The sequence below is a fragment of the Pseudophryne corroboree genome, chromosome 6, assembly GCF_028390025.1.
Source record: "Pseudophryne corroboree isolate aPseCor3 chromosome 6, aPseCor3.hap2, whole genome shotgun sequence".
Lineage (NCBI taxonomy): Eukaryota > Metazoa > Chordata > Amphibia > Anura > Myobatrachidae > Pseudophryne > Pseudophryne corroboree.
The window spans coordinates 120,443,454-120,587,632 of NC_086449.1; the positions used below are offsets into that span (position 1 = coordinate 120,443,454).

A 144,179-nucleotide genomic window follows, 5' to 3' on the forward strand; every position below is an offset into this window, starting at 1 on the left:
GATGACATGGTCGGACCACTCTCCGCTTAAGGTCGTGTGGAAGCTCGAGGCCCGTAGAGTTACTCCGAGCCCTTGGAGACTAGGAAATTTCTTGTTAGGCCATCAAGAAGCTTCACTTGCCATGCAACAAACCCTAAGGGTATATTTAGAAACTAACAAACCTGAAGACACTTCAGTCTTTAATAATTGGTGCTCTTGTAAGGCTGTAATGCGGGGGGCCGCCATTCAGGCCGCTTCACGACTGAAACGTTCTCAAATTGCCGAACGAGCTGAAGCCGAGAGCGAAGTTGCAAAACTAGAAATAACACATAAAGCTGACCCACATAATAGAACTGCCTTTAAGCTTTTGCTGGCCGCAAGGGAAAGGGTGAACACTTTTTCTCTGCGGGAAGTACAACGCAACCTAGCTCGACTAAATCAGAGATTCTATGTATTTGGAAATAAGGCAGGGCGTCTTTTGGCGAGGAAACTGAGAGGTAGGCGAGCTAAGGCCAGAATCCACTTTATTTATTCTCCCACGGGTTCAAGAGTCTCTGACCCATATAGAATAGCAGATACTTTCGCAGAGTATTACTCCCGACTCTACAACTTACAGTCAGACCCTGATACCACCCAACCCATTGAAGCTGAAATTCAGTCATTTTTAAAAAATTTATCCCTGCCGACACTGAGCTCCGAGACCTGCCTGTCCCTTGGCTCCCCCTGGACGATGTCTGAACTTGAGGCAGCTATTAATGGTCTTCCACGAGATAAAGCACCGGGCCCAGACGGTTTTCCATCTAATTTCTACAAAACTTATAAAGCAGACTTGACTCCAGTGTTATTGGCCGTCTTTAACGAGGCATCAGAAGCTGGGAGGTTCCCGAAAGAGATGCTTGAAGCAAGGATAGTGGCTATCCCTAAACCGGGTAAATCTCCCGCATCCGTTCAAAATTACAGACCGATAGCTTTGTTGAATACAGACGTCAAACTTTTTGCGAAGTTAATCGCTAACCGTCTTTGCCCCTTACTGCCTACCCTTATAGCTGCTGACCAGGTTGGCTTCGTCCCGGGCAGGCAGGCCCCGGACAACACTCGGAGAGCTTATAATGTCATTGAATATTGTAATGTTAATAGAACGCCCCTCCTGGTCCTATCATTAGACGCTGAAAAGGCGTTCGATAGGCTACACTGGGGGTATCTAAGATCAGTTCTGGGTAAGTTTGGATTTCAGGGTAGGTTTCTAGATTCCATCTTTGCATTATATTCTACCCCCTCCGCCAAGGTATATGTTAATGGATGTCTCTCCAGGGGTTTCGAAATTCTAAACGGCACAAGACAGGGGTGCCCTTTATCTCCCCTAATTTTCGCTTTGGCTATTGAACCCCTGGCTGAGACTATTAGGACTGACACAGAAGTTTCGGGCCCTGAGATAGGGGGACTGAGTCATAAAGTCAGTCTCTTCGCAGATGATATACTAGTATGCTTGACAAACCCCGAATCCTCCCTTATCGGACTCCATGCCATATTAGATAGGTACTCCAGATTGTCATTCTATAAATTGAATACTTCCAAAACGGAAGCTCTCCCACTTCATATCCAGCCACATATCCTGGCCTTACTTAAGGATAGATACAGATATGCTTGGCAGGTGAGATCTATTAAGTATTTAGGTATACATCTATCGCTTGATAAAGACCTTTACGATTGTAACTACACACCTTTATTTAGCGCCTTCGACAAATTGATTAAAGAGTGGTCCCTACATGAAATCTCCTGGCTGGGGCGGGTCTCTGCAACAAAAATGGTACTACTACTAACGAAACTCCTCTACCTATTTCGGGCCATCCCCCGCCATTTCCCTAAAGTTCTTAGTGTTAAGGCTAATAAAACGTTATCACACTTTATTTGGAAAGGAGCGAAACCGCGGATCTCTAGGCAGGTTCTGTCATTGCCCAAGAGCTTTGGTGGGTGGGGTTGCTTACCCCTACCTAGATGCATATCACTCTGCATGCCTTCTCAGCCAGGCCCGAGATTGGTTTGTCGCCCATACCCCCAAACCATGGGTAGTTATCGAAAAAGCCTTCTTAGGACCGATTAATATAACAGACCTATTTCTATTACCTATACAGAGTGTTCCGAAATGGACAGGCCCTGGGGACGCGATTAGAAGTACACTGAAGATATGGCACTCCGTGGTTGCATCTGACCCAACTATAAAACTACCTGCAGCGGACCTCTCTATCAGAACGGTCGCTTGTAATATCCCTGATCTTATTTTGGACGCCTGGATTGACGCTGGAGTTGTGAGACTGAAAGATCTTTTTTTGAATAATAGCTTGATCCTGTTCTCCCAGCTTCAGTCTCGGTTTGGGATTTCAAAACATGACTTTTTCAAGTACCTACAGATACGCCATTGGCTCCAACCGTATGTTAACGAGACTAGAGGCCCACTCCCCCTACCTCCTATTATGCTCTCCAGATTGTCATCCCCCGGTCATAGGGGTGGGATATCCAGGTGGTACCAGTATATTGTTCTTTTGAATAAAAAAGGGAAATTGCCTGCGCAGTTGAAGTGGGAGAGAGATCTCTCTATGGTACTTCGAGAAGAAGAGTGGGATACAATTTCATCACTGTGCTTTAAAATATCTAAATGTCTCCAGCACTCAGAAATGTTCTATAAATTATGCAATAGGGCGTACTTCACCCCGCAGCGGCTTCACCACATCTGGCCCTCGACTTCCCAGCTATGCTGGAGAAAATGTGGTGGCGAAGGCTCCATTCTACATATTTTTTGGGACTGTCCAGTCCTGAGGCCTCTGTGGACGGAAGTATTCTCTCTTTTGGGGGAGCTAGTTGGAACGACAGTGCCATTGGATCCACTGTTGGCCCTATTTCACTACCCTTCTCACACTTTCCTGAGCTGTGACAGGTATATCGTAGGACATGTCTTAATATCAGCTAAGGCAGCAATAGGCCAACTGTGGAAATCACAGTCCATACCCCACATCCAGACGGTTATTAATAATACCCACAAACATTTTCTGTTTGAAACAGCGGGATGTGTGTATTCTTCTTCCCCCTCTTCTATTTATATGAGATGGTTCAAATGGAGTGAATTCCGGGAGAGAAAGGGTCACTCCATAATTTTTAGTGATCCCATCGACACGGCAATTCTGCATCCTTCACAACCAGATAATACCTAGTGGTGCAGATGCCCCCCTATCTAACTAACTAACTAGCTATTTATTTCTATGTTACAATATTTGAGTAAGGTGCCCCCCTGATACACATATTCTCCTCTCTTTAACTATGCCTCTTGTGTCGTTGTCTTGTTCTGTCTTCCCCTTTCTACTGCTCTCTCTATTCTATTATTCTTAAGGTTATAGTTACGATTGATAGTTAAGAGAATTAATGTACACGATTAGTGAACTGAGTATCTAGATTCAGAGTTGGTTTATAGGACTGTACCTACTGTAATTAGCTCAAAACTGTACTCATTATATGACCTCTGTTCGTGTACATTTATTTGATTTCTCTTCTTTGTACTTGGAAATTAATAAAAAAATCATTTTTGAAAAAAAAAAAAGGCTCCTCCATATTGCTAGGGGCAACAGCATACAATCAGATGTTTTCAGCAGAATAAGATGTTACAATACACAATCCTATGGGCCAACTGCCCTCCTTTTATCCCTCTCCAAGACCCCTTACCACAGGGGGTAAGCCCGCCCTGTGGTGCACAACCAATCAATGTTTACCCATGAGCTGTGCATGCCTTGGTCTCATGCACAGCTTACATTGTCCCCTATGGACAGTGGGGAGTGGCCTGTCTCCTTTGACTCTCCCATCTTGGAGGATCAGGATACGCCCCGGTGCCGTTTAGTCTGGTGGGGGAAGTTTCCCTCCTAAATCTGACTTCCAGAAACCTGCCCGGGACCCAGCTCACTGCCTGCAGCCTGGATTTGGGCTCCAGAGCGGGGCAGCCTGGCTCCCCGGTCCAGATCTCTTGGCCACTACGGGTGATCTCCATGGAGCTCCAAGAAACCACTCAGCTTGTTTCATAGCTGAGCTGCTTCTCTCTCCCCCTGTGCCCCTTGGAAGTGTGAGGCTGGATGGGAAAGCATTCCGTTTTTGGGGAAAAGGTCTGGGAGAATCCATCAGCCTGCACAGCCATGGATTCCCCCCTCCTGGGACACACAACCAAGTAAGTGCAATTTTACCTTTAAATACATTACATTTAAATCACACTGTACATGTTATACATTTAAATACACTCTGAGCCTGCACAGGCTCCACATACCTAGGCACTGCAGTGCCTTACAACACACTGTACTTTCTATTATTTTTTACACAATGTCTGGTTTGTGGAATACTGTGTCCTAGTCCTGCAGCCTGGCATGCGCACAGCGTCTATTCACTGGAGTCAGAGGGAGAGGGAGCATGCCAGCAGCTCACAGAGCGCTGGGCATGCCCCCTAAGTAACTAAAACAGGGCGTGGCTCGCGATCGCGGGTCCTCCCACGAAGCCACGCCCCCTTTTCATAGGCCACACGTGTGTGCCCCTCTTCCAGCCAGGACAAAGTTGGGAGGTATGCCACTACCCTTTCTGTGAAGTCATTTTTCCTCAAATTTCCCCTGAACCTCCCTCCCTCCAGTCTCAGTGCATGTACTCGTGTCCTATTATTTTTCCCTCATGTTTCCCTCCTGGACTTTGTTAAAACCCTTGATATATTTGAAAGTCTCTATCATGTCCCCTCTGTCCCTTCTCTGCTCCAAACTATACATATTGTGATTTGTAAAGTGTGTGTGAATGTGTGTATGAGTATCTGTGAGTGTGTGTGTACATGAGTGTATGTGTGACCAGGGCTGTCTTAACAGCAGTGTAGGCCCCTGAGCAAAGCAATGCACTGGGGCCTTACCCGTCTTCCAGCAGTAGGGGTGGGGGTGCTATCAGTAGCAGCTTTTATGTCCCCTGGCCGGTAGGGGGTGTTCTATCTTCCGCTAAGTATGTAGGACCTGAAGCAGTAATTTCTGCTGAGTACTCCTTTACTGCACAGATGGTGGGAGAAGGGGCGGGAGGGAGAACACTAAACTGTAGAAAGGGGCATTGGGCTTAATGAAGGGGCCCCGGTACATGACTTCCAGTGTGGTAGGGGGTGTTTAATATACAGAGGAGGGAGAACACTAAACTGTAGATGGGGGCATTGGGCTGAATGAAAGGACCCACGTATAAGACTTCCACGATGGTAGGGGGTGTTTTATACACAGAGGAGGGGTGGACAGTGGAGTGGGCTTAATATTCATCATTTCCGGTGGAAGGGAAGATTGCTTGACTGCAGATATCTCTAGTTCCTGGAAATAGATTTCTTACCTTTCAATAGGGAAAAAAACTAGAGTCCCACCTTTCAGGGGGTATTGGGGACTTGGGGATCACATTTCAGGAGCCAGAGCAATCCACTGATGAATCTATAAATCCGCATACCAGGCGTGTGTAGCCGGAGCAGGAACCAGCTGCTGGAAGGCTGATATCTCTGGTTCTGGGCATAATAGAGAAATGCTGCCAGTGTCCACCAAAAGGGGATAGTCACAGCTTTTGGAGTATCCCTCAGAAAAACTGTAGTCTCCCAGAACCTGAGATATCTAGTTGGGATTGGGAAGATCAATTAACAGGCTCGCATGGGCACCACTGCTTTGAAGTCGGATATCTCCGGTTCCCCAAGGCCGATTTTCATAAATCTGGTGCCCCTGAAAAAAGGGGACCCCCAGCTATCAGACTAAGGGGCAGATGTATGAACCTGGAGAAGGCATAAGGAAGTGATAAACCAGTGATATGTGCAAGGTGATAAAGGCAGCAGCCAATCAAATCCTAACTGTTAATTTACATATTGGAGCTGATTGGCTGGTGCCTTTATCACCTTGCACCTATCACTGGTTTATTACTTCCTTATGCCTTCTCAGAGGTTAATACATCTGCCCCTCAGTCCCTTATATTCCTGGGGCCCTTGGGCAACTGCCCATATGAAAAGAAGGCCCTGTGTGCGACCTCTGGTGTGTGTGACCCCCCCTTCCTTGTGTTTCCCCCACCCAGGAGACAGCAGCTGTGAGAACTACATTTCCCAACAGCCACCTCAATTCCCAGCAGCCACCTCCCCAGTGGGATAATGAACATGCATTATGTGGCTTAGTTTTGATATGCTGCATGTGATTACAATATAGGACTCAATTTAATTAGGAGTGAGTTGTGTCCTGGATTTTTTTTTCTTTATTTTTTTTTTTTTGGGGGGGGGGGGGGGGGCGCACACCCATGAGCAGCTGTAAAATTAGGGAAAATATTTATTTTAAGGTACAAATGTTTGGACACAGTGCAGAACCTCCTCATGCATCTGGAGGGGTTTGAATGGTATAATCTGGCCAGTAAAGACATGTTAGTTTTCAGGTGACTTTCTCTAAAAATCTTAATAGGTTAATGATATTGAACAAGTCTGCTGAGGTGCTGTGTTGATGGGAAAAGGGGTTTAGAACTTACAGATGGGAGCTAGAAGTGTTTTGTCTCCCAACTTTTTAGACCCCTTTTCCACTGACCTGAAAATCCAGACTTATTGTGCAGGATTTAGGCCAGTGGAAAAGGATCCACCCGGGTCCAGTCACCTAGGAATCCTTTCCAGGTACCTAGCAGGGTTTTACCCAAGAAGATCCCAGGTGAGCTGCAGTGTAAACGGGTAACCGGGGTCGTCATCGCCAAGGGCTGGCACTGCACCCGTGTGTAGTGTGTGGTGCCGATCTGGGGGTCTTTTGTTCCTTTATTTTGTAGGAATAATCTTCTTGCTGTTGTGTTGGAACACCCTTATTCAGTACCAATTGACATTTCATTTTACTTTAAGGTGTGTTGTGGGGATGCAGTCAATTTACCTACAATCAAAATCCCGACGGTCAAAATCCCGACAACAATTGACCGTTGGTCAAAATACCGACATTGTCAGAATAGCGACATTAAAAATGTACACACGCTCAAAATACCGACATTTAAAATGTCATCAGGTCAAAAAATCAATATGAGTTTTTCATGATTTTTTAATTGAAACCGACTTGTTCATACTTTACCATCGCAGTGGACCTGGAGGGGGAATATAATAGTGTGCCGAGCGCAGCGAGCCATGCGAGGGGACGCGGTACACCTGTACGTTGTCCATGTTGACCTATGTCAACATACACACCCCAAAAAAATTTAAAACCTGTATCGACTTTTTGACTTGTCAACATTTTAAATGCCGGTATTTTGACCATGATGACATTTTTAATGTCGGTATTTTGACCATGGGTCAATTGTTGTCAGGATTTTGATTGTAGGTAAATGATACTGATCCCGTGTTGTGGATTCACATCATATTTAAGCTAAGCACGCCAATTTCAGATGTATCATAATTGTTATTGCTGGTGTACTTCTGTGCCTGAACCAAATAGGGGCAGATTTCCAGCTGATGGTGAGTGAGGGCTATTAGCTCTGGATATAGCTATACATTATATTTAAGGTAATTGAAAACACAGTCATGGAGCATCATATTTGAAATTGTGCATCTGTATGTGCAAATGGGCACCGCTAATTACCGTCCAGATAATGCAGCTGCCACAGGAATTCCTCTGTATATATTGTGACAAGGATCACATACACGGGAACTCAGAGGAACACTTTCAGTATTTATTTTGAACAGCAGGTTACCACATAGCAAGTTAAGTCCATATGCAGTTGGTATTACAGCCAGTAGCATACAGGCACTCAGCATAGCAGACTCTTGATAGGCTCCAGTGATCCCTAGTCTAACCCACACAACCCGGCCTATCACCTGGACACTAACTGCCGTCAGGAGCAAGGTGACTCTGTCCTGGAAACCCTTATATCAGGAAATCCTAGGTGCTGCTGATCACACACCTGGGATTCTGCTACTGCTTCCAAAACCTGGTCTGGATCCTCCACATTACTTTCACATGGAAAAATGCTGTCTCTGCAACAATATAAAAATAATAGTATTTTAATACCTACCGGTAAATCCTTTTCTATTAGTCCGTAGAGGATGCTGGGGACTCCAGAAGGGCCATGGGGGGTATAGACGGGATCCGCAGGAGACATGGGCACACTATAAGACTTTGAATGGGTGTGAACTGGCTCCTCCCTCTATGCCCCTCCTCCAGACCTCAGTTATAGGAACTGTGCCCAGAGGAGATGGACATTTTGAGGAAAAGGATTTTGTTAAACTAAGGGTGAGATACATACCAGCTCACACCACAACACACCGTACAACATGGCATTTAACTAAACCCAGTTAACAGTGTGAACCAAAACAGATCAGCAGCAGGCTGACCCCTACCAAACACAACCTTTGTGTAACACAAGCAATAACTATATACAAGTACTGCAGATAGAGTCCGCACTGGGACGGGCGCCCAGCATCCACTACGGACTAAGAGAAAAGGATTTACTGGTAGGTATTAAAATCCTATTTTCTCCTTCGTCCTAGAGGATGCTGGGACTCCAAAAGGACCATGGGGATTATACCAAAGCTCCAAACCGGGCGGGAGAGTGCGGATGACCCTGTAGCACCGATTGTGCAAACATGAGGTCCTCATCAGCCAGGGTATCAAACTTGTAGAACTTTGCAAAAGTGTTTGACCCCGACCAAGTAGCTGCTCGGCAAAGCTGTAATGCTGAGACGCCTCAGGCAGCCGCCCAAGATGAGCCCACCTTCCTAGTGGAATGGGCTTTCACTGATTTCGGTAACGGCAATCCAGCCGTAGAATGAGCCTGCTGAATCGTATTACAGATCCAGCGCGCAATAGTCTGCTTAGAAGCAGGAGCGCCAACCTTGTTGGCCGCGTACAGGATAAACAGCGCCTCTGTTTTCCTAACCCGAGCCGTTCTGGCTACATAAATTTTCAAAGCTCTGACCACATAAAGAGACTTGGAATCAGCCAAGGCTTCAGTAGCCACAGGCACCACAATAGGTTGGTTCATGTGAAAAGAAGAAACCACCTTTGGTAGAAATTGTTGACGAGTTCTCAACTCCGCTCTATCCTCATGGAAAATCAGATAGGGGCTTTTGTGCGACAAAGCCGCCAATTCGGACACTCGCCCTGCGGACGCCAAGGCCAAAAGCATGACCACTTTCCAAGTGAGAAATTTCAACTCAACCTTTTGTAATGGTTCAAACCAATGTGATGTAAGGAACTGTAACACCACGTTAAGGTCCCACGGTGCCACTGGGTGCACAAATAGAGGTTGGATGTGAAGTACGCCTTTTACGAAAGTCTGTACTTCTGGAAGCGAGGCTAATTCCTTTTGAAAGAAAATTGATAAAGCCGACATCTGCACTTTAATGGAGCCTAACTTCAGGCCCGCATCCACACCTGCTTGCAAAAAATAGAGAAAACGCCCCAGCTGAAATTCTTCCGTAGGAGCCTGCTTGGATTCACACCAAGACACATATTTTCTCCAAATACGGTGATAATGCTTCGCCGTTACCTCCTTTCTAGCTTTAAGTAGAGTGGGGATGACTTCCCTAGGAATACCCTTCCTAGCTAGGATTTGGCGTTCAACCGCCATGCCGTCAAACGCAACTGTGGTAAGTCCTGGAACACGCACAGCCCTTGCTGTAACAGATCCTCTCTCAGAGGAAGAGGCCAGGGATCTCCTGTGAGTAATTCCTGAAGATCCGGATACCAGGCCCTCCGTGGCCAATCTGGAACAACGAGTATCGCCTGAACTCTTGTTCTTCTTATGATCCTTAACACCTTTGGAATGAGTGGAAGTGGAGGGAACACATAGACCGACCGAAATACCCACAGTGTCACTAGTGCGTCCACTGCTATTGCTTGAGGGTCCCTCGACCTGGAACAATATGTCTGAAGCTTCTTGTTGAGACGAGACGCCATCATGTCTATTTGAGGAAGTCCCCAACGACTTGTCACTTCTGCAAATACCTCTTGATGAAGACCCCACTCTCCTGGATGGAGATCGTGTCTGCTGAGGAAGTCTGCTTCCCAGTTGTCCACTCCAGGAATGAAGACCGCTGACAGAGCGCTTGCATGTTTTTCCGCCCAGCGAAGGATCTTGGTGGCCATTGCCGCTCTGCTCTTTGTCCCCCCCCCCCTAGCAGTGTATGTGCGCCATGGCCGTGATGTTGTCCGACTGAATCAGGACGGGCAGGTAGTGAAGAAGATGTTCCGCCTGCCGCAGGCCGTTGTAAATGGCCCTTAACTCCAGCACGTTTATGTGCAGACAAGCTTCCTGGCCTGACCATTTTCCCTGGAAATTTTGTCCCTGCGTGACTGCTCCCCAACCTCGGAGACTCGCGTCCGTGGTCACCAGAATCCAGTCTTGGATCCCGAACCTGCGACCCTCTAGAAGGTGAGAACTTTGGAGCCACCACAGGAGAGAAACCCTATCCCTGGGGGACAGACTTATCTTCTGGTGCATCTGCATATGGGACCCTGACCACTTGTTCAGCAGGTCCCACTGAAACGTTCTTGCATGGAACCTGCCAAACGGAATGGCTTCGTAGGCCGCCACCATTTTTCCCAGCACTCGAGTGCAGTGATGAATCGACACTCTTGGCGGTTTCAGAAGTTCCTTGATCATTTTCTGGATTTCCTGAGCTTTTTCCAACGGGAGAAAGATCCTCTGCAGTTCGGTGTCCAGAATCATGCCCAAAAACGACAGCCGAGTTGTCAGAATCAGCTGCAACTTTGGTAAATTTAGGAGCCAGCCATGTTGTTGCAGCACTTGCAGGGAAAGCGCAACATTTTTTACTAACTGCTCCTGTGATCTCGCCTTTATCAGGAGATCATCCAAGTACGGGATAATTGTGACCCCTTGCTTGCGCAGGAGCACCATCACTTCCGCCATTACCTTGGTAAAAATCCTGCCGTGGAAAGACCAAACGGCAACGTCTGAAATTGGTAGTGACAATCCTGAACAGCGAACCTCAGGTACGCCTGATGAGGAGGATAAATGGGGACATGTAGGTAAGCATCCTTTATGTCGTCTGCCACCATAAAATCCCCCCCCCCCCCCCTCCAGACTGGAGATCACCGCTCAGAGAGATTCCATCTTGAATTTGAAACTTTTCAAATACACATTGAGGGACTTTAAGTTCAGAATCGGCCTGACTGAGCCATCCGGCTTCGGGACCACAAACAGGCTTGAATAAAAACCTTCTCCCCGCTGTGACGGGGGTACCTCGACAATGACTCGCTGGTGACACCGCTTCTGTATTGCCGTACACACTACCTCTCTTTCCGGAAGAGAAGCTGGCAAGGCCGATTTGAAAAATTGGTGTGGGGGGATGTCTTGAAATTCCAGCTTGTATCCTTGGGTCACAATTTCCAGCACCCAAGGATCAAGGCCCGAGAAAACCCAGACCTGACAGAAGAGCTGAAGACGCGCCCCCACCGGTGCGGACTCACGCAGGGGAGCCCCAGCGTCATGCGGTGGATTTGGCAGAAGCCTGGGAGGACTTCTGCTCCTGGGAGCTTGCCACAGCCGGCGATCTTTTTCCTCTTCCCTTACCTCTCGCCGCAAGGAAGGATGACCCACGTCCTTTCTGGAATTTCTGCGACCGAAAAGATTGCATCTGAAATGGAGGCGTTTTCTTTTGCTGTGGAGGAACAAAAGGCAGAAAAGAGGACTTGCCCGCGGTAGCTGTAGAAACCAGGTCCGCAAGGCCTTCATCAAACAAAACTCCACCCTTATAGGGCAGAGCCTCCATAGCCTTCTTAGAATTAGCATCACCATTCCATTGATGAGTCCACAACGCCCTTCTGGCCGAGACTGCCATGGCATTGGCTCTTCATCCCAAAAGGCCAATATCTCTCGCCGTCTCCTTTAGATAGACTGCAGCGTCCCTGATATGACCCAGTGTCAAAAGCATGCTATCCCGATCCAGGGTGTCTATGTCCGATGACAAGTTATCTGCCAACTTTTCAATCGCGTTACTCACCCACGCCGAAGCCACAGCCGGCCTGAGCAGCGTACCTGTCGTGACATAAATAGATTTCAAGGTAGCTTCCTGCCTACAATCAGCAGGATCCTTAAGGGTCGCCATTTCAGGAGACGGTAGTGCTACCTTCTTGGACAATCGCGCTAGAGCTTTGTCTACCGTGGGTGTCACCTCCCACCCAACCCTATCCTGAGAAGGAAACGGGTATGCCATAGCAATCCTCCTGGGAATGTGCCACTTCTTGTCTGGCGTTTCCTAGGCTTTTTCAAAAAGGGCATTCAGTTCATGAGAGGGAGGAAACGTTACCTCCGGTTTCTTCCCCTTAACATACAGACCCTCGTCTCAGGGACAGCGGGGTCTTCCGTAATATGTAACACGTCTTTCTCTGACGTCCTAGTGGATGCTGGGAACTCCGTAAGGACCATGGGGAATAGACGGGCTCCGCAGGAGACTGGGCACTCTAAAAGAAAGATTAGGTACTATCTGGTGTGCACTGGCTCCTCCCACTATGACCCTCCTCCAGACCTCAGTTAGGTTTCTGTGCCCGGCCGAGCTGGATGCACACTAGGGGCTCTCCTGAGCTTCCTAGAAAAGAAAGTTTATTTTAGTTTTTTTATTTTACAGTGAGATCTGCTGGCAACAGGCTCACTGCATCGAGGGACTAAGGGGAGAAGAAGCGAACCTACCTGCTTGCAGCTAGCTTGGGCTTCTTAGGCTACTGGACACCGTTAGCTCCAGAGGGATCGACCGCATGGAACTGGCCTTGGTGTTCGTTCCCGGAGCCGCGCCGCCGTCCCCCTTACAGAGCCAGAAGCAAGAAGAGGTCCGGAAAATCGGCGGCAGAAGACATCAGTCTTCACCAAGGTAGCGCACAGCACTGCAGCTGTGCGCCATTGCTCCTCATACACACTTCACACTCCGGTCACTGAGGGTGCAGGGCGCTGGGGGGGGCGCCCTGAGCAGCAATAAAAACACCTTGGCTGGCAAATATATCACAATATATAGCCCCAGAGGCTATATATGTGATAAATACCCCTGCCAGAATCCATAAAAAAGCGGGAGAAAAGTCAGCGAAAAAGGGGCGGAGCTAACTCCCTCAGCACACTGGCGCCATTTCTCCCTCACAGTGCAGCTGGAAGACAGCTCCCCAGGCTCTCCCCTGTAGTTTGCAGGCTCAAAGGGTTAAAAAGAGAGGGGGGGCACTAAATTTAGGCGCAATATTGTATATACAAGCAGCTATTGGGAAAAATTCACTCAATATAGTGTTAATCCCTAAATTATATAGCGCTCTGGTGTGTGCTGGCATACTCTCTTTGTCTCCCCAAAGGGCTGTGTGGGGTCCTGTCCTCAGTCAGAGCATTCCCTGTGTGTGTGCGGTGTGTCGGTACGGCTGTGTCGACACGTTTGATGAGGAGGCTTATGTGATGGCAGAGCAGATGCCGATAAATGTGATGTCGCCCCCTGTGGGGCCGACACCAGAGTGGATGGATAGGTGGAAGGTATAAACCGACAGTGTCAACTCCTTACATAAAAGGCTGGATGACGTAACATCTGTGGGACAGCCGGCTTCTCAGCCCGCGCCTGCCCAGGCGTCTCAAAGGCCATCAGGGGCTCAAAAACGCCCGCTCCCTCAGATGGCAGACACAGTTGTCGACACGGAGTCTGACTCCAGTGTCGACGAGGTTGAGACATATACACAATCCACTAGGAACATCCGTTACATGATCCCGGCAATAAAAAATGTGTTACACATTTCTGACATTAACCCAAGTACCACTAAAAAAGGGTTTTATGTTTGGGGAGAAAAAGCAGGCAGTGTTTTGTTCCCCCATCAAATGAGTGAATGAAGTGTGAAAAAGCGTGGGTTCCCCCGATAAGAAACTGGTAATTTCTAAAAAGTTACTGATGGCGTACCCTTTCCCGCCAGAGGATAAGTTACGCTGGGAGATATCCCCTAGGGTGGATAAGGCGCTCACACTTTTGTCAAAAAAGGTGGCACTGTCGTCTTAGGATACGGCCACTTTGAAGGTACCTGCTGATAAAAAGCAGGAGGCTATCCTGAAGTCTGTATTTACACACTCAGGTACTAGACTGAGACCTGCAGATAGTGCTGCTGCAGCGTGGTCTGTAACCCTGTCAAACAGGGATACTATTTTGCGAACATAAGACGTCGTCTTATATATGAGGGATGCACAGAGGGATATTTTGCCGGCTGGCATCCAGAATTAATGCAATGTCCATTCTGTCAGGAGGGTATTAGAGACCCGACACTGGACAGGTGATGCTGACTTTAAAAGGCACATAGAGCCTTATAAGGGTGAGGAATTGTTTGGGGATGGTCTCTGGGACCTCGTATCCACAGCAACAGCTGGGTAGAAATTTTTTTACCTCAGGTTTCCTCACAGACTAAGAAAGCACTGTATTATCAGGTACAGTCCTTTCGGCTTCAGAAAAGCAAGCGGGTCAAAGGCGCTTCCTTTCTGCACAGAGACGAGGGAAGAGGGAAAAAGCTGCACCAGTCAGCCAGTTCCCAGAATCAAAATTCTTCCCCCGCTTCCTCTGAGTCCACCGCATGACGCGGGGGCTCCACAGGCGTAGCCAGGTACGGTGGGGGCCGCCTCAAATATTTCAGCGATCAGTGGGCTCGCTCACAGGTGGATCCCTGGATCCTTCAAGTAGTATCTCAGGGGTACAAGCTGGAATTCGAGGCGTCTCCCCCCTGCCGTTTCCTCAAATCTGCCTTGCCGACAACTCCCTCAGGCAGGGAGGCTGTGCTAGAGGCAATTCACAAGCTGTATTCCCAGCAGGTGATAGTCAAGGTGCCCCTACTTCAACAAGGACGGGGTTACTATTCCACACTGTTTGTGGTACCGAAACCGGACGGTTCGTTGAGACCCATTTTAAATTTGAAATCCTTGAACACATACATAAAAAAATTCAAGTTCAAGATGGAATCGCTCAGGGCGGTTATTGCAAGCCTGGAGGAGGAGGATTACATGGTATCCCTGGACATCAAGGATGCTTACCTATATGTCCCCATTTACCATCCTCACCAGGAGTACCTCAGATTTGTGGTACAGGATTGCCATTACCAATTCCAAACACTGCCGTTTGGACTGTCCACGGCACCGAGGGTCTTTACCAAGGTAATGGCAGAAATGATGATACTCCTTCGAAAAAAGGGAGTTTTAATTATCCCGTACTTGGACGATCTCCTTATAAAGGCGAGGTCCAAGGAGCAGTTGTTGGTCGGAGTAGCACTATCTCGGGAAGTGCTACAACAGCACGGATGGATTCTATACATTCCAAAGTCACAGCTGGTTCCTACAACACGCCTACTGTTCCTGGGGATGGTTCTGGACACAGAACAGAAAAAAGTGTTTCTCCCGCAGGAGAAAGCCAAGGATCTGTCATCTCTAGTCAGAGACCTCCTGAAACCAAAACAGGTATCGGTGCATCACTGCACACGAGTCCTGGGAAAAATGGTAGCTTCTTACGAAGCAAAATTCCATTCGGCAGGTTCCATGCAAGAACCTTTCAGTGGGACCTCTTGGACAAGTGGTCGGGATCGCATCTTCAGATGCATCGGCTGATAACCCTGTCTCCAAGGACCAGGGTATCTCTACTGTGGTGGCTGCAGAGTGCTCATCTTCAAGAGGGCCGCAGATTCGGCATACAGGACTGGGTCCTGGTAACCATGGATGCCAGCCTTCGAGGCTGGGGGGCAGTCACACAGGGAAGAAATTTCCAAGGACTTTGGTCAAGTCAGGAGTCGTCCCTACACATAAATATTCTGGAACTGAGGGCCATTTACAATGCCCTAAGTCTGGCAAGGCCTCTGCTTCAAAACCAGCCGGTACTGATCCAATCAGACAACATCATGGCAGTCGCCCATGTAAACCGACAGGGCGGCACAAGAAGCAGGATGGCGATGGCAGAAGCCACAAGGATTCTCCGATGGGCGGAAAATCACGTCTTAGCACTGTCAGCAGTGTTCATTCCGGGAGTGGACAACTGGGAAGCAGACTTCCTCAGCAGACACGACCTACACCCGGGAGAGTGGGGACTTCATCCAGAAGTCTTCCAACTGTTGGTAAACCGTTGGGAAAGGCCACAGGTGGACATGATGGCGTCCCGCCTAAACAAAAAACTAGATATTGCGCCAGGTCAAGGGACCCTCAGGCAATAGCTGTGGACGCTGTAGTGACACCGTGGGTGTACCAGTCGGTTTATGTATTCCCTCCTCTGCCTCTCATACCAAAGGTACTGAGGATAATAAGAAAACGAGGAGTAAGAACGATACTCGTGGTTCCGGATGGGCCAAGAAGAGCTTGGTACCCAGAACTTCAAGAAATGATATCAGAGGACCCATGGCCTCTACCGCTCAGACAGGATCTGCTACAGCAGGGGCCCTGTCTGTTCCAAGACTTACCGCGGCTGCGTTTGACGGCATGGCGGTTGAATTCCGGATCCTAAAGGAAAAGGGCATTCCGGAGGAAGTCATTCCTACGCTGATAAAAGCCAGGAAAGAAGTAACCGCAAACCATTATCACCGTATTTGGCGAAAATATGTTGCGTGGTGTGAGGCCAGGAAGGCCCCAACAGAGGAATTTCAGCTGGGTCGTTTTCTGCACTTCCTACAGTCAGGAGTGACTATGGGCCTAAACTTGGGTTCCATTGAGGTCCAGATTTCGGCTCTGTCGATTTTCTTCCAGAAAGAACTGGCTTCACTGCCTGGAGTTCAGACATTTGTAAAGGGAGTGCTACATAATCAGCCCCCTTTTGTGCCTCCTGTGGCACCTTGGGATCTCAACGTGGTGTTGAGTTTCTTAAAATCACATTGGTTTGAGCCACTTAAAACTGTGGATTTGAAATATCTCACGTGGAAAGTGGTCATGTTATTGGCCTTGGCTTCGGCCAGGCGTGTGTCAGAATTGGCGGCTTTGTCATGTAAAAGCCCTTATCTGATTTTCCATATGGATAGGGCAGAATTGAGGACTCGTCCCCAGTTTCTCCCTAAGGTGGTATCAGCTTTTCACTTGAACCAACCTATTGTAGTGCCTGCGGCTACTAGGGACTTGGAAGATTCCAAGTTACTGGACGTAGTCAGGGCCTTAAAAATTTATATTTCCAGGACGGCTGGAGTCAGGAAAACTGACTCGCTTTTTATCCTGTAGGCACCCAACAAAATAGGTGCTCCTGCTTCTAAGCAGACTATTGCTCGCTGAATTTGTAGCACAATTCAGCTGGAGCATTCTGCGGCTGGATTGCCGCATCCTAAATCAGTAAAAGCCCATTCCACGAGGAAAGTGGGCTCATCTTGGGCGGCTGCCCGAGGGGTCTCGGCTTTACAACTTTGCCGAGCTGCAACTTGGTCAGGGGCAAACACGTTTGCTAAATTCTACAAATTTGATACCCTGGCTGAAGAGGACCTTGAGTTCTCTCATTCGGTGCTGCAGAGTCATCCGCACTCTCCCGCCCGTTTGGGAGCTTTGGTATAATCCCCATGGTCCTTACGGAGTTCCCAGCATCCACTAGGACGTCAGAGAAAATAAGATTTTACTCACCGGTAAATCTATTTCTCGTAGTCCGTAGTGGATGCTGGGCGCCCATCCCAAGTGCGGATTGTCTGCAATACTTGTATGTAGTTATTGCCTAACTAAGGGTTATTGTTGAGCCATCTGTTGAGAGGCTCAGTTATATTTCATACTGTTAACTGGGTATAGTATCACGAGTTATACGGTGTGATTGGTGTGGCTGGTATGAGTCTTACCCGGGATTCAAAATCCTTCCTTATTGTGTCAGCTCTTCCGGGCACAGTATCCTAACTGAGGTCTGGAGGAGGGTCATAGTGGGAGGAGCCAGTGCACACCAGATAGTACCTAATCTTTCTTTTAGAGTGCCCAGTCTCCTGCGGAGCCCGTCTATTCCCCATGGTCCTTACGGAGTTCCCAGCATCCACTACGGACTACGAGAAATAGATTTACCGGTGAGTAAAATCTTATTTTTATCGCCACTATCATGTATTGAATACTCTTAGCCACTTTAGGATGCAACTTCGCATCATTATTGTCAACACTGGAGTCGGAATCCGTGTCGGTATCAGTGTCTGCTACCTGGGTAAATGAACGTTTTTGGGACCCTGAGGTGGTCTGAGTGTGTGGCACCACGTTTGTCTCCATGCTTGGTTCTGAGACTCAGATTTGTCTAACCTCTTATGCAATAAAGCCACACTGCTATTTAACACACTCCACATCTCAACCCAATCAGCAGTAGGCGGTGCAGACGGAGTCACTCCTTCATTCTGTTCAGCTCCCATACGCACCTCCTCCCGGGAAGAGCATTCAGTTTCTGCCATGTCGACACACACGTACCGACACCCCCAAACACACTGGGCTAAAGGGGACAGACCCACAGTAAGGCCTTTCAGAGAGACAGAGAAGGAGTTTGCCAGCTCACACCCAGCGCCCCACCGGTCTGAAGAAAACAACAATGCCCCAGACCTATAAGACCTATAAATAACCAACACCAAATGTATGTGCCCCCCCCTTGTTTTTATCACCCTGTTACTTGTGACAGCAGTGAAGGGCCAGGAGCAGCGTCTCTGCAGCAAGCTGTGGAGAGAAAATGACGCTGGTCAGAGCTGAAGGACGAAGCCCCGCCCCCTACATGGCACGCTTCGGTCCCGCTATTAATTATACTGGCGGGGGTCTCCTAACAGTACCTATGCACTGTATATAGCTGCCAGTCCCTATAAATGAGGTTTTTATTGCTGCCCAGGGCGCCCCCCCTGCTCCCTGCACCCATGTAGCGCCTGTGTAGAGCGGGAGCAATGGCGCGCAGCGCGACCGCTGCGCGGTACCTCAGGAAGATTGAAGTCTTCTGCCGCCTTCAGACGTCTACTATGGTTTGGTTACTCACCTGTCTTCTATCTTCTGGCTCTGTGAGGGGGACGGCGGCGCGGCTCCGGGAACGAGCAGCTAGGTGACCCAAGTGATCAGAGCCTCTGGAGCTAATGGTGTCCAGTAGCCTAAGAAGCAGAGCCTATCAACTCACAGAAGTAGGTCTGCTTCTCTCCCCTCAGTCCCACGAAGCAGGGAACCTGTTGCCAGCAGTGCTCCCTGAAAATAATAAACCTAACAAAAATCTTTTTAGAGAAACTCTGTAGAGCTCCCCTAGTGTGTGACCAGTCTCCTCTAGGCACAGAATCTAACTGAGGTCTGGAGGAGGGGCATAGAGGGAGGAGCCAGTTCACACCCATTCAAAGTCTTATAGTGTGCCCATGTCTCCTGCGGATCTCGTCTTTACCCCCCATGGTCCTTTTGGAGCCCCCAGCATCCTCTAGGACGAAGGAGAAATATATATATATATATATATATACCAACAAATGTAAAACCACAGCACTCACCACCCCAGAAGCGGGGTGCAGTGTCTGCACTCACCACTCATAGGGTGGGGTGCATGTAGCCCATGGCCACCTACTTAAAAATATACAAACAGAAAGTTCAGCACTCACCAAAGCAAGCTCACTTATTTTCACAACATCATATTAACTGTGGCCACAAGCTTTGTTCATGCACCCCTATGCAAGCCCAATTATCTTAAACAGCCCTGGTGTGTGTGTTAAATGATCTTCTGAAGGCAAAAGACAGAGGTGACTGTTCAATATTAATCCTTCTGGATCTCTCGGCAGCATTTGATACCATGGACCATGGGCTTCTGATTGAGCGACTGATACATTTCTGTGGTCTGGATGGCACAGTCCTAAGCTGGTTCAAATCATTTCTCACAGGCAGGTCACAGAGAGTATCATCTGGATTATACTCATCACCACCAGTGTCATTGCCATGTGGTGTCCCACAAGGTTCTATACTGTCCCCCATGCTTTTTGCAGTATACATGCTCCCATTGGGCGAAATAATCAGGCGCCATGGCCTGGTCTACCACTGCTATGCAGATGATACACAACTGTACTTGTCCTTTGCTCTGGGCACTGATAACCCAATAGCAACCCTAAATGGCTGTCTAGCTGAACTACAGGAGTGGATGAGCACCAGTTGGCTGCGACTGAACCCGGATAAAACAGAGGTCCTTATGATACGACCGCAACATCAAAGGACAAGACTGCAGCATAGCCAACCAACTGGACTTACACTCGGGGATTCAGAATTACAGACCAGTGATCGTGTGCGGAATCTTGCCGTTGTTCTGGATGGTGGCTTGACACTTAAACATCAGATATCAGCCACAATCAAATCCTCATTCTTTCACCTGAGGAACATAGCCAGAATCAAGCACTTAATTCCCTCAGATGATATGCCAAAAGTCATACATGCATTTGTATCATCTCGTTTAGACTACTGTAATGCCCTCTACCTTGGTCTACCAGCAAAAGAATTGCAGCGCTTACAGCTGGTGCAAAACACAGCTGCCAGGCTATTAACCAACCAGCCCCGTTCTAGCCACATAACACCAATCCTCTACTCCCTTCACTGGCTGCCTGTACGATGGCGAATCATCTTCAAGATTGGCTTACTGAGTTTCAAAGCACTACATGACCAGGGCACAAGGTACCTGAAACAGCTTCTGACCCCATACTGCCCCACTCGATTACTGCGATCTGTAAATGAAGGACTTTTAGCAGTACCTAGAATCTACCGTAATTCATCTGGGGGTCGAGCTTTTAGTCATGCGGCTCCGACTCTATGGAACTCACTTCAAATGATAATGACATAGCGGACACACTAAATGAGTTTTTTTCAACAGTATTCACTAGAGAGGACCCAATTCAGGGACTGACACACAATCTCAATAATGAGAATATGACACTGATAGGTACTTATTTAAGCGAGGAAGTAGTCTGTGACCGATTAAAACATTTAAAGATTAATAAATCACCAGGGCCCGATGGCATTCATCCAAGGGTTCTAATGGAGCTTCACTCTGAACTGGCAAAACCGCTATCTTTGATCTTTAAGGATTCAGTTATATCAGGTATGGTTCCCAAAGACTGGCGTATAGCGGAAGTAGTGCCTATATTCAAAAAGGGAAGTAAAGCTGAACCAGGTAATTATAGACCATAGTAACATAGTAACATAGTATCTGAGGTTGAAAAAAGACAATTGTCCATCGAGTTCAACCTATTTGTGGTGTCCTATGCATGATGATTTGACTAAAATTTCTGACTGATGCTGCTGTCAGCCATTGCATTTTATCCCTATTTATAGTAACTATAATGCATGACTATGCACCATACCCCTGGATATCATTATCCAATAGGAATTTATCTAACCCATTCTTAAAGGTGTTGACAGATTCCGCCATTACAACTCCCTCGGGCAGGTATAGTCTTACATCTATAGTGGGGAAAGTATTGGAAGGTATTCTAAGAGATAGTATTCAGAAGTTCCTTGAAACCAATAAGGTCATTAAAAGGAATCAACATGGGTTTATGAAGGACAGATCCTGTCAAACCAACTTACTTGGCTTTTATGAAACAGTAAGTGCAAACCTAGATCAGGGTAAAGACGTGGATGTAATCTTTTTAGACTTTGCCAAAGCGTTCGATACTGTACCACACATGAGACTTATCTACAAGCTACAAGAATCAGGGCTAGGAAGCACAATATGCACTTGGGTCAAAAACTGGTTAGATAATAGGGAGCAGCGCGTTGTGGTTAATGGATCTTTTTCAACTTGGACTGAAGTGCTAAGTGGTGTGCCGCAAGGCTCAGTATTAGGACCGCTATTGTTCAATATTTTCATTAACGACCTAACAGAAGGTCTAGAGAGCATGGTGTCAATTTTTGCAGATGATACCAAATTGTGTAAGGCTATAAATACAGAGGAGGATGCCGAGTCTCTTCAGAACGACTTAGTTAAATTAGAAGCATGGGCAGCCAAATGGAGAATGCGCTTCAACACAGACAAGTGTAAGGTAATGCACTGTGGTAACAAGAACAAAAATTACACCTACCTACTAAATGGGGTTAAATTAGGGGATTCTGTACTGGAAAAGGACTTAGGTGTCCTCATAGATAGCAAGCTAAGCAGTAGTACCCAAAGTAGGACTGCAGCAAAGAAGGCTAATAAGATATTAGCATGCATAAAACGGGGCATTGATGCTAGGGACGAGAGTATTATACTCCCGTTATATAAATCACTAGTGAGGCCACACCTTGAATACTGTGTACAATTCTGGGCACCGTACTACAAAAAGGATATCCTGGAGCTTGAAAAGGTACAGAGGAGGGCGACCAAACTAATTAAGGGCATGGAGACGATGGAATACAAGGAAAGGCTTGAAAGACTAGGCATGTTTACATTGGAAAAGCGGAGACTAAGAGGGGATATGATCAACATCTACAAATATATAAGGGGACAATACACAGAGCTTGCGCGGGACCTGTTTTTGGTTAGATCAACACAGAGGACTCGTGGACACTCGCTCAGGTTAGAGGAGAGGAGATTCCGCACAATACGGCGTAAAGGCTTTTTCACGGTAAGGACAATACGTGTTTGGAATTCCCTGCCCGAGGGAGTTGTAATGGCGGAATCTGTCAACACCTTTAAGAATGGGTTAGATAAATTCCTAATGGATAAGGATATCCAGGGGTATGGTGCATAGTCATGCATTATAGTTACTATAAATAGGGATAAAATGCAACGGCTGACAGCAGCATCAGTCAGAAATTTTAGTCAAATCATCATGCATAGGAGACCACAAATAGGTTGAACTCGATGGACAATTGTCTTTTTTCAACCTCAGATACTATGTTACTATGTTACTATGTTACTTCCCCGCACAGTGCGAGAGGCCCCAACTACAGAATCCTTCAAAAGTAGACTCAAGACTTTTCTGTTTACTCAAGCATTTCCATAATGTCCCTTTTAGTATCTACATGCTTCTGTATTTTATGAAAATGTACTTCATTATTTTCTGTACTATATTATGCTATGTATCTGTTAAGCGCCTTGAGTCCTATTGGAGAAAGAGCGCTATATAAATAAAATTATTATTATTATTATAAACTTGAGTCAGCTGTTCTTTAGTAATTTATCAGCCAGTGTCAGGTGACCAGTGTACCTTTAAAAGCCATGGAGTATTTGGCAGATACACAGTAAACCAAGTGGGCATATTTGCAGTTATATTATGTGTGACACAGTTGCTAGGTTTTAATTTTGAGAGACTCTGTGATAGTGTTGGACCTGCATGAAGATGGGGTACCTTGGCGAGCGGTTTGCAGGCTTCCGTGCATTGGCCAATTCACTAACTAAACCCCCATCATTTATTTATTGATGTTGTGAAAATAAGTGAGCTTGCTTTGGTGAGTGCTGAACTTTCTGTTTATATATATATATATATATATATATATATGGTATCGGCGTCACGGCTGGCCAGGAAGTGACTTTACCAGGCTGGCCTGCTCCTATGGTGACGCATAAACATAAACATGATTTGTTTCACAGCATGATGCTTCACGATTTTGTATCAGATATGATGTTTATGTAAGTGTCAATGATGTTAAGTATTGTTGTTTGTATTTCACAGCTCTCTACGCGTCACCATAGGAACCGGCCAGCTTGGTAACATCACTTCCTGGCCGGCCGTGGCGCCGATACCGGAAGTGCGGGACAGGGAAGGCCAGGGAACTCTATGGTCCATGCAGCTGAGAGTCATTGGTGGGGGTAAGTGGCGCCAAGGTTTATGGTATATATGTATGTTGTCTTGCACTGTAATGTGGTCTAAGGAAGGGGATACGTCCCTGAAACGTAACCTACACTTTCAATAAAAAGCTCACCCGGGAGGGTGGCTTTTTTTGCACACTACAGGTCTGTGAGTGCCGCCTGCTTTCGTCCTTTGTATCATGGTGGGTCTGCAAACCCACAAGGAAGGCACCGCAGCAAGTAACTAGTAAGTGGAGTGCCGGGGCCCACACATGGTATATATATATATATATATATATATATATGTGTGTGTGTGGAAACATCCATAAGAATGGAAAGCAGAAAGTCATGCAATATATAAAACAGACACAAGACATACATCTGAAGATGTCAGCAAGAGATAAACACGCAGGCTATGTGGATGTAGATTGGGATGACAACTCGGAGCTCAGCAAGTGGTCAATTGTTCACATTAAAAGACTGCCCTTCTAGAGGATCTCAAGGCGCCAACTACCTTAACCAATACAACGCCAACTACCTTAACCAATACATAGACCTGGGAAGCTGCATCAGGAGAAATGGAGGAGCACAGTGGAGTGTAGAGTAAAGCTTAGTTACCTGATTTTACAGCAGTACTGGAATGTTCTAGTTTTTACAAAGGATGGAACCAGAGACTAGAGATGGACAGTGCAAGGCTTGTGGCTGCAATGTACAAGGCAGCTTGCTGTATAAGGTGGGGTCTGCTATATAAAAATGCTCGATAACATGTAGACCTGTACAATAATGTTAATTACCTCCTGCTAATATTAGTGCTATCCTAATTGTGACCCCATACCCACAGGCAGTCAGACAAACAACACATCTTCCACGCTCCATGAATAGACCTATTGTTCTATTCTGAGTTTATAATGGGAGCAGTATGAGGGCTGTCGGTATTCTGGCACCGGGATGGTATACCCATTCTGGATGCCGGTGTTGGCATTCAGAATAGGGTTGGTATTCCGGCGTTGGTATTCTGGCTGACAGGATATTGACAGCCGGGATTCTGACTGCTTCCCTCACAGGGATGAAATTCTAGGCCTTATGTACCATATGCACTGCTAGTATAGGGATGTATCTGCCATGCAGTATATTAGTGTTGTGGATGGGTCATAATCAGGGACACAAGGCCGACCATACCCACTGCCTGACAGGCTCCACATGTTCTCGATATGTCCTACTCAGTTGTCTGTACAATAACAAGTGACTCTAGCGTAGATGTATTAAGCTTGGTGAAGTGATAAAGTGGAAGTTGATAACGTTCCAGCCAATCAGCTCGTAATCATTTTTCAAACCCAGGGGCAGATGTATTAACCTGGAGAAGGCATAAGGAAGTGATAAACCAGTGATATGTGCAAGGTGATAAAGGCACCAGCCAATCAGCTCCAATATGTAAATTAACAGTTAGGATCTGATTGGCTGGTGCCTTTATCACTTTGCACATATCACTGGTTTATCACTTCCTTATGCCTTCTCCAGGTTAATACATCTGTCCCCCAGTCTGTAAAATGGAAGTTAGGAGCTGATTGGATGGTGCGTTATCACCTTCCACTTTATCACTTCTCCAGGCTTAATAAATCTGCCCCTCTGTCATGATTTGTCATTAGGGTCACCCATAACCTTTCATGTGAACACGGCATATGGACGAATTAAACAAGAACACAAGCCGACACAGTTTGAAAGTTTTATTACAAAAATGAAACATTACTTTTCCGTAAACAGAAATATCAGTACAGGTAGCCCGAAATATACAGAGAGCTTTATTACAGAAAGCAGCATCCCACTCGGTACAGCAGCCATAGACCCATAGGGGGGTATATATACTATAACATCAATACACATAGCTATACTGCTATTCTACACCCTCCAGCTTTATCTTCCAAATACTGGACCTTATGGTGCCCATACACTTGTGTGATGCCCTGTGACGCGACATCGCGGGGCATCGCACCGGCAGTTCAGGTACGATGAAATTGCACCTGAACTGCCAAAGTGATTACCATGCGATCATGCAATAGATCACATGGTAATCACGTGATGGGCACGTCACTGCCGAGTGGGAGCGGTCTCTGGCCGCTCCCGGCGGGTGCCCATCGCAGATCGCAGTGCGATATATAGCATGTTTTTAAAAACACCTGCGATCGTGCGATTCGATAAATATTAAGTGCAGCACATACTATCTTGAGACGTGAGATTCGACCGGCGTGCCCGGTCCTAAAGGTACCTAAAATGTGCATGCAATCCTTCGATTTCTCTCACAGATGCGGTCGAAATGGAAGGTTAGCACCGATTATCTCACAAGTGTATGGGCTGGATGCAAATGAATCGCAAAATGCGTCCACAGAGAAAAGTAAAATTTTTGTGGCCTTTTCTGAACGGACCACATACGTGAAATACAACCAATTCTGTATGTAGCAAATGTGGCTCCTTCCCCATGCAAGTAATAGGAGCCAGTGTGCTAGAAATACAATAGGAGCTGGCTCAACAGTGAGCACAAAAGATGCTAAAAATCACAGTACCCAATGCAGACACATTACAGTAATAAGTAACCAAGCTGGTCGCTAAACGAACAAGACGCAAATATTAAAGTTTAATCTTTTTTTAAGTCAACACTAATAAACATAATGACAGCGTTCCCCTTCCCAAACCGAGTAGAAAACATTAGTTTTGTACAATGAGAATTCAGTGCAATGTAATCTTGCTTTTGTTGCAGTGCTTTAACTTCACTTGTATTAATGAATGTGACTTAGACGTAACTGATGAATCAGATGTGTTCTGGAGTCATCATCATCATTAGTCACCTGCAAGGCTTTTGGCTGCCCCACGACACGCCCTTACTGTACTTTGGCTGCGTCTGCGTGCCTCCATGAGTATTTAAACAAAGAGCAAGTTGCGGCCCAAAAAAAGCCCCAACATGCATTTCTGCCAAACTCTGATTGTGGCGCACAGAGCGTTCCGTATGCAGACCTGCACATACTGACAGGACATGATTTTTGTCACAAAGTGAGTCAAAGAGATTTAAATCAAGCAGAATTGCTGAAAGATGATTATATTCAATATATGTAGGAGCGCCACAATGTTTTTAGGTTGGGGGGCCAAGATATAATTTAATCTTTGTGCCCCTAAACAGCTTAATGTTGACCTCAGGGGCACTTGGTGTTACCGCCACACCATAGTAACCAGTCACACACTGTAGTGGCTGGAGATGGGTGCAGGGGGGGGGGGGGGGGAGAGGGGAGGGACAAGGGCCCTGGAGGTGGTTGGAGAAGGGCTGTGGGGAGAGAGGAGGTGCAGCTGCAAAAAAGAGGATTATCTCTATCTTGACACTGTGACCCAGTACATTGACTGGCGCCTCTCAAATGTTTGGGGTAGGGGTGTTTGCGAGCTGCCCCCTTGCCTCCTCTGTTCCGACACCTATGAATATATGTATGACAATATCTTCATTACATGATGCTAAAAATCCACTGCCACATACACTGTGACAACCAAAACAGTGTTAAGATTGATGGATGATGTGGCCTCTCAGCTCTGCCATCCAGCAGACAGTTTCAGAGAGATTTTGTAGTACCCCTATATTACCCCTATATACAGTAGTGTCTTGGGGCGAGTGGCTGGATACACATTGCACCATTAAGGTGGATACACTAATCCTCCATCCAGGGAAATAAGGTGTGACCTGATTTACTCTCCGTCCTGACCAACCCCTGATGGATGGCAGTGATATTGGGTTAGTGGCCTTTTAGGCCCTTTTTTGCTATGATTTATAGACCGTTATATCTAAGGCTGAGGGCAAAATTGGAGTGTATGTGAACAGCGTTAGTTATCAACCTGACGCTACCCAGTATTAAAAATATATGTATTCTGACCTCTGTAATAAAATATTTATTAAATAAAATAAAGCGAGCAAGACGACCTGCACTACTCTTTACTGTGAAAATTATTTACTAGTTTTTCCTCACCGCATGCTTCCATAATTAACAGAATGTCTGTTACATTCAAGTCATTCTGGGTGCATACTGTATATAAACTGTCCTGTAAGGATTGGATGCTACACCACAATTTAAAGTATAATTTCAAATATTAGCAACATGATCAAATGACCAAAGCACAGCCACATAACTTTATTTTTTCTCAGCATAGTAGTCAGCGACCGCTGAGATTCTAGAAATGTGTAACTAGTTTAGTGCTGCCACCTAGCTGCATACAGGGTTGCCATTCCCATATTGCATTACACATAAACATAGTTATAGCACTTTGTGGCTTAGTGATTGTATTGAAATATTAAAATTAACAGTATTATATTGTGTTTGATATTATAACTGAAGTTTTCATTGGATCTGATGTGCATATAATAGTTTAGTGTTAAATTCACGTATGCACTCAGCTTGACTTTAAGGGGCGGGATGTAATGAAGTTCGAGTTTAGCGGCCGTGCGGGATGACGGGCGAACTGGGACTTTTTTTAAAGGGGCCATCATTTACAAGGCTAAACCATGCCTTGTAAATAATTGCCCTTTTAAAAAAAACACATCTGAGTTCAGCCGGCATCCCACAATGCCGCTGAACTCGGACTTCATTACATTCCGGCCCAAGTGTTTTAGCGTTTATTCATTTTTTATAATATTTTTTTTTTTGTCTTCAGATAAATTGCAGTGTTTCATAATAATTATATTTATGAACATTTCATCCTAGGTGTGCCTGTCTAATGCCATCTTCTGGTTTTGGTGTGTGACTATTGAATGTTGAACGTAACAATGGAATCTGTGTTCATACCTTAAATGGGGTTCACTACGGTATGCCGGCGGTCGGGCTCCCGGCGACCAGCATACCGGCGCCGGGAGCCCGACCGCCGGCTTACCGACAGTGTGGCGAGCACAAATGAGCCCCTTGCGGGCTCGCTGCGCTCGCCACGCTACGGCTATTTTATTCTCCCTCCAGGGGGGGTCGTGGACTCCCACGAGGGAGAATAAGTGTCGGTATGCCGGCTGTCGGGATCCCGGCGTCGGTATACTGTGCGCCGGGATCCCATCAGTCGGCATACTGAAGACCACCCCTTAAATGGTATGTATGTATCAGTGGCCTTTTTACTGCAAGGAGAGTTCTACAACAAACTTCTCCACCAAGGGATTCTATTGAATATGGAAACATTTTACATAAAGGTCTCTGATTGGTGCACGTAGTGGGGCAGCTGGAGAAACACACTCCCTGATGGAAATTGTAAGCCGGGTTCCATACTCTACATACAGTCCCCATCCCAGGTAATGGAAAGAACACCTCACTGCACAACGATACCCTCCATCTGTTCGCACAGAGTTTCCTCCATATCAGAAAGATAAGGTTACATGCCACATTTGAAACATCTTAGCACAACGTGTGCATGGAGGTTTCCAGGCCCATTCAGAGCTATGATCAGAGAGGTGCTTATATTGTATAAAGATCCCATAAGACTGTCACAGAGATGCCACAATGCCAGTACACCGCTCACTAACCTGACAGTAGTCAAGGTAGGAAATAGGAGTCTGGGTGATTAAACAATCCATAAAATTGAATACCATGACCTTATAGCCATTTTTATAAAGAGGTTTCTGGTCTGGAGGTGATGTGTAAAGCAGAGTGGTAGGTGGCTACATATGGGCTCCCCAGGACTCGGGAGCACCAGGCACAATTGGGACAGCTGTGGCCCCTGAGGAGAGGTTTAGTTGAGTAGAAATCGTGGATTCTACGATGAGCTATTAAAGGTAGTGGGAGGAGTCACGGTGTGCTCCACCCACTAGCACAATTCTGCTCCTTTCTATGAATAACCACACCCTATGTGGTGCGGTTTTGACTTGTACATGAATGCCGCCTTAAAAAACATCTGGGTTCGGCCGGGACCCACACCTCCGGCCAACTCGGACTTCATTACATCCGGCCCAAGATCTGTACATGCTACCAACCTGGCAAAAACAAATTCTGGGTTCAATGAACAATAAGGGTGATATAATAAGTGCCAATGTCTCTGTCCGTAGGTAAATGCAGTCTAGGTAATTTGTCGAAACAAAGACATCCCGTCAGTATGTAGCATACACAGCCACACTTTGCACTTACGGTAATAATTTGCACACTTATTCATATGTACACGTATTTACAAAGATATGCACCTATGAGAGGAGTGCACAAAACCCTGTATTTCTCAGCATTTAAGTACGAAGACTAAAACAGAGATAAGCAAACCAGTTCCACTCCAGATTCTGAAGAACTACAATATCCAGCACGCTCTGCCAGTCACAAGATAGCAGGACATGATGGTACCAAGAGTTCCACAACAGCTGGTGAGAAATAAGCTGCCTACTTCTGCTGTAAAACAACGACACTGAGAAACATGCAGGAAATGCCACCATTAGCCTTGGGCCTTTGATCTTTGGGCCTAGGTAACTATTAGACATACTGGGGCTGAAAAGTCCCCAAAAAAGCAAGAAGCACAGGAATCACATCCGCAGAAGAAGAACAATAGTGAACAGAATTCTGGGTTTCTACTTAAAGCAAGTTGACGAAAAGTATTTTTGTGTCATCTGTCTAAACCCCTGAACCACTAGTAGACCAATCCCCAGGACCAGCAGAGCTACGTGCACCCACCACTGGGAACACGCTACAATAACAACTATTTTATTACATTAACATTTGTTGTTACATTTCTTTCAGATGTTCTAGCAGTGCCAATTAAAAAGAAGGGGTTTATTTGGACCAGGGAGAAAGAGAATGATAGGATAATAATGGTAGGGTGGCAGGGGCTTGCATTGGTAAGGCATTTTACCTACAGATACCAGATATTGTACAAGAACCTGGATATGATTTGTCATTTCACAGTTATATTCAGGATTCAGGCAAAACAGTTGTACACGGTCACTGAGAATGACATAAGTACGAGACCCATACACACGCAGTTACATTGCGTGCACATATAGCTGCCAGATAGGGGTTATGGAGGCACAGTACCATGTCTCAGCCCAGTGCAGAAAGATGCCAGATAGGGATTATGGAGGCATAGTACCATGTCTCAGCCCAGTGCAGAAAGATGCCAGATAGGGGTTATGGAGGCACAGTACCATGTCTCAGCCCAGTGCAGAAAGATGCCAGATAGGGGTTATGGAGGCACAGTACCATGTCTCAGCCCAGTGCAGAAAGATGCCAGATAGGGGTTATGGAGGCACAGTACCATATCTCAGCCCAGTGCAGAAAGATGCCAGATAGGGGTTATGGAGTCACTGTACTATGTCTCAGCCCAGTGCAGAAAGATGCCAGATAGGGGTTATGGAGGCACAGTACCATATCTCAGCCCAGTGCAGAAAGATGCCAGATAGGGGTTATGGAGTCACTGTACTATGTCTCAGCCCAGTGCAGAAAGATGCCAGATAGGGGTTATGGAGTCACTGTACTATGTCTCAGCCCAGTGCAGAAAGATGCCAGATAGGGGTTATGGAGGCACAGTACCATATCTCAGCCCAGTGCAGAAAGATGCCAGATAGGGGTTATGGAGTCACTGTACTATGTCTCAGCCCAGTGCAGAAAGATGCCTGATAGGGGTTATGGAGGCACAGTACCATGTCTTAGCCCAGTGCAGAAAGCTGCTGGAGAAAGGTTATGGAGACACGGTACCATGTCTCAGCCCAGAGCAGAGGAGGGGGTAGAAGTGGATGTAGAGGAACCTGCACTGGAGCTGTTCCAGAACAGCCAGCGTCTTTTGGGCTGTCTCTTCTGGTGCAGGGCTGTCTCCTTCTCACGTTCTCTCTGTGCTCTCTGGAAGTGATCCTCTTCCTTCAGGTACCAGACAGGCGGCCAGCGCTGGACCTCCAGCGTCTGCTGATTCTCTGTAAGGAATAACAGTCTTATTGCACGGAGTCTATGTAATGACTGAGAAGGAATATTTCCTATGCTTAGGCATTGTATATGGTCCAGGCTGCAGATAATGTAATTGGTGTGTAGGATGTTCAGGAGATAGGTAGAATTATACATGGATAAGCTACAACAGACGTGGTTAACCTATAGCATCCAAGCTTATGAGAAACTACAAATCCCAGTATAATTCTGGATGGCAGGAAATGCTGGGAGTTGTACTTCCACAACAGCTGTAGAGTGACAGGTTGCAGTGGTCCAAGGTATAGTGTATAGCATGGAGATGAAGTGTGTGATCTGCCAGTGCTTTACGGGTAAGAGTAATGCATGCTGCCCCTCACCTGCTGATACCAGCTTGATGTCTCGGGGGAATTTCCGGCACACACGGTTGTAGTTTGTAGAGATGTGATGTAAACACCAGGCTGCCAGCTGCGGTGCTCCGTGGAACTGAGGAACACACACCAATGAATGAGGAACTATATTTAGTACTAGATGCAGAATACAGGCTGTATTAGCCGAGCATAGGGACAGAGGCACAGTCACTGGGGTCTATTCATGAAGCAGTGAAAAGTGTGGAGAAGTGAGCCAGTGGAGAAGTTACCCATGGCAACCAATCAGCATTGAAGTAACATTTATAATTTGCATACTACAGTATACAATTGTACGGAGCAGCTGATTGGTTGCCATGGGCAACTTCTCCACTGGCTCACTTATCCACACTTTTCACTGTTTCATGAATAGACCCCAGAGGGATCTATTTACTAAGCCTCAGATGGAGATAAAGTGGATGGAGATAAAGTGCCAGCCAATCAGCTCCTTACTGTCATGTCAGAGGCTGTGGCCAAGATTTATCAAGCATCGGAGAGTGAGAATTGCACGGTAATAAAGTACCAACCAATCAGCTCCTAACTGTCATTTTTCAAACACAGCCTGTAATATGGCATTTAGGAGCTGACTGGCTGATACTTTATCACAGTGCAATTTATACCTCTCCAAGGCTTGATAAATCTGGGCCTGTGTTTGTAAAATGTCAGTAAGAAGCTGAGTGGCTGGTAGTTTATATCCGTCCACTTTACCTTCGTCAGAGACTTAGTAAATAGACCCCTATGAGAGAGGCGGAAGCAGGACAGACAACTGGCGTCTTTAGATGCATGGGGCCCAGAAAGAGACGTCTGGAAAACTACAAGCATACAGTTAGGGTCTAGGAGAACAGGATGAGATGTGAGTAGAGGAAGACGGGACATCTAATAAGACAGCATGGTCAGATGAGATGATGCTGGATAAGTAAGGACACTTACCTGAGCAGCTTCCAATAACATTAGAGCCTCGCCGTCTATATCCTTATTATTGAGAGTAGAATCCATCATGACTGACACTGTGTGTTTCTCTGGAACAGCAACGTGAGAGGTATGAGATAAGTAATACAGCCACTGACAACAACACCATACAATTATGTCACTGACTCAACATCACCTTATACAGACATTATGTGAAGATTATGGATAATAAATCCCTTTATACTGGGGGAGTGATGAGCGTGGGGGCTTCCATGAGAACAAATGCAGTCTAATTAACTTCCTCACTGAAACCCTGATGCCAGGGCCCATTTTACCTTTAATATAAACCAATAATTCTGTATTGCTTAACAAAATTATAACCTGCCATGTCATTTACAGTAGCTGCACTGAATCCTCGAGGGAAAAAGTTACTTATTTAAGGTTGCAAAGAGCCAACATGATTGTTATGATGTACTGGCCCGTCCTGCAGAGTAGCAAGTGTCAGATGTGTCTTCATCTCGCTGCAGATGCTATTGCGGGTCTAGAGATAAATGTATCACCAGACCTGTCCTGCTGATAAGGAATGTTATCATGGGACATAGGGGGTCATTCCGAGTTGATCGCTTGCTAGCTAGTTTTAGCAGCCGTGCAAACACTATGCCGCCGCCCACTGGGGAGTGTATTTTAGCTTAGCAGAAATGTGAACACTTGTGCAGCCGAGCTCTACAAATACAGTTTGTGCAGTTTCAGAGTAGCTCTGAACCTACTCAGTGCTTGCGATCACTTCAGCCTATTCATGTCCGGATTTGACGTCATACACCCGCCCAGCGAACGCCCAGCCACGCCTGCGTTTTTTCAGACACGCCTGCGTTTTTGCAAACACTCCCTGAAAACGGTCAGTTGACACCCAGAAACGCCCCCTTCCTGTCAATCTTCTTGCAGCCGTCAGTGCGAAGAAAAACTTCGCTAGAACCTGAGCACAACCACAAAGGGCTTTGTACCCGTACGTCGCGCGTGCGCATTGGGGGGCATACGCATGCGCATAAATGCAGTTTTTTCACCTGATCGCTGCGCTGCGAAAATCGTCAGCGAGCGATCAACTCGGAATGACCCCCATAGCGCCAGTACATCTCCAGAGACCGGGAATAAGTGTCATGTGGTCACAGGCAGACTGTTTCATACTTGTTTTTCAAGAGTATGATATTAATTATGCTGTTATATAACTATGGAAACATGTACGCATTAAACACACCTAGTTCATGAATCAGCCTGTGACTTAAGTAAAGCCACTGGATAAGATGTTCTTAATGTAAATCTAAGAGAAGGCTTCAATATAAGACGTCAGGTATGGTATAAAAAAAAAGCCACAAAACTCAATATAATTCTCTCTTCTGTTTATGAATAACATGCAATTTACGTAACAGAAATTGTAATATAGCAGAATGGTTACCAGTCAGTGCCACCAGGTGTGGCAGGCAAAGCCTGTTTGCCAGAATAATAAGATCCAGTGAGTCAAGGTTGGGTCCGGCAGTGAACTGTCCTGTGTACAGATACTCCAGCACTGCACGCATGCTGCCCCTAGTGGTGTAAGGGACTACAACCTGCATACAGATGAGAACCAAGTTAATGTGATACAGGACATCAGGCTGTACGCAGTGCCGTAACTAGCCATTTTAGCGCTGTGTGCAAGAAACGACAGTGGCGCCCCCGCCATGTAAGACAGGGGCAGTGCGCGCCGCAGGCGCGTGAAAAATCTATAGGGGCGTGGCTTCACGGGGAAGGGGCGTGGCCACAAAATAACAGCAATTCATACTATGGTGCACAGTAGTCTACATTATTCAAATTACGCTGCACAGTAGCGCCACTACACCAGGTAGAGCCCCTTTTATACATTACAGCAGACAGCGTCCCCCTTTTTACACATTACGGCAGCCAGTCCCCCTCTTTACACATTGCGGCAGCCAGGCCCCCTCTTTACACATTGCGGCAGCCAGGCCCCCTCTTTACACATTGCGGCAGCCAGGCACCCTTTTTACACATTGCAGCAGCCAGACCCCTTTTTATACATTGTGGCAGCCAGTCCCCCTTTTTACACATTGCGGCAGCCAGGACCCCATTTTACACATTGCGGCAGCCAGGATCCCATTTTACACATTGCGGCAGCCAGGACCCCCCCTTTTTACACATTACGGCAGCCAGTCCCCCTCTTTACACATTGCGGCAGCCAGGCCCCCTCTTTACACATTGCGGCAGCCAGGCACCCTTTTTACACATTGCGGCAGCCAGACCCCCTTTTTATACATTGTGGCAGCCAGTCCCCCTTTTTACACATTGCGGCAGCCAGGACCCCATTTTACACATTGCGGCAGCCAGGACCCCATTTTACACATTGCGGCAGCCAGTCCCCCTTTTTACACATTGCGGCAGCCAGGACCCCATTTTACACATTGCGGCAGCCAGTGCCCCTTTTTACACATTGCGGCAGCCAGGACCCCATTTTACACATTGCGGCAGCCAGGCCCCCTTTTTACACATTGCGGCAGCCAGACCCCTTTTTTATACATTGCGGCAGCCAGGGTCCCTTTTTACACATTGCGGCAGACGGTGTCCCCCTGAGAGAGAGAGAGAAAGAGAGAGAGAGAGAGAAAGAGGAAGAGAGAGAGAGAGAGAGAGAGAGACACATACTTACCTTCTCCCCGCTGACAGGCTCCTCGTGCAGCTCCCTCTCGGTGCAGGCTGTGTGAGGTGAGAAGGAGGAGGAGGGAGGGGGAGCAGGGAGCCGCAGCAGCGCTATTTGATTGGTAGTAAGCGCCGCTGCAGCATCCCCCTCTCCTTCTGTATTGGTTGCCTGGCGCTGCTGTGGATGCTGGGATGAAGGAACCGCATCCCAGCATCCATAGCAGCGCCGGGCAGCCAATACAGAAGGAGAGGGGGATGCTGCAGCGGCGCTTACTACCAATCAAATAGCGCTGCTGCGGCTCACTGCTCCCCCTCCCTCCTCCTCCTTGAACCCAGCGCTGGTCTCTCTCCTCCAGCGCGGCGCACGGCGCACACAGAGGCGGCATGTAATGAGTCAATTTGACTCATTACATGCCGCTGGCCGTTGCGCCCCCAGGGCAACTGCGCTGTGTGCCAAGCCCCCTTGGCACACACGTAGTTACGGCCCTGGCTGTACGTTTGTTGCCTATGCAGGCTTTGCCATCAGACCAGTTAGAAATAGAGCATCTGGGCTTTTTTTCTAATGATGGGCCCAAATGTATTAAACCTTAACAAGAGATAAAGTGGAGACGGATAAAGAGTGATAAAGTACCAGTCAATCAGCTCCTAACTGCCATGTAACAGGCTGTGTTTGAAAAATGACAGTTATGAGCTGATTGGCTGGTAATTTATCACTCTTTAGCCTTCTCCATTTTATCTCTTGTTACAGCTTAATACATTTGGGCCGATGTGCTTTATCTTTCTGCTCTGCACCCCTGTGTACAGCAGGCCGCATGCATAACAAGGCACACTAATGAGCCAAGTTTTAAGGATATCGGTGCTTGAGCACAGTTGACTTAATTAGTACCTGAGTGATTTTGATCTATCGATGCTAAAAGATGGATATCCTGAAAACCTGGACTGTTAGGGTGCCTTGAGGAATGAGTTTTGGTAAATACTGCAAGACAGCATTAATCCTGCATAACCTGTTTCCAAACGAATGCAACCCCAATTTACCACAATACTGTTACCAGCTCTTTACCTGGAACAGATCTAACTCCCCATATAAAACCAGCCTACTGTTATATACATATCTTCCTTAGATGATGCGTTTTCAAGCTCACATTTTTTAGCCCCTACTCCAGTGGTTCTTGAACTGTGTGCCATGGCACCCTGGGGTGCCTCAAGACACTTGCAGGGGTGCCCTGGGTTGGTGGTCCAGGACCAATTCAAATTATTTATGGTCAATGTAATAGGCAAAAGCAGTGCTGGTGGCTGCCAATACTAACATATGTGGACAAGCAGAAGTGAATCCTGGCCCTCACCACACAACTGAACCTAAGGATGACCTATAAACCCAATTTACTTAAATGAATATTTATTTCCAAATATCTCAGTAAGTAACTTTTGGCCTAGGGGGTGTCGTGAAAAAAATTCTAATTCTCCAGTGTTCTGTGATTCAGAAAAGTTTAGGAACCACTGCCCTACTCTGCAGTCGCTCACCTCAGTGGTGCTGCTCTCCAGAAAGGGGCCTCCAAACATAGCCGCCATCCAGTCACAGCCTGAGATGAGCAGCGGCTTATGCGCCTTAATACTCCCATCATCCAACACAAATGTGACATCTAATAGAGAAAGGAAAATGAATGGGGGAGAGAGGAAAGAAACAGCTGTTGAACAACAATGCCGGCACATTTCAAATATTTAGCCCCTTCCCTTCCTGACCCTATATATGCAAATATGGTCTAGCAACATCCATCATTTATTTTTGTACATTTCAACCATAATGGTCACAAAGCAAGTGGTCCTCACCAGAGAAGATCCCCTTTGTCAGGCATTCCTTGATGCGATTACTCCTTCTGACATGGAAAGCTCTGGTGATCTCCTGGTTCATAAAGGCCTCTCGATTCAGAATATTTGCTACCATCATACGCAAATCAAACACTTCCAGGAGTTCTGCGATGTGGGCCACCTCCATCAGCTCGGGCTCTCTTTCATCCAGTCGCCCAGTGTACAGATATTTCAGCACGGCCCTGAATGGTCCTGGCCTCACTGAGCTGTCCATCTTTACCACAGTTACCCTTCTGGCTCTGTAGCCGGGGAGCTCCTCTAGAACACCACTTCTGATGCTTTCAAAAGCCCTACTCCATCCTGACAAGTCTCGGTCCACTTCCCTACCCAGTGTGCCGTCACTGGCTGAGGTTCGCAGTCCTCCTCCCTCAGTTTCCCCAGAGCTCTCGCACGCATCAAAGCTTGAGGCACGCAGCAGAGGGTCCCTGACTTGGGAAGGTGAATCTCCATCCTCTAGGAGGAAAAGGTCACAAAATTTGGAGGAGGCAGTAGAGAGGTAGATGCGGTGGGCATAAATACGAATCCTTTCCTGGACCACTAGCACAACATCGGCACAAGATGGCTCTTCCAAAAGATGTCCAGGATGATCATCACTCTGTGCTGGGGGATCGGGCACTATGATAACAGGGGGAGGAGGGCGAGGTGGGAGGAAAGGGGCCTGTGGTAGAGGTTTGCGCACACTTCGCAAATGTGATTTCCAAAACTGTAGGTGACGGCGAGAGATGAGTGCTGAACGAATGGCATTATCAAAAACCTCCTTGATACCACATTGAGCCACCACACTGGTCTCATAGTATGGAATGCCCAGTTCTTTGGCTACTTCACGACCTTTTTCAGGTGGCAAAATCTCCTGTGCGCGGATTGGCCTGAGGGAGAGGAAAATCTGTTATCAGAATCAATTAAAAAATAACCGTTCAGAACTATTGTCAGCGGTGTGAGCCATCACATTTTAATTTGGAAATTGTCTTGTTTCATCTCAAATTAATCAAAAACAGTTATAATTGGCCAGACATTTATGAACTTTTGCAGGGTTAGAGAACATCTTACAGTATACTAATGCTAATTTAGAACCCCAGGAGCAATCAATCTCAAGCTTATTAGACATGTCAGGATTATAGATTCTTGTTGATAATTCTGTTCGCCGATGTACAACTATGGATGTCCTCTAAAGTTTTGATAACTGAGGTCAACCTGCAGCATTCTGTGCATGCCTAATGACTTTATAAAGCTTTCAAACGCTATTTCAAATGAACAGATTAAAAACTTTAAAGACAACCTGGCTAGAGGGCGTCTCGCACGGTTCACAGCCTCCAGATCTGCGTAGCGTAGGTCCAGCTGGCATCCAACCAATATAACCGGTGCACGAGGGCAAAAGTGCTTGATCTCTGGGTACCACATAGTTTGGACATGCTGGAGGGAGTTTGGGTGAGCAATTGAAAAACAGAGAACAACCACGTCTGACCTAGAAAGACAATGACACGTGAAAGACTATAAGCATGAGAGGAGAGGGCACTAACATATCCATGGTAACAAAAACATTCTGAGGAGAAAAATCTTAGAAAGAAAAGGAAAGAAAAAGGAGTAAGGAAGGGTAAAGTAAGAATTAGTACAGTACATTGCTTACAAAGTGCTCGCCCATTTTGCTGTTATTCACATCTCTATCCTTATCTCCCTTTACACTCCCGCCCGCCCTCTTACCTCTCCTGTCTACTGATTACTTCCTCCCACTCCTGCCTCTTAAGGGCCCTACACATTGAGCGATCCGCCGCCGAGCTGCCGACGGCGGAAACGGCCGACGGGCGACCTGGCGGCGGGGGGTGGCAGTGACGGGGGGAGTGAAGTTTCTTCACTCCCCCCGTCACCCTGCTCCATAGAAGTGCAGGCAAATATAGACGAGATCGTCCATATTGACCTGCATGCACAGGCGACGGGGCACCAGCGATGAATGAGCGCGGGGCCGCGCATCGTTCATCGCTGGTGCCTCCACACTCAAACATATGAACGGTATCTCGTTCATTAATGAACGAGATCGTTCTTATCTTTGAGTACTATCGCCCAGTGTGTAGGGCCTATAAGATTTTGCATGTGCTGATTCCTATCTCTGGAATTCTTTACCTCTCCCTATAAGGCTGTCCACCTCTCTACAAAACTTTAAACAGACTCTCAAGACCCATTTCTTCATCAAACCCAGTAGTCTCTCATCCTGTTCCATGCTCACTGTCTACCCCATCTGTGTCACCCCTGTCTGTCTGCCCCTCCCTTTTAGTATGTTAGCTCACACAAGCAGGGCCCTCTCCCCTCATGTGCTTTTCATTCTATTACTGCTGCTCCATGCGCCCTACAATGGCACCTAACCCTCGGTTTCTGCTTCCTTGCTGCTTATTTTAATGTCATGTCTGCTGATGCAGCAGTGTTTATATGCCATGTACTTGCATACATTGTCTTGTACTGTAAGTCTCTGTTTTCTTGTTTTGCTCATTTGTTAGGTGCTGCAGACAGAGGCGTAGCTAGGGTTTTCGGAGCCCAGGGCGTGGCCACACACCAGAAGGGGTGTGGCCACGCTCCAGAAGGGGTGTGGCCACTGAAAATGGCCCACGGTGCCAGTTACATTGCCCCACAGTGCCACATACAATGCCCCACAGTGCCGGATACATGCCCCACAGTGCCAGTTACATTGCCCCACAGTGCCGGATACATGCCCCACAGTGCCATATACATGCCCCACAGTGCCAGATACATTGCACCACAGTGCCAGATACATTGCCCAACAGTGCCAGATACATTGCCCCACAGTGCCAGATACATTGTTCCACAGTGCCAGATACATGCCCCACAGTGCCAGTAACATTGCCCCACAGTGCCAGTTACATTGCCCCACAGTGCCAGTTACATTGCCCCACAGTGCCAGATACATTGCCCCACAGTGCCAGATACATGCCCCACTCAGTGCCAGATACATGCCCCACAGTGCCAGTTACATTGCTCCACAGTGCCAGTTACATTGCCCCACAGTGCCAGATACATGCTCCACTGTGCCAGTTACATTGCCCCAGTGCCAGATACATGCCCCACAGTGCCAGATACATGCCCCACAGTGCCAGTTACATGCCCCTCAGTGCCAGGCCCCACTCAGTGCCAGTTACATGCCCCATTTGGTGCCAGATACATGCCCCACTGTGCCGCCGCCGCCCCCACCCCCCCCGGTCACTCACTGGCCACCTTGTTGTTGATATGTGAATGTGAGGGGAGGAGAGCACAGCGCCTCTCCGTCCCCTCACCGCTCCAGGTCTCCGGCGGCTGTCTGGCGCCGGTTCGCTAGCCAATCAGAGCTCGTGGACCGGCAGCCAATCAGGAGCCGGTCCGCAAGCTCTGATTGGCTAACGCCGGAGACCGGACACAGCAGCACTGCTGGCAGCGCTGCTAGTGCTGGCAGCGGCGGTGAGGGGAGGGAGAGACGCTGCGCTCTCCTCCCCTCACATTTAGGGTTGACGGGGGCGAGTGGGGCATGATGCCCTGGCCGCCGGCGGCGCCCCCCTCTCCTGGGCCTGCCAAGGCGCCCAGGGCACGTGCCCCACTCGCCCTACCCTAGATACGCCTCTGGCTGCAGAACCCTTGGGGTGCCATATAAATAAAAAATAATTATAATAATAATAACAACAATAAATTAAAAGGGAAAGGGAAAAGCAAGAGGAGAGAGAGGGGGTGAGGGAAAGCGTATGAAGAGAATATAAAACAAATGTGCGGAGGCAGTGAAAAAGTCAGAAGAAGGAAAATATTGTTAAATTAAAATGCTGATATCGATAAGTGAAAGTTATGAAGCATTTGATTAAAAGTCCACAAACTTTTTTCTTAATAAGCAAAATTAGACACTAAGGACTGGATCAGTGCCACACAATTAAATGCATTTAGGACCTCAGTAAGGATTGCAAATTCTGCTAATTAGCAGAATTTGCAATCCTTTTGCTAGCATGCTGGGGGCTGCCCATTGAACACACCACGTTGTGCTGCCCGGGAGGTAAATGCATTTTTGGCACATAGGAACAGAGCCGCCTGCTTTAGCATAGAGCAGACAAATGCTGGGAAACTTGTACACTGTGAATTAGGGTTTACTGAGGATATGCCCCTCTAATTCTGTCAGCACATAACTGCACCTCCCCCTCCCTGCAGGGAAATATGGTTTTATTAACGTGCTAACGGCACAAACAAGGCCCATCTGATCTACCTGATAAATACAGCCCTGTCTATTGTTTTTGTAGGCTAGATACTTTGCTACCCAGCACAGGGCAAGGCCACTCCACATGCCGAGTCCACCTCTCCCCCTCCGCTAACATGCGAGCTAAGCAGCGAATCGCTCACATGATTAGGGTAGCCCCCTGCCTACGTAGCCTTGTTTCGGGCTGCAGCCCGCCCCGCAAAAGGTTGCATTGTCCGGACCCCGCCCCCCAAATGGTACGCCGATGCCCACAAACCGCAGCGTTGACGCCCCGACACCGCTCCCCCCGCCAGGTCTTAGACTGCATTCTGAAGAGTACGCCGTTTAAGACCTTATGGCCGCACGGCCGGAGACGTCAGCACCAGGGCCCGGGACTTAAGCTGTAGTGAGGACGGAGCAGGAGACAAAGGCACTCGCTGTGCAAGTGCCCCTCATCTCCTCCCCTCAGACACACACAAGAGAGGAGAGGCTGCGGGGGAACAGCCTCCCAAAAACTGTGAGCACTACTTGTATCTGTCACTGTTGGGGGGCATCACAAGTATCTGTCACTGCTGGGGGCATCACAAGTATCTATCACAAGTATCTGTCACTGCTGGGGGCATCACAAGTATCTATCACAAGTCAGGGCCGAAACTAGGATTTTCGTCACCCGGGGCAAGGTAGTCATTTGACACCCCCCCCACCCACCCCCCGCAAAAAAAAAAAAAAACAATTTAAAATAAATAAATAAATGAATAAAAATATTATATATATATATATATATATATATATATATATATATATCTTTCAGAACTTTTTTACCTGAAAAATTGCCTTTGCTAACATAAATTTCATATCCAGGAAAAAGTGTCCCCATTTTACACAGTACGACAGGCAAGTGTCCCCATTCCCCATTTTACACATTGCGGCAGACAGGTGACCCCATTTTACACATTGCGGCAGACAGGTGTCCCCATTTTACACATTGCGGCAGGAAAAAGTGTCCCCATTTTACACATTGCGGCAGGCACGTGTCCCCATTTTACACAGTACGCTGGCAAGTGTCCCCATTTTACACATTGCGGCAGGAAAAAGTGTCCCCATTTTACACATTGCGGCAGGAAAAAGTGTCCCCATTTTACACATTGCGGCAGGCACAGGTCGCCATTTTACACAGTACGCTGGCAAGTGTCCCCATTTTACACATTGCGGCAGGAAACAGTGTCCCCATTTTACACATTGCGGCAGGAAAAAGTGTCCCCATTTTACACATTGCGGCAGGCACAGGTCCCCATTTTACACAGTACGCTGGCAAGTGTCCCCATTTTACACATTGCGGCAGGAAACAGTGTCCCCATTTTACACATTGCGGCAGGAAAAAGTGTCCCCATTTTACACATTGCGGCAGGCACAGGTCCCCATTTTACACAGTACGCTGGCAAGTGTCCCCATTTTACACACTGCGGCAGGAAAAAGTGTCCCCATTTTAAACATTGCGGCAGGCACAGGTCGCCATTTTACACAGTACGCTGGCAAGTGTCCCCATTTTACACATTGCGGCAGGAAACAGTGTCCCCATTTTACACATTGCGGCAGGAAAAAGTGTCCCCATTTTACAGATTGCGGCAGGCACAGGTCCCCATTTTACACAGTACGCTGGCAAGTGTCCCCATTTTACACACTGCGGCAGGAAAAAGTGTCCCCATTTTACACATTGCGGCAGGAAAAAGTGTCCCCATTTTACATACTGCGGCAGGTGTTTGTGTAATACATCTGAAACAGCAGGCACAGGTCCCCATTTTACACATTGCGGCAGGTGGTGGAGGGAGAGAGAGAGAGAGAGAGGAAGGGAGAGGGGCTGACTTACATTTGAAGCGGTTCTCGCCGCTCTTCAGCCGCCTCTCCCTCCTCGTCTGCGCGGCTCCCCCTTCTCCCTCCTCCGGCGGGGTTTCGTGGAATGACACGTTTGCGCCGTGACGTCACGACGCAATCGCGTCATTCTGCGAAACCCCGCCCCCCGAGCTGGGCACTCGGGAGAAGGGGGTTTCAAAGTCTAAAAGTGCCGCGGCGGGTGTTAGGGGGTCTCGGCGCCCCCTCCAATCCGGCGCCCAGGTCGCCTGCCCCTTTAGCCCCCCCCTAGTTTCGGCCCTGCACAAGTATCTGTCACTGCTGGTGGCATCACAAGTATCTGTCACTGCTGGGGGCATTATTTGTGTATCTGTCACTGCTGGGGGCATTATTTGTGTATCTGGCACTGCTGACGGGCATTATTTCTGTATCTGGCACTGCTGGGCAGGGACGTGCAGTCAGGGGAAGAAGGGGAGGCAGTGCCTCCCGTCATTATTGATTAAAATAATACAAAGAAGATACTTATGACACATATTCTGTGTTATAGGGATCTTCTTTATATTATGGTAATCATTTTCAGTGAAAATACCTGTTTAAAGTGATTTCGGAGGCACCGAGAGTGGTGCCTCCCGCTGCCAATTGCAAGTTGCAGGAAGCAGGGGTGGGCAGGGGGCGGGGCCAAGCCACGAGCTGTAAAAGCCCATTAAAAAAATCACTGCAAGAGGCACCTTTACAAGTGCCTCAGTGCAGGGACGTGCTTTCAGCCCATATGAAAGCACGCCCCTGTCACTGAAAGCAGATGTGATTGGGCACCAGATTCAGCACTGACGTGACCTGCATCCAGCTGTCACTGTGAGTGCTGTACTGGGAGTTAGAGAGATAGTGTCAGCCAGGGGCGGATTGGTCTGGCGGGATGCCTGGATGAAATACCGGTGTAGTATCTGTAGTCTCTGCTCTGCAGGCTTGCGGTACCTGCTGCAGTGTTTTTTTTTTAAAGGCCGTGGCCACAGTCCGTGATTAGGCCACGCCCCCAACTATGCCAGGCGGCCTGTCAGCGGCCCTGCTTGCTCCTCATGTAGCTGGCTCCTCTTAGTCTGGTAGCCCCCTTCCAGCCCTCATGCAGACATGCACATTCGGCTCCTGCTCAGTCAGAACGGGACACAGACAGACCCATTGCTGCAACAGAAACTGAGAGGAGAAAGGTGACTGGAGTAGGGCTGGGGTACAGGTGTGCAGGGCTGGGGTATACTGTGTGAGGGAGGTTGCTGGGTGCAAGTATGGGTGCATGAGGGAGGTTGCTGGGTGCAGGGCTGGGGTATAGGTGTGTGAGGGAGTTGGGGGGTTGCGCTGCCATCAGTCAGTGCCTGACCAGTCACTGACCTCACTGCACGTCACTGCTGCTGGGGGCATTATTTGTGTATCTGGCACTGCTGAGGGGCATTATTTGTGTATCTGGCACTGCTGAGGGGCATTATTTGTGTATCTGGCACTGCTGAGGGGCATTATTTGTGTATCTGGCACTGCTGGGGGGCATTATTTGTGTATCTGGCACTGGTGGGGGTCATTATTTGTGTATCTGGCACTGCTGGGGGGCATTATTTGTGTATCTGGCACTGGTGGGGGTCATTATTTGTGTATCTGGCACTGGTGGGGGTCATTATTTGTGTATCTGGCACTGCTGGGGGGCATTATTTGTGTATCTGGCACTGCTGGGGGGGGGCATTATTTGTGTATCTGGCACTGCTGGGGGGGGGGCATTATTTGTGTATCTGGCACTGCTGAGGGGCATTATTTGTGTATCTGGCACTGCTGGGGGGGCATTATCATTATTTGTGTATCTGGCACTGCTGAGGGGCATTATCATTATTTGTGTATCTGGCACTGCTGGGGGCATTATTTGTGTATCTGGCACTGCTGAGGGGCATTATTTGTGTATCTGGCACTGCTGAGGGGCATTATCATTATTTGTGTATCTGGCACTGCTGGGGGCATTATTTGTGTATCTGCCAATGTTGAGGGGCATTATTTGTGTATTTGGCACTGCTGGGGGCATTATTTGTGTATCTGCCACTGCTGAGGGGCATTATTTGTGTATTTGGCACTGCTGGGGGCATTATTTGTGTATCTGGCACTGCTGGGGGCATTATTTGTGTATCTGGCACTGCTGAGGGGCATTATTTGTGTATCTGGCACTGCTGAGGGGCATTATCATTATTTGTGTATCTGGCACTGCTGGGGGCATTATTTGTGTATCTGCCAATGTTGAGGGGCATTATTTGTGTATTTGGCACTGCTGGGGACATTATTTGTGTATCTGCCACTGCTGAGGGGCATTATTTGTGTATTTGGCACTGCTGGGGGCATTATTTGTGTATCTGGCACTGCTGGGGGCATTATTTGTGTATCTGCCACTGCTGGGGGGCATTATTTATGTATTTGGCACTGCTGAGGGGAATTATTTGTGTATCTGGCACTGCTGGGGGCATTATTTGTGTATCTGGCACTGCTGGGGGGCATTATTTATGTATTTGGCACTGCTGAGGGGAATTATTTGTGTATCTGGCACTGCTGAGGGGCATTATTTTTGTATCTGGCACTGCTGGGGGCATTATTTGTGTATCTGGCACTGCTGAGGGGCATTACTTGTAGCTGTGAGGCCACACCCACTTTCACAGGAACGCGCACGCATTTAAGGGAGGGGGTAGCTCTTTCAGGGGTTTTAATTTCCAAAAGTAGCTCACGCCCCAATTAAGGTTGGAGACCACTGTATTAGACTATCCAAAAAGGTTATTGCTTGTACAGTAAATATACTATAGTCGCAGCACATTCATAACAGGACTGAGGTAGCTGTAGCTGGACAACAAATAGCTAACTTGCTGGGGATGGTTTATACAGATGGAGTCACGCTAGTTGTGGCTCCATCTGCGACTGGGCGCGCCCGCCGAGAGCGTCTCCATGCGGCCGGACTTGCGCAACTGAGACGTGCCGCATTCACTTGAATGGAGAGCATCTCCGTCCGAGCGGGCGTGCGCGCCTGGACGGAGATGCTCAGAATGGGAGCGTCTCCGTGCACTCCCGGCATTACTAGGCAGATGGATCGCCTAGTCATACCGGGAATGCACGCCTGCGATGGAGCCACCACAGATGAGAGCGGCTCCATCTATATATACAGTGCAATCGGAAAGTATTCACAGCGCTTAACTTTTTCACATTTTGTTATGTTACAGCTTTATTAAAAAATGGAATAAATTCATTTTTCCCTCCAAATTGTACACACAATACCCCATAATGACAACGTGAAAAAAAGTTTTTTTTAGATTTTTTGCAAATTTATTAAAAATTAAAAACTAAGAAATCACATGTACATAAGTATTCACAGCCTTTGTCATGAAGCTCAAAATTGAGCTCAGGTGCATCCTGTTTCCACTGATCATCCTTGATATGTTCCTACAACTTAATTGGAGTCCACCTGTGGTAAATTCAGTTGATTGGACATGATTTGGAAAGGCACACACCTGTTTATGTAAGGTCCCACACTTGACAGTGCATGTCTGAGCATAAACCAAGCATGAAGTCAAAGGAATTGTCTGTAGACCTCCAAGACAGGATTGTCTCAAGGCACAAATCTGGGGAAGGGTACAAAAAAATATCTGCTGCTTTGAAGGTCCCAATGAGCACATTGGTGTTCGGAACCACCAGGACTTTTCCTAGAGCTGGCCGGCCGTCTAAACTGAGCGATTGGGGGAGAAGGGAGGTGACCAAGAACCCGATGGTCACTCTGTCAGAGCTACAGCATTCCTCTGTGGAGAGCGGAGAACCTTCCAGAAGGACAACCATCTCTACAGCAATCCACCAATCAGGCCTGCATGGTAGAGTAGCCAGACAGAAGCCACTCCTTAATAAAAAGCACAGGGCAGCCCGCCTGGAGATTGCCAAAATGCACCTAAAGGACTCTCAGACCATGAGAAACAAAATTCTCTGGTCTGATGAGACAAAGATTGAACTCTTTGGCGTGAATGCCAGGCATCATGTATGGAGCAAACCAGGCATCGCTCATCACCAGCACAATGTGTAAAATGTAGAGATGAGCGCCGGAAATTTTTCGGGTTTTGTGTTTTGGTTTTGGGTTCGGTTCCGCGGCCGTGTTTTGGGTTCGACCGCGTTTTGGCAAAACCTCACCGAATTTTTTTTGTCGGATTCGGGTGTGTTTTGGATTCGGGTGTTTTTTTCAAAAAAACCTAAAAAACAGCTTAAATCATAGAATTTGGGGGTCATTTTGTTCCCAAAGTATTATTAACCTCAAAAACCATAATTTCCACTCATTTTCAGTCTATTCTGAATACCTCACACCTCACAATATTATTTTTAGTCCTAAAATTTGCACCGAGGTCGCTGGATGACTAAGCTAAGCGACCCTAGTGGCCGACACAAACACCTGGCCCATCTAGGAGTGGCACTGCAGTGTCACGCAGGATGGCCCTTCCAAAAAACACTCCCCAAACAGCACATGACGCAAAGAAAAAAAGAGGCGCAATGAGGTAGCTGTGTGAGTAAGATAAGCGACCCTAGTGGCCGACACAAACACCGGGCCCATCTAGGAGTGGCACTGCAGTGTCACGCAGGATGGCCCTTCCAAAAAACACTCCCCAAACAGCACATGACGCAAAGAAAAAAAGAGGCGCAATGAGGTAGCTGTGTGAGTAAGATAAGCGACCCTAGTGGCGACACAAACACCGGGCCCATCTAGGAGTGGCACTGCAGTGTCACGCAGGATGGCCCTTCCAAAAAACACTCCCCAAACAGCACATGACGCAAAGAAAAAAAGAGGCGCAATGAGGTAGCTGTGTGAGTAAGATAAGCGACCCTAGTGGCCGACACAAACACCGGGCCCATCTAGGAGTGGCACTGCAGTGTCACGCAGGATGGCCCTTCCAAAAAACACTCCCCAAACAGCACATGACGCAAAGAAAAAAAGAGGCGCAATGAGGTAGCTGTGTGAGTAAGATAAGCGACCCTAGTGGCCGACACAAACACCGGGCCCATCTAGGAGTGGCACTGCAGTGTCACGCAGGATGGCCCTTCCAAAAAACACTCCCCAAACAGCACATGACGCAAAGAAAAAAAGAGGCGCAATGAGGTAGCTGTGTGAGTAAGATAAGCGACCCTAGTGGCCGACACAGACACCGGGCCCATCTAGGAGTGGCACTGCAGTGTCACGCAGGATGGCCCTTCCAAAAAACACTCCCCAAACAGCACATGACGCAAAGAAAAAAAGAGGCGCAATGAGGTAGCTGTGTGAGTAAGATAAGCGACCCTAGTGGCCGACACAAACACCGGGCCCATCTAGGAGTGGCACTGCAGTGTCACGCAGGATGGCCCTTCCAAAAAACACTCCCCAAACAGCACATGACGCAAAGAAAAATTAAAGAAAAAAGAGGTGCAAGATGGAATTGTCCTTGGGCCCTCCCACCCACCCTTATGTTGTATAAACAGGACATGCACACTTTAACCAACCCATCATTTTAGTGACAGGGTCTGCCACACTACTGTGACTGAAATGACGGGATGGTTTGGACCCCCACCAAAAAAGAAGCAATTAATCTCTCCTTGCACAAACTGGCTCTACAGAGGCAAGATGTCCACCTCATCATCATCCTCCGATATATCACCGTGTACATCCCCCTCCTCACAGATTATCAATTCGTCCCCACTGGAATCCACCATCTCAGCTCCCTGTGTACTTTGTGGAGGCAATTGCTGCTGGTCAATGTCTCCACGGAGGAATTGATTATAATTCATTTTAATGAACATCATCTTCTCCACATTTTCTGGATGTAACCTCGTACGCCGATTGCTGACAAGGTGAGCGGCGGCACTAAACACTCTTTCGGAGTACACACTTGTGGGAGGGCAACTTAGGTAGAATAAAGCCAGTTTGTGCAAGGGCCTCCAAATTGCCTCTTTTTCCTGCCAGTATAAGTACGGACTGTGTGACGTGCCTACTTGGATGCGGTCACTCATATAATCCTCCACCATTCTTTCAATGGGGAGAGAATCATATGCAGTGACAGTAGACGACATGTCCGTAATCGTTGTCAGGTCCTTCAGTCCGGACCAGATGTCAGCATCAGCAGTCGCTCCAGACTGCCCTGCATCACCGCCAGCGGGTGGGCTCGGAATTCTGAGCCTTTTCCTCGCACCCCCAGTTGCGGGAGAATGTGAAGGAGGAGATGTTGACAGGTCGCGTTCCGCTTGACTTGACAATTTTCTCACCAGCAGGTCTTTCAACCCCAGCAGACTTGTGTCTGCCGGAAAGAGAGATCCAAGGTAGGCTTTAAATCTAGGATCGAGCACGGTGGCCAAAATGTAGTGCTCTGATTTCAACAGATTGACCACCCGTGAATCCTTGTTAAGCGAATTAAGGGCTCCATCAACAAGTCCCACATGCCTAGCGGAATCGCTCCGTGTTAGCTCCTCCTTCAATGTCTCCAGCTTCTTCTGCAAAAGCCTGATGAGGGGAATGACCTGACTCAGGCTGGCAGTGTCTGAACTGACTTCACGTGTGGCAAGTTCAAAGGGCAGCAGAACCTTGCACAACGTTGAAATCATTCTCCACTGCGCTTGAGACAGGTGCATTCCACCTCCTATATCGTGCTCAATTGTATAGGCTTGAATGGCCTTTTGCTGCTCCTCCAACCTCTGAAGCATATAGAGGGTTGAATTCCACCTCGTTACCACTTCTTGCTTCAGATGATGGCAGGGCAGGTTCAGTTGTTTTTGGTGGTGCTCCAGTCTTCTGTACGTGGTGCCTGTACGCCGAAAGTGTCCCGCAATTCTTCTGGCCACCGACAGCATCTCTTGCACGCCCCTGTCGTTTTTTAAAAAATTCTGCACCACCAAATTCAAGGTATGTGCAAAACATGGGACGTGCTGGAATTTGCCCATATTTAATGCACACACAATATTGCTGGCGTTGTCCGATGCCACAAATCCACAGGAGAGTCCAATTGGGGTAAGCCATTCCGCGATGATCTTCCTCAGTTGCCGTAAGAGGTTTTCAGCTGTGTGCGTATTCTGGAAAGCGGTGATACAAAGCGTAGCCTGCCTAGGAAAGAGTTGGCGTTTGCGAGATGCTGCTACTGGTGCCGCCGCTGCTGTTCTTGCGGCGGGAGTCCATACATCTACCCAGTGGGCTGTCACAGTCATATAGTCCTGACCCTGCCCTGCTCCACTTGTCCACATGTCCGTGGTTAAGTGGACATTGGGTACAACTGCATTTTTTAGGACACTGGTGAGTCTTTTTCTGACGTCCGTGTACATTCTCTGTATCGCCTGTCTAGAGAAGTGGAACCTAGATGGTATTTGGTAACGGGGGCACACTGCCTCAATAAATTGTCTAGTTCCCTGTGAACTAACGGCGGATACCGGACGCACGTCTAACACCAACATAGTTGTCAAGGCCTCAGTTATCCGCTTTGCAGCAGGATGACTGCTGTGATATTTCATCTTCCTCGCAAAGGACTGTTGGACAGTCAATTGCTTACTGGAAGTAGTACAAGTGGGCTTACGACTTCCCCTCTGGGATGACGATCGACTCCCAGCAGCAACAACAGCAGCGCCAGCAGCAGTAGGCATTACACTCAAGGATGCATCGGAGGAATCCCAGGCAGGAGAGGACTCGTCAGAATTGCCAGTGACATGGCCTGCAGGACTATTGGCATTCCTGGGGAAGGAGGAAATTGACACTGAGGGAGTTGGTGGGGTGGTTTGCGTAAGCTTGGTTACAAGAGGAAGGGATTTACTGGTCAGTGGACTGCTTCCGCTGTCGCCCAAAGTTTTTGAACTTGTCACTGACTTATTATGAATGCGCTGCAGGTGACGTATAAGGGAGGATGTTCCGAGGTGGTTAACGTCCTTACCCCTACTTATTACAGCTTGACAAAGGCAACACACGGCTTGACAAATGTTGTCCGCATTTCTGGTGAAATACTTCCACACCGAAGAGCTGATTTTTTTGGTATTTTCACCAGGCATGTCAACAGCCCTATTCCTCCCACGGACAACAGGTGTCTCCCCGGGTGCCTGACTTAAACAAACCACCTCACCATCAGAATCCTCCTGGTCAATTTCCTCCCCAGCGCCAGCAACACCCATATCCTCCTCATCCTGGTGTACTTCAACACTGACATCTTCAATCTGACTATCAGGAACTGGACTGCGGGTGCTCCTTCCAGCACTTGCAGGGGGCGTGCAAATGGTGGAAGGCGCATGCTCTTCACGTCCAGTGTTGGGAAGGTCAGGCATCGCAACCGACACAATTGGACTCTCCTTGTGGATTTGGGATTTCGAAGAACGCACAGTTCTTTGCGGTGCTTTTGCCAGCTTGAGTCTTTTCATTTTTCTAGCGAGAGGCTGAGTGCTTCCATCCTCATGTGAAGCTGAACCACTAGCCATGAACATAGGCCAGGGCCTCAGCCGTTCCTTGCCACTCCGTGTGGTAAATGGCATATTGGCAAGTTTACGCTTCTCCTCCGACAATTTTATTTTAGGTTTTGGAGTCCTTTTTTTACTGATATTTGGTGTTTTGGATTTGACATGCTCTGTACTATGACATTGGGCATCGGCCTTGGCAGACGACGTTGCTGGCATTTCATCGTCTCGGCCATGACTAGTGGCAGCAGCTTCAGCACGAGGTGGAAGTGGATCTTGATCTTTCCCTAATTTTGGAACCTCAACATTTTTGTTCTCCATATTTTAATAGGCACAACTAAAAGGCACCTCAGGTAAACAATGGAGATGGATGGATACTAGTATACTTATGGATGGACTGCCGAGTGCCGACACAGAGGTAGCTACAGCCGTGGACTACCGTACTGTGTCTGCTGCTAATATAGACTGGATGATAATGATATGAAATCAATATATATATGTATATATAATATCACTAGTACTGCAGCCGGACAGGTAGATATATATTTATTAGGTAATGATGACTGATGACGGACCTGCTGGACACTGTCAGCTCAGCAGCACCGCAGACTGCTACAGTAAGCTACTATAGTAGTATGTATCAAGAAGAAAGAAAAAAAAAAAACCACGGGTAGGTGGTATACAATTATGGATGGACTGCCGAGTGCCGACACAGAGGTAGCTACAGCCGTGGACTAACGTACTGTGTCTGCTGCTAATATAGACTGGATGATAATGATATGAAATCAATATATATATGTATATATAATATCACTAGTACTGCAGCCGGACAGGTAGATATATATTTATTAGGTAATGATGACTGATGACGGACCTGCTGGACACTGTCAGCTCAGCAGCACCGCAGACTGCTACAGTAAGCTACTATAGTAGTATGTATCAAGAAGAAAGAAAAAAAAAAACCACGGGTAGGTGGTATACAATTATGGATGGACTGCCGAGTGCCGACACAGAGGTAGCTACAGCCGTGGACTAACGTACTGTGTCTGCTGCTAATATAGACTGGATGATAATGATATGAAATCAATATATATATGTATATATAATATCACTAGTACTGCAGCCGGACAGGTAGATATATATTTATTAGGTAATGATGACTGATGACGGACCTGCTGGACACTGTCAGCTCAGCAGCACCGCAGACTGCTACAGTAAGCTACTATAGTAGTATGTATCAAGAAGAAAGAAAAAAAAAAACCACGGGTAGGTGGTATACAATTATGGATGGACTGCCGAGTGCCGACACAGAGGTAGCTACAGCCGTGGACTAACGTACTGTGTCTGCTGCTAATATAGACTGGATGATAATGATATGAAATCAATATATATATGTATATATAATATCACTAGTACTGCAGCCGGACAGGTAGATATATATTTATTAGGTAATGATGACTGATGACGGACCTGCTGGACACTGTCAGCTCAGCAGCACCGCAGACTGCTACAGTAAGCTACTATAGTAGTATGTATCAAGAAGAAAGAAAAAAAAAAAACCACGGGTAGGTGGTATACAATTATGGATGGACTGCCGAGTGCCGACACAGAGGTAGCTACAGCCGTGGACTAACGTACTGTGTCTGCTGCTAATATAGACTGGATGATAATGATATGAAATCAATATATATATGTATATATAATATCACTAGTACTGCAGCCGGACAGGTATATATATTTATTATGTAATGACTGATGACGGACCTGCTGGACACTGTCAGCTCAGCAGCACCGCAGACTGCTACAGTAAGCTACTATAGTAGTATGTATAAAGAAGAAAGAAAAAAAAAAAAAACACGGGTAGGTGGTATACAATTATAATATTATATATATATATTAATTATATACAATTATATATATATATATATATATATTAATTAAACTGGTGGTGATTATTAAACTGGTGGTCAGGTCACTGGTCACACTATCAGCAACTTGCAAGTAGTACTCCTAAGCATACAATCACAATATATATTATACTGGTGTGGCACTCTGGCAGCAAAAGTGTGCACTGTACGTTATATGTACTATGTACTCCTGAGTCCTGAGTCCTGCTCTCAGACTCTAACTGCTCCCCACTGTCAGTGTCTCCCCCACAAGTCAGATAATACAATACAGTCATACTATCTATCACTTCACTTCAGCAAGTACTAGTAGTAGTAGTACTCCTCCTAATGCTCCCCAAAATTACTACTGTGTCTCTCTCTAGTGAGACTGTCTCACTCTCTTCTCGAATCTCTATATATAAACGGAGAGGACGCCAGCCACGTCCTCTCCCTATGAATCTCAATGCACGTGTGAAAAATGGCGGCGACGCGCGGCTCCTTATATAGAATCCGAGCCTCGCGAGAATCCGACAGCGTGATGATGACGTTCGGGCGCGCTCGGGTTAACCGAGCAAGGCGGGAGGATCCGAGCCTGCTCGGCCCCGTGTAAAAAACCCTGAAGTTCGGGCGGGTTCGGATTCCGAGGAACCGAACCCGCTCATCTCTAGTAAAATGTGCAAAAATCTAAAAAAAAAATGTTTTCACGTTGTCATTATGGGGTATTGGTGGTCATTCCGAGTTGTTTGCTCGCTAGCTGCTTTTAGCAGCATTGCAAACGCTAGGCCGCCACCCTCTGGGAGTGTATCTTAGCTTAGCAGAATAGCGAACGAAAGATTAGCAGAACTGCTACTAAATATTTTTTTGACGTTTCTGAGTAGCTCCAGACCTACTCCTAGATTGCGATCGGCTCAGTCCGTTTAGTTCCTGGTTTGATGTCACAAACACGCCCTGCGTTCGGCAGACACTCCCGCGTTTTTCCCTGACACGCCTGCGTTTTTTAGCACACTCCCGGAAAACGCTCAGTTACCTCCCAGAAACGCCCCTTTTCTGTCAATCATTCACCGATCAGCAGTGCGACTGAAAAGCGCCGCACAAACACCAGCAAATCTACTAAGTTTTGTGTTAAATAACTTAGCGCATGCGCTCTGCGTACCATGCGCATGCGCAGTTAGCAACAAATCGCAGCATAGCGAAAATCGTCAACGAGCGAACAACTCGGAATGACCACCATTGTGTGCAGAATTTGGAGGGGAAAAATTAATTTCTCTGACGACCTAGTGGATGCTGGGGACTCCGTAAGGACCATGGGGAATAGACGGCTCCGCAGGAGACTGGGCACATCTAAAGAAAGATTTAGGACTACCTGGTGTGCACTGGCTCCTCCCCCTATGACCCTCCTCCAAGCTTCAGTTAGATTTCTGTGCCCGGCTGAGCTGGATGCACACTAGGGGCTCTTCTGAGCTCCTAGAAAGAAAGTATAATTTAGGTTTTTTATTTTACAGTGAGACCTGCTGGCAACAGGCTCACTGCACCGAGGGACTAAGGGGAGAAGAAGCGAACCTACCTAAGTGGTGGTAGCTTGGGCTTCTTAGGCTACTGGACACCATTAGCTCCAGAGGGATCGCACACAGGACCCGACCTCGTCGTCCGTTCCCGGAGCCGCGCCGCCGTCCCCCTTACAGAGCCAGAAGCAAGAAGGTCCGGAAAATCAGCAGCTGAAGACTTCTGTCTTCTCCAAGGTAGCGCACAGCACTGCAGCTGTGCGCCATTGCTCCTCATGCACACCACACACTGCGGTCACTGATGGGTGCAGGGCGCTGGGGGGGGGGGGGGGGGGCGCCCTGAGCAGCAATAAATAACACCTTGGCTGGCAAACTGACACCATATATAGCCCCAGAGGCTATATAGGTGTACATTAACCCCTGCCAGAAATCTTAAAATTGCGGGAGAAAGCCCGCCGAAAAAGGGGCGGAGCCATCTCCCTCAGCACACTGGCGCCATTTTCCCACACAGTTCCGCTGGAAGGATCGCTCCCTGGCTCTCCCCTGCAGTCCTGCACTACAGAAAGGGTAAAAAAGAGAGGGGGGGCACAAATTTAGGCGCAGTATAATATAATGCAGCTATAAGGGGAAAACACACTTTATAGGTGATATCCCTGTGGTATATAGCGCTCTGGTGTGTGCTGGCATACTCTCCCTCTGTCTCCCCAAAGGGCTTTGTGGGGTCCTGTCCTCTGTCAGAGCATTCCCTGTGTGTGTGCTGTGTGTCGGTACCGCTGTGTCGACATGTATGATGAGGAAAATTATGTGGAGGCAGAGCAAATGCCTGTAAGTGTGTTGTCACCCCCTGAAGGGTCGACACCTGTGTGGATGGACTTATGGAAGGAATTACGTGACAGTGTCAGCTCCTTACATAAAAGGTTTGACGACATAGGACAGCCGGCTACTCAGCTTGTGACTGTTCCAGCGTCTCAAATGTCATCAGGGGCTTTAAAACGGCCGCTACCTCAGATGGCAGACACAGATGTCGACACGGATACCGACTCCAGTGTCGACGACGATGAGACAAATGTACCCTCCAATAGGTCCACCCGTTACATGATTGAGGCAATGAAAAATGTATTACACATTTCTGATAGTACCCCAGGTACCACAAAAAAGGGTATTATGTTCGGTGAGAAAAAACTCCCAGTAGTTTTTCCTGCATCTGAGGAATTAAATGAGGTGTGTGCGGAAGCCTGGACTTCCCCCGATAAGAAATTGATAATTTCTAAACGGTTATTGGCAGCGTACCCTTTCCCGCCAGAGGATAGGTCACGTTGGGAAACATCCCCTAGGGTAGATAAAGCGCTTACACGTTTATCAAAACAGGTGGCACTACCGTCTCCGGATACGGCCGCCCTAAAGGATCCTGCCTATAGAAAGCAGGAAGCTACCCTAAAAGCTATATATACACACACGGGCATTATATTGCGACCAGCGATTGCATCAGCATGGATGTGCAGTGCTGCTGCTGCGTGGTCAGATTCCCTGTTGGATAATATTGATACCCTAGATAGGGACAATATTTTGCTGACAGTAGAGCATATAAAAGACGCTGTCTTATACATGCGTGATGCACAGAGGGATATTTGCCGGCTGGCATCAAAAATAAGTGCAATGTCCATTGCCGCCAGAAGGGGGTTATGGACTCGACAGTGGTCCGATGATGCCGATTCAAAAAGGCACATGGAAGTTTTGCCTTATAAGGGGGTAGAACTGTTTGGGGATGGTCTCTCAGACCTCGTTTCCACAGCTACGGCTGGGAAATCGACATTTTTGCCACAAGCTACCCCACAGCAAAAGAAAGCACCGTATTATCAAGTACAGTCCTTTCGGCCCCAAAAACACAAGAGGGCTCGAGGCGCGTCCTTTCTGCCGAGAGGCAAAGGTAGAGGGAAAAAGCTGCAGCATACAGCCAGTTCCCAAGAGCAAAAGTCCTCCCCCGCGTCCGGTAAGTCCACAGCATGACGCTGGGGCTTCACAGGCGGACCCGGGTACGGTGGGGGCTCGTCTCAGAAATTTCAGCACACAGTGGGCTCTCTCACAGGTGGATCCCTGGACCCTTCAAGTAGTATCTCAGGGGTACAGGCTGGAATTTGAGACGTCCCCCCCCCCCCCCGCCGTTTTCTAAAATCTGCCTTACCAGCAACTCCCTCTGCCAGGGAGGCAGTGTTGGTGGCTATCCAAAAACTGTATTCACAGCAAGTGATTGTCAAGGTACCCCTCCTTCAGCAAGGAAAGGGTTACTATTCCACAATGTTTGTGGTACCGAAACCGGACGGTTCGGTGAGACCCATCTTAAATTTAAAAGCCTTGAACACTTATATCAAAAAGTTCAAGTTCAAGATGGAATCGCTCAGGGCGGTTATTGCGAGCCTGGAAGAGGGGGATTACATGGTCTCCCTGGACATCAAGGATGCGTACCTACATGTCCCCATTTACCCCCCTCACCAGGAGTACCTCAGATTTGTGGTACAGGACTGTCACTATCAGTTCCAGACGCTGCCGTTTGGGTTATCCACGGCACCGAGGGTCTTTACCAAGGTAATGGCCGAAATGATGATACTCCTTCGCAAGAAGGGAGTTTTAATTATCCCGTACTTGGACGATCTCCTGATAAAGGCGAGGTCCAAAGAACAGTTGATAGTGGGGGTAGCACTTTCTCGAGAAGTGCTACAACAGCACGGCTGGATTCTCAATATTCCAAAGTCACAGCTGGTCCCGACGACACGTCTTCTGTTCCTGGGAATGATTCTGGACACAGACCAGAAAAAAGTGTTTCTTCCAGTGGAAAAAGCCGAGGAGTTGTCATCTCTAGTCAGAGACCTCCTAAAACCAGGACAGGTGTCGGTACATCAATGCACACGAGTCCTGGGAAAAATGGTCGCTTCGTACGAAGCAATTCCATTCGGAAGGTTCCACGCAAGGACTTTCCAGTGGGACCTGTTGGACAAATGGTCCGGGTCCCATCTCCAGATGCAACAGCGGATAACCCTGTCGGCAAGGACCAGGGTGTCGCTGCTGTGGCTGCAGAGGGCTCATCTACTAGAGGGCCGCAGATTCGGAATACAGGACTGGGTCCTGGTGACCACGGATGCCAGCCTTCGGGGCTGGGGGGCAGTCACACAGGGAAGAAATTTCCAAGGACTGTGGTCAGATCAGGAGATTTCGCTTCACATAAATATTCTGGAGCTAAGGGCCATCTACAATGCCCTAAGCCAAGCAAGGCCCCTGCTTCAGAACCAGTCGGTACTGATCCAATCAGACAACATCACGGCGGTCGCCCATGTAAACAGACAGGGCGGCACAAGAAGCAGGAGGGCAATGGCAGAAGCCACAAGGATTCTCCGATGGGCGGAAAATCATGTGTTAGCACTGACAGCAGTGTTCATTCCGGGAGTGGACAACTGGGTAGCAGACTTCCTCAGCAGGCACGACCTCCACCCGGGAGAATGGGGACTTCATCCAGAAGTCTTCCAAATGATTGTACACCGGTGGGAAAGACCACAGGTGGACATGATGGCGTCCCGCCTCAACAAAAAGCTAAAAAGATATTGCGCCAGGTCAAGGGACCCTCAGGTGATCGCTGTGGACGCTCTAGTAACACCGTGGGTGTACCAGTCGGTTTATGTGTTTCCTCCTCTGCCTCTCATTCCCAAGGTACTGAGAATAATTCGAAGGCGAGGAGTGAAAACTATACTCGTGGTTCCGGATTGGCCAAGAAGAGCTTGGTACCCGGAACTTCAAGAGATGCTTTCAGAGGACCCTTGGCCTCTGCCGCTCAGACAGGACCTGCTGCAGCAGGGGCCCTGTCTGTTCCAAGACTTACCGCGGCTGCGTTTGACGGCATGGCGGTTGAACACCGGATCCTGAAGGAAAAGGGTATTCCGGAGGAAGTCATTCCTACCCTGATCAAAGCCAGGAAGGATGTTACCGCGAACCATTATCACCGCATTTGGCGAAAATATGTTGCGTGGTGTGAGGCCAGGAAGGCCCCAACGGAGGAATTTCAACTGGGTCGATTCCTGCATTTCCTGCAAACAGGGGTGACGTTGGGCCTCAAATTGGGGTCCATTAAGGTCCAGATTTCGGCCCTGTCGATTTTCTTCCAGAAAGAACTGGCTTCCCTGCCTGAAGTTCAGACTTTTGTCAAGGGAGTTCTGCATATTCAGCCTCCTTTTGTGCCCCCAGTGGCACCTTGGGATCTCAATGTGGTTTTGGAGTTCCTGAAATCACATTGGTTTGAACCACTTAAGACTGTGGATTTGAAATATCTCACGTGGAAAGTGGTCATGCTGTTGGCCCTGGCTTCAGCCAGGCGTGTGTCAGAATTGGCGGCTTTGTCCTATAAAAGCCCTTATCTGATTTTCCATATGGATAGGGCAGAATTGAGGACTCGTCCTCAATTTCTCCCTAAGGTGGTATCATCTTTTCACTTGAACCAACCTATTGTGGTGCCTGCGGCTACTGGAAACTTGGAGGATTCCAAGTTACTGGACGTAGTCAGGGCCCTGAAAATGTATGTTTCCAGGACGGCTGGAGTCAGGAAAACTGACTCGCTGTTTATCCTGTATGCACCCAACAAACTGGGTGCTCCTGCTTCTAAGCAGACTATTGCGCGCTGGATTTGTAGCACTATTCAGCTGGCGCATTCTGCGGTAGGACTACCGCAGCCTAAATCTGTAAAAGCCCATTCCACAAGGAAGGTGGGCTCTTCTTGGGCGGCTGCCCGAGGGGTCTCGGCTTTACAACTTTGCCGAGCTGCTACTTGGTCAGGGGCAAACACGTTTGCAAAATTCTACAAATTTGATACCCTGGCTGAGGAGGACCTGGAGTTCTCTCATTCGGTGTTGCAGAGTCGTCCGCACTCTCCCGCCCGTTTGGGAGCTTTGGTATAATCCCCATGGTCCTTACGGAGTTCCCAGCATCCACTAGGACGTCAGAGAAAATAAGAATTTACTCACCGGTAATTCTATTTCTCGTAGTCCGTAGTGGATTGTCTGCAATACTTGTAAATAGTTATTGTTATACAAATCGGGTTATTATTGCGAGCCATCTGTTCAGAGGCTCCTTTTGTTATCATACTGTTAACCGGGGTATCCTATCACAAGTTATACGGTGTGATTGGTGTGGCTGGTATGAGTCTTACCCGGGATTCAAAATCCTTCCTTATTGTGTCAGCTCTTCCGGGCACAGTGTCCTAACTGAGGCTTGGAGGAAGGTCATAGGGGGAGGAGCCAGTGCACACCAGATAGTCCTAATTCTTTCTTTAGATGTGCCCAGTCTCCTGCGGACCGTCTATTCCCCATGGTCCTTACGGAGTTCCCAGCATCCACTACGGACTACGAGAAATAGAATTACCGGTGAGTAAATTCTTATTTTATTCCATTTTGGAATAAGGCTGTAACATCACAAAATGTGGAAAAAGTGAGACGCTGTGAATACTTTCCGAATGCACTGTATATAGAGATCGCAAGTAAATACACCTGTGTGCTCCTGATAGGGAACAGATATAAGAACCATCACTGTAAACAAAGCAAAGTGTCTGATATCCAGGTCATTAAATATAAAGTTACATAAGCAATGTAGCTACACCCTTCATACAAAGAGAAATGGAAAGTGCAGTATGTGCACTAGTGGGTTAGAAAGCCCAGGGTACTATGTGCCCCTATGATAGAAACATGGGGTGTCTGATACACAGATGGGAGTGACTCCGCAGGGGACCAAGTACAGAGGGCCTTATTTAGGCCTGATTGCAAAAGAAAAATCTTTCTCTAATGGGCAAAACCACGTGCACTGCAGGTGGGGCAGATATAACAAGTGCAGAGAGCGTTAGATTTGCATACCTCCCAACATGACCCTCTCTAGGAGGGACAGAATGCTCTGCTCCTGGACTTCCTGGAGAGGGTCATGTTGGGAGGTATGGATTTGGGTGGGTTATATTGTTTCTCATACCTCCCAACTTTGCCGGCATCCAAGGAGGGACATGAGCGAGCGCCTCGGGCGCTCTCTCAAAATTAGGTGACGAGGCCTACCGAAAAGGGGGCATGGCCTCACGGCAAGTGCCGTGATCGCAAGCCATGCCCCGTTTTCATCATTATGGGGGCATGGACAGCGCTGTGAGAGTTGAGTTGGGACATACATCCCAACTGTCCCTCTCTGCCAGGAATAGACGCTATTCCTTGCATCTATTCACCGCTGCTCTACTCAGAGCAGCGAGTGACAGGGAGTGATCTCCCAACTGTCCCCCCATTTGCGGGACACTGCGACCCACGGGTGAGACAGCGGGATAGACTGTGAAAAACGGGACTGTCCCGCCAAAATTGGGACAGTTGGGATGTATGGTTTCTGTGCAGGGTAAATACTGGCTGCTTTATTTTTACACTGCAGTTTAGATTACAGCTTGAGCACACCACACCCAAATCTAACTCTCTCTGCACATATTACATCTGTCCCACCTGCAGGGTACATGGGGCCTAATTCAGGCTTGTTCGTAGCAGCAAAATCTTTCTCTAATGGGCAAAACCATGTGCATTGCAGGGGAGGCAGCATACTTGCCTACCTGACCCTCTCCATGAGGGAGAAAATGCTCTGTTCCTGGACTTTCCTGGTAATGTATGATTGCCATCACCTGTGGTGAAACACCTTTCTTATCAATTAACTAGCTCACCACAGGTAAAAAAGGGGCATACTATATGGGCCAAGTGGTTCTCGCAGCTGCATTCAAAATGGATTGTAGTGGTGAGAGCCTATGTTTGGGAAGACCGGTTAGGAGACTATTACAATAATCAATGCGGGAGATAATGAGAGCATGGATTAGAGCAGTGGTTCTCAAACGCGGTCCTCAGGACCCCACACAGTGCATGTTTTGCAGGTAACCCAGCAGGTGCACAGGTGTCTTAATTACTCACAGACATTTTAAAAGGTCCACAGCAGGAGATAATTATTTCACTTGTGATTTTGTGAGGAGACCTGCAAAACATGCACCGTGTGGGGTCCTGAGGACCGAGTTTGAGAACCTGTGGATTAGAGTTTTTGCTGTGTCTTGTGTAAGATATGGTCGTATTTTGGATATGTTTCTTAGATGTATGTAACATGATCTTGAGACAGATTGAATGTGGGGATCATGTCCCCCTTTCCCTTATCTGGTCCAAACTATACATATTGAGATTTTTTTGTCTTTCTCTGTATGTTTTGTGATGTAGGTCATGCACCATTTTAGTTGCCCTTCTTTGTACAGTCTCTAATATATTAATATCCTTCTGAAGAAACAGTATGGCCTCCAAAACTGAACACAGTATTCTAGATGAGGCTGTAGCAATGACCTATACAGTGGCATTATTACTTCTTTCTTTCTGCTGCTGATTCCTCTCCCAATGCAGCCAAGCATCTGACTAGCCTTCTTCATTGCTTACCTGCCTTTAAGTCACCTAAAATAGTGACTCCTAGATTCCCTTCCTCATCAGTAGTTTCCAGTATAGTGCCATGAATAATATATTTAGCCTTTGGATTTTTGAGACCCAAGTGAATGATTTTGATTTTATTGGCATTAAACTGTAATTGCCATGCTCTTGACCATTCTTCTAGTCTACCTATATTCTCCTGGTGTGTCTATCCTGTCGCATACCTTTGTGTCATCTGCAAAAAGGCATACTTTCCTTTTAATGCCATTTGCAATGTCACCAATAAAGATATTAAAAAGCACTGGTCCAAGTACAGATCCCTGGGGTACTCCACTGGTAATATTTCCCTCCTGTGAATGCACTCCATTTACTACAACTCTCTGTTTTCTATCCTGCAACCAAGATCTTATCCATTCAACCATCTTAGTATCCAATCCCAAGCTTTCGAGTTTATTTAGCAGTCTGTGATGTGGGACCCTAGGGTAGATAAAGCGCTTACACGTTTATCAAAACAGGTGGCACTACCGTCTCCGGATACGGCCGCCCTAAAGGATCCTGCCTATAGAAAGCAGGAAGCTACCCTAAAAGCTATATATACACACACGGGCATTATATTGCGACCAGCGATTGCATCAGCATGGATGTGCAGTGCTGCTGCTGCGTGGTCAGATTCCCTGTTGGATAATATTGATACCCTAGATAGGGACAATATTTTGCTGACAGTAGAGCATATAAAAGACGCTGTCTTATACATGCGTGATGCACAGAGGGATATTTGCCGGCTGGCATCAAAAATAAGTGCAATGTCCATTGCCGCCAGAAGGGGGTTATGGACTCGACAGTGGTCCGGTGATGCCGATTCAAAAAGGCACATGGAAGTTTTGCCTTATAAGGGGGTAGAACTGTTTGGGGATGGTCTCTCAGACCTCGTTTCCACAGCTACGGCTGGGAAATCGACATTTTTGCCACAAGCTACCCCACAGCAAAAGAAAGCACCGTATTATCAAGTACAGTCCTTTCGGCCCCAAAAACACAAGAGGGCTCGAGGCGCGTCCTTTCTGCCGAGAGGCAAAGGTAGAGGGAAAAAGCTGCAGCATACAGCCAGTTCCCAAGAGCAAAAGTCCTCCCCCGCGTCCGGTAAGTCCACAGCATGACGCTGGGGCTTCACAGGCGGACCCGGGTACGGTGGGGGCTCGTCTCAGAAATTTCAGCACACAGTGGGCTCTCTCACAGGTGGATCCCTGGACCCTTCAAGTAGTATCTCAGGGGTACAGGCTGGAATTCGAGACGTCCCCCCCCCCCCGCCGTTTTCTAAAATCTGCCTTACCAGCAACTCCCTCTGCCAGGGAGGCAGTGTTGGTGGCTATCCAAAAACTGTATTCACAGCAAGTGATTGTCAAGGTACCCCTCCTTCAGCAAGGAAAGGGTTACTATTCCACAATGTTTGTGGTACCGAAACCGGACGGTTCGGTGAGACCCATCTTAAATTTAAAAGCCTTGAACACTTATATCAAAAAGTTAAAGTTCAAGATGGAATCGCTCAGGGCGGTTATTGCGAGCCTGGAAGAGGGGGATTACATGGTCTCCCTGGACATCAAGGATGCGTACCTACATGTCCCCATTTACCCCCCTCACCAGGAGTACCTCAGATTTGTGGTACAGGACTGTCACTATCAGTTCCAGACGCTGCCGTTTGGGTTATCCACGGCACCGAGGGTCTTTACCAAGGTAATGGCCGAAATGATGATACTCCTTCGCAAGAAGGGAGTTTTAATTATCCCGTACTTGGACGATCTCCTGATAAAGGCGAGGTCCAAAGAACAGTTGATAGTGGGGGTAGCACTTTCTCGAGAAGTGCTACAACAGCACGGCTGGATTCTCAATATTCCAAAGTCACAGCTGGTCCCGACGACATGTCTTCTGTTCCTGGGAATGATTCTGGACTCTTTTTTAGGCAGGGGGAGGAGACAGGGATATATAAGATAAGCAAGAGAGGAACTCGGGGGGGAAAAAAACAGGGGAAAGATAGACGGAGAAAGAGAAAAGCAAGGAGAAAAACATGCAAGCCAATGCCTCAGCCTAAAGAATCAGGGCAGTCAGAAATGAAGATTTTTAATTTAAGTAATCACATTTTGGCCAAGGAAGAAATCTCCCTTTTAGAGAAGGGCCTAAAGTATGCACCAGCACTTCCCCTCAACAAATTCACGACTTTTGTAGATTTGCACAAATTTATAAGAAAGATTAGTATTAAGAAATTTTTTATTATGAAAGGAGAGGAAGACCTTACAGACTCAACTACACAGAGTACCCCTTTTAAACCTAAGTCAATTTTTAACCCAACCTTTGTACGGGGGAATTTTATTGAAACGTTTTTAAAATTAGTATCTGATGACATACAAGAAATGTCAACGAAGGTCCCTAAACCAAACCTTACATTTAAGGAACGGGAAGCACTTAAGACCCTTAGGGACAATGATGATCTGGTTATAAAACCGGCAGACAAAGGGGGAGGTGTAGTTATAATGACAAGAGATGATTACGAAAGGGAAGTTTTACGACAACTCGAAGAGGGCCAAACATATAAGAAGTTGAGGTCGGACCCTACGAACAACATAAAAAAAGCGTTGTTTAAAATGGTGGAGGATTCCACCATGAGAGATATTCTCACAGAAAAAGAACAGAAATTTTTATGTATAGAAGAACCTATTATTCCAGTCTTGTATATTTTACCCAAGGTCCATAAAGACCCAGTAAAACCTCCGGGCCGCCCTATTGTATCAGGAATAGGCTCAATTACCTCCAATCTTTCAGAGTTTATCGATTTTTATTTACAACCCTTGGTTTTTAAGAACAGATCACACTTGAAAGATACGAAAGATTTTTTAAATGTGATTGCAGATATACAGTGGGAAGAGGGACTTCTGCTAGTGACGGCAGATGTGAGGTCCCTCTATACAATTATAGAACATCAGGCAGGCATAGAAGCCCTTACAATAGCTTTAGGAAAAAGCGAATTGGAGGAAGGACTACAGGATTTTATTAGGAAAGGGGTTTTATTCATTTTAGAGAATAATTATTTTTCTTTTAACAATATATTCTATCTGCAAAACATCGGGACAGCCATGGGCACCAGGTTCGCCCCAAGTTATGCCAACTTATTTATGGGGCAGTGGGAAGATGATAACATCTGGACCCACTGTCCGTTTGGGGCGAACCTGGTGACTTGGAGAAGATACATAGACAATGTCTTTTTTATTTGGAGAGGGGGAGAGGAGCTTTTAGATCAGTTTTTTAATTACCTCAATACCAATAGTTTGAATATTTTTTTCACATTTGAGAAGAGCGATACTAGAATTAATTTCCTAGATATCACTGTATTTATAGAGAATGGTAAAGTTCAGACCATGAACTTCAGGAAACCTACGGATTCCGGCATGTACATAGGAGCAACGAGCTGCCACCATCCGGACTGGCTGGGTTCAATCCCAGAAGGCCAGTTCCGGAGGTTAAAACGTAACTGTACAGAGGCACAGGTATATGAAATACAAGCAGAAGCTATGGCAGCTAGATTTACAGCATCAGGTTACTCGAAGGAGAAGATTGACAATGTGAAAAATAAGGTAGCCCTTATTGATAGAGATCAACTACTGGTATCGAAAGAAAGGGAGAAGGGAGGAACGAATTACGACTGGGCATTCGTCACATCCTTTACTAGTCAGTACAGGAATGTGGAAAAATCATTAAGAAAACATTGGGAGATACTAAGAAAGGACCCCATTATTGGAGGAGAGATCCCGCCAAAACCCAAATGTATCTTTAAAAGGGCGCCCAATTTAAAAACTAGTCTTGTTAAGAGCGCGCAACCTTTGAAGAAGGCAATGAGCACGATAAAATCCAAAGGATTCTTCCGGTGTGGTTTATGTTTGGGATGCCGTGGGATACCAAACATCACTAGCAAAACGACAGAAATATGCATTAATGAACATGAATGCAAAATAGATGATTTTGTAACCTGCAACACTTCCAATGTTGTGTATGCAATTGAGTGTAAATGTGGTCTATGGTACATTGGCCGGACCTCAAGACCCCTCAAAGTCCGCATTAGCGAGCATTTGAGAAATATTAGGAATGGTCTCACGACCCACGCTTTATCTGAACATTTCAGAACACAACATCAGAGTAGTACCTCTGGAATAAAACAATTTTGTGGTCTAAAACATGTCAAAGGGCACTGGAGACGAAAAGATATTGCGTCCCAGTTGGCCAAGACCGAGATGAAGACCATTTACAATTTAGGCACTTTAAAACCAGGAGGTCTCAACCAAGATTTTGAGGTGAAGTGGTTTTTATAATTTGATTTTTAGTCCTTATTCTAATATTTTTAATTTAATATATTTATATGTTTTATACGTGTGGTCTAAATATATAGAATTTTGATATCTGATGTATTTATAGGTTAATATGGGTAGTTTTAATTTTTACTGTACTGTATCACTTTATTATGTGACTGGACTGTATATATGGTGAAAAGATATCCCAATTCCATAGGCAAACCCGCGTCCGAAACGGAAAGGAATGGACTTACATCACCATAGCAACAAGGACGAGGCTCTACAGACGTATGAAAGCGGGATGACGTATACCGCTACGGGACTTGCTTCCGGACTGGAAGCATGGGTCTCTATGGCAACGAAGACGCTTTTTGGACGCAGGAGCTTTCATGGAGCGGGATGACGTATACCGCTACGAGACGTGCCTCTAGACCGGAAGCACGGATCTCTATGGCAACGAGGATACTTTTGGACACAGGAGCTTTCATGGAGAAACGGGTTGCTAGGACAATGGGGGAAGTGACGTTTAGGTCCAGCAAAGGACCATGGGACTTGAGGTGATTATTGTATAGGGTCCAGCTGGACCTACTGGACAATGATTGGACACAGACTTAGTTAAATATGGAGAGTCAGAAGGAGAGTGACATTGCACTATCTGCACCTTGAAAAAGACCCCAGCCCGGGGTGGAAACGCGTTGGTGAGATCCAGAGGGGGACTACAGCGTTTGCAGTGGAGTGGAGACACGGTTGTTATATCATCTGACCGATTACTGGGGGAAGTCCGGAATCCCCACAGTTTGATCTCTATGCCTATTTAGAACTGTCTAACCGCAGTTCTGAAACATCTGGTAATTACCCACTGCACCTGTTGTCACTCCAGGATTTGTGCTATTTCACTCTGATTGTTTTATTTTGTTTCATTGTTGTGTGATAATAAAAGGGTGTTATGCTATACATCTTTTTTTCCTCCACATGATTCACTGTGAGGATGAATAGATAAGGAATACGCCAGACCCTGAACGACTATACATGAGCGCTGGTTAAGTGTTATTCTCCATTTCTCTGTATCACAGACCAGAAAAAAGTGTTTCTTCCAGTGGAAAAAGCAGAGGAGTTGTCATCTCTAGTCAGAGACCTCCTAAAACCAGGACAGGTGTCGGTACATCAATGCACACGAGTCCTGGGAAAAATGGTCGCTTCGTACGAAGCAATTCCATTCGGAAGGTTCCACGCAAGGACTTTCCAGTGGGACCTGTTGGACAAATGGTCCGGGTCCCATCTCCAGATGCAACAGCGGATAACCCTGTCGGCAAGGACCAGGGTGTCGCTGCTGTGGCTGCAGAGGGCTCATCTACTAGAGGGCCGCAGATTCGGAATACAGGACTGGGTCCTGGTGACCACGGATGCCAGCCTTCGGGGCTGGGGGGCAGTCACACAGGGAAGAAATTTCCAAGGACTGTGGTCAGATCAGGAGATTTCGCTTCACATAAATATTCTGGAGCTAAGGGCCATCTACAATGCCCTAAGCCAAGCAAGGCCCCTGCTTCAGAACCAGTCGGTACTGATCCAATCAGACAACATCACGGCGGTCGCCCATGTAAACAGACAGGGCGGCACAAGAAGCAGGAGGGCAATGGCAGAAGCCACAAGGATTCTCCGATGGGCGGAAAATCATGTGTTAGCACTGACAGCAGTGTTCATTCCGGGAGTGGACAACTGGGTAGCAGACTTCCTCAGCAGGCACGACCTCCACCCGGGAGAATGGGGACTTCATCCAGAAGTCTTCCAAATGATTGTACACCGGTGGGAAAGACCACAGGTGGACATGATGGCGTCCCGCCTCAACAAAAAGCTAAAAAGATATTGCGCCAGGTCAAGGGACCCTCAGGTGATCGCTGTGGACGCTCTAGTAACACCGTGGGTGTACCAGTCGGTTTATGTGTTTCCTCCTCTGCCTCTCATTCCCAAGGTACTGAGAATAATTCGAAGGCGAGGAGTGAAAACTATACTCGTGGTTCCGGATTGGCCAAGAAGAGCTTGGTACCCGGAACTTCAAGAGATGCTTTCAGAGGACCCTTGGCCTCTGCCGCTCAGACAGGACCTGCTGCAGCAGGGGCCCTGTCTGTTCCAAGACTTACCGCGGCTGCGTTTGACGGCATGGCGGTTGAACACCGGATCCTGAAGGAAAAGGGTATTCCGGAGGAAGTCATTCCTACCCTGATCAAAGCCAGGAAGGATGTTACCGCGAACCATTATCACCGCATTTGGCGAAAATATGTTGCGTGGTGTGAGGCCAGGAAGGCCCCAACGGAGGAATTTCAACTGGGTCGATTCCTGCATTTCCTGCAAACAGGGGTGACGTTGGGCCTCAAATTGGGGTCCATTAAGGTCCAGATTTCGGCCCTGTCGATTTTCTTCCAGAAAGAACTGGCTTCCCTGCCTGAAGTTCAGACTTTTGTCAAGGGAGTTCTGCATATTCAGCCTCCTTTTGTGCCCCCAGTGGCACCTTGGGATCTCAATGTGGTTTTGGAGTTCCTGAAATCACATTGGTTTGAACCACTTAAGACTGTGGATTTGAAATATCTCACGTGGAAAGTGGTCATGCTGTTGGCCCTGGCTTCAGCCAGGCGTGTGTCAGAATTGGCGGCTTTGTCCTATAAAAGCCCTTATCTGATTTTCCATATGGATAGGGCAGAATTGAGGACTCGTCCTCAATTTCTCCCTAAGGTGGTATCAGCTTTTCACTTGAACCAACCTATTGTGGTGCCTGCGGCTACTGGAAACTTGGAGGATTCCAAGTTACTGGACGTAGTCAGGGCCCTGAAAATGTATGTTTCCAGGACGGCTGGAGTCAGGAAAACTGACTCGCTGTTTATCCTGTATGCACCCAACAAACTGGGTGCTCCTGCTTCTAAGCAGACTATTGCGCGCTGGATTTGTAGCACTATTCAGCTGGCGCATTCTGCGGTAGGACTACCGCAGCCTAAATCTGTAAAAGCCCATTCCACAAGGAAGGTGGGCTCTTCTTGGGCGGCTGCCCGAGGGGTCTCGGCTTTACAACTTTGCCGAGCTGCTACTTGGTCAGGGGCAAACACGTTTGCAAAATTCTACAAATTTGATACCCTGGCTGAGGAGGACCTGGAGTTCTCTCATTCGGTGTTGCAGAGTCGTCCGCACTCTCCCGCCCGTTTGGGAGCTTTGGTATAATCCCCATGGTCCTTACGGAGTTCCCAGCATCCACTAGGACGTCAGAGAAAATAAGAATTTACTCACCGGTAATTCTATTTCTCGTAGTCCGTAGTGGATTGTCTGCAATACTTGTAAATAGTTATTGTTATACAAATCGGGTTATTATTGCGAGCCATCTGTTCAGAGGCTCCTTTTGTTATCATACTGTTAACCGGGGTATCCTATCACAAGTTATACGGTGTGATTGGTGTGGCTGGTATGAGTCTTACCCGGGATTCAAAATCCTTCCTTATTGTGTCAGCTCTTCCGGGCACAGTGTCCTAACTGAGGCTTGGAGGAAGGTCATAGGGGGAGGAGCCAGTGCACACCAGATAGTCCTAATTCTTTCTTTAGATGTGCCCAGTCTCCTGCGGACCGTCTATTCCCCATGGTCCTTACGGAGTTCCCAGCATCCACTACGGACTACGAGAAATAGAATTACCGGTGAGTAAATTCTTATTTTATTCCATTTTGGAATAAGGCTGTAACATCACAAAATGTGGAAAAAGTGAGACGCTGTGAATACTTTCCGAATGCACTGTATATAGAGATCGCAAGTAAATACACCTGTGTGCTCCTGATAGGGAACAGATATAAGAACCATCACTGTAAACAAAGCAAAGTGTCTGATATCCAGGTCATTAAATATAAAGTTACATAAGCAATGTAGCTACACCCTTCATACAAAGAGAAATGGAAAGTGCAGTATGTGCACTAGTGGGTTAGAAAGCCCAGGGTACTATGTGCCCCTATGATAGAAACATGGGGTGTCTGATACACAGATGGGAGTGACTCCGCAGGGGACCAAGTACAGAGGGCCTTATTTAGGCCTGATTGCAAAAGAAAAATCTTTCTCTAATGGGCAAAACCACGTGCACTGCAGGTGGGGCAGATATAACAAGTGCAGAGAGCGTTAGATTTGCATACCTCCCAACATGACCCTCTCCAGGAGGGACAGAATGCTCTGCTCCTGGACTTCCTGGAGAGGGTCATGTTGGGAGGTATGGATTTGGGTGGGTTATATTGTTTCTCATACCTCCCAACTTTGCCGGCATCCAAGGAGGGACATGAGCGAGCGCCTCGGGCGCTCTCTCAAAATTAGGTGACGAGGCCTACCGAAAAGGGGGCATGGCCTCACGGCAAGTGCCGTGATCGCAAGCCATGCCCCGTTTTCGTCATTATGGGGGCATGGACAGCGCTGTGAGAGTTGAGTTGGGACATACATCCCAACTGTCCCTCTCTGCCAGGAATAGACGCTATTCCTTGCATCTATTCACTGCTGCTCTACTCAGAGCAGCGAGTGACAGGGAGTGATCTCCCAACTGTCCCCCCATTTGCGGGACACTGCGACCCACGGGTGAGACAGCGGGATAGACTGTGAAAAACGGGACTGTCCCGCCAAAATTGGGACAGTTGGGATGTATGGTTTCTGTGCAGGGTAAATACTGGCTGCTTTATTTTTACACTGCAGTTTAGATTACAGCTTGAGCACACCACACCCAAATCTAACTCTCTCTGCACATATTACATCTGTCCCACCTGCAGGGTACATGGGGCCTAATTCAGGCTTGTTCGTAGCAGCAAAATCTTTCTCTAATGGGCAAAACCATGTGCATTGCAGGGGAGGCAGCATACTTGCCTACCTGACCCTCTCCATGAGGGAGAAAATGCTCTGTTCCTGGACTTTCCTGGTAATGTATGATTGCCATCACCTGTGGTGAAACACCTTTCTTATCAATTAACTAGCTCACCACAGGTAAAAAAGGGGCATACTATATGGGCCAAGTGGTTCTCGCAGCTGCATTCAAAATGGATTGTAGTGGTGAGAGCCTATGTTTGGGAAGACCGGTTAGGAGACTATTACAATAATCAATGCGGGAGATAATGAGAGCATGGATTAGAGCAGTGGTTCTCAAACGCGGTCCTCAGGACCCCACACAGTGCATGTTTTGCAGGTAACCCAGCAGGTGCACAGGTGTCTTAATTACTCACAGACATTTTAAAAGGTCCACAGCAGGAGATAATTATTTCACTTGTGATTTTGTGAGGAGACCTGCAAAACATGCACCGTGTGGGGTCCTGAGGACCGAGTTTGAGAACCTGTGGATTAGAGTTTTTGCTGTGTCTTGTGTAAGATATGGTCGTATTTTGGATATGTTTCTTAGATGTATGTAACATGATCTTGAGACAGATTGAATGTGGGGATCATGTCCCCCTTTCCCTTATCTGGTCCAAACTATACATATTGAGATTTTTTTGTCTTTCTCTGTATGTTTTGTGATGTAGGTCATGCACCATTTTAGTTGCCCTTCTTTGTACAGTCTCTAATATATTAATATCCTTCTGAAGAAACAGTATGGCCTCCAAAACTGAACACAGTATTCTAGATGAGGCTGTAGCAATGACCTATACAGTGGCATTATTACTTCTTTCTTTCTGCTGCTGATTCCTCTCCCAATGCAGCCAAGCTTCTGACTAGCCTACTTCATTGCTTACCTGCCTTTAAGTCACCTAAAATAGTGACTCCTAGATTCCCTTCCTCATCAGTAGTTTCCAGTATAGTGCCATGAATAATATATTTAGCCTTTGGATTTTTGAGACCCAAGTGAATGATTTTGATTTTATTGGCATTAAACTGTAATTGCCATGCTCTTGACCATTCTTCTAGTCTACCTATATTCTCCTGGTGTGTCTATCCTGTCGCATACCTTTGTGTCATCTGCAAAAAGGCATACTTTCCTTTTAATGCCATTTGCAATGTCACCAATAAAGATATTAAAAAGCACTGGTCCAAGTACAGATCCCTGGGGTACTCCACTGGTAATATTTCCCTCCTGTGAATGCACTCCATTTACTACAACTCTCTGTTTTCTATCCTGCAACCAAGATCTTATCCATTCAACCATCTTAGTATCCAATCCCAAGCTTTCGAGTTTATTTAGCAGTCTGTGATGTGGGACCGTGTCAAAAGCCTTACTAAAGTCTACATAAGTTATATCTACGGCTTTTTCTTTATCTATTACTTTAGTCACACAGTCAAAAAAGTCAATAAGGTTTGCTTGACACGATCTCCCCCAGTGAATACATGCTGTTTGGGATCCTGTAAATTGCTGGATTTGAGATAATCTACAACTCTTTCTTTTAAGAGTGTTCCCATCAATTTCCCTACTACTGATGCAAGGCTCACTGGTCGATAGTTGCTTGCCTCTTTCTTGCCTTCACTTTTGTGCAGTGGGACTACATTCGCTCTTTTCCAGTCCACTGGAATTACTCCTGTAGCTAGTGACTGGTTGAATATAAGCTGCAAAAAGCAGGGACAGCCTGCCAACTGTCCTGATTCTGGCGGGTCAGTCCTAGTTTTGAGAGATTGTCCCACTCAGAAGTTTGTTCCAGCTGCATTAACAGCAGGAAGGTATGTCCCTCTACACCTGATCAGCTCATCAAGGTGGCACTGCCTGCACCCAACAGTAGGTCTTGGAGCACGGCCCATGTATTTTTTTTTAAGTTCAATAATTTTTTATTGATTTTGTTGTTTTCCAAGAACCATACAATAAAACATAACCTAGTACTGCAATGTACAAATACTGCACATATCATGAAACCGCAGTAGTTATATAATAAAACAATTATACATATTAAGTCTTATTTATCAACTTTGTCTGTACATAAACACATAGATTTAAACAAGTATGTAATATCACCGGTCAGGACCTCTAGTTCAGCAACCCTCTAATACCATAAGCTATTTAGTTATGCATAAACGGTGAATCCAGTCATTTATCCGATATTTTATAGTATTTGGCCTCCGCCTGTCTTGAGATATATACATATTTTTCATGTTTAATTACTTCATTAGTTAGTGATATCCATTCTGCCGTCCCAGGGCCAACCGAGGACATCCATGATCTAGCCAGAGAAACCTTTGCCAGCATACTTAAGTTAACAATATATCTCTGGGTTGGCTTGTCCAGAGTATCATCCGCAAAGGCGGCTAAGAGGCATACTGACGGGGTGCATGTCGCCCGAGGTATTCCAGTAGACGACATAATCTTTAAGATTTCAGACCAGAATGCACTAACCACTGGACAATCCCATATTATTAAGTGCCAAAAGTCACTCTCTAGAAAACCACATTTAGGGCATCTGGAGTTCTCCCTACCCCCTATTTTAAATAAACGTACAGGTGTCAGGTAGACTCTGTGAAGGATAAATAACTGGACCTGCTGAAACCTGATAGAGGTAGAGGATAGACGGGGGCTAGTCAAAGCAGCCTCCCAAACGTCTTGTGACAAAGGGTCTAAGTCGGTCTCCCATTGAGTCCGGAGGTGAGGAAGATCATCACTATGGTGGGCCGTAAGCAAGCTAGAGTAGATCTGAGATACCAGATGTGTGCTACCCAGCGATTTCATCATTTGCTTAATAGGGGATTCCTGAAATGTAACAGAGTTATCTGGGAATTGTGCGGTACAAGCGTGCCTCAATTGTAAATATCTAAAAAAATATGTACATGGAATAGCATAATCAAGCTGTAATTGGGAAAAAGTTTTAAATACAGAGTCTGAGTACAGCTGGCCAATAGAGGTGACACCCCATCTGCTCCATATTTCATGGAGCTGTAGTCCTACCAGCTCCACAAGACCTCTAGTACCATCCAGTGGAGTTTCCGGGTCCCATGCCTCCATTTTCAAAAGAATGTTAGCCTGTTTCCAAACAAGTATTGCTTGCTTAAATATCGGCATTTTAATTATCCCAGTATTGCCTGTCAGTAAGCAATGTAAGGGCGTCTACCCCGGTGTCATTTCAGAGACTATCAAAGTAGGCAGAGCCAACCCAGACACATTTAATTACAACCCAATCTAACACAAGCGCCAGTTGCGCAGCATAGTAGTAAAATTTAAAAGAAGGCACCGCCAAGCCCCCACAATCTTTCGTACGGGTCAAAGTAGCCAGTTTAATCCTTACCCGCTTACTTGACCAAATAATTGAAGACAGTAATCCATCTATCCTTTTAAACATGGCTTGGGGAATATATACGGGGGAATGCTCTAGTACATATACCAACTTAGGCTGTGCCGTAATTTTGATAAGGTTAATGTGCCCAGAAACCGGGAGCGGGAGTCTTCCCCAAATAGATATTCTGGACCTCAAGTAGTCCAGTTGAGGTTGTACATTAAGAGCTATGTATCTAGACGAATCATTAGAAATCCAGATGCCCAAGTATTTGAATACCTCCACCCATTGAAGCGGGAGAGGTATTAGTGGAAACTGAGGACATAACCCCGCAAACGGCATAATACAAGATTTGTCCCAGTTAATCAATAACCCGGAAAATTTCCCAAACTCATTGACAATATCCAATATTTTGGGCAGAGAATTAACATAGTCAGATACAAACAAACGGCCCATGTATTTGAAGGGAATAGGAAACTGATGGAGAATAGCCTATGATGCACATGCTCACTCTGGTGACAGGTAGATGTATGAAGCAGTGATAAGAGTGGAGAAGTGTGCCAGTGGAGAAGTGAGCCAGTGAAGAAGTGTGCCATTGCATCCAATCAGTTTAGAAGTAACCATTTATCCAGTGCATTCTCTAACATTATACGAAGCAGCTGATTGGTTACCGTGGCAGACTTCTCCACTCTTATCACTGCTTGATACATCTACCTCATTGTGTTGGAACCACTTCATAGGAACTGATGTTGGGGGGTGGACGCTACAGTATATGTATTAGCCTAAGGAAGATAGAATGCTTAATCAGACATGGGTTCCATTCCGACCATGTTTATTATATAGGCTTCCTCTGAATGCTCTGGAATCCTCCTACAAACCGAAATTAATTGGGAGGTTAATGGGGCTTCACACAAGCTAGTGTATGTGTGTTTGTGTGGTGGGGAATTTAGGCTGTAGGCTCCACTGAGACAGGGAGTCAATAAGCAGTGTGTAATATGCTGGCACTATACAAATACTACAATACTTATATCGTATAATACTATAATAATAATAATAATTTTATACAATAATATGCTTGATGGTCATGCTTTACTGACAGCTTGATTCAACAGCCATACACACTGCCATCTTTATAACGGGCACAGTGTGTGCGGTGAACACAGACACCCATTGTTTTCAATACTTACCTTCCAAAGTCCAGCGTCTGCAGTAACAGCGCTATAGAAATTACCAGGAAATGGACGCGAATGGTAATTTTTCGGCATTTCGTGCATGTGCAGTAAAATAATCACTGGGAAAATGCCCGCTGCGCCATTTTCCCAGAGACCTGTGCATGCGCACTAGACTCCGGGACAGCGCTAGGCTCCCCTAGTGCCCAGAGTCTACAGCGCAGCCAGCTAGAGAGGAGGGGGCCCAGACGGAGTTTGCACAGGGGCTGCCTCCTCCCTTGGAGCGCCCCTGGCCATACGATTTACTATTAGGCAAAATAGCCCTTATAATCTAGGCATTTTAGATAAATACATTGTTATTAAAGGCTGTCCCTTTGATACAGATAGTTCTATCACAAAGTGTGATATACAGCAACACGTGTGGCATTTGTGCCATTTTAATACATACCCCTAATGTATAAAATCTAAGAGTATCAGTGCCTGCTCGCTCTAAATAATTCTAACCTTCCATAAGCAAACCGTCTATCTTTATGGTGGTCGCCAAATGTGTCCCAAAGCCTTAGTGAGACGCTGACATCATCCACAACATCCCGCGACCGCTCCAGCACCTAAAACAGGAAAAACAGAATCTGAGGAAGCGCTAAAAAATAAACAGATAACATAACAATAAAGTGAATAAAATACAAATTAAATGGATGCAATGGGCGGGATTTAATGGAGTTCGTGTTCGCCCAACGTGCGCGATGCCGGCTTAAAGCTGACTTTTTTTTAAATTGGCAGTCATTTACTAGATGTAACCATGCTATGTAAATGAATGCCCCTTTAAAAAAATCCACGTTCATCCGGCATCCCGTAGTTCATCGGACTCCAATACTTCCCGCTTAATATATATTTTCCTGTATTAATACAGTACCAAAGCATTCCACAATCACGGACATAAATGTGCTTATGTAAGTGAATCGCATCTCTACACAGAATTTTCTACTGGGCACGGTTGTGCACATATAAACCGACACTCACCTCTTGGCACACCCGGTACTGATCTATAGCCCATACAGTTGGCACATGTGTGGCAAGGAGCTGATACTGTGTCAAGGTGGCATTACATGCTCGTGCGCAGATCAGGCGCGTTTTACCAACAGCATTGTCTCCAACCACCACGCATTTTATTGTCTCAACGTTGGGACGCTCATAATCCATATCAGTGTCCAGCAGCTGGGATCTAAGGTGGGTGAGAAGAGGGAAAACAAAGTGAGGGTGGATGGCAGTGAGGCAGATTCCATAGAGATTACAAAAAAAGTATCATCATCATCACTTTTAAGTGTATTAGCATCACCACATAACACCCAAAACCCTTTTACTAAGGGACACAGCCCCTACACATACTGGTGGCTACCATTTTGTGACCTGAATCCATATTTGTGAGACTACATTCTATCAGTCCTGGAGATGATGATGCCCAGTGATGTCACTGGTTGGTAGTGAACCAATGAAACTCATGACTCATCGATTTCTCCCACAAAATGGCTGCCTTTACCGGGTCTCGTTCATAAAGTGCAATATAACTGAGGCACAGCGCAGTATACTTTGATATGTGCAGGTGCAACCAGTTTTGCTCCAAAATACATGGGTTTGCATTGTGAAAAAGCGGAGTTTGCAAATAAGTCTGTATTGATGGTGGGCATTTCTTGTTCACTACAAGGGGGGTATTCAATTCAAGTCGGAACTGCCCTCTTGGCGGAAAGACGGCAGTGTCCAACTTTTTTAGGTTGGATAGTGTTCCGACCTATTCAAGTCGGCAATTCTGATTTGTCGGAAAACACATGGATCGGCGGATTAGCCACAGATCCACGTGTTTTGTCGGATTCACGGCCAAATCTGACAGGTTTTAGCCCCGTTTTCGACAATGTCAATCTGACTTTACAAAAAGTCGGATTAACATTGTCGAGAACGGTCAAATACGACAGGAAAGGATCCGACAAGCATTGAATACACCCCAAAGTCTGTAGAAGGAGCAATTCAGTTTACAGAGACCAGGGAAACATGAAGGGGGTAAAGAAGGTGCATTTTAGTAAAGCAATTTACTGTGTGGCACGGCCTTATCTACCATACAAAAGAACATGACATTAGCACCAGTGCAGAGGTGGCAGAGATTGGGGCGCGTCATATACCTATAACAGGATACATTCTGTGGCAACCAGTAGCACTGTAAAGTGCATTTCCAGTTTTTTGTTTTCTCAATGTAAAAGAAAGCTGTAAGAACAGCAAAATGCCCCATGTAATAAAGGAAGTCTGATGTCACCTTGCTCTCAGGATTAATTTAAGTCTTACATGAGGTGAAACTGAGCAGTAATTTAGCAGAAAATCTGAAGAATTTAATTTAGTAAAATGAACGATACTAAAGTGGTTGGAGGTTAACACGTTACACCGACGCCCTTGCACAGTTTACCACAACCCCACAAACCTAGGTGACCTCTGGCTAGTGTAATACGTGCTGAGAGGACACTCTGGGTGCCCCAGTGCAATTCACAGTGCACTATCTGAATAAGACCCATTGTGTGCAGCCGGCAGGCACACAATAACACTTTCTGATTCTGCAGTGTAACTGCTAGCAATAAGGTTTGCCCTGAGACCCTGAAAATGATTGCAATGCCCATGTCAACAATGAAGACACCCACTACCCAAGGATCAATACTTTGTGAGGTTTGAGTATGTGTGACCAGCGGACGGGACGCTGGCAGTCACAATACCGACGCAGACATCCTGATCTGTAAAATCCCAGAGGCGAGTAAGTTGCCTCCCCCTTTCCTTTAACCCCTATCCCTAGCCCACCCTTCCCACAGCCTAACCCTAACCTCCCCCCTTAGTGCCAACCCAAACCTCCCTTGGTGGTGTCTAAACCTAACACCCCCCCACCCCACTCCCGGTGGTTCCTAACCCAATCTCCCCCTCTCTGCATAGCCTAACCCTAACCTAAACTCCTCCCCACCCCCACAGCCTAAACCTAACCCCCCCTCCCCACCCTCGGATGGCACCTAAACCTAACCACCCCGACCCACCATACTTACAGTCGGGATGCTGGCTGTCGGGATTCCGGTGTCCTGACCCTGTTGGGATGCCAGAATCTGCATTCTGACGGGTATCGTTATTCCAGCGTCAGTATTCCGACAGCCGGTATCTTAACCGCATCCCCTATGTGATATGCCTCCTCTGCAAACAAGATGGCAGCTGAGCAGTTCTAAATAAAGATAGCCCAAGATACTGGCATTGGGGGGACATTATATAATGTGAGCACGCTGTTATTAGATGTATAATAGACATCTGTGCAGTTATGTATAGGGAACCAGGCTCACGTTTAGTTCTATCATTTAGGAGTCAATGTTGTGACTGATGGTGCGTCGATGGTGGAATGATGGGATCCACCAGTGCAGTGGAGCATTGCTCAGATAGGCAGGGTTTGCTCAGCCTGTCACACGGGAGGTACACAGGAGGAATGCTCAGGCTAGCATTTGCATATTTCCGCACCTGAGTAATCGCAGCCACACATGACCTGCCTGTCCCTCTGAATCAGGCCTATGGCTTCAGTATGTATTATATCACCGTCTCTCATTATATTAGGGGGGCACTGATAATATATATAAAAAACCTCAATCCCAGCACTATTAATTCTACAGGCTAATAATAGGAAAATAGGTTATAATAACACACTGTGGAACACCATATCCTTCCCAAGGGCAATTAGCCCAGTTAAACAGTAACAGTAATAAAGCTATTTTCTAACCTCATTTAGACTGCGCAGGAATCAGGCCACAGTCATATGACCAGAGATCAAAGTTCGGGTGCACAGACACCACAGAGGCAATAGCGGTAGAGAAATCGAAAAGGTAACAACTACAGACATGGGACATAAATACACACATGCACAATATCAAGACCCCCGTAAGATGAAAGCCTGTACACCCCAACACACAACACAGTAACGTGACACTGCACATGTTGCGCTAATCCCAACAACTGCCTACACCACATCAGCGCAGTCACACACACATCGGATACTACACCCAGTCGCAGTAAGGCCTGGTCCCATACATGGCAGCCATGGTGACTTCACTCGCGCATCCTCTATGAAGATCTGGAAACGACAGGCTGACTATGGGTGCCCAGGTATATAAATATATATGTGAATGTCAGTCTATGTGTGCATTTATATCCATCTATAGGGGCACGTGTCTGTGTCCTCATCTGCGAGTGCTGGTCCTATCCTTTGGGCATTTGTGTCTATGTCTCTGCAAATACAGATGTGCCTGTATCTGTGTGATGATCTGTGCGTCCGGATGTGTGTGTCTGCGTGTGCGTGCTCATACATGAAAGTGTGTATCTCTCGGTGCTCGTGCTGCTGGTAGAATGCCTAATGATTTGTTTATCTCTAGAGCAGCAGATCTGTGCTATGTATCTATGTATGTTTCTGTGTGCATGCTGCTGTCCTGATAGCTCAGTGTCACATTGTCAGCATATGTGTCAGTGCAAATGTATCACTGTGTACCCCTGGTCCTTATGTGTGTGCCCCGTGTATGACGGTGTCATTGTGAGAGTGTATGTAGCTGTGATGGGCGCAGGTTGCGATTCCTCATTTCCAGATAGGAGGTGTGTGCTGTGTATGTGTGTGTCAGTGTTTCTAATGAAGGGGTGGCATTGACTGGAAGGGAAAGTCTTGAGTGCCACCTGCAGGCCCCATTGAGTAATACACACAGGAGAAAATCCAGATGCTGCACCTGCTAATACAGTATATGCACACGACTAGAATGTATTCTCCTCTATTTCAATAGGGTGACCCATATTATCCCTTTTACCTGGGACTCTCATAGATTACACAGGTTCTGTGGCTGATTAAAACCAGCTGAAATGTAGGTTTGAAGTCAGCCAGCCACAGATCCTGTGTAATGTATGAGCGTGCCAGGTAAAAGGGATAATATGGTCACCCTAATTTACAGACCTGACAGATATATGAAAACAGTGAGACACAGAACATGCTGAACCAATGCTAATAGATACTAACATCAGAGACATCAAGCTTCTTGTGTGTGTGTCCCAGGGTAATCACCTGGCTGCATTATGAAGAGTCAGGCTAGTGCAGTCATTATACAAACGCAGATCATCAAACAAGGAGGTCAACATGTATAATAAGGGAAAAGCAAATGCTGGCTGCGCATACATACATACATACATACATACATACATACATACATATGGCTGCAGTGAGCACATACACATACAATAGGTCATTGGTTCTCAGTCATTTCACACCTTTGCATCCCCTGGCAGCCCATTTGCATTAACAATACATTTGTATTGAATAGAATTGCTCTTAGTTACAAGGTTTACGAGCTGCTATATAAGCAATAAATGTGCTATAAACAAGATTTTTTTTTTAAATAAGCACAAATAGAATGAATTGTACATATATATTTCTCACATATTACAATTTGTGACAATAAAACTATAGTCACATGCTTACTCTTCCAGGGATACAGGGATGGGCGCTTTCATATTGTTCTCATGGTCCTAGTGTCATGAGTGGGGCTAGAGATCTCTAGGACACTGCATACCCCATGGGGTCAATTTACTAGGTCGATTTTAAACTTTCAAATCGACAAATCAATCAACATCAATGTTGTGTTTCAGGGGCTAAATTGCTAATTTACTAACAGACATTTTTTTTTAATATAAATGTTTAAGTGTTAGTACAGTAAATGTACAATTTAGCCCCTAAGACACAACATCGATGTTGATCAATTTTTAATGTCTTTATTTTTTTATCAAATTGCAATTGATTAAACTTGACCTCAAGTAAATTTGGGTGTGTATCATTAGATCGACAGTGTCTAGGTCGACAATATTTAGGTTGACCACTATAGGTCGACAGTCACTAGGTCGACAGGGTCAGAAGGTCGACAGGGTCAGAAGGTCGACATGTTCTAGGTTGACAGGTCAAAAGGTCGACATGAGTTTTTTATGGATTTTTTGGTGTCGTTTTCTTCGTAGAGTGACCGGGAAGCCCAATTAGTGCACCGTGTCCCCTCGCATGGCTCGCTTTGCTCGCCATGCTTCGGGCAAGGTGCCTCGCTTCGCTTGGCACAGATTACCGTTCCAATCGTAGTCCACGTGGATCGTTAAGTATGAAAAAATTAAAAAAAAGGAAAAAAAAAGGAAAAACTCATGTCGACCTTTTGACCTAGAACATGTCGATCTTCTGACCATGTCGACCTAGTGTCTGTCGACCTATAGTGGTCGACCTAAACATTGTCGACCTAGACACTGTCGATATTCAGACCGGATCCCAGTAAATTTACCCCTGTGTCAAATTATCAATCTGGATGTCCCCTCCTGCCATGACAGAAAATGTTTCAAGTACCTGTGAACATCACAGCGATTCCCCACTAATACCCCAGGTTGGGAACTACTGGCAAAGGTAATAAAATACTGTACGTTACATGTAATCATATGACCAGCATGCAACCTCTGTCACTTGGTTTGCCAGCCTGTGACCTCCATATAGCCTGGGCCCCACATTGGTCACACTATGTGATGAAAGCAGGATATCCGGCAATGTCAGTGAAGGTTATGCCGGGGTACATGGGGGAAAAGAGTGACTTTACTGGCATTTCCCAAAAGGGTGTCTTCAAATCCTGAAGGGAGTATCTACAGTCAGGAACCCCACCTCACCTGAACCATGGGAATAAATACATGTTGGAGATTCCTCTTTGCTTAACAGGAATAGGAGGTATTCAAATAGATCTGATTTTTTTTTCCGCCTAGGTGAAAAAATTGGACTTTTCGCTATTTTTAAAGCAAATGGGGATTTGAGGCATTTTTCGTCAGTTACTTTTCACCCCCCCCTAAAAAAGGTGAAAAGGGCATTAAAAGGCATTGCTGAAAATGTCCTAAAAATGGGCGAAAACAGCCCGCAATTGAATAGGCAGGGGGGGGTGGCGAAATCAACAGCTCCGAGATTACCGGAGCTAGTTTAATACCTAGTTGAGCTTACAGTTTCCACTGAACTGTCTGGCTCCGGAAAAAGGCAGCAGATATTTGCTGAAAATGACTATTCATGTAGCCACCAAACGACTATTCATGTAGCCACCAAAAACAGGTGCTGATTGGATGCTGATTGCTGCTCTGTCTGGCAGGATGGAGAGCAGCGGATCTACACTGACCAATGCTCATACATCATCATCAAAGTTTATTTAGTATATAAGCCGCCACAAGTTCTACAGCGCCAGACAATGTCGGACTAGGGCATGAAGGGCCCACTGGGGGGGGGGGGGGGGTGAGCAGTGGTAGGGGCCCATGTTTAGGGGTGTGGTCATTCTCCAGAGGTGGGGGGGTGTCCAGCCTCCACAGAGGCTTGGCTAACCATTAGAGAGTGCATGGTCTGGGCCAGGGACGTGCAGTCAGGGGAGGCAGGGGAGGCAGTGCCTCCCCTGTCATAATCATTAAAATAATATAAAAGAAATACTTATGACACAGATTCTGTGTCATAAGTATATGCATTAGGCTTTATATTATTTTAATGATCTTGGGCTCTATATATTCTTTATAAATGAGTTTAGGAGGCAGCGCTGTCGGTGCCTCCCACTGTCAGTGTAAAGGGAAGGAAGCGGGGAGGCGGGACAAAGAATTGGGCAGTAAAAGCCCATTAGAAAATGCAGCTGAAGCGGCACTTAGTGGAAGTGCCGCTTCGACAGGGGAGTGACAGGGGCGTGCTTTCAACCCATAGCACGCCCCTGTAAGAGTGACCAGCAGCGGCAGCGGTGGAGCAAGAAGCCCGGAATCAGCAGAGCGGGAGGGGAGCTGTCCCGGAGCGCAAGTCTCTGTCCCGGCACTGCAAGTGGTGTGAGCGAGGCGCGCCTTCTCCTTGTCCCTCCGCCGCCGTCGTCCGTGAGTCCCGCCGCCGCCATCCCTTCTCAGCCCCAGAGAGCAGCTTCCTGCTGCCGCCGGCTATCTTCTGCTCTAAAGGGCTCCGGAGCGTCGCCGCAGCTGTCTTGTGGATGGTGGATCCATAGGTGTGCGCAGCACATTTTATTAGGGGGTGCACCGTCAGAGGTGTGTGCCTAGCACCGCCTTTTGGGCGTGTCTAGCACCATCTATTGGCGTCAATGCAATATAAAATATCCACCCTTGTGCCAATCCTAATAAAGCAGTTACATTGTCAGACAAACACCCCTGATGGCACTCACTGCAGTTACCCTGCTCGTCCTCAGCCTGGTCTGGCTGCCCCTCTCTTTCCCCTGCAAGCTGCAGCAGCTTACTTACAAGTCAGTCACTCACTGACACTGACAGTCACAGACTAGTACTGCTGCTGCTGCTGGAAAAACTACTGACGTGTTAATGCTGCTGCCGGCCGCCTGCCAGTATTGATCTTGTCTTCCTAAGAGGAAAGCTGGCTGCATGCTGATCCTCATCAGTGTCTGGCATTGGCATAGCATAGAAGGAGAGAGGTGAGCATGTGGCAGGTGTGATGGGTGGGCGGTGGCATCCTTGATTAACCCAGGCGTCCGGTCAGTAATGCAGTCCTGACAGGGTGCAGCGCAGAGGGGACAGTAATCAGCCTGCTCGGCGATCGCTGCATCAGGCATGTGAGATCGGGTTGCCAGTCATTAGGGGGTGCCTGTGCGCACCAGGCACCCCCCCTGCGCACACCTATGGGTGGATCGTGGCCCCCCCCCAAGGTGAGTAACACACACTCACTCACTCTCACTCTCTCTCTCACTCACTCTCACTCACACTCTCACTCTCTCACTCTCACTCACTCTCACTCTCACTCTCTCACTGTATTGTATAAGAAAAATAAAAAAGGGGACTTCTGCCGCAATGTGTAAAAAACAGGGACGCTGTCTGCCGTAATGTGTAAAAAACAAGGACGCTGGCTGCCGTAATGTGTAAAAAATGGGGACACTGTCTGCCGTAATGTGTAAAAAACGGGGACGCTGTCTGCCGTAATGTGTAAAAAACGGGGACGCTGTCTGCCGTAATGTGTAAAAACGGGACGTTGTCTGCCGTAATGTGTAAAAACGGGACGATGTCTGCCGTAATGTGTAAAAACAGGACGATGTCTGCCGTAATGTGTAAAAACGGACTTTGTCTGCCGTAATGTGTAAAAAACGGGGACGCTGTCTGCCGTAATGTGTAAAAACGGGACGTTGTCTGCCGTAATGTGTAAAAAAGGGGACGTTGTCTGCCGTAATGTGTAAAAAACGGGGACGCTGTCTGCCGTAATGTGTAAAAAACGGGGACGCTGTCTGCCGTAATGTGTAAAAAACGGGGACGCTGTCTGCCGTAATGTGTAAAAACGGGACGTTGTCTGCCGTAATGTGTAAAAAACGGGGACGCTGTCTGCCGTAATGTGTAAAAAATGGGGACACTGTCTGCCGTAATGTGTAAAAAATGGGGACGCTGCCTGCCGTAATGTGTAAAAAGCGGGGACGCTGTCTGCCGTAATGTGTAAAAATGGGACGTTGTCTGCCGTAATGTGTAAAAACGGGACGCTGTCTGCCGTAATGTGTAAAAACGGGACGTTGTCTGCCGTAATGTGTAAAAAACGGGGACGCTGTCTGCCGTAATGTGTAAAAAACGGGGACGCTGTCTGCCGTAATGTGTAAAAAACGGGGACGCTGTCTGCCGTAATGTGTAAAAAACGGGGACGCTGTCTGCCGTAATGTGTAAAAACGGGACGTTGTCTGCCGTAATGTGTAAAAAACGGGGACGCTGTCTGCCGTAATGTGTAAAAAATGGGGACACTGTCTGCCGTAATGTGTAAAAAATGGGGACGCTGTCTGCCGTAATGTGTAAAAAACGGGGACGCTGTCTGCCGTAATGTGTAAAAATGGGACGTTGTCTGCCGTAATGTGTAAAAACGGGACGATGTCTGCCGTAATGTGTAAAAACGGGACTTTGTCTGCCGTAATGTGTAAAAAACGGGGACGCTGTCTGCCGTAATGTGTAAAAAACGGGGACGCTGTCTGCCGTAATGTGTAAAAACGGGACGTTGTCTGCCGTAATGTGTAAAAAAGGGGATGTTGTCTGCCGTAATGTGTAAAAAACGGGGACGCTGTCTGCCGTAATGTGTAAAAAACGGGGACGCTGTCTGCCGTAATGTGTAAAAAACGGGGACGCTGTCTGCCGTAATGTGCAAAAACGGGACGTTGTCTGCCGTAATGTGTAAAAAACGGGGACGCTGTCTGCCGTAATGTGTAAAAAACGGGGACGCTGTCTGCCGTAATGTGTAAAAACGGGACGTTGTCTGCCGTAATGTGTAAAAAACGGGGACTCTGTCTGCCGTAATGTGTAAAAACGGGACGTTGTCTGCCGTAATGTGTAAAAAACGGGGACGCTGTCTGCCGTAATGTGTAAAAACGGGACGTTGTCTGCCGTAATGTGTAAAAACGGGACGTTGTCTGCCGTAATGTGTAAAAAACGGGGACGCTGTCTGCCGTAATGTGTAAAAACGGGACGTTGTCTGCCGTAATGTGTAAAAACGGGGACGCTGTCTGCCGTAATGTGTAAAAAACGGGGACGCTGTCTGCCGTAATGTGTAAAAACGGGACGTTGTCTGCCGTAATGTGTAAAAAAGGGGAATCTGTCTGCCGTAATGTGTAAATTGGGGTACTGTCTCCTGTAAGGTATAAAAAGGGGTACCTAACTCTGATCCCAAATCTTCCAACTATTTCAACTCAAGGGCTACCTAAAACACATATTTGTAAAAAATAAATAAATGTTTAAATAAAAAAAATAGAAGTAGGCAGGCACTGTCAGCCTACTTCCATGACATCACAAGTGGCGGTAAGGTTCATCGCCGGACTTTGCGGATCATTATGGCTGCAGTGCCTCACCAGCCAATGACCTCACCGCACGCCACTGGTCTGGGCCCCTTGATATATTTATATAGTAAACACTGCTAGTACATGTATGATAATGTACCAGATTAATAACAGCAGTGCACTGTAGAAAATACATCATAGTCCTGTGCAGTATAAGGTAACACATGCAATGTATAATTCAAGTGCACAGTCTGGAACCTTGATCCCTAGAGTGGAAGTTGGGGGCCCTTAGGTAGTGGGGCCCACCGGTGGTTTCCTCTGTACCCCTGTGGGCCAGACCAACACTGGCTCCAGACAGGCAACAATCAAATACATATAGAGTATTGTATTCCTTGTGTGTTCTGTATTGTTGCATGCAGTGTACTGTAATCAATGTTAATAGGTCACTTTAGCGATTTAGATAACCTAAATAAATATTATGTTCTTAAAAGAGATATTTGCCTAAGTGTGACTACACAAGGACACAATACCAAAGGGGCCGCACTGAACACCATAACCTTCCACTTAACATCAGTCAGGCTGGGTATATGCTATATATATATGTGTGTCCCAGCCGACAGTGCAACAGGATACACTGCACGACAGCACAATGTGGCAATCGTTGTACAATAGCGCAACGTCTCGTTACAGCATACATGTAATTGCATGCCGTCACGCACTGCATTGTCCCACCTGATGTGCAGTACAACAGATGGGAAGATGCACGTTGGAATGATATATCGTATGACATATCGCTTAATGTGTACCCAGTCTCATTCTATATAACATGAGGGATAAGGGATATCCGGATGATAAGTCGACGGTCAATAGGTAGAACCCATATGGTCAACATGCATTACTGTAGGTCAACAAGTACAATAAGTCGACATGGTCAAAAGATCGACATGTAAAAGGTCGATAGTGCTTAAGGTTGATGGGTTCAATAGGACAACACACATATGGTCGACAGGTTTTTTTGTTTTGTTTATTCAACTTTTTGATACTTTACCATCCACATGGACTACGCTCGGGAATAGTAACCTTGCCTAAAACATGGCGAGCAAAGCGAGCCCGCGAGGGTATACATTTCCACTAATTTGGCTTTTACATGGTTCAACACACAAAATTACACCCGGAAAAAAAAAACCTGTGGCGACCATTTCCATGTCAAACTTTTCACTGTGTCGACCTTTGTACTGGTCAACCTTTTCAGGTGTCTACCTTTTACGTTGCGACCAACTGACCCTGTTGATCATGTTCATGTTGACCAAATACTGGTAGACCTAGTGATAAACACCCGGGATAAGGATACATCCCATAGGACCGTTACGAGTAGTGGGATGTTTCTGCCCTGGTTTGGTGAGAACTCAGCAGGCCAGTGTTCCTCATCCGTAGTGCATCTTCTGGGAAACACCAGACCAGGCGCAGAGCAACTGCTCTCAGGCACAGCGATATGATGTGCTGCCGCAGACACCATGCCATGGGAGCATCTGCACCACACTGAGGTCTAAAATAGCTTCCCAGGTATGCCAGCTTGGAGACCCAATTCGTGACCCAGGAACTGGAAGCAAATGAAGGACAAGAAGCACATAACCAATATTTCACTGATCGTAACTCTCAGGTCAGAGAATAGACAAAGTACATGAATAAAGCTTGTTGAGAAGATCCGACCAGAGCACTAGCCGGTACACTGCCTATATACAGACGGGCAGAGAGGTGAGCTGCACGCTCTATGGGGCCTGGTGTTAATGGCTTGTTTAGCTGAATTTATGTTGATATCCCAGTGCTGATAATTAAAGTTAATTAATGTACCCATAAATTACAGACTCAAGTTTTGCACCTAAACATGTCACAATATATAAACACACAGGCTAGAGATCTATTGATTTATTGCCCAGGACACAGTGCTCTGCTGCTGTTTCTCATTACCCAAGTGAATTAACTTGGAAGTGAATAACATTAACAACTGATGCTATAGGTGTTTTGAATATCATTTACTTAATTTGCCTCTGATCAAAGTGTACCCATCATGGAGTTTTGAAGAATCTAACTCTGAAAGTAGAACCCGAGTAAATAGCCTGACTGGACACAGGGGCCTGATACAGAGATGCAGGCAACCACACGCAATGCCAATGTTTGTGCAGCTGAGTGATTATCTGCTAAGCTGCACGCCCAAAATATTCCGGAATCTTCTATGGCTATGCGTAACCCTGAGTGTATGCACAGAGGTGCTATTGTATGAAAGAGATGGTAACAGAACTGGAGAGGCAATGCGATGACCATTCCTAGGTGGTGTCTGGGAGGTGGTTTTATGGGAGCGCAAGAAGAGGCGTTCCCAAACATATAGCTGCTTCCACAGAGGCCATCTTCAGGCAGAGACATGGTGAATGTGATGGTGCCCCGATGGTCGACTGTCTAGAACCACTGGCGGTGCTACAGCGTGCAGGAACCAGAAAGTGGGCTCTCAGGGTTAGCACATTCCGGCATATGCTAGTGCCCAAGGCATACTTGCCTACCTGACCCTCTCCATGAGGAAGATAATGCTCTGTTCCTGGACTTTCCTGGTAATGTATGATTGCCATCACCTGATGTGAAACACCTTTCTTATCAATTAACTAGCTCACCACAGGTGATGGCAATCATACATTACCAGGAAAATCCAGGAACAGAGCATTTTATCCCTCATGGAGAGGGTCAGGTAGGCAAGTATGGCCCAAGGGGAATGCTGAAACCTGCATTTGTATATTATCTCACACGTGAATCCAGCAACGGGCACTAGAGCAGTGTCCATCTCTAAATCAGGCCTAGATGGAGAAAGTGAACAAGGCATATAAACAGCACATGGAAAGCACATTATAATGCCTCTGGTAATATTTGTGGAGCATAACCCACTCGCGGGAGGTATGGCCACGCCTCCTTGGGGAACAAACAAAAAAGTATTTGTAGTGACGAACAGGGGGGGGGGAGCACACTGTGAGCCTCAAAGGCAGGGGCAAATCGCGCAGGGGGTGGGGGGGGGGGGGTTGGGTCACACAATCAGTGTTATCACTCCCCACCCACCACATAATTGCCTACCTGACCCTCTCCACGAGGGAGAAAATGCTCTGTTCCTGGACTTTCCTGGTAATGTATGATTGCCATCACCTGTGGTGAAAGACCTTTCTTATCAATTAACTAGCTCACCACAGGTGATGGCAATCATACATTACCAGGAAAGTCCAGGAACAGAGCATTTTCTCCCTCATGGAGAGGGTCAGGTTGGCATGTATGACCCACCAGCACAGGCAGAGACTGTTGCTCAGCAAATTAATCTTTTGAAAATGATCTTATTCCCTTAGCTCTTAGATTTCCTGCATTCCTTGCCCCAACTTCTCACTATTTCGGATATCAGAATGCATACCTCCCAACATGACCCTATCCAGGAGGGACACAATGCTCTGCTTCTGGACTTTTCTCTCAATTTATTATTGCCAGCACCTGTTTTGAACAGGTTAATGGATAAGAAAGGGGTTTCAGCACAGGTGAGGGCAATAATAAATTAAAAGGGAAGTCCAGGAGCAGAGCATTCTGTCCCTCCTGGAGAGGGCCATGTTGGGAGGTATGAGAATGGATTATCAAGCAAGGACATACTTATAGCTCCCATAACTCGGATTCACAGTGTGCTCCATATCAGGTTTTGCACTGATTTATGCATTGATTTGCTCCCATTACACATATAGGGGTAAATTTAATTAGGTGTGATTCGGCTTGCAGCATACCACAGGCCACACGTTTGGTAACTCCAGACTCGCTGATTTTGGTTTGCCCCGTAGAATTGCGTACAATAATCCTCAAATCCAGGGTGAGATGGGGATGAGATGAGGTTTCCACTACCTTGCATAAATCTTGCTGCCAGCTTTAAAAAAAAAACAAGCAATAAAACAGCTATTGTATATTGGAGAGAGAATTGACTGCATAGGAAAGGAAAGAGTTAAACATCTGGGGAGGGGTGGACCTAGCTGTGAGGAAAGTACAGCCTTCTTGAAGGGGAGGGGTTAATATATGTAGGGAAGGTGAGGCCATTTTAGTTCTCTCTTGTGGTGATTTGCCTTGTGGGTGAGTGCTGCAGTGCAGAAATTTTTCCCACATACTTGTGAGAGTATTTTTATACAGCCACTTTGTCCCCTCTGCCTGTTTAATCCTTCCTGCAAGATCATGTCTGCCCGCCCTCAACGTTCCGCCGGGCCTCCAGCTCGGTACCGCATTTCTGGTGGTGGAGCTGGGCCAGGGGAAGGGGTGGGTGGCCTGGGGGACGGGGCTCCGTCCCCCGGGGCCTCCACGAGCGCGGGCAGGAGCACAATGCGGCGGACCAGGTCGGCCTCGCCGCTGGGGGCCGGGCCGGCGTTGACGGCCAGGTGCGGGCGGCGGGGGGGGCCGGAGGTCCGTTCAGGCCGCCCGGAGGTTGACGGGCATCGGCCCTCGCCTCCGGGAGCGGCGGATTCAGCGGCGGCGTCGGGCGCCCGCGAGCACGCGCATGCGCGCCGCGGAGGGCGCCGGGCGGTGCGTCCGGACCCGGCCTCTATCGCTCCCCCCTTGCCGCGGCCGGGTGGAAGTGCCGGGCGGGGGGAGAGGGCTGGACGGGAATCGTGTGGTCGCCGCGCGGGGCCTGTCTCGGAGCCTCGCGCGGTGATTGATTCGGCGGCCGGGAGCTCCGTGGCGGGAAGCAGTGGGACAGGCGGCGCCAGCCGCGCACGGGCACGCGCAGCGGTGCCGCCAGCATCTCTGTCCCCACTCATAACTCCCCGGCTGCCGGAGTCCGGCAGGGGCCGGGGGGAGGGGAGGAGCAGGGGGGGTGCAGCAATGTCTGTTAAGAGACAGCGCTGGGCAGAAGAGGGCAAGGCAGGCAAATGGGGACACGGCAGTGAGCGGTGATGGGACGCGCGCGCGACCGCGGTTTTCCCTGTCTCCCCATAACACTCCACCGGAGCCGGGATACAGCGGCTTTCGGGGGAGGAGGGGGGACAGGGAATGGGTTAGTGGCCGCAGGGCCGCGGCACGTGCTGCGTGGCATGGCGGCGGGTCCTCCCCAGGATCGGGGAATGGTTCTGACCTGCAAGGGGAGGAAGCGTATGCGGAAGGGGAGAGTGAGGGCGCCGACAGGGGTGCCCCCGCTTTCCCGATGGGGCGGTGGGCGTCAGGTGCCCAGGTCGCGACTGTCAGGCGACGGGCGCGGGATCGCGCCCAGACTCTGGACAGGGGTCCTTCGGGGTCCAGTGCCAGGATCCGCGGCGGTCGGGACCCTTCCGGGGCGCTGGCGTCGGCCCTGGCAACGGTGGTGGAGGCGTTGGGGCCGCTAGCCGCGGTGGCCTCCCCGAGGGCAGCGGCAAGTTCCGGCGCATCTGCGGGGGCAGGCGGGTCCGGCAGGCGGAGGGCCTCAGCGGCGCAGCGCCTGCCAGGAGCTTGGAGCGGCCGCCGCGGAATTGGAGCGAGGTCCCCCTCTTCTTTATCTTTTATAGGGGACCACGAGGAAGTAGAGATGGCAGACTCCATGGAGGAAGACGTCGAGGTGGACGCGCCAGAGGATTCCATGTCGGAGCGGTCGACGGCATCAGGTGAGGTGGTGCAGTCGGTATCGGGTTCCCCCACGAGCTCTAGTTCTCGTAGCTCTTCTTCTTCCTCCTCTTCATCTTCTCTGTCGTCGCAGGCGTCCGAAGTAAGTAGCACTACTAGGGCGAAGAAGAGGGCGGTGAAATTTGCCAAGCGGGCAGCGGGTCAGCAGAAGAGGCGGAAGAGGCGCAAGCGGCTTAGCGAGGAGGCTCGGAGGGCCAAGAAGCGCCGCGATTTGCCCGGGGTCGTTCGCTGCGACTACACCGCCGTAATGCGAGGGCTGAGGGATAGCTGCCGCAAGAAGATTCGCAGGGGTGACTTCGTGGATGTCTTCGTATTGACGAAGGCCGCGAAGAAGGATTATAAGGCGGCGGCCGCGAAGAAGGGCATCGGGGGTGAGGCATTCCAGACCTTCGATAATTGGCTGGCCGGTTTCTGGGTATTTGCGGCATGCTACCTGGAGGACAGGCCGGAGGAGCACATGAATGTAATCCGGTACCTGCATCTCGTACACGACATGCAGCGCACATCCTCGGGCCCTGAGTGGCGTCGGTATGACCAGGAGTTTAGGGAAAAGCAGGACGGGTTGCGGGTCATGGACTTCGGGTTCAAGGATGTGGAGGTCTGGCTCAAAGCAACCCGGGCCTCGCAGCAGGCTGAGGAACCCCGGAAACCGGGGGCGGACGGGCGCCGCGCAGGGTCGTCCGCCCAGGGGTCCGGCGCGGACGGTGGATTGGCCAAAGCAGGTGGGTCGGCCGTCCGTGCAGGGGGGCGAGCCGCCACAAGAGGAAAGTGTTTCGCGTTTAACAGCGCGACATGTTCCTTCGGCAAGCAGTGTCGTTTTCGACACTCCTGCCTGCAGTGTGGCGGATCCCACCCAGCCTCCTCCTGCTTCAAAGGCGGTCGGCAGGGGGCGCGGGGTAAGCAAGCTTACCCCAGACAGGCCGCGAGCGGGACCGCTCTGCAGAGCTCCAACACCAATTAAATTGGAGACTATGGGCCGGTGGTTGGACTTGTATCCGAATAGGGAGGAAGCAAATTTTTTGTTTTCCGGTTTTCAGTTTGGGTTTCGCTTGCCTGTTGCGAGCGAGGTGTCCGTGCGGGCACAGAGGAACCTCCAATCTGCCCGAGCCTTGCCGGTAGTGCTACGGGAGAAAGTGGATAAAGAGGTCAGGTTGGGCAGGATGGAGGGACCGTTTATGTCACCCCCGGTGGATGACTTGGTCATCTCTCCGGTCGGGGTGGTCCCTAAGAAGACTCCAGGCACTTTCCGGCTCATTCAGCATCTTTCTTACCCGTCGGGGGCGTCGGTCAATGACGCAATACCGCCGGCTCATTGCTCGGTGGTGTATCAGTCATTCGACGAAGCGTTAGGGATGGTCCGCAGCTACGGGACTGGGGCCCTCATGGCTAAGATTGATGTTGAGTCAGCTTTTAGGTTATTGCCGTTGCATCCGGACTCATTCCGTTTTATGGGTTTCCGGATTGGGGCGGAGTATTTCATCGACAAATGTTTGCCGATGGGATGTTCCGTTTCATGCTCATATTCCGAGCGTTTTAGCACGTTTCTGCATTGGTGCGTGGAGTCTTCGTCAGGGGGTCACGGGGTCGCCCATTACCTTGATGACTTCTTGTGTGCGGGTCCGGCTGATTCTCCACGCTGCGGCGACTTGCTTTTTAGCATCCGAGCTCTGTTTTACCACTTCGGTGTTCCCGTGGCCGTGGATAAAACAGAGGGTCCGGCCTCTTGTTTGTCATTTTTGGGGATTGAAATTGACACGGTGGCGGGAGAGTGTCGACTGCCTCGGGACAACGTTTCGAAGCTCCGCGACGCTATTTGCCGGTTCGAGAGGTCGCGTAAAGTCACGCTGCGGCAGGCGCAGTCCTTGCTGGGCATGTTGAACTTTGCTTGTCGGGTAATACCGATGGGCAGGGTTTTCTGCCGGAAACTAGAAAGGGCGACGGCGGGGTGTGCCAGACCACATCATTTGGTGCGTTTGTCCTCCGAAATAAAAAGGGATTTGGCCGTATGGGCCTCGTTCCTGGAGGATTTCAACGGGGTGTGTATATGGCAGGCGCCAGCGGTGGACAGCGAGCGGTTGCAGCTGTTCACCGACGCAGCAGGTGCCTCTGGATTCGGTTGCTTTCTGGAGGGATCTTGGTGCGTGGCATCCTGGCCGGCGAAATGGCATAGCGAAGGTCTAACTAAGGACCTGGTGCTTCTGGAGCTTTTCCCCATTATGGTGGCGTTGGAGGTCTGGGGCGATCGGCTGGCTAATCGCAGCATTTTGTTTAGATGCGATAATCTGGGCGTTGTGCATGCGATTAATAACCAGAGGGCAAAGTCGTTGGTGGTTCTGCGGGTGCTGGGACAGTTGCTATTGACATGCTTGCGTAGGAACCTGTGGTTCCGCGCGCAGCATGTGCCCGGTCTGGAGAATGGAATTGCCGACGCTTTGTCGCGAGGGCAGTGGGAAAGGTTTTGGTTGTTGGCACCCGAGGCCGACGAGCAAGGTTTTCATTGTCCCGGTTATGTTTGGCAGGTGATCGGGCCGGACTGGAGGGTCTAGCGTTGCGGTCAGTCGCGCCAGCCACGCTCAAGGCTTACGGACAAGCTTGGAGCGAGTGGGAGGAGTTTGTTCAAGGACGTCAGCAACAAGGTAAGAGCAGGCATCGGATGATGCTTTCTTTTATTTGGCAGCTGTATGTTTCGGGTAGGTCCCGAGCGGTGGTATCCCGGTACTTGGCTGGTGTCTCGTTTTTCAAACTGCGGGGCGTCCCCGACGTGACAAAAAGCGATGTTCTGCGGAAGGCGATGAAAGGATGGGCGCGAGTCGCGCCGACGCCACCTGACAGGAGGCGGCCCATCGATGCGGCTTTGTTGCCGGCCGTAATTGCGGCGGTTGGGCGAGTCGCGTCGTCCAGGTTTGAGACGCTCCTGTTCAGTTTGGCGTTCTCAATGGCTTACCACGGGGCCTTTAGGGTTTCGGAGTTGGTAGCGCCTTCCAAGAGAGCAGAGTCGCGCATGCTGGTCGGAGACGTGGTGGTGGGGGAGAGGTCCTTACTATGCAGATTGCGGCGCTCTAAGACGGACCAAGTGGGGAGAGGTCGTTGGGTCACTTTGGTTCCGGCGCATGAGGAGAGCGTTTGCCCAGTAGGTTTGGCAGTGCAATATGTGGCGGTGCGACCCGTTAGGAGGGGGTCATGGCTACTGCATTATGACGGGCTGCCGGTGACGAAATACCAATTTCGTTGGATGCTGGGTCGTTGTTTGGCGACCTTGGGCCTCCCACCCGCTGCGTTCGGTACCCATTCCTTTCGCATAGGCGCTGCGACGTCGGCTGCGGCGGCGGGTCTGTCCAGGACTGAAATCCAGGCGGTGGGGCGATGGAAGTCGTCAAGTTACAGACGATATATTCGCCCCGTTGCATGAGAGGTCGGATTGCGCGTGGTGTTTTGTTATTTGCATTTCATATCATGTTGTTACAGTTCTGTGAGTTATGGTATTGTGCGTTTGTTTGTCCCCCCCTTTTTTATCCTACTCAGGGATTAGCTACTCGCCGTTGCTGGCATGAGCCGGCTGCGGGGGTCTGGAGTTATTTTGCGATTTTGTGCCTGACTTGACGGACTGAATTCTAATCCACAAATTCGGCTAATCTGTTCTAATCAGAGTCCCTCAGCAGGTCTTTACGCTTTCACCTCCAGCTGAGTTATTACATGTGTTTCCCATTTTATACCCCCCCCCCCCCTGTTTTAATTTTGTTGAATTTAATTTGAACTTCCCCATTGTGTGTTTATGTTCGCTTCAAATTGGCTAGAAGCATGGTGCAGATCGGCTAGGCCGTGACTACTGCAATATCGAGAACGAAAAGTTTTTCTTTTTGGCAGATCCTTCAGGTGAAAGCAATTAATGAAGCTTATTAGTAATCAATTTTACCCCCTTCTTTCCCCCTCTTCAGGTTGGTTTGAAGACGATTTGGCTATTTGGGTGGTCGGCCACTCTTATGTATACTGGGCCGCCAAGTTTGTGGCCTCGGAGGGGGCTCACATGTTGGCTAGAGCGCAGGGTGTTAGATGGCTTGGCTGGCGAGGGATGATGTGGAGCGAGCTGAAGAGTAGGCTAGTCAGTTAGGCCAGCAAGCATGGAGTCCCTAGGGTCTTGGTTGTCCATCTAGGTGGCAACGACCTAGGGAAGAGGACATCCTTGGATCTGCGGTGAGCCATGATGCAGGATCTGGCAAGTGTGGCCGCAGCATGGACCAATTGTGTGTTGGTTTTCTCCTTGATGGTGCCAAGGTTGAGTTGGAGGGGTGTGGCGGATGGTCGCCAGATTGATGAGGCCCGGAAAAAGGTGAATGGGGCGGTGGCGAAGTGGGTACTGTCCCACGGAGGCAAGGTAGTTCGCCACCCTAGGATTCGGTTCAGAGACAGTCACCTTTTTCGGCCTGATGGGGTACATCTATCCAATGAGGGGATGATGTTTTTCCTGGAGGATCTGGGTTTCGTTTTGCAGGAGTTAGGGTAGGTTATGGTGGCGGTGCGAAGACTTTGGGGATGAGTCTTTCGCTGTTGGCGGAAAAGAACGACAGTTTGTATTTGTATGGTAAGCTGTAGTGTTTTACAGTTTGGTATGGTTTAGGTGCACTCACCTCCATCGACTTATTGGCCGCTTGACCACCCATCCGGGAAGGCAGCGGCAGGGCACCCATCAGGGTGGGTAGTCACTGTGGGGGTTGAGTTGTCACCTATTACCGGTTTTTGATAGTTGTAGTAAAATTAGGAGGGTTTCAAATTTTTTTTATTTTACGGTTAGTTTAGGTTAATAGAGCCGTTCTTTTTTCTGCCACCATATGCCGGCTGGATCGGCATCTTAATAAAAACTTTCTATTACAGGTTTGCTATTGGTTAGGGTCAAATAAATAGCTAGCAGTTTTTCTGCCAAAATTCAAGTCTCCGTGTCTTTATTTCTGGGTTGAAGGTAACGAATGCTTTACTTTGAAGAAAGGGGGTCCACCAGATATCACTAGGATGTTTAGGAGAGAGAATTGACTGCATAGGAAAGGAAAGAGTTAAACATCTGGGGAGGGGTGGACCTAGCTGTGAGGAAAGTACAGCCTTCTTGAAGGGGAGGGGTTAATATATATAGGGAAGGTGAGGCCATTTTAGTTCTCTCTTGTGGTGATTTGCCTTCCCACCCTCCCGCCCCTTTTTGTCAGAGGTTCTGGCACGTGGTGCCTTGGCGTTAAATTGTTGGCTGGTTTTATCATTGGCTATTTATTGGCGGAAAAGAACGGCAGTTTGTATTTGTATGGTAAGCTGTAGTGTTTTACAGTTTGGTATGGTTTAGGTGCACTCACCTCCATCGACTTATTGGCCACTTGACCACCCGTCCGGGAAGGCAGCGGCAGGGCACCCATCAGGGTGGGTAGTCACTGTGGGGGTTGAGTTGTCACCTATTACCGGTTTTTGATAGTTGTAGTAAAATTAGGAGGGTTTCGAATTTTTTGTATTTTACGGTTAGTTTAGGTTAATAGAGCCGTTCTTTTTTCTGCCACCATATGCCGGCTGGATCGGCATCTTAATAAAAACTTTCTATTACAGGTTTGCTATTGGTTAGGGTCAAATAAATAGCTAGCAATTTTTCTGCCAAAATTCAAGTCTCCGTGTCTTTATTTCTGGGTTGAAGGTAACGAATGCTTTACTTTGAAGAAAGGGGGTCCGGTCCACCAGATATCACTAGGATGTTTAAAAAAATACATATGTGTCCAGGCTATTGTAAGATTACCACAGTGAAGAATCAGATTACTATAAAACTATATGGTGTTCATTTAGGTGCACCAGAATAACAATGGGAATTAAATATTTGCAGAATCTGAACATGTGCCTTTCCCGGAAAAGCAGGGTCACATGACACCACTGGGTAGCATACTAATGGGTGAGAGAAATCAGCAGATTCGCTCTATGCAAATCTTAGCAGGCAATTGTATTTTTGGTGCAATGTCTTAACCAAACGGTGCACAATGATCCTAAATTCCTTAGGAATGTCCTAACGCACTGTGCAGAGTATTAAGGAGAGGGAAGCTGGAACAGGAAGAGGCGTGAGCCTGGGTGCTGTAATGACAGGTTCACGTAAGGTAGCTTCGGGTGGTTTATTTTAAAAACAAACTTAAACCTGCCAAGAGCACAACCAAAGAAGTTTATAAAATACATGAATAATGAGCTTATATGTCTTGTGCCTCTTTACCTATACCATCCCTAGTAACAAAGAAATATAAATATAAAAAAACCAACAACCCAGAGAAAAGCAAATAAAGAAAGCTCAGTACAATAAGAATGACCCATACAACTATAGGCCTGCAATAACCATGTCATTATACCCATATCGCCATGGGAAGCTTTCTGTGCCTCTATAACCATGTGTATAAACTAATAGGGCCAGATGTAATGACGCCTGAGATCACCGGAGGTGTGACATGCCGGGCGATCTCGGACGGGTTTTTTAAGGAGGTAATCACTTGCAAGGCATGGTTTTGCCTTGTAAGTGATTGCCACTTTAAAATAACGTCCAAGATCGTCCAGCATCCCGCACCTCTAGCGATCTCGGGCGTCATTACATCCATGTTATTGAAAACAACAAAATAATTTGTGGTTCAAACTTTAACCTACATTTCCAAAACAGCACAAAGCCAGATTCTACACGCAGGTTTTCATCATAAAATCTACTCTTGTAACACACACACACATATACAATTTATATATATAGTTTTTGTCATCTTACAGTTACACTAGTGTAAGAGCACCAGCTCACCCAGAGACATCATCATTACACATATTCGTGATGTCATTATTGTCTGTCTTCCTGCATTACACCTCATCCACATTTTTTATGTTTTGTCAGACAAGTCTCACTCTTTGTCCACACTGAAGAAGTTAAAAGAAAACACGCCTAGGTATGAGGAACCAAAGAAATGGATTCTTACGCTGTGTACACACGGTGAGATCCTTGCTATGTATCCGATTTTGACTATGAGATTTCCCTTGAACTCCCCCAGAGCCCAGATAGCACAGATAGTTCAGATTTTGACTGTCTGTGCTTGAGATTTTGTCTATAGGGCCGTACAGATGTGGAGATGTGGAGGGAGATGTGTGCTGAACGGCAGGGGGGGGGGGGGGTTCATTTCACCCAGCGTGCATGCAGGCCAATCAAGCCCCGGCGATAGCGACGTGCGCCGTCACCGGCACCCCTACACACGGAGCGATGTGTTCCTAGTCAGATTGCTTTGAAATTAAGTGAACGTCGGTCTGCGTGTACCCCCCTTATGTACGATTTTGACTAAGTGCCAATGTTGACTATACTTTGTACTAGAAGTACACTAGATAGTCTAGATTGACATGTCTGCACAGTGTATCTAGCCTTGCGATACCGACCCCACGGGAGCGCACATCGGGATCTAATCTGTATCGCAAGCTGCCTAACACCTTGAGATATGCACTAACTTTTCATAAGATTTTGACTATATAGTCAAAAATATTACAGATTTATCTCACCGTGTATACACAGCTTTACAGTTCTTTACAGTTATTGCAGAGGGAAAGATTTTTGGTGAAAGCATTTTATTGGCATAAAAACAATCATCAAAGTAGCTTAGTGGCTAATGGGACTGGTTACATAGTCCTACACTAGTCTGACACACAGTATATCAGAGCTTCCCCTGCAAGTCCATGAGGTTATAATGAGGCTGTGGAACAAGTGCTCATATCAGCTTTCATTGCACGGAACATTTGTTTGCCAAATACTGACACCAGTAATATGAATCTGAGCTATAAAAAGAGCCTAGAATAGTGCTGCCACTGGGATGTAGTTAAATTGCCGGCAGTTGGGATCCCGGCGGTCAGGATACCGACACCAGAATCTCGACTGCTGACAATGCTGCCGACTGGAATCCCGGCTCACAGGGGCTATTCACACTTATGGATGTCCACGACACCCATAGAGCACACAGCGTGGCGAATGCAGCAAGCCCGCAAGGGGACTCTTAGCACTCGCCCCGCTGCCGGCATACTGACGTCCGGGATTGCGTTGTCTGTATACTGATGGCCAGCATCCCGACCGTCGGTAATTCATACTGATCCCCTGCAAGCTACAGGTGGTGGTTAATAATGGGCTTATTAATAATATGGTGCAAGTAGCAGAAAAGTGCTGTAACCAATAGCAACCAACACAACACTATCTTTCCTTAGTGTGATTGCATTATACTACAACAGCTTGGATCTGACTGGTGCTCTTGGCACCAAGATCTCCTGTACTCTGTTACATACAGTAAGTGATATTTATTTGCCATTTTATTTATTTATTTATTACCAGTTATTTATATAGCGCACATATATTCCGCAGCGCTTTACAGAGAATAATTTGCCCATTCACATCAGTTCCTGCCCCAGTGGAGCTTACACTCTATATTCCCTATCATATGTACACACAGACACATTTAGACTAGGGTTAATTTTGTTGGGAGCCAATTAACCTACCAGTATATTTTTGGGAATGTGGGAGGAAACCCACGCAAGTATGGGGAGAATATACAAACTCCACACAGTTAGGGTCATGGTGGGAATCGAACCCATGACCTCAGTGCTGTGAGGCAGTAATGCTAACCATTGCACCATCCGTAGCTGATGTCATATAACACCTCTGCTTGTAGCAAACTTTGTTTGTAAAACTGGTTCTTCTATGTTTCTTACACCCAGGATTGCACAATAGTGTGTACAGTTTGTCTCTACTCTGATCGTGAGAGGAGAGTACATCACACACCCTTATCCTCCTCTGCCCAGAACACAAGTCTTCTGTTGTCTCTGAGCTAAGGAAATGGTAAGAGAGCAGCGAAACAATAATAAAGATTATGCACGGGCAAGTCCGGCTCTACCATTAGGCAGCTTTAGGCAGCAGCCTAGGGTGCCGGCATCTGGGGGGCGCCACTGAGTCTGCCTATCACACAATTAATGAAAGAAACATCCTTGGTGTGCTTAATGCAAGGGGTGGCTGTGGAACTTATACATCACATTTTCATCTGAAGGGCTGGGAAGTGGGTATTGGTGGTGGTTGGGGGCAGTAGGCTGCAGTTTTGCCTAGGATGCCGAGAAATCCTGCACCGTCCCTGTGCACGGGTTTGTGCACAGATTTATCAGTCCTGCTGAGGCCAGGATGTATCAAGTATGTATCAAGTGCTGCATATACTTTGTAATACATGCCTCCCCCTATTGCATGCATAATGGCATTTATTAATGCTGTTATGCATGCATATTGACTTTCCGGGACATCTCTTCCTATACAGAGCTGTCCCAGTGAAGTACTGAGTTTTGGGTTTATGACCCAGGAGTCCTATTGCGCATGTGCAGATGCCGGTCTACACAAGCCACGTGGGGAGGGAGGGACCCACCTCGGAAAGAAGCCCATAGACTTCTATAGGCAACATCATCTATAGATGGCATTGCTTATTGGGCAGAACTTAGAAGCTTCAGAAATTTAAGGTTTTCTGCGATTGCTGCATAAGGGCACATTGCATCCCCATAGACTTCTATGGGGCCTGCAGAGTCGGCAGTCCATAATGGATATCTACGATATCTGAAAAGTTAACCATTTAGTGGACTGATAAATTAGCACAGTTCATAGAAATCTATGGGGACCTCGAGAAGAAGTGAAGAAGTTGTTGGTGCCATATAAATCTGTGAGGACTCTATTTATAAAGCGGTGAAAAACTCTTTATCACTGTTTTTGTTTGCCATACTCAAGTAAGGGAAATCGCCCTGGCGATAATTCAGCTCCTGTAGATTTACCGTAGATTGAAGATGAAAGTATAATGCAACCACAGAATTGCATTACAGTTTATTTTACTGTCCGCAATCTGCAATCCTGGGCAAAAGTACTGTGCATTTGTGTGATTTCCACTAAGACATGTACCGATGACACTGTAGCACCGCCCATGAGGTAGGGCCTTTACCTTTTTCCATGCCTACGGCAGGTACACACAAAGAATGCTGGGGCCGATTCGTGCCCCAATCTGCCCCTGAGCTCATCAGAAGACGCCAGAAGACAAGTATTTATTTTTGAATTACTACATAGTTTGAAACATGATCACCATGAAGACATATGTTAGTTACCAACACCTACAGTAAATTATTTGTTAAATAACTAGATACTACCAGGAAGCCATTTACTGACCTTTTCGCTGGGATTTTCACTTATCACTGCTTGATAAATAGACCCCTTAGTTCCTAATTAACTTATAGGCCGAGTGTTGATTCAACTGAGAAAATAGCAATTCCACTAGATGTAGGTGATAGGTCCAAGGTAAAATTGTTTTTTTTCCTTCGGCTGCTGTTATCAGGAACAGAAGCAGGCAAGTGACATTCTGTTCCATGCCAAGCTCACAACCTGTTCTGACCGCCTGTCCGCGATTTCCCCAGGAGGCACCACCAGGTCACTATGTGATTTTACAAAAGGATTAAATCTGAGCAGCCCTGTGCAGCACGGAGACGGGATTCCAAAGTTGACAAAACAGCCCCCAGCACTTGTGGCAATCAGTGAAGCGTTGCTAAGCTAGCATTGCTCTGTCTCAGTAATTTGTCTAACCTTTTCTAAACGTGTAAACACACACGTCAGATCTCAGATTGGCTTAGCTTGTGTACAGAAACATGGAACCGAAATAAGTGTGACAAATGCTAAATAAGTGCATAATGCATTACATACTTGCCTACTGTCCCGGAACGGCTGGGATGCTTCCGAAAATCGGATGGTGCTCCCGGCCCCCCTGGAAGAGTGGGCAAGTCTCACAGCTGGACGCCCCTCTCAGGTGTATCTAGGGGTCTGAACGCCCCTCGCTGTTCTGCGTTATTCTACACAGTAGTCCTTGCTATTCACATTACACAGCATTGAAGTGCCTCTTGCTCACATTACACGACACAGCAGTCCCCTTACTCACGTCTGGAATGTCAGGAATAAGGTAAGTATTGGAGATATGTGATGAAGGGGACTAGCAGTGGTGGTAGGGGGCACCAGCCAAAATCTTGCCTAGGGCACAAAATTGGTTAGGGCCGGCTCTGCTCCGTGTAGTGTGAGAGAGGCGCCGATATACTGAAGGAGCAATGTGCGGTCAGGTGAAAGACCACACACTGCATCCTCTGTGCAGTGTGAGAGAGGCGCCGATATACTGAAGGAGCAATGTGCGGTCAGGTGAAAGACCACACACTGCATCCTCTGTGCAGTGTGAGAGAGGCGCCGATATACTGAAGGAGCAATGTGCGGTCAGGTGAAAGACCACACACTGCATCCTCTGTGCAGTGTGAGAGAGGCGCCGATGTACGTAAGAAGCAATGTGCGGTCAGGTGAAAGACTGCACACTGCATCCTCCGTGCAGTGCAGGGAGGGACAGAGCAGCGGCAACCTTTTCTTGATGTATAATGTGCTCCCAGGCGCCAAGCTGGCTGCACAGCTACTGCGGTCCCACGCTCTTCCTATCCTCCATCCATGGGACTCCAGGCCTCCTACTCCCAAGAGGCTCCGCCTCCTTCCAATGGTACCGCCTCCTCCTCCCCAGGGGCTCCGCCCCCAGGGGTGAAAAAATCGGATTAAATCTCCCCCCCCCCCCCAACTTAAAACGTTCTGATGCCCCTGAATGGAGGGTTGGAGGTGGAAGAGGCACAGATAAAGGAGTAGGGGAAGATGCACTGATAATGAAAGGGGGCAAGAGAACAGATAATGGTGTGTAGAAGAAGCGCAGATGTGGAGAGAGAAAGTGGCGCAAATGGGGAACTTCATATTGCCTCTATTACTTTCTAAATTACAGTATCTGGCCACTGGAAGAACAGAGGAAGAGAGCAGAAGGGTGACAGGGAGAAAGAGGAGAAAGTAAAAATGGTCTGGACTGCAGCCCCCTGAGAGAGAGAGAGAGAGGACCCATCTCACATTCCCCGTGCCTCCATATCAATGTGGCTCAAATGGAGACTCTGATCCTGTGCTCCTATGGGAAGTCCCTCCTGCGCATGGCGGAAGTCCCTGAAGACACGGCAGGAGACGTAGATGAGGCGGAGCATATGGAGGAGTGACAGCTGCAGCGCTGCCCATTGTAATCAAAGTACATTAGCAGAAGTGCGTCCGGCAGAGAAGGAGCCAGGCACAGCGCTACTTTTATACCTTACAGTGGGCAATGCTGCGATGACGCATACATAGGAAAACAATGCGGGTGGCGGATGGTGAGCAGTGCTGAGCATTAATCCGTCCCTGGCCATGGGTGTCCATTTGGTATCTATGTATTATACCATATGGGCGTGGTCTCATTAGAATGTGGGTGTGGCTAGAATGACAGATCAGTGTATGAGCACCTGGTTATGTGCAAGCGTTAGTATGGTTCACTGTCTACATTAAAATCCAATAATAATCTAAAACATCTTTAATAAAGTCATCCTGAAAAAGATAGTTCACTTTTTATGTTATTAAGCGATAGGCAGTAAATTGTAGAGAAGAAGAAATAGTGGGGGTTTTAAGGTGGGTACACACTACGCGATGTGCTCTATGAGCGATGTCGCCTAGTTTGTTCCCTGCCGGGGCGGTTGGCGGCAGTGCGTACACACTGAGCGATATGACGACCATATTGCTTAGTGTCGAAACACCGTAGCCAGGCCGTGCATGCAGTTTTTGGACGACAGTCCAAATTGAGCTGCATGCACGGCTGACGGCGAGCGTTATTAATGATCCATGGGGCCACGCATTGCTCGGCGGCATACACACTGAACAATACAGTAAACAACGTCGCTCAGGAAGGGTGAAAATGAGCGACGTTGTTTACTTTCTCGGCAAGTGTGTGTATGCACCTTAATAGGAAGGAAGACATGGATGAAACACACTTGACATACTGTAGCAAATATGAAAAAGAAGGACGGATAGAATGGTGGCACAGATCTCACGTGGTTCAGCAGTTCCTGGAAGATTCAGGGGGCACAGATTTGGAACAAGAGGTTAGGTAAGATAGTTAACTTTAAAATGTTCTCTTCCTAGCTTATTTGAATTCCTGATAATGATCCTGATTCTGCATTGAGAATGAAGTAAGAAAGAACAAGTAACTGTGCATCTGGGTAAAACCATGTCACATTGCAGGTGGGGCAGATGTAACATAACATGTGCAAAGAGATTTAGATTTGGGAGGGCCATGTCCAATCTAAACTGCAGTGTAAAAATAAAGCTGTCTAACATTTGTCGGCTACATGCAAAAACAGGCAATATTTACCCTGCATCAGCAGTAGAAGTGGAAATTTTGAAGTGTGGGTATGGAAATAATCGGAGGGCTTTACTTAGGCAGGCCCAAGGGCTGAACCCCCCTGATTTCCATACCTCTACTTCAAAATAATTACACAGTGACCGGAACCTAATGCCCAGGGTCACTTACCCAGGGCACAGGCTCTCTGCCCACCTAACCACTGGACCGAGGCCTGACTGCGCTCATGGGCCTAGTGCTCGACAACTCTGGTGGTCTAGAGAGAGTTAAATAACTGAAAGTGGTCGCAGTCGCCAACCGTGGCGCTGGGAGAGGCTGCAGTGTAGTGTAACATTTAGCTCTTTTCCTCTTCACCACAGCAGCAGCACTGTGCGGTTTTCAGCGTCTTGCTTCGCCCTCATCTTCTTTCTTCCACCTGGGCTTCTTCCGTGGTTGGCTGAGCTCTTCCCTTTCTTCTGGAGGTTCCCTCTCTGCTCTACTCCCATCACAGCACAGCTCCCCTCACCTCACAGTACAACACAGCTCCCTTCACAACATACAGTAGCACAGTTCCCTTCACCTCACAACACTGCTCCCTCCACCTCACATCACAATTCCCTTCACCTGACAGCACATCTCCTTTCACCTCACAGAAGAGAACCTCTCACCAGCTCCCATCACAACTTCCTACACAGCACAGCTCCCAACACAGCTCCCTACACAGGTACACAGCTACTTGCTCTGTTTTGCATTACTCACATTGGCCTACTCTGAAGGCTCCCGAGTCTCAAGTCGTACTCCTGGCTGCCCAGAAGAGTATTTAAGTATCCTGGTCCAGACTTGCTGCTGTGTGCCTCTCTCTGGCGCTGCCACTTCCCTGAATGAAGTAAGCGGTATGGGCGGCAAATGACACAATTCATGGTAAATCCCCTCATCACAACCCCGTCCCTCGCTTTACAATGGCGGCAATCTTGGTAGTGTATTGCGGGGGCAGGGCCATGGCTACACCACTGCGCAGTCACACTCCCCGCACCACCCACCTATGCCGTGCCAGGGCCCCCACTGTGCCGACCGATGGGAACATTTTTTGGAAATGGCTTTACCATACAACCACACAGACAAGCCCTTATGCTGCTTTACTGACATAATTGTTATGGCTACCTGTACCGACAACTATAAAGTGTGTTGCCCTCATCTGAAGTTATTAGAAGGTGAATTCAGTTTAAGTTGACCTAAAAATAGTGATCTATTAATCACTGAGAGACACTTTGTCTATACTCACGTCAGGGTCCAGTGGGTATATACAAACCATTCATCAGAGAGATCAATATGTCCCTATTTTGAGTTCCGGATGATAAATGCAGTGCAGGCGGATGAGCTGCTTGCTCTACAAATAGCCTAGGCAAATGAGGCCTGCCACATTCAGCATTATATATATACAGCAGTCCTGTGAGCAGCAGAGGTTCTAATAAGACGGCTCTTTCACTGCACATCTTCTCAGTCAAACATGTTTTCATCAGAAAAGAGATGTCATTTTACTTGAGATGGGGAGCCTGCTCTGTTACACAAATAACACAGAGCAGAATGATGTGTGTATAAGCTGTGGCTGCTGAGTGGAGTATTAGCAGCACATCAGAATCGAGCATTAGATGTGAAAAGTGATTACTCTGCCCAGTGCACATAACATAGGGGGTCATTCCGAGTAGATCGCTAGCTGCTTTCGTTCGCTGCGCAGCGATCAGGCAAAAAAAGGCACTTCTGCGCATGCGTATGCGGCGCAATGCACACGCGCCTCGTACTTTCACAACGGCCGAAGTAGTTTCACACAAGGTCTAGCGAAGCTTTTCAGTCGCACTGCTGGCCGCAGAGTGATTGACAGGAAGAGGGCGTTTCTGGGTGTCAACTGACCGTTTTCAGGGAGTGTTCGAAAAAACGCAGGCGTGCCTGAAAAACACTGGCGTGGCTGGGCAAACGCAGGGCGTGTTTGTGATGTCAAAACAGGAACTGAATAGTCTGAAGTGATCGCAAGCGCTGAGTAGGTCTGAAGCTACTCTGAAACTCCACAAAATTATTTTGTAGCCGCTCTGCGATCCTTTCGTTCGCACTTCTGCTAAGCTAAAATACACTCCCAGTGGGAGGCGGCATAGTGGTTGCATGGCTGCTAAAAAGTGCTAGTGATCAACTCGGAATGACCACCATAACAACCAATCTTGCAAATCAAGCGGTATATTTACTAAGCTTTGGATGGAGACAAAATGGATAGAGATGAAGGTGCCAATCAGCTCCTAAATGCCATGTCAGAGACTCCTAAGTCACAAATACTCTTTGATTCTGTGAATTCCCAGTTGGTTCCTATATGAAATACAGATATTTATAAAAGATGTACCATTTTAGGACTAATCCTTGGGGTAAATTTACTAAACGGTATAAATGGGCAATAGTAATACACACAAAACAAGAATGGTTTTGCACACATTACTATTGCCATTTAAATTCAGCACTCACAGCCCCCTTTCGTAAATATACCCGCTTGTATTAAAGAAATGATTGATTCAGGGCAATGTTGATTAGATCTCTAGAGGTTAAAAAAGTCATAGGGGTCTCTTGCAGAGTTGAGAGAAAATCAGTATTGTAGGCGGAGCATGAGTGTTCTCGTTACGCCAAAAGCGCGCATAAACAGGTGATGCCGACTCCGAGCCAGATGCATCCCAGGCATATCTACACTTGCGCACATGGGCTGAAGGGGTGTGACTGGCCAGAAGCAGGGTATTCGGATGTAGACAAAGTTTAGCAATGGCGCCGGCTACACAGAGTAATTACACCTGTTTTCAGATGAATGTCTTACGCCAGGGAAAGAGCTAGTATAAGTGCAAAGCTGATCATGATGACAGCTGTAACCCAAGCATATGGACAGCGGGGGTGGTCTTCAGTATGCCGACTGTCGGGATCCCGGCGCACAGTATATCCCGACAGCTGACATACCGACACTTTTTCTCCCTCGTGGGGGTCCACGCCCCCCCTGGAGGGAGAATAAAATAGCGCGGCGCGCGCCACCGTGCCCGCAAGGGGCTCATTTGCGCTCGCCACGCTGTCGGTATGCTGGCGGTCGGGCTCCCGGCGCTGGTATGCTGGTCGCCGAGAGCCCGGCCGCCAGCATACCATACTACACCTGACGGCGGTGGGTGTATAGATGCATAGGACTCATATGGGCAAATATGCACAATCAGTTCCGGTTACACCGTACCAATAGACTAACATTCAACTCCACAGTGGACAAATTATAATAGTAAAAGGCAGACTCATTATAGTGAGCAATATGTTGAGTGCATACAGTGTCCAGCACTATGTACACTAGTGGGAATGCAGACTATCCACATTAACTAGGAACTAGTCTGGGGCACAAATCCACTGTGTGTAGGAGACAAGTCTACTTTCAGGTTATAAGGTTAAGTAAAGCTCTACAGTACGTGCGTCTGTGTGTGACATAAGAATAAAGTGCCATTCCAATCAGACTACAATGACAGGTGTCAGTTCCATTCTGTAAAGCGCTGAATTAGCAAGAGCACCGTATAATGGGGATGACTCAGCTCCGCGCACGGTGACCAATCAGTCGTAATTGACCAATATTTTGGGGACTGCACATGCGCTGCGGTAACTGCCACCCCAATTGCAGTTCCCTGGATGCTGTAGCCTGATTAGCCATGGTAGCTGAGATGTGGCAGCCCTTCTGAGTAACCTTAGGGTCACTCAATGGGCAATGCTGCAACTGATGGTTGCGATGGTGATCCGATGCTCCATCTTCGGGCACATGCATAGGATCTGCAATGCCGGCCATGTGCAACTTTTAACAAGACGCCTCTGGTTGCGGCATTGGCATATCTTTCGCACAACCGATGCGTCCGAAGACACTGCTGCTGTGCCTTTTGCACTCACCTCTGTATAAGCCCCTATAAGCGGAGAGATATGATTACAATACATAACTATTGGCCAGTGAAGACAGCCATAACATAATCCAAGTGCCTACACCAGTAAAAGAGTGGGAAGAAAAGACTACTTCTCTCTGATGTCAGTCACGTAGGTATACACCAAAATACAAAGTCTTTTGATTACTGTGAAATGCAGCTATTTAAATGTCAAAGGTTATCATTGTACCAATGTTGCTCAGGATCCCAAAGACACGTTATCTGCACTAATGACCAGTTTCTGGAACTGCCCCCATACATGAGGTATATACCAGCTTTTGCAGAGTGTTTTGGCATCTGAAACTGCTTATGATACACACAAAAAAGTCTATTCAAAAAGTTCAACCTATAGTATTTCCATTTTAAACATATATGTTTTTCTCCTAAAATACATCTAAGTTTAGCATCATTAATGTTATAATTGAATTATGTGACTGAGGTGATATCACAGCCGTCATTCCTATATATGCCATTATTGCATATTTCTGTAATTTGATTGTACTTCTTGTAGTAAGCCTGTAAATAAACATTCCCATACACAGTGCCCCTTGGAAGGTGCAAAATTTCCTCCTTCATAGACTTACCTATAAAGGGGGCACTGCACAATAATAGGTGTGTGACGTCACATAACAACATTTGCATATAAAGGTTACTGTTTGACTTTGTAAATATGGAATGTGCATAATACTCACTCATCATACTGGAAGTCTGTTAACTCCATCATCTCTCCTAATCCTTCCTCCATTTTCCAGGAGTCTGTACAAAGAACGCAGTGTGAGACAATTGGTAACACAGCTGCATATATACTATGCAAAACTGATACACAGTCATTTGTTCACAGTGCAAGAACTGGTAAAAGTGTGTCTTTCTATAGATTTGTACATACTGTACCTGTTTATACTGCGAGTTCCAAGGTTATCGCTGAAATTCCTGGCCATGCACTAGAAAGATAATTGCCTGCAGACTGGTGCCTTGTTTCATAGCTCTACAGATGTATACAGGTGTGTACTGAAGCAGGGAGAATGACAGGTGTATTAGGTCAAGTCTGGAGTACAACCCCCACAACCGAACGTCATGCAGGCACACTGACCAATGAATTCGAGTGGGTGTGGACAGCCCTTATAACTAACCTGATCTTCCACAATTCTCAGTACCACATGAGCCTGCAGGTGAGATCTGCATGCCTTAAATCATTTGTTTTTATTCCATTCCTCATGTATCCTTGCCATGTTTCCAACACTTCCTTAAGCATGAGCAGATAAATACTGTAACTGATTGGGCTAATAATTAGCCCACGTGTTAGCCATGGAGTAACCATGACCAGTAAGAGAACAGATTCAATTATATAATGACCAACAGGTTATTAATGTAAACTAAATAATACATTAAAGTTGTTATTTTTCCTGTTTTTTACCCTGAGAATCACTGATAAATGTATACTTACTATAACAGAAAATCCCCTACAAGGCCAACCGGGTTTCTCTCTAACGCATGGAAAGCATGGAAGTTTCAGTGGCCGAAGAAAAACAATATCCTGCTTTTGGCAAATGTGACTACATCTCATTAAGAAGCATATATAACTATTACTGGGTTTCTCAGTCATTTCTCAGTTATTCACAGCAAGAAGATATTAACATTCACAGGAATGTATGAAAAATGCAGGGGCACAGGCTTCAATAAGCCCATCTCAGCCATGTGTTAGAAATGAAGTTATTGCATTAGTACTCTTTGCACTTCTGTTTTGTGTTTTGCAGCTCTACTGCATGTGTTGTTTTGCGGTTTCCCGGCAGTATGTTTCCCCACCACCAGGGGTCACCAGGGCTCGTGATTGTGAGCTGCAGTTCTGGATCTTACCAGAGGTACTGCTCTTCTAATTATGTTTTGTGGCCAGGTGTCAGGTAATTAATTATCAATTTATTAGCATGGTTTGCACCTGACAGCTGGCTATTTCAGTCTGCCTGGTCCCAGCATTCTGGGTCATCAGTGGTTCCTGCATTGCTTCTGGTCTTGCATGCCTTTGAGGCCTTGTGTTCTGTACCTGCCAAGCTATGGAACTTCTGCCATTCACCATGTTACATCCTTTGCTTGTTTTTTTTTTTTTACTTATGACTTTTATTTACTCTGCTGCTGTGACCACTCTGCAATCTGAATTAGTCTAAATTTATTTCCATTTATTTTTGTACATATTCTGTATTCTCAGTGCATTACTAAGTTTATCTGCATTTCCAAGTGTTTAAGACATTCCCATGCCGCTGTATCCTCCCTCAATAAACATCCATTGAATACATACAGTCTGTGACTTGTTGCTCAACTGCACCCAGAGGGTTTCATAACAGGATGACCTAGCACAACAAAACAGAGAACTCTGGAAAGTCTGTTACCATGGCTTTCTGAGTGTCCTGCCCCAGGATGGGGTTCTGAGTGTCCTGCCCCAGGAAGGGGTACTGAGTTTCCAGCCCCAGGAAGGGGCTATGAGGTTCCAGTCCCAGGAGGGGGTTCTGGACTTTCAGTCCCAGGATGGGGTTTCAAGTCCACAGTACTCTTGTCTGCCAGTCCCAGTGAGGGACTTCTGACTGCTAAACCCATTGGGGGACTTCTGTCTGCTAGTCCCAGTCAGGGATTCTTGTCTACCAGTTCATGAGAGGGTGCTGTCCTTCCAGCCCACTGCTGTGCCCAAATTTTCTCACAGAACTGCACAACCTGAGTTGTCTCTAGGTGCTGCATTGCTGGCCACCAATCCAGTCACCAAACTGAGTTCCCTTACCTTCGAGCATAAGGTTCAGTCTGTCCTTGTCTCCGGGCATGAGATATTGTCTGCCTTTGCCTCCAGTCTGGGTGCTGCCATGCCACCTGCTATCTGAGTGCTGCTGTGCAGGGCGCGTAACTGAGTGCCATCGAGCACTAATCTAGGTGCTGCCATGTTGCCCACTAATCTAAGTGCCACCATGACAGCCGTTACCTGAGTGACACAGTGCTGGCCATTAATCTGAGGGACACCCTGCCAGAGGTCCAAGAGGCATCCATTACCTTGCTAGAGGTCCAAGAGGTGTCTGTCACCTTGCCAGAGGTCCAAGAGTACTTTCTGCCCACATCCAGGCATGAGGTTCTGTCTGCTTATGCCTTTTGGGCGCAAAAGTTCTATCTGCCCACATCCGGTTGCAAGTTCTGTTTGTCCATGCCTCTGGGCATGAAGTTCTATCTGCCCAGACTGGTTTCAAAGTGATACATGCCACCAGTTCAGTGGTTCCAGTCTCTTTTACTGCCAGTCCGGTGGCTCCTGTGCTTGCACATTCAGGAGTTAAAGAGATGACCTCAGTGGTGCCTGGAATCAGCCTTCTAAAAGAGGGCATTATATGTTAGAACTTGCTATATTTCCCGACAGTATGTTTCCCTGCCAACAGGGTTTACCAGGCGTCCTGATTGTGAGCAGCAGTTCTGGATCTTACTTTTTGACTCTGTTCTGTGGCCAGGTGTCAGGTAATTGACTATTCAATTATCAGCACGGTTTGCACCTTACAGCTAGCTGTTTAAGTCTGTCTGGTCCCAGAATTCTTTGCTGGGTCATCAATGGTTCCTGGTCTTGTGTTCCTGTGAACTCCTGTGTTCTGTGCCTGCCAAGCTAAGGAACTTCTGCCATTCACCAGGTTACAACCTTTGTTTATTCAGTTATCTGGGACTTTTTATTTGCTCTGCCAATGGGACGATTCTGCAATCTAAATTAGTCTGCAATTACCTCCATTTATTTCTGTGCATATTCTGTATTCTCAGTGTTTCTCCACTTCCAAATGTTTCTGCATTCACCTGCCACTGTATCCTCCCTTGATAAACATCCTTTAAATATATATTACAACATTCTGTGACATGCTGCTCATCCGCACCCAGGAGGTTCATAACAGCATGCTGTACTTTTTGCCTAATATAGCCCATAGGCTAAAGCCACTAATGCAATCTTCAGATGGTGTTAGCTGCTAGGGCCAAAATCCTTGCTTTGCAGCCCCCACTGAAACCTGCTGTAGGAAATTGAGTGACTGTGGCAGATATGGAAGTATCTGCTGCCGTACCGTCTTCATAAGTTCTTACTTAATATTGGGCGGTCAATCGACTGCCTCCCGTGTGGATTAACAGATAGACAGGCAAAAGGTCGTCAGTCAAAAGGTTGACACCATATGGTTGACAGTCAGCAGGCTGACAGGTACAAAAGGTTGACAGGGTCAAAAGGTCAACATGAAAAAAGGTAATTACCATCCACTACACCTTAATATTTGCAGGTATCCCCTGAATGTGGGTATTTTGGGGGGATATGCCGCAAATATTGCAAGATAAAAAGACCCCTAATAATGTAATTATGGTGAAAGTAACGGAAGTATGCATGGATAATTAGTAGAGCTTTTCTACTGATTACAGAAACAATTACATTTCTCAGGCTCTAAATTGCTACAGATAATGTCATTTTGCCTCTAGTCTACAATGGACACAACGCACAATGCTGACTATATTAAACATTCAGATCCCGGTTAGGTCTAAAACCAAGTGGGAGACAGAGCCGGCCCTAGCCAATTTGATGCCCTAGGCAAAATTTTCGCTGGTGTCCCCTAGCACCCTCACTAGTTGTGCATCTGACCCAGCAACACTCAGCCAGTGGGGCCCACCGGGGGATAACCCTGTGCCCCTGTGGGCCAGTTCAGCCCTGCATAATGCCCCACAGTACTGCCCATAATACACATAATTACCACAGTAATTCACCTTACACACATGCCCCACATTAGTAATGCCCATAATACACATAATTCCACACAGTAATGCACCTTACACATATGCCCCACATTAGTAATGCCCATAATCAGTGCCGTTTCTAGCGGCGGGCGAGCCGTGCAACCGCACGGGGCGCCCGCCGCGGCACTTTGTTACTCCTTCTCGCCTCTCCCGAGCGCTCCTGCTCGGGGGGCGGAGTTTCGCGGAATGACGCATTGCGTCGTGACGTCACGACGCAAACGCGTCATTCCGCGAAACTCCGCCCCCCGAGCAGGAGCGCTCGGGAGAGGCGAGAAGGAGATAAGCATGAAGGAGGCGGCCGGCGCGAGGGACGTGAGGCGGCGGGACCGAAGAGCGGGAAGACGTAAGTATTCTCTCTCTCTCTCTCTCCCCCCCTCTCCCCCTTCCTTCCCCTCAACTTGACACCTTCCTGCCGCTGCCGCACTGTGTAAAATGGGGACACCTGCCTATGGGGATACCTGCCTGCCGCACTGTGTAAAATGGTGGCACCTGCCTGCGTACTGTGTAATATGGGGGCACCTGCCTGCGTACTGTGTAATATGGGGGCATCTGCCTGCGTACTGTGTAATATGGGGGCATCTGCCTGCGTACTGTGTAATATGGGGGCACCTGCCTGCGTACTGTGTAATATGGGGGCATCTGCCTGCGTACTGTGTAATATGGGGGCACCTGCCTGCGTACTGTGTAATATGGGGGCACCTGCCTGCGTACTGTGTAATATGGGGGCACCTGCCTGCGTACTGTGTAATATGGGGGCATCTGCCTGCGTACTGTGTAATATGGGGGCACCTGCCTGCGTACTGTGTAATATGGGGGCACCTGCCTGCGTACTGTGTAATATGGGGGCACCTGCCTGCGTACTGTGTAATATTGGGGCATCTGCCTGCGTACTGTGTAATATGGGGGCACCTGCCTGCGTACTGTGTAATATGGGGATACCCGCCTGCCGCACTGTGTAAACTAGGGATACCTGCCTGCTTACTGTGTAATATGGGGGCACCTGCCTGCGTACTGTGTAATATGGGGGCATCTGCCTGCGTACTGTGTAATATGGGGGCACCTGCCTGCGTACTGTGTAATATGGGGGCACCTGCCTGCCGCACTGTGTAATATGGGGATACCTGCCTGCCGCACTGTGTAATATGGGGGCACCTGCCTGCGTACTGTGTAAAATGGGGATATCTGCCTGCCGTGCTGTGTAAAATGGGGATATCTGCCTGCCGTGCTGTGTAAAATGGGGATATCTGCCTGCCGCACTGTGTAAAATGGGGATACCTGCCTGCCGCACTGTGTAAAATGGGGATACCTGCCTACCGTACTGTGTAAAATGGGGATACCTGCCTACCGTACTGTGTAAAATGGGGATACCTGCCTTCCGTACTGTGTAAAATGGGGACACCTGCCTGCCGCGCTGTGTAAAATGGGGACACCTGCCTGCCGCGCTGTGTAATATGGGGGCACCTGCCTGCGTACTGTGTAATATGGGGGCACCTGCCTGCCGCACTGTGTAATATGGGGATACCTGCCTGCCGCACTGTGTAATATGGGGGCACCTGCCTGCGTACTGTGTAAAATGGGGATATCTGCCTGCCGTGCTGTGTAAAATGGGGATATCTGCCTGCCGTGCTGTGTGAAATGGGGATACCTGCCTGCCGCACTGTGTAAAATGGGGATACCTGCCTGCCGCACTGTGTAAAATGGGGATACCTGCCTACCGTACTGTGTAAAATGGGTATACCTGCCTACCGTACTGTGTAAAATGGGGATACCTGCCTTCCGTACTGTGTAAAATGGGGACACCTGCCTGCCGCGCTGTGTAAAATGGGGACACCTGCCTGCCGCGCTGTGTAATATGGGGACACTTGCCTGCTGTAATGTGTAAAAAGGGGACTTTTTTATTTTTATTTTTTCCCCCCTGTGGTGGGTGTGATGATATCAGATGAGGCCATGCCCACTTTAATGAGACCACGCCCATTTTAATCAGGCCACACACCCTTGTCGGGAGCGCGCACGCCTACGGCGCGCGCATGCTTTTTCTTTTTATGGCTATATGGGGGGGCACACATTTTTTTTTTTAGAGCAATAGGGGGCGGGGGCGCATTTTGAAATCTCGCACTGGGAGCCAAATTGTCTAGAAACGGCCCTGCCCATAATACACATAATTCTACACAGCAATTCACATGCCCCACATTAGTAGCACAAGTAGCTTTTTTTTTAAATAAAACTTACTTTTGCTTGCTGGTGTGCTTGCTGTCAGTGTGTGCGCCCATGCTGTTCGCTAGATCCATGACTGCTTTTTGTGAGATGGGGGTGGCAGGACGGGTGAGTACTTGCGCTCGCACCTGTTAAAGGGGCACCCATACAAGGGATTTGACCTCACAGGGTATGCCGTCCTTTGCAAGCCTCATCCTTTATTTTAGCTTGCTGGTTGGGCACAGATGGCGGCAAAGTCCAGATACTGCCATACTTACTGGTTATACAAAAAGACCAGTATCAAACATGTAGTAACTGTTCGTTCTCTTCACTGTGCAGTGTGTTTGCTGATGTCTGTTACTCCCGGCAACTGCATGCCCTTTATTTTATACTGCAGGAGCAATATGCTCTGCTCTCCACTCTGACGCATCTGTAAGTCCCAATGCACTGACGTTTCATATAGAAATAGCGCAATGCAACTAATCACGTTACAGTGCTGGATGGCAGGGGAATTTTATGTCATGGACTGAGAAATAAAGTGTGGGGAGAACACTGGCCATATTATATCCCTGCAGACACCTAGGATTTGCACAGGGATAAGGGACACAGGATAGCAGGGTCCCCCTCCCCCATGTGCACAAGCAGTATAGGTGATGTCAGATTTATGTGGAGCAGTCTTCCAAAATATACATATGGTATCATAAGGAGTCATCCAGTAATAACCTTATATAGTCAGTGAAAATGTCACAGGTCCAGGAATTGCAGTTACTGGGCCTCTGCTGTCTGAGTACTCACAAGTCAGGGCATTCAAGCATGTCGGAGGGAGTTCAAGGGACAGTGTGCATTCTATTTGACAAACGTAAACAGCAGTGTATACAAGTACTGATTGAATACATTTAGAAAGTAACATATAGTCTACAGACTGTCCCTCCCAGCATGAGATACTGCAGGGACTTACTTGGATGCCCCTAGACATGCTTGGATGCCCTAGGCAAATGCCTAGCCTGCCTATAGCTAAGGCCGGCTCTGGTGGGAGAAGGTACCTCTGACGTCACCAGTGGAGGAGTCACGTCACCAGGGAGAGGAGCCATGCCCGAACAGGATACCGGGAATGTACCCTCGCCACGCTTCGGGCTCGGTGGCTCGCTCCGGTTTGCTCGCCACCGGGTTACTAAAGGGAGTCGGTGGTGTGAATAGTAGAAGATCTATCCCGCTGGGCTCGCTCCTCCTTCTGGTATCATGGCTCCTCCCCCTGATTCTAGCATCTATCTTCAGATCCCTATAGCCCATAAATCTAGTCATCTTTCCGTCTGTAAATGATCTGCAATCGTACTGAAACTGGACTAAACATGGATTAATATGAATGAATCATTTGCACATGAAGAAGAAAAACATGAACCGCCCTTCATAAAAAGAAAACAACTATTATTATTTAACGCACGTAGAACGCTACGTTATTTCACAATGCTGCAAAATAAATTAAGTCTAGTACAAACAGTAAATTAAGCATAAACATGTTAGCTTACCATCTAACCTCCGGTGCACACAGATGTTGATGAACCAATGCACGCTAAAAGCAAAGGCAAAATCTTGTAGTTTGTCCTCACCTTGAACAGTACTAAAGTGTTCTCCAAGTTTCCCTGCGGCAAAGCAAATTACAATGACGACTTGTCTAAAAGTACGTGTGTGCACATGCCCAATCGCTTGCATTATGCTTTAGCAGGCTGTAGGAAAAGTGAAACTACAAGACAAGTTACGCAGGGCTGGTTCTAGACCTTGTGGAGCCCAGGACAAAAGTTTCCTTTGGCGCCTCCCCACCCCCTATTCAAAGCAGGGTAAGTGTGCGCCTAAGGCGCGCGGCAAAGAATAGGGGCGTGGCCACAGAATAGTACAAATTCAAATTACACTGCACAGTAGTGTCTGTCAGTCATATTACACCACACAGTAATACCACCCCTTATACACATTACACCAGGTAGGTATGGCCCCTTACACAACACATAAAAAACAAAAACACAGTAAAAAACAACAACCCTGATTTATGCCCTTTACATTATTTGCTGGGGGAGTCACTTCCCTGTCTAAAATGTCCCCCTGCCACTTGCCGCAACTCAGATCTTCATAAACAATCCATAGCGCTGCCACTACTGCCCGCACGGTATCACAGTACAAGCCCCAACCCTGGAAGGATAAGGAGACTGTGAAATCTTGCGCCTGCCAGGCTCTCCGATCTGACTGAGCGGCCACCGCACGGGCTGTAAGGAAGGAGCCTGGGTTGGCGGCGGGCACATAACATAGAGGGATTCTGGCAGGAGAGCAGCGTGCTACAGGCACTGCAGTGTGCAGCCACGTAGGTGACCAGGCTTTTCTCCCCGAGGAGGACATAGTAAGACAGCAGTTATTTTATGTGTGGAAATGGAGATGGGATTTCACTTTGTGTCTTTTCCCCTGCATTATCTGTGTGTGTGTGTGTGTGTGTGTGTGTGTGTGTGTGTGTGTGTGTGTGTATATATATATATATATATATATATATATACCACCATATGACCGGCACTCAGCTTATAAGTACATCCGCCCCGGTGCCTTCCGTGGATGTGAACCGAAAATATATGTGCAGATCGGCGGCACTCCTGGGGAACTTCTATATGAGAAATAATGACAGAGACTGCGCCCTGAGTAGACGGTAACGTTTCAGCTATATTTAGCTTTCGTCAGACCAAGTGAACACAATACAAAGTACAAACATTTATACCCCACTCCTCACCTCGTGTCAGTCGCTCCAGGTACCCATGCACCGGCGGGGATGGATGACGTAATCCCAGTTACGCTCTGCACCCGACTCAAAACCGCCCTCCTGCTCCGGTCACCTGACACCTCACCCTCTGTCATCCTCGGCCCGGATCGCAGGCGGGGGTGAATCCCGTCATCACGCCCTCAACGTGAGATACGCTCCTCGTCACTGCCGTGCCCCGGTTACCTAGGAGACCAAAACAAAACAAAAACATATAAAGATAAATAAAACGACATGCCCCCTCAAACTAAATGAATCAAAACCATAACTATGTGCTCTGTACATGTGGTTTCAAATAATCGTCCTGATATCCTCATAACCCAATCCATAAATGGAATATAATCAGACAATATAAATATCCACACTTTCAGTACATAGTTAATATGAGCATCACAGGAATGTTAAAACCCTTTAGGTCCGACATTTATTAAAAAACATCCATTGTAATCTAACCTCATGATCTGACTGCCTCGCCCTCGTCTGATAGTCATCCTCTACAAAGGTTCAATATTCCCTATTTACAGGAAGCAATTTAATGATAGCTGTTCATTTAGACCCGCTGGAGCCTGGGTGTTTAAAAAGTGAATCCACCTCGCCTCTCGTTGCAATAATAGCTTATCTCTATTGCCTCCTCTAATAGATTCCGGTTGTTGATCTATGATCTTATACTTTAAACTAGCTAGATTATGCTTATATTTGGCAAAATGTTTTGCCACAGGTTGAGACTGACTTTCTCCTCCTAAAGCAGCCCTGATGGCCGACCTGTGCATTGCCATTCTCTCACGAAATTGTCTTATTGTTTTCCCTACGTAAAACAAACCGCAGGGACAACGAATGAAATATATTACATGGGTGTTCGTACAGGTCAGAGTTTTATTAATCTTAATGAACCTCCCTGTATGTGGGTGTGAGAAACCTGGACCCACCTCCATGTAGCTGCAGGTTGTGCAGCCCATGCACCTGTAGCATCCAGGCTTCTTACTAAGAAAGGTTTTGGGGGGGGGGGCATTCTTATAGCCAGAAATATCGTTATGCACCACCAGATCTTTTAAGTTCTTATTCCTAGTATAACTAGATAATAGAGATTTCTGTTTTAAAACAGACAAATCTCTATCGGTGGTTACTACTGGCCAGCAATCTTTTACATGCCTTTTTACCTCCCCGCTCACCGTTGACCATCTTTGTACAAATGGAATCTTATTCTGCATTGTGGTGATTTGTGTAACCTTTTCTTCTAATAATTGTTTCCTATCAATACTCAATACCTTAATCTTGGTCTGCATTAAATCCGACCAGTCATATCCCCTTGATTTAAATCTGAGGGCCATCTCATGGATCTCTTTCTCAGTGTTGTCTAAATTATCTGAAATTCTATGAACCCTCAGAAATTGGGAATATGGTAGACTGTATTTAGTCGAGGGCGGATGGAAACTTGAGGCGTGTAACAGTGTGTTTCTGTCTGTAGATTTTTTGAACAAATTAGTGTGGATCTGTCCCTCACTCATAGATATTGTTACATCCAAGTAATTAACCTGTTGTGTACTGCTGCAAGCTGTGAACTTGATGTTCTCATCCATCTGGTTAATTTTAAATAATGCAGTTTCAAATTCATCTTACGTTCCTGACCAAATCAAAAATAGATCATCTATAAAGCGAACAAAAAATAATATCTTGTTCGCAATATCTGGATCAGAAAAAAATAAACCTTTCTCAATTGCAAACATAAAACAGTTCGCAAAGGCCGGGGAGGCACAACTGCCCATGGCACATCCTTGTCTCTGTTCGAACCATTTCCCATCAAATAAAAAATAATTTCGGATGAGCGTAAGTTTAAGTAACTCAAGAAAAAACGTCAAATCCGGACCTGTGTACAGTGTGCTTGTGGACAACAGATCTTTGGCAGCCTCTACACCCCTACCATGAGGGATATTGGTATAGAGGCTTACCACGTCCAGAGTGCACAACACACTATTTGAGGGTAACTTAGGTAAATTTCCCAATTTAGTAATTAAAGATGTTGTATCTTTTAGATACGTAGATTGAGCTTGAATAACCGGCTGAAAGTAATGATCTATATACTTAGAGACCCTGTAATATACAGAGTCCCTGGCCGAAATGATCGGACGTCCCGGTGGCACCGTTGCATTCTTATGCACCTTAGGGATGGTGTAGAAAACCGGTGCCACCGGGTGGTCCTGCCACAAGGCATCTGCTACAACTTTAGTAATAATGCCATCTCTGACTGCTTGTAATAACAACTGATGTAATTCATCATTATATTTGCTAGTGGGATCCTTCCCTAGCCGATTATAGACTGTACTATCCAGTAATTGTCTATATGCTTCTGTTCTATATTGTTGTATATCCTGAATAATAATCCCCCCACCCTTATCCGCGGGGCGGATTACAATTTGTTGATCCTTGCTCAGAGTATGTAATGCCTCCCTCTCGCCCTTAGTAAGATTATCAAAATGATGTTTCTGTGTTTTAACAGACTCACTAACCTTAGAGTCCAATACACGAGCGAAACATTTGAGGGACGCATTACTAGGTGAGGAGTGGGTTATAAATGTTTGTACTTTGTATTGTGTTCACTTGGTCTGACGAAAGCTAAATATAGCTGAAACGTTACCGTCTACTCAGGGCGCAGTCTCTGTCATTATTTCTCATATAGAAGTTCCCCAGTAGTGCCGCCGATCTGCACATATATTTTCGGTTCACATCCACGGAAGGCGCCGGGGCGGATGTACTTATAAGCTGAGTGCCGGTCATATGGTGGTGTATTTATCCGGGCTCCCATGATCTACACTGTGGTGTATGAACAATTGGGAACGGATTAGACAAGGCACCGGCAGCTGTTTTATTTATACCTTCAGTCCTAGAACTTTTGCACTTTAACACTAATTTTGCACTTTACTGGTGAGCATCGGTTGTGAGAATGTCGGCAACAGGGGACACCTCTGATACTAGTGGATTTCGCCACTTGGACGTCACGGCATGTGAAACCTGGTCCTTCTCAGACGCAGATGCGGAGAGTATCAGATTCAAAGAGGATTTGGCCATGGCTGGTGGCACGGACAGTAATGATCTTTTATTTGTGAAGCTACTACGACTGCACAAAAAGCAGGTTGATTTTTATATGCACGGTGTCACTTTATCTGATTACCATCGTAACCGCCAAATAACACGTGGTTTCAGAGTCCGGAATATTCCGACGATCGGCAGACATAACATTGAGTTTTGCCGTAAATGGATCGGAATACTAAACAAATGTAGTTTAGATTTGATCCTACTGGTAATAGAGGAGTCATTGCGTGAGCTGATTTACTAAAGGAGATGACGGCAACTTTTGAAGCAAAATATGCTGCCACACTCAAGGCAGATGTGGACAACAAGTGGTTTGACAAATTAGTCAGTCAGGTGGAGTCCTACAAACAGGAACTTGTGCAATTTAAAAGACAAAAACTCAACACGGTCCAGAAGGACTATCTGGAAGGACGAGTATACATTTGGGTTAACAACCCAGAAGGGGGCACGCAGCCTAAACGTTATAATAAATACAGAGCCCGACGGGGCCCCTACACAGACACCTCAAGTGGTGAAGGGACATCACAGAGTGAGAGTGAGACCACAGGCAGCAAGCGAGGGGGCAAGCCCCCTTTAGGGGTGAATACAAGGGCCATGTTGGGCCCAAAAAAAGATATTGCACAAGGCGAGGCAAACAAAATCAAAGGCTCCACAAAGAAAGGACCGAAGGCCAAGAAGACCACAACATAGTATTTAATTTATCTCAGCGAGTGTTGACTCCAGATGAACTGTCGGTTCTCAATAAGGGACTGTCATTCATCCCAGTGTCTACCTTTGAAGATTTCCAGTGGAAAGTGGATTCGTATAAAGTGAATAGAAGATTACGTTTACAAGAACACTTTGCATATAATCTGAACCCTACGGTGGGGAGTGATCTCCCCATTAGCCTTAGACCTGTTTCTCAGTTTGACCCCCAGAGTAGTAATGCGTCCCTCAAATGTTTCGCTCGTGTATTGGACTCTAAGGATAGTGAGTCTGTTAAAACACAGAAACATCATTTTGATAATCTTACTAAGGGCGAGAGGGAGGCATTACATACTCTGAGCAAGGATCAACAAATTGTAATCCGCCCCGCGGATAAGGGTGGGGGGATTATTATTCAGGATATACAACAATATAGAACAGAAGCATATAGACAATTACTGGATAGTACAGTCTATAATCAGCTAGGGAAGGATCCCACTAGCAAATATAATGATGAATTACATCAGTTGTTATTACAAGCAGTCAGAGATGGCATTATTACTAAAGTTGTAGCAGATGCCTTGTGGCAGGACCACCCGGTGGCACCGGTTTTCTACACCATCCCTAAGGTGCATAAGAATGCAACGGTGCCACCGGGACATCCGATCATTTCGGCCAGGGACTCTGTATATTACAGGGTCTCTAAGTATATAGATCATTACTTTCAGCCGGTTATTCAAGCTCAATCTACGTATCTAAAAGATACAACCTCTTTAATTGCTAAATTGGGAAATTTACCTAAGTTACCCTCAAATAGTGTGTTGTGCACTCTGGACGTGGTAAGCCTCTATACCAATATCCCTCATGGTAGGGGTGTAGAGGCTGCCAAAGATCTGTTGTTCACAAGCACACTGTACACAGGTCCGGATTTGACGTTTTTTCTTGAGTTACTTAAACTTACGCTCATCCGAAATTATTTTTTATTTGATGGGAAATGGTTCGAACAGAGACAAGGATGTGCCATGGGCAGTTGTGCCTCCCCGGCCTTTGCGAACTGTTTTATGTTTGCAATTGAGAAAGGTTTATTTTTTTTCTGATCCAGATATTGCGAACAAGATATTATTTTTTGTTCGCTTTATAGATGATCTATTTTTGATTTGGTCAGGAACGCAAGATGAATTTGAAACTGCATTATTTAAAATTAACCAGATGGATGAGAACATCAAGTTCACAGCTTGCAGCAGTACACAACAGGTTAATTACTTGGATGTAACAATATCTATGAGTGAGGGACAGATCCACACTAATTTGTTCAAAAAATCTACAGACAGAAACACACTGTTACACGCCTCAAGTTTCCATCCGCCCTCGACTAAATACAGTCTACCATATTCACAATTTCTGAGGGTTCATAGAATTTCAGATAATTTAGACAACACTGAGAAAGAGATCCATGAGATGGCCCTCAGATTTAAATCAAGGGGATATGACTGGTCGGATTTAATGCAGACCAAGATTAAGGTATTGAGTATGGATAGGAAACAATTATTAGAAGAAAAGGTTACACAAACCACCACAATGCAGAATAAGATTCCATTTGTACAAAGATGGTCAACGGTGAGCGGGGAGGTAAAAAGGCATGTAAAAGATTGCTGGCCAGTAGTAACCACCGATAGAGATTTGTCTGTTTTAAAACAGAAATCTCTATTATCTAGTTATACTAGGAATAAGAACTTAAAAGATCTGGTGGTGCATAACGATATTTCTGGCTATAAGAATGCCCCCCCCCCAAAACCTTTCTTAGTAAGAAGCCTGGATGCTACAGGTGCATGGGCTGCACAACCTGCAGCTACATGGAGGTGGGTCCAGGTTTTCTCACACCCACATACAGGGAGGTTCATTAAGATTAATAAAACTCTGACCTGTACGAACACCCATGTAATATATTTCATTCGTTGTCCCTGCGGTTTGTTTTACGTAGGGAAAACAATAAGACAATTTCGTGAGAGAATGGCAATGCACAGGTCGGCCATCAGGGCTGCTTTAGGAGGAGAAAGTCAGTCTCAACCTGTGGCAAAACATTTTGCCAAATATAAGCATAATCTAGCTAGTTTAAAGTATAAGATCATAGATCAACAACCGGAATCTATTAGAGGAGGCAATAGAGATAAGCTATTATTGCAATGAGAGGCAAGGTGGATTCACTTTTTAAACACCCAGGCTCCAGCGGGTCTAAATGAACAGCTATCATTAAATTGCTTCCTGTAAATAGGGAATATTGAACCTTTGTAGAGGATGACTATCAGACGAGGCAGTCAGATCATGAGGTTAGATTACAATGGATGTTTTTTAATAAATGTCGGACCTAAAGGGTTTTAACATTCCTGTGATGCTCATATTAACTATGTACTGAAAGTGTGGATATTTATATTGTCTGATTATATTCCATTTATGGATTGGGTTATGAGGATATCAGGACGATTATTTGAAACCACATGTACAGAGCACATAGTTATGGTTTTGATTCATTTAGTTTGAGGGGGCATGTCGTTTTATTTATCTTTATATGTTTTTGTTTTGTTTTGGTCTCCTAGGTAACCGGGGCACGGCAGTGACGAGGAGCGTATCTCACGTTGAGGGCGTGATGACGGGATTCACCCCCGCCTGCGATCCCGGCCGAGGATGACAGAGGGTGAGGTGTCAGGTGACCGGAGCAGGAGGGCGGTTTTGAGTCGGGTGCAGAGCGTAACTGGGATTACGTCATCCATCCCCGCCGGTGCATGGGTACCTGGAGCGACTGACACGAGGTGAGGAGTGGGGTATAAATGTTTGTACTTTGTATTGTGTTCACTTGGTCTGACGAAAGCTAAATATAGCTGAAACGTTACCGTCTACTCAGGGCGCAGTCTCTGTCATTATTTCTCATATAGAAGTTCCCCAGGAGTGCCGCCGGTCTGCATATATATATATATATATATATATATATATATATATATATATGGCGAAGTTTCCCCAGGGCGCTAATGAATTCCTTTGGTATATCTAAATTTCTCACTTTTAATAAAACTTCATAATTCACTTATATTAGAACTTTCATAAAATCAATTCTGTTTATTTAACAAAGTACAATTGGATACATTATGTCACAATATGTCTACAGTGACCAATAACAAAGTTTTGTACAGATGTTTATGTTGATTCCAGTATATTTCAATCACCAAACAACAGAGAAGTCTTCCTCAAAGACAAGACAATTGCTGCTGTCTTAACCCAACGCGTTTCGTCCTATGGACTTCATCAGGGGTTGTACTTATAATCAAAGGATCACTATAAGAATGAGCAACTTAACGTATCTTCAATGATACATAAAAACACTTAAAAGTGATATCGTACTAGATCTCACCACATGGAATATCTAATCAGTGGATGATTGAATATTTATCCATTTTGCTGAACCCAGTTATATTTCTGAGGGCAATTGCGTTTTTGACCAATTGCGTTGAAAATTAGTACATAGAGCAGCTTTTCACATCCAAGCGTGAATTTTTACATAAAACTGAAAGCTGTGAATGAGCCTCTCTATATTCAGTAATGTTCCTAGCTGCTGCACCTGGGTTAAGACAGCAGCAATTGTCTTGTCTTTGAGGAAGACTTCTCTGTTGTTTGGTGATTGAAATATACTGGAATCAACATAAACATCTGTACAAAACTTTGTTATTGGTCACTGTAGACATATTGTGACATAATGTATCCAATTGTACTTTGTTAAATAAACAGAATTGATTTTATGAAAGTTCTAATATAAGTGAATTATGAAGTTTTATTAAAAGTGAGAAATTTAGATATACCAAAGGAATTCATTAGCGCCCTGGGGAAACTTCGCCATTCCTATTCCAAATTTAAGTACTCTCATCTAACAGGAGGTACTTCCCCCGAAGGTGCAGCTGGCCACTTTTAGCGCGATAAAGGTCTTATTTTCTTTATATATATATATATATATAAAACGTTTCAATGCCGTTTTATTAGGGCATTTTAACCTGAGGAAAATGCCTTAACAATAAAACGGCATTGAAACGTTGTTTTACTAAACTGCCTATCTAAGAGATTTATTCAATAAGACACCAGGAGTGCTACGTTTGCTGGCTGTGTATATATATATATATATATATATATATATATATGTATCCGTTTGGACGGCTGACCATGTGAAGGTCGACAGTCATTAGGTCGACCACTATTGGTCGACAATGACATGGTCGACATGGACAAATGGTCAACACAGGACAGGTTGACACACAAAAAGGTCAACATGGCTATTTAAAAAAATATATATATTTTTCACTTTTTCATACTTTACCATCCATGTGGACTACGATTGGGAATGGTAACCTGTGTGGGAACGGTAACCTGTGCCAAGTGCAGCGGTAGCGGAGCGAGGCACCTTGCCCACAGCATGGCGAGTGAAGCAATCCACGCAAGGGGACGCGGTACACTAATTGGGGTTCCTGGTCATGTTACGGAAAAAAATGACACCAAAAACAGTAAAAAAATCCATGTCGACCTTCTCATGTGTCGACATGTCACGTGACGACCATTTTAATGTGTCGACTATTAGACCATGTCTATGTCGACAAATAATGGTCGACCTAATGAATGTCAACCTTAACATGGTCGACCATACATACCGGAACCATATATAGGCTTTTACTGGACCTTGAGAAAGTCACGCCAATTCTAGTGTGGCTGCTTCCATTGCTTGTTTCTACGTGGAAGGTTTTGTGTTATCTAGCAAGAAGTCCAGTAATATATATCTGGTGTACTACAGTGGACCAACAAATGCTGTTGGCCTTTATATGGTCTCTATCCTTAAAGGGATCCGCTCCCATTGGATAGTGCTAATCTTCACCTCTGTATATTCAAGAATTAATCTATGATGTTGCAACTGTATACCCATTAAATCCAGATTTAAGAACTTCCGGGGGCGAAGCCAGCTAGTATGGCCGCTTTTTAATAGAACTCCTCTGACAAGCACAATATACCCCTAATAAATCTCGTTTTCTGCGGGACCCATCACTGAAATTCCCACACCATATTGTCATCGAGGTTCTCCTGCACATAGAGATACCTGTGGTGTGGAGGGGGACCGAGGAGGACCGTGTATTACCCCGGAGTCAGGCCCTCAGACGAGACGGCCATCGTGAACGCCAGCATGGCGCGAATCTCCCTCTGCCAGTGACCCCTGAGATTGACCTTACAGCCCTGGCGACGACTGGGTGTGGACCCGGCGTGGATCGCTGGTGGGGGAGAGACCTGGGGACTGGGCTGGTGCTCGGCTATCTTGATCCCGCTGACACCCACGAACTGCACGCCGCCGCTGTCGGGGACCCCCCTGCCTTGGGGAGATCATCGCGACCCGCCAGCTGGAGCGACGCGGCTACCCTTCACCTAAGCCCTGCATGTTTGTAGCAACACCAGCGGACGCTGGAACACTGCAGCCGCGGACATCGCCACCGTCGTATCCCTGGGCTGGCTGGATGTGACACAGACCTGTGGATACCCCCAGTGCTGCCACGAGGGTACATGACCCTGACTGGGTGTTTGCTCCGTCTCCCACCCGGCTGACCCTCCTTTACTGCTCTCGCCCAATGCTACGCAATATCTCTGAACACAAAGACGACTACGGAGTGTTTGGACTCTGAAACAGTATCCTGCTGCAGGGTCAGAGTGAGCACTCATACCAAACCCATCGTGGCACTCTTGCCTGATCTGCAGATCCACGCTGCTCTGATATTTACTCCCCCCCCCAGGTACTAATACTGTCTGTGTGACCCCATTTTTATTTTATTTTATTTTTATTTTTTTTATTTTTTCCCCTCTTCTTCCTTACCACTAATACCCCTTTTCCACTAGCTCAAAAAACTACTCCTTACAACTGCCTACACTCCTCCCTATACTTTAATCCGTTCCCTCCTTACGTGTACTCCATACCCCCCCCCCCCATGCTCTCCCTCCCCATCCAGTGATCCCTCCTGCACCTTCTTTTTCTCTAATATTCTTAAAGAGCCTGGACGACTGGACCATTATTGTGTTCCTGCTCTCAAAGACACGTGAAGTAAGCTGCTCTGAACTGCACTGTGCCATCCAAGCTCCAACTGCTGTTTATATTTAACCAACTGAGGGTATGAACTGTCCTATATACGGAAGAGACATGCTTCTGTCCTCTTAAATTGCAGGACTATCACAACTGTTATTATTATTCTATTTCTATTTTTTTTTTTTTTCCTTTTCTTCTTTCACCTATATATATCTGTGCACAGCCGGCGTGCTGCAATACTGAAACTCTCTCCTGTGATTATATTGCCAGCTAGTGGCCGGTTTGAAAATACTTGTTGTAAGATTCACAGTGCTGCACTATAACACTGGAGAAAAAATATTTATAATCTATGTGATTCACTTGACGTTACTGTGGGTCATATCCTTTAGACCCTAATGTTAGTGCTTCAACTACTACTCAGATTATTGTACAATTTCCTAGACACACCCACTGTTGTATTACGCTCAGGGTCATTTCTATTTTAGTATTTACTGCTTGATTTTATTTAAGATGTGACCTCGCCGATTCTCAGGGGAGCGGTCTCTCTTCTATTTAATAATATCAACCCAGGGCTGAAACTGTTTTATCCTTGATACCTTGAAGTTAGGGTCTCTTATCTTTTTGCTTGGTATATGGACAAGTTCCTTAACAAACCACTGTCCTCACTCCCACCCAGAACTACTCGTACTATGGTTAACCCCAAAAAAACGCCAGCGAAGTCTGGCCCTTCTCCGCCCTCACCGCAGGGTAGCTCCTCTCCCGTACATGCAATAGGGGAGAGTGGAGGTCCTATTGCATCGCCCTCGGACGTGGCATCGTCATTACTTAATGTGTTAATGCCAAAAATAGAGGAGAAATTTGAATTACTCATGCCCATGATAGACGAAAAATTTAAAAATTTCCTCCCTAGAATTGAGGCTAAATTTGATCAACTTATGCCTAAAATTGATAAAAGGTTGGACAAACTACAAACGTCCTTAGACTCAGCTCTAACCTCCTTGACTGACCATACTAATAGATTGGATACACTGGAACAAAGGGTTAGTGACGTTGAAGATGACTTAATTGCCACACGGTCGTCCAACTCCTCTACCATGGCCTCCTACCAAGCGCTTGTCGACAAGGTAGACGACTTAGAAAACAGACATATGCGGAATAACCTCCGTTTTGTAGGCATCCCTGAACAGATTAGAGGGTCGGCCTTGACAGATTTTATAAGTATACGGCTGGTTGAGGCGCTCAACCTCCGTAGTGACATGGACATCCCTCGCATTGAACGAGCCCATAGGCTGGGCCCAGAGCGTGATGGACCTGACAGGAGACCCCGCCCAGTAATTGCCAAATTTCTGGACTACCGTGACAAAGAGAGGATCCTCACGGCTTTTAAACGGAATCGTGATCTGGTCGTTGAGGATCATCGGATCCTCATTTTCCAGGACTTCTCCGTCGCGGTGGCCCAGAAACGTAAAGACTTCTCACCGCTCTGTAAGTTCCTAGTGGACAACAACAAGCGCTTCGCATTGTTATACCCGGCAAAACTAAAAATTACTGAGAATGGGCAGACACTTATTTTCGACAATCCGACCGAGGCCCGGGCCCACCTACAACTGACTCGCCAATCTAGGAACTCACCTAACTGATTGTATTTAGGTCCCTGTCCTCATTAATGAGCCTATATGGCTTACTGGAATTGAGACGATATGCTCTCCTGACTTTGTGGTAATCGATACCTTTGGATTTACCACTTATATGTTACGCCTATAGTTGGTGTGATGTTTATTTTCCATATTTGGTACTGTTTCTGTCCATGCTTGCCACCCACTGAAACGTTATTCAGGGGCTGGCGTGGTGTTTGTTTGGATGGGAAAAAGTTTGAAAATTTTCTTTTGAAGCTGGAACTTTCATGGTTATACTCACTGTACATGGTTTTATTTTCTATGTTGGGTCCGGATCTGTGCCCACTGCGCGCCCTTGGGGTTGACCCTGCTCGCTGGGACAGGGGTGACCCCACGTATAATAATTGTACCCGTATCTACACACACCCCCTGACAGGTATAGGATGACGACTCATCATCCTGGACCACGTAACCCTACCCAACAACTACCCTGTTCCATCAAAATTACCTCGTGGAATGTGGGGGGTCTCAACACCCCAATAAAACGCAAAAAAGTGACCTCCGCCCTTAAAAAACTAAGACCTGATATTGTCTATGTTCAGGAGACGCATTGGAAGAGGGGAGAGGACTCCGCTCTGCGTGATGGGTGGATAGGAGATTGCTTTTCTGCGCCTTACCGTACCAAAGCACGGGGAGTGGCAATAGTCTTGGCGCGACACCTCCCCTACACTATCTTAAATACAGACCTAGACCCGGAGGGCCGCTATATTCTTATGGACGTCCAGATATATGATGCTAGGTTCACTCTGCTCAATTTGTATGCTCCTAACGTTGATCAACCAGCTTTTTACCAACGTATCTCGCAACTCCTCCATAGTAGAAGCAACCACGAACTCATAATAGGCGGTGATTTCAACACAATTTTAGATCCTTTGATCGATAAATGCCCGACCCCGGCGAACCGGATGGCCCCTCAGTGGCGCCAGATTTCTAGATTACTCGTGGATCACTCTTTAATTGATCCATGGAGAATGTTTAACCCCACGGATAGGTCTTACACGTTCCACTCGGCGGTCCATGGGTCCTTCTCTCGCATAGACTATATACTGCTGTCCACGCCCTTACTCTCTGACACCATAGATACCCAGATAGGGGATATTGCAGTTTCCGACCACGCACCAGTGTCAGTTACGCTCAATACCCGACCTGTGGGCTCACGCCCATTCTTCTGGCGGTTCCCCTCTTACCTTTTCCACTCAGAACAATTCAAAAGGTTTCTCAGATTGAAGTGGGCGGAGTTTTCGGATGATAATCTGGAACATTGGGATAACCCTGTCTTATTTTGTGAAACGTCCAAGGTGGTGATGAGGGGACACATTATGTCATATGTAGCGAACAGAAATCGGGTAAACAAAGCACAACATGATGACCTACTACACACTATGCGGACACACCTGGCAGCATATATCTCAGACCCTACTTCCCTCACTCACAACACCTATATTGAATCACGCCGACTGTATGATAGTTTCTTAATAACACAAGCTCAGCAAAAGCTGGACTACACTAAACAAAAATACTTCCGCTGGGGAAACAAAACGGGAACTTTACTGGCAAACATGACCAAAAGCTTCAAGAGGCGTGGACACATATCTACTATACTTGACAGTCGCACTGATACACTGCACACTAAAACTGCGGACATTGTACGGACATTCCAGAACTATTTCCGTCAGCTTTACGCTCCAACACCACATGACCCGGTCTTGTCAGATAAACTATTAGATGAGGCGAATCTCCCTTGCATAACACCCTTACAGAGGGAAGACCTCGAGAGAGCAATCACAGAGGAGGAGATTGCTAAGGCGATCTCTTCTATGCATCTTAACAAATCGCCGGGACCGGATGGTTACTCCATAGAATACTACAAACTCTTACATCATGATGCCATCCCAGCAATACATGCCTTATATAGACATATCCAATCAGAATGTCCTACGTACCCCACTTTCAACCAGGCTTTTACAACTCTTCTACCAAAACCCAATAAAAACCTTTCCCTACCATCCTCTTACCGGCCCATCACGCTTTTGAACGTTGACTTCAAAATCTTAGCTAAGATAATGGCAGACCGGCTCCAATCCTTTTTAGCGTCCATGCTCACAGACCACCAACTGGGCTTTACCAAGGGCAGACACTCAGTAAAGGGAATCCGCACTGCCATAGCTGCAGTAATGGCGGTAAACCTCCAGACGGATACCCCAAATATGCTTTTAAGCCTAGATGCAACTAAAGCATTTGACATGGTTTCTTGGCCCTATCTACACGACATACTAGAGAGGAGGGGTTTTGGACTAACATTCCAATCTCTAATAAAATTTTTCTATACCCAACCAAACACCTCACTACTGATTAATGGGACAAAGGGGGATAAAATTGAGCTTACCAGAGGGACGAGGCAGGGTTGCCCCCTCTCGCCCCTACTCTTCAATCTAGCACTAGACCCCATGTTGCGGGTACTGCAGAATTGGTCCCAATTTAGGGGCATTAATGTTGGAATGGAGGAGGTTAAAATGTCGGCATTCGCCGACGATGTCCTCTTGTTCCTATCGGAACCAAGGAGGGCCCTGGGACCGCTGATGGAGCGTATTAGGGAATTTGGAAGGGTATCGGGATTCGAGGTCAACTTTGAAAAATCCACGGCCCTATATTTAAAGCCGGGCTATGCACGCCCAGCCTGGTTCAGAGAAGCCACAGTTGGATGGACAACTAAAGCGATCACTTATCTAGGAGTACAAATCCCAAAAAATTTGACAAACCTATATAGCCTTAATCTAAGACAAATCATACGCAGTATGAGGGAAGATACTGAACGTTGGAGACATCTTAAAATATCGTTTTTGGGCAGAGTGAACCTGGTGAAAATGATCCTATTTCCTAGGCTTTTATATCCATTGCAATCCCTTCCTATTTGACTTTCTAGAAATGCCACGACAGAAATCAACAAAATAATACGTACATTCATTTGGAATGGTAAGCGAGCACGAATTAGCTTGGTAAAATTACAACAGCGTAGACACAATGGAGGTGTAAATCTCCCCAATGTATTGGAATATAGTCACGCCTCCCACTTACGCTATTTGAGAGATTGGCTACATGGAGGGAATATGTACTCCAACACGGTCTTAGAATCCGCCTTTCTGGGTGGTGGTAGTATGATCTCCTTCTTGCATTTACATGAGGAAGAAATACCTGCCTCGGTTCGAGCGAACCCACTACTAATGTCCACTCGGAAAGTCTGGCATGTCCTGCGACGTAAATGCTCCCTGAATCCACATGCGTCCCTTTTCCTCCCCCTAGTCCGCAATAATCGTTTTCAGGACGGAAACGCGAACCATCCTTTCACTCTTTGGGAACGGCATGGTATTACTTCTATACGACAAATTATAAGTGGTGAATCGCAAAAACCACTCACGCTGGTACAGGCAGTGGCACTCTTCCCAATACTGAATACGTTCCCCTTAGCATACTTACAAGCTCAACATTATGTAGCTACTGTCTCTAGATTATTATCCCCACAGGACTATGACAACCCGTTGGATAGGTTGTTGCTGGCTGGGAACCCCTCTTCCAAGGCGATCTCTACTCTTTACTCATTCTTACATACGCCCTTACAATATACTGATACAACGACGGGAATGGTGCAATGGACAAATCATTTCCCGTCCCTTTCTGTAACGAACTTGCTGAAGCATCTTGAATTATCCATTAGGCTGATACCTGCTGCATCCTACACCGAACTCTTTCTAAATATATGGCATAGAACATACCTGTCACCACACCGTAGACATCTAATGGGTTCATTAGAAGACGCGTCCTGCCCCAGATGCGGAAATCAACGAGCTGAGTTGTTTCACTGCCTATGGGAGTGCCCTATAATCCGGAGATTCTGGGTCCAAATATGGAGATATGTTACCCAACACCTAGTTAACTATGTACCGCTTGGCGCTTACCCCTGAATGGGCAATATTTGGCATGATGCCGGAAGGCACTAGGGTGGCACAGGGTGTTAAAAAATTATTGATGATAATCTCAGCAGCTGCCAAAAAATGCATTTTACAGATGTGGATACAGCCCTCTGCCCCGCTATTATCACTTTTTCTAGTGAAGATCTTTCACATTTTCAGAATGGAATGGCTGGAGGCTTCCCTACAAAAGGAAAAGTTCACTATAAATTTTTTCGAAACATGGGAAAGCTACATAGAAACTCTATCCCACCCGTTAAAGGAACAAGTGTGGAAATGTTTCCACAATACTTTATGGTACGAAACTAGAGTTTATGAACAGGACCCCCCAATTTAATTTGTGGCTGGTTAGCTTAAGGGGGAATATAGCACCCTGCCATAGGGGGGAGTGGGTGTGGGTGTGGGTGTGGGCATGGGTCCGGACTCATTCTATTATGTTCATTTTCAATATTTGAAGGAAACTTTACTGTGATTTATATATGTATGCTGGTCCTAACAACAGAGAACAATGCTAATTTGTCTCGATTATATGACAGACCAGTGTTCATGTGATGGATCTTATCAATCATATATATCAATGTACTTTGATGTGATTCTTTGATATGCTTCAATTGAAATAAAAAAAAGTTATTTAAAAAAAAAAATATATCCAGATTTAATAGCCCTAGCTGGCACGTCCAGTGGCTTATCTCCTTTTCACTTTTATCACGTACAATTTGGGCAATTGACTATATACCCTTGAAGAAATCCTGCGGGACGAAACGCGTTGGGTATATATAATTGTCAACGTCCGTTCCATCATGAGTAATTATCATCAAAAAACTGTTTCACTGAAATCCTGCTGGATAAATATACATCAAAACTATGCAAAATTGTACAGATGTTGTTTATGGATTATTGTATATTTTAAACAATTTTATTGTGAATAAATTCTTTTAATAGGTGAAGTTTTATTGTTAAATATATCGGCATTGTTTACTAGCACCCTCAGATCAGTTTGCTATTTGTTATTTAAGAATCTTTGCTAACAGGAGGTTCATCTAGAGGTGCTGCTTAAAAATTATATCTTAGCGCAACTGGGTTCTTTCTTTTATATATATATATATATATATATATATAGTGGAATAAACGAGGCGGCACTCAGAGACTTTCAATTCAAACGTATAATTTGTGCAAAACGTGCAAAAAAGGTCACATCAACGTTTCCCCTGAAGAAGGGGACTAGGTCCCCGAAACGTTGATGTGACCTTTTTTGCACGTTTTGCACAAATTATACGTTTGAATTGAAAGTCTCTGAGTGCCGCCTCGTTTATTCCACTGCATACCACCGGTCCCCGGATGGGGAGGGCACCAGAGCAGGTCGAGTCCAGCTTTGGACTCTGTGGAGTGCCGGAGCAGCCACACTTTTTTATATATATATATATATATATATATATATATATATATAACAGCAGAATACCAGCACTCCCTTGCTTTAATTAGATGTAAGGCGCCGGAAGCCATCCAATGTCGCTGCCCACGGGTAGCAGATTACGCACTCTGTTTGAGACGGCACTCCGAAATAAAGAGACAAAAATAGGATTTTAATTACCTACCGGTAAATCCTTTTCTAATAGTCCCTAGAGGATGCTGGGGTCCACATTAGTACCATGGGGTATAGACGGGTCCACTAGGAACCATTAGCACTTTAAGAGTTTGAGAGTGAGGGCTGGCTCCTCCCTCTATGCCCCTCCTACCAGACTCAGTCTAGAAACTGTGCCCGAGGAGACAGACATCTTCGAGAGAAGGATTTTGCAGATAGTGGCGAGATTCACACCAGCTCAGACAACAAGGCAACCCAAGCTAATTAGCTTGAAACATCAGCAACGGCTGAACAGGATTACTTAACAAGTAACAAAACAGTACTTACCAAATACTGAGTAGTACTGAAACTAAAATAACCACTGCAAGATCACGAAGCGCTGGGTGAGCGCCCAGCGTCCTCTACAGACTACGAGAAAAGGATTTACCGGTAGGTATTTAAAATCCTATTTTCTGGAGGGGGCGTGGCCTGCGAGGTGACTGGACGCTCTTGCACTGGGCTCCCATCTCAGCCGATTGACTACGGGCTTTACACCTGCCCTAACCCCTTGCTGAGCCACCACAGTCTCATACTATCCCCCCTAGGGCCCCCCTGTACCTGACTCGAGGTGCCGCGGAGCCGGGAGACGTCTCTGCACGTCCCTGCAGGTTGCGGCCTAGCCGGGTCCAGAAGCCGGGGGATCGAGTGCGCGCCGCACCCGGGATTCGAGCTCCGGAAGACGCGCGAGTCGCGCACCGGAAGTGAACGGCCGCGGACGCCTCCCGGACTGCCTGCAGTGCCTGCAAACACACCTGGACCCCTGGGCACGGAGCTGGAGGTGGAAAACCTGCCCTAATTAAGTCCACACAGGGGGCTCCTATAGTAGCAGATCTGGCACTTGGAGGCCGTGGCGGCCATCTTGGAAAATCCCTGCTGATCCTGGAGCTGATATTTGCTATCTCCTGCATCTTCAACACCCCTGGGTTCAGGTGCTGGGTGAGTGCATCTTTTGTCACCATCTGATGCACCCTGGTTCTGCTGCGGGCAGCTTGGTGGGATGCTGCAGTGAATCTCTGATGTGACCCTCTCTTGCCCTCCTCCACCACTCATGTTTAATGTGTCTGACACCTGACGGTCCTCCGTGTTCCGCATCTCTGTGAATAAAGTAACCTACCGCTACGCCTGTCCTGGTCCTTTACAATTACCTCTGTGCTCCTCTATCATGGCCCCTAAAAAGGTAAAAGGAGCACTGCCATCTAAAGTGTCTTTTCCTAAACAGAAATCACCTCCGACCTCATCTTCCCCGCGGGGGGAACGTCCAGCTACTGCCTCGACCCCTCTGAAATCAAGTAACTCACTGGGCACCATGTCGATTGCTGGCATAGATGTGGACTCTGAGGCGCCCCTGACGGTGAAATCTCTATGTCAGATTCTGGTGGCATTTAAATCTGATTTAACTACCGATCTTACAGCGGCTATTAGAGAAGTCAAGACAGACTTGACTGAGGTTGGAAACCGTACAGATCATTTGGAGCATAAGATGGAGGAACTTGTGTCGTCCCACAACGATCTCATCACTGCACATGACCAGCAGAGGGCCGATCTGGACACGCTACGAGATAAAATGGCGGATATGGAGGACCGTTCCCGCCGGAATAACGTTAAAATAAGAGGCATTCCGGACTCGGTGACTAACTCGGAATTGGAAGGCTACACCATGACCGTCTTTCGCAAGCTGTTGCCGGACGCTGACACTCGTGATTTACTTATCGACAGCATACACCGCTTGCCTCGTCCGCGTACGGTCTCTAACGATCTTCCCAGGGACACTCTACTACGCATCCACTTTTTCTCTACCAAAGAAAAGATTCTCAAAGCGGCAAGGAATGTAGGAGATTCTGATGTTCTGGGAGGACTCCAAATCTTCCAAGACTTCTCAGCTGTAACAATGGCGAAAAGAAGGAACCTGGCTCCGATAACGACGGCCCTCCGTGCTAACGACATACCCTACAGATGGGGTTTTCCGGTGAAGCTGATCATCACTAGCGACGGATCCTCGTATGTCGTTTCCTCTCTGGATGCCGGAATCAAGCTACTGTCGGACTGGGACATTTCCGTTAAACAGCCCCAGGGCCTTGGCAGTCGCCCTGGAATACGAGCCGAGTGGTCTGCTCATTGAATCTCTAGGTCCCTTCTGATGGCTACAATATCTTGATTACACCGGGTAATTGGTTGTTTCCTGTTCAGGACTATACCTTTCGATTGGGACTATTCCCTGGGATTCTGTGAGTTATATGATGACCCAATCGTGCACACAGTAATTTTTGATATGCCACTGTGATTTATGTGTTGAGTTTTTATGTTCTCTCTCTGCCTAAATGTTTTGTTTCATTGCCGTTTAGGTTATGTTACTTATAAATCCTAGGCGCCTCGGTTGATTAGCTGTCCCGAATGTGATAAATCGGAATTGTTTTAATAGTATATAGATGAGTAGCATGAGTGGTGGCGTCAGGCCACACCACCCCCTTCCTCTTGTTATTCTACTGCACCTGTTCTTCCCCTTGCAGTAGCTATGCAGGCCCGATGTACAGGGCCTTCTTGGTTTATTCCCCTTTTATCTATGCCCAATTTTAGTTTATACCCATGTAACTTCCTTCCCCTTTTTCTTTTCTGTCAGCTATTTTTTTCTGGGAAACATCTACTATTTGGTAATGTGTTAGGCCGGTGGTTCACTGTACGACTGGTGGAGACTGCTGACATGCATTTCATTTATATAAGACATGGTTCGGATTCTGTCATTAAATGTTAAGGGGTTAAACTCCCCTAATAAGAGGAGATTGGCCCTTACATACTTTTTTAAACAGAAGGTGGATATTGCTGCGGTACAAGAAACCCACTTCTCATCTTTGAAACCCCCGGTCTTTGGCGACCAGAGATATCCCCAGCGTTTTTTTGCAAATGGCCCGTTTAAGCGTAATGGGGTGGCGATTCTAATTGGTGCGAAGACACCCTTTGTGTTGCAAGCACAAGTGTCTGATAAAAATGGCAGATACCTGATTGTGCAAGGCCTGTTAGCTGATAAACTGGTGACCAGGCCCGGCGCTACCCGCTCAGCGAAGGGATGCAGTGCAGGGAGGCGCTGGGATGGAGAGGCGCTTCCCCTGCTCTGCATCCCTTCCCTGCTGCGCCGTCCTGTCCCCCCTGCTGCTGCTGCTGCTGCTGTGCCTGTCACTGTATGACAGGCACTGGCAGCGCGGACTGCAGCATGAAAGCTTCCTCCCTCTCCTCCCCTCACCTGTGTGACAGCGGCTGTGTACGGGATGGAAGGGGGCGGAGCTACACGGACCAGGCTGCTGTACCGAGGGAGACTGGTTTAGGTAAGTAGAGGGTGAGAGAGAATTGTGTGTTTGTATATATGATGGGTGTGTATGTGTGTATATGGTGGGTGTGTGTGTGTGTGTATACGGTGTGTGTGTGTATATTGTGGGTGTGTATGTGTGTGTATATCTGTGTAAATTGTGTGTGTGTGTGTGTGTGTGTGTGTGTGTGTGTGTGTGTGTGAGGTATGTCTGTGTACACGCACTTTATGGATGGTAGTACTGGGGGGGCATTACGTATAATGACGCTATTGCTGGTGGGGGCATTACATGTAAGGACGCTACTACTACAGGGGGGGCATTTTGTGAAACAACGCTACTACTGGGGGGGCCATTACGTATAAGGACGATACTACTACTAGGGGGGAATTACGTATAAGGACGCTTCTACTTATGGGGGTGCACTACGTATAAGGATGCTACTACTACAGGGGGGGCATTACGCGTAATGATGCTACTACTACTGGGGGGGCATTACGTATAAGGACGATACTACTACTAGGGGTGAATTACGTATAAGGACGCTTCTACTACTGGGGGTGCACTACGTATAAGGACACTACTACTACTGGGGGAGCATTACGTATAAGGACGCGTCTACTACTGGGGGGCATTATGTATAAGGATGCTACTACTACTGGGGTGCATTACATATGACGCTACTACTACGGGTGGGGCATTATGTATAAGAGGAATAAGATTGTGCTACATTGTGGCGTAATTTTAAATGGGGGTACTATTGTGTGGCCATGCCCCTTACTTGTGAGCCCACACCCCTTTTCCCGGCGCGTGCCAAAGGAATATGGGAGGGCGCAAATTTATAGTTTGCAGGGGGGCGCCGAACACCCTAGCACCGGCCCTGCTGGTGACTATAGTATCGGTGTATGCCCCTAATGCCAACCAGCTTCCCTTTTTGTGTAAATTATTCACTAAAATTCAAGCAATTCGTAAAGGTTCCTTGATGGTTCTGGGAGACTTTAACCTAGTATTAGACCCAACCTTAGATAGATCTCCGAGAGGTGTTCCATTGCGCTCGCCCCCCCCCCCTCTCCAGCTTCCACTGGGTTTAGGACGATAGTGAACGAATTTGATTTGTACGACATTTGGAGAGTCCAGAATCCTTCAGCAAGGGATTACACCTTTTATTCACCAGTACATAACTCATACTCACGCATTGATATCAATTTCTGTGACAAATGGACTCTGCAGCACATTCGCTCAGTGGACATCCTTCCCATAACATGGTCAGACCATGCCCCGATACTTTGCCGGTGGGATATTGATAGAAAGTTCCTACCCCCCCACCCATGGCGACTATCCCCTCACCTGCTCTCCAACCATGTATCTAAAAAGATGATTGAGGATAGTATATCAGGCTATTTATTGTCCAATGCCCCCTCTGACACGTCCACATGTAATCACTGGTGTGCCTTAAAAGCTGTAGTTAGAGGAGCGGCTATCCAAGCTGGGGCATTACTAAAACGTCAATCAGCTCAATTGCAAAGCGATTTGGAAGCTAAATTGAAATGTTTGTAAGACCAAAACAAACAGACCCCGTCTCTGGGGTAAATTTACTAAGGTCCCGATTTTGACCGAGATGCCGTTTTTTCTTCAAAGTGTCATCTCGGTAATTTACTAAACTCAAATCACGGCAGAGATGAGGGCATTCGTATTTTTTTGGAAGTAGTTGTAAAAAAATACGAATGAATACACCATCGGTCAAAATACACCAGCAAATTAGTAGAACTCGGTCATTTACTAAAAAGTGCAAATCTCCAAAGAGGAAAACACTGCCGTGAAAAATTACAAATCGCAAAAAAGTGCTAAAAAAAAGCAGACCTGCTTTTTTGAGCCGTGATTGCATAGGCATGCAGGGATCCATGAGATCCGTGCATGTCTATCAGTGGGAAGGGGTGGGAAAGTGGTTTTTTTCACACAAAAAAATGCGTGGGGTCCCCCCTCCTAAGCATAACCAGCCTCGGGCTCTTTGAGCCGATCCTGGTTGCAAAAATATGGGGGAAAAAATGACAGGGGTTCCCCCATATTTAAGCAACCAGCATCGGGCTCTGCGCCTGGTCCTGGTTCCAAAAATACGGGGGACAAAAAGAGTAGGGGTCCCCCGTATTTTTAAAACCAGCACCAGGCTCCACTAGCTGGACAGATAATGCCACAGCCGGGGGTCACTTTTATATAGTGCCCTGAGGCCGTGGCATAAAAAATCCAACTAGTCACCCCTGGCCGGGGTACCCTGGGGGAGTGGGGACCCCTTCAATCAAGGGGTCCCCCCCCCCAGCCACCCAAGGGCCAGGGGTGAAGCCCGAGGCTGTCCCCCCCCCCATCCAATGGGCTGCGGATGGGGGGGCTGATAGCCTTTGTTGTAAATGAAAAGATATTGTTTTTAGTAGCAGTACTACAAGTCCCAGCAAGCCTCCCCCGCATGCTTTTACTTGGAGAACCACAAGTACCAGCATGCGGCGGAAAAACGGGCCGGCTGGTACCTGTAGTACTATTACTAAAAAAATACCCAAATAAACACAAGACACACACACCTTGAAAGTAAAGATTTATTACATACATGCACACAAACATACATACATACTTACCTTATGTTCACACGCAGGTCGGTCCTCTTGTCCAGTAGAATCCATGGGGTACCTGTAGAAAAAATTATACTCACAAAATCCAGTGTAGATCGGTCCTCTTCAAATCCATTTGTAATCCAGGTACTTGATTAAAATAAAAAAACGGACACACGAGCCACGAACTGAAAGGGGCCCCATGTTTTCACATGGGACTCCTTTCCCCGAATGCCAGAAACCCACTCTGACTTCTGTCTAAGTGGGTTTCCTCAGCCAATCAGGGAGCGCCACGTTGTAGCACTCTTCTGATCGGCTGTGTGCTCCTGTACTGAGTGACAGGCGGCACACGGCAGTGTTACAATGTAGCGCCTATGCGCTCCATTGTAACCAATGGTGGGAACTTTCTGCCCTGCGGTTGACCTAAAGTGACGTCACCGCTGAGCAGAAAGTTCCCAGCATTGGTTACAATGGAGCGCATAGGCGCTACATTGTAACACTGCCGTGTGCCGCCTGTCATTCAGGACAGGAGCACACAGCCGATCAGGAGAGTGCTACAACGTGGCGCTCCCTGATTGGCTGAAGAAACCCACTTAGACAGAAGTCAGAGTGGGTTTCTGGCATTCGGGGAAAGGAGTCCCATGTGAAAACATGGGGCCCCTTTCAGTTCGTGGTCGGGACTCCGTTTTTTTATTTTCACAAGTACGTGGATTACAAATGGATTTGAAGAGGACCGATCTACACTGGATTTTGTGAGTATAATTTTTTCTACAGGTACCCCATGGATTCTACTGGACAAGAGGACCGACCTGCGTGTGAACATAAGGTAAGTATGTATGTATGTTTGTGTGCATGTATGTAATAAATCTTTACTTTCAAGGTGTGTGTGTGTGTCTTGTGTTTATTTGGGTATTTTTTTAGTAATAGTACTACAGGTACCAGCGGGCCCGTTTTTCCGCCGCATGCTGGTACTTGTGGTTCTCCAAGTACCAGCATGCGGGGGAGGCTTGCTGGGACTTGTAGTACTGCTACTAAAAACAATATCTTTTCATTTACAACAAAGGCTATCAGCCCCCCCATCCGCAGCCCATTGGATGGGGGGGACAGCCTCGGGCTTCACCCCTGGCCCTTGGGTGGCTGGGGGGGGGGGACCCCTTGATTGAAGGGGTCCCCACTCCCCCAGGGTACCCCGGCCAGGGGTGACTAGTTGGATTTTTTATGCCACGGCCTCAGGGCACTATATAAAAGTGACCCCCGGCTGTGGCATTATCTGTCCAGCTAGTGGAGCCCGGTGCTGGTTTTAAAAATACGGGGGACCCCTACTCTTTTTGTCCCCCGTATTTTTGGAACCAGGACCAGGCGCAGAGCCAGATGCTGGTTGCTTAAATATGGGGGAACCCCTGTCA

The 144,179-nt window shown here is 47.0% G+C and overlaps 1 protein-coding gene across 6 annotated transcripts; it reads right to left on the reverse strand.

Moving 5' to 3' along the window:
* Positions 1-25,344: 25,344 nt before the first annotated feature.
* RHOBTB2 (Rho related BTB domain containing 2) lies at positions 25,345-110,748 on the reverse strand. Of its 6 annotated transcripts, none has more exons than XM_063931776.1 (11): positions 80,435-81,024; positions 80,127-80,236; positions 77,366-77,567; positions 76,850-76,953; positions 38,644-38,829; positions 37,329-38,233; positions 37,023-37,141; positions 34,273-34,423; positions 32,844-32,932; positions 31,887-31,992; positions 25,345-31,520 (listed from the first exon to the last, which is right to left on the reverse strand). In XM_063931776.1, the coding sequence occupies exons 2-11, from the start codon at positions 80,129-80,131 to the stop codon at positions 31,315-31,317; spliced, it is 2,073 nt and encodes a 690-aa protein (XP_063787846.1). In that variant the 5' UTR covers positions 80,132-80,236; positions 80,435-81,024; the 3' UTR covers positions 25,345-31,314. The 6 variants fall into 6 exon arrangements, with proteins under 6 accessions (XP_063787846.1, XP_063787847.1, XP_063787844.1 ...); XM_063931777.1 differs by having other exon boundaries at positions 80,393-81,024; XM_063931774.1 differs by lacking the exons at positions 80,127-80,236; positions 80,435-81,024 and adding an exon at positions 110,689-110,748.
* Between the last annotated feature and the right edge of the window lie 33,431 nt (positions 110,749-144,179).

Coding starts and splice junctions, on each gene's coding strand:
- RHOBTB2 (XM_063931774.1), bottom strand. CDS start 110,741: ATGGAGGAAGGATTAGGAGAGATGATGGAGTTAACAGACTTCCAGTAT. Junction 34,424..37,022: donor TGGAGAGCAGCACCACTGAG/GTGAGCGACTGC, acceptor ATCTGTATGCAG/GTTGTAGTCCCTTACACCAC. Junction 32,933..34,272: donor ACACCTGGTGGCACTGACTG/GTAACCATTCTG, acceptor TTGCTGTTCCAG/AGAAACACACAGTGTCAGTC.